Source organism: Chiloscyllium punctatum, chromosome 39, assembly GCF_047496795.1.
Source record: "Chiloscyllium punctatum isolate Juve2018m chromosome 39, sChiPun1.3, whole genome shotgun sequence".
Classification (NCBI taxonomy): Eukaryota; Metazoa; Chordata; class Chondrichthyes; order Orectolobiformes; family Hemiscylliidae; genus Chiloscyllium; species Chiloscyllium punctatum.
In genome coordinates, this window is record NC_092777.1 from 69,137,954 (window position 1) to 69,263,289 (window position 125,336).

Genomic DNA, 125,336 nt, shown 5'->3' on the forward strand with positions numbered 1-125,336 from the left:
CCCTCTCACTGTGGGAGTGAGTCCCCCATTCTCCCCTCTCCCTGTGGGAGTGAGGCCCCCATTCTCCCCTCTCCCTGTGGGAGTGTGTCCCCCATTCTCCCCTCTCCCTGTGGGAGTGTGTCCCCCATTCTCCCCTCTCCCTGTGGGGAGCAAGACCTCATTCTTCCTTCTCCCGATAGGAGCGAGTTCCCCATTCTCCCCTCTCCCTGTGGTAGTGAGTTCCCCCATTCTCCCCTCTCCCTGTGGGAGTGAGACCCCACCCATTCCCCCCCTCTCCTTGTGGGAGTAAGTCCCCCCATTCCCCCCTCTCCCTGTGGGAGTGAGTCCCCCATTCTCCCCTCTCCATGTGGGAGTGAGTCCCCCCATTTCCCCCCTCTCCCTGTGGAAGCGCGACTCCATTCTCCCCCTCTCCCTGTGGGAGTGAATCCCCCATTCTCCCCCACTCACTGTGGGAGTGAGTCCCCCATTCTCCCCTCTCCCTGTGGGAGCGAGTCCCCCCATTCTCCCCCTCTCCCTGCGGGATCAAGTCCCCCATTCTCCCCTCTCCCTGTGGGAGCGAGTCGCCCATTCTCCCCTCTCCCTGTGGGAGTGAGTCCCCCCATTCTCCCCTCTCCCTGTGGGAGCGAGTCCCCCATTATCCCCTCTCCCTGTGGGAGTGAGGCCCCCATTCTCCCCTCTCCCTGTGGGAGTGTGTCGTGGGAGTGAGGCCCCCATTCTCCCCTCTCCCTGTGGGAGTGTGTCCCCATTCTCCCCTCTCCCTGTGGGAGTGTGTCCCCCATTCTCCCCTCTCCCTGTGGGAGCAAGACCTCATTCTTCCTTCTCCTATAGGAGCGAGTTCCCCATTCTCCCCTCTCCCTGTGGTAGTGAGTTCCCCCATTCCCCCCGCTCCCTGTGGGAGTGAGTTCCCCATTTTCCCCTATCCCTGTGGGAGTGAGTTCCCCATTCTCCCCTCTCCCTGTGGAAGCGCGACTCCCATTCTCCCCTCTCCCTGTGGGAGTGAATCCCCCATTCTCCCCCACTCACTGTGGGAGTGAGTCCCCCATTCTCCCCTCTCCCTGTGGGAGCGAGTCCCCCATTCTCCTCTCTCTCTGTGGGAGTGAGTCCCCCTCTCATTGTGGGAATGAGTCCCCCATTCCCCCCTCTCCCTGTGGGAGTGACACCCCATTCTCCCCTTCCCTATGGGATTGAGTCGCCCATTCTTCCCGCTGTCTGTGGGAGTGAGTCCCCCATTCTCCTCTCCGTGGAGTGAGTCCCCCATTCTCCCCTCTCCCTGTGGAAAATAAGTCCCCCATTCTCCCCCCTAATTGTGGGAGTGAGTCCCCAATTCTCCCCTCTTCCTGTGGGATCAATTCCCCTATTCTCCCCTCTCCCTGTGGGAGTGAGTACCCCATTCTCCCCTCTCCCTGTGGGAGTGAGTCCCCCATTCTCCCCTCTCACTGTGGGAGTGAGTCCCCCATTCTCCCCTCTCACTGTGGGAACGAGACCCCATTCTCCCCTCTCCCTGTGGGAGTGAGTCCCCCATTCTCCCTGCTTCCAGTGGAGCGAGTCCCTCATTCTCCCGTCTCCCTGTGGGAGTGAGTCCCCCATTCCCCCTCTCCCTGTGGGAGTGAGTCCCCCATTCTCCCCTCTCACTGTGGGAGCGAGACCCCATTCTCCCCTCTCCCTGTGGGAACAAGTTCCCCATTCTCCCCTCTCCCTGTGGGAGTGAGACCCCCATTCCCCCTCTCCTTGTGGGAGTAAGTCCCCCATTCCCCCCTCTGCCTGTGGGAGTGAGTCCCCCCATTCTCCCCTCTCCATGTGGGAGTGAGTCCCCCATTCCCCCCTCTCCCTGTGAGAGCGAGTCCCCTATTCCCCCCTCTCCCTGTGAGAGCGTGTCCCCCATCTCCCCTCTCCCTGTGGGAACGAGTCCCCATTCTCCTCTCTCTGTGGGAGTGAGTCCCCCATTTTGCCCTCTCCCTGTGGGAGCGAGTCCCCCATTCTCCCCTCTCCCTGTGGAACGAGTCCCCCATTCTCCTCTCTCTCTGTGGGAGTGAATCCCCCATTCTCCCCTCTCCCTGTGGGAGTGGGTCCCCCATTCTCCCCTCTCCTGTGAGAGTGAGTCCCCCATTCTCCCCTCTCCCTGTGGGATCAAGTCCCCCATTCTCCCCTCTCCCTGTGGAGTGTGTTCCCCATTCTCCCCTCTCCCTGTGGGAGTGGGTTCCCCATTCACCCCTCTCCCTGTGGGAGTGAGGCCCCCATTCTCCCCTCTCCCTGTGGGAGTGAGTCACCCATTCTCCCCTCTCACTGTGGGAGTGAGTCCCCCATTCTCCCCTCTCCCTGTGGAGTGAGGCCCCCATTCTCCCCTCTCCCTGTGGGAGTGTGTCCCCCATTCTCCCTCTCCCTGTGGGAGTGTGTCCCCCATTCTCCCCTCTCCCTGTGGGAGCAAGACCTCATTCTTCTTCTCCCTATAGGAGCGAGTTCCCCCATTCTCCCCTCTCCCTGTGGTAGTGAGTTCCCCCATTCTCCCCTCTCCCTGTGGGAGTGAGGCCCCCATTCTCCCCTCTCCCTGTGGGAGTGTGTCCCCCATTCTCCCCTCTCCCTGTGGGAGTGTGTCCCCCATTCTCCCCTCTCCCTGTGGGAGCAAGACGTCATTCTTCCTTCTCCCTATAGGAGCGAGTTCCCCATTCTCCCCTCTCCCTGTGGTAGTGAGTTCCCCATTCCCCCCGCTCCCTGTGGGAGTGAGTTCCCCATTTTCCCCTATCCCTGTGGGAGTGAGTTCCCCATTCTCCCCTCTCCCTGTGGAAGCGCGACTCCATTCTCCCCTCTCCCTGTGGGAGTGAATCCCCCATTCTCCCCCACTCACTGTGGGAGTGAGTCCCCCATTCTCCCCTCTCCCTGTGGGAGCGAGTCCCCCATTCTCCTCTCTCTCTGTGGGAGTGAGTCCCCCTCTCATTGTGGGAATGAGTCCCCCATTCCCCCCTCTCCCTGTGGGAGTGACACCCCATTCTCCCCTATCCCTATGGGATTGAGTCGCCCATTCTTCCCGCTGTCTGTGGGAGTGAGTCCCCCATTCTCCTCTCCGTGGGAGTGAGTCCCCCATTCTCCCCTCTCCCTGTGGAAATAAGTCCCCCATTCTCCCCCCTAATTGTGGGAGTGAGTCCCCAATTCTCCCCTCTTCCTGTGGGATCAATTCCCCTATTCTCCCCTCTCCCTGTGGGAGTGAGTACCCCATTCTCCCCTCTCCCTGTGGGAGTGAATCCCCCATTCTCCCCTCTCACTGTGGGAGTGAGTCCCCCATTCTCCCCTCTCACTGTGGGAACGAGAGACCCCATTCTCCCCTCTCCCTGTGGGAGTGAGTCCCCCATTCTCCCTGCTTCCAGTGGAGCGAGTCCCTCATTCTCCGTCTCCCTGTGGGAGTGAGTCCCCCATTCCCCCCTCTCCCTGTGGGAGTGAGTCCCCCATTCTCCCCTCTCACTGTGGGAGCGAGACCCCATTCTCCCCTCTCCTGTGGGAACAAGTTCCCCATTCTCCCCTCTCCCTGTGGGAGTGAGACCCCCATTCCCCCCTCTCCTTGTGGGAGTAAGTCCCCCATTCTCCCCTCTCCCTGTGGAGTGAGTCCCCCACTCTCCCCTCTCCATGTGGGAGTGAGTCCCCCATTTCCCCCCTCTCCCTGTGGGAGCGAGTCCCCCATTCCCCCCTCTCCCTGTGAGAGCGTGTCCCCCATCTCCCCTCTCCCTGTGGGAACGAGTCCCCATTCTCCTCTCTCTGTGGGAGTGAGTCCCCATTCTGCCCTCTCCCTGTGGGAGTGATTCCCCATTCTCCCCTCTCCCTGTGGGAGTGAGTCCCCCATTCTGCCCTCTCCCTGTGGGAGCGAGTCCCCCATTCTCCCCTCTCCCTGTGGGAACGAGTCCCCATTCTCCTCTCTCTCTGTGGGAGTGAATCCCCCATTCTCCCCTCTCCCTGTGGGAGTGGGTCCCCCATTCTCCCCTCTCCCTGTGAGAGTGAGTCCCCCATTCTCCCCTCTCCCTGTGGGATCAAGTCCCCCATTCTCCCCTCTCCCTGTGGGAGTGTGTTCCCCATTCTCCCCTCTCCCTGTGGGAGTGGGTTCCCCATTCACCCCTCTCCCTGTGGGAGTGAGGCCCCCATTCTCCCCTCTCCTGTGGGAGTGAGTCACCCATTCTCCCCTCTCACTGTGGGAGTGAGTCCCCCATTCTCCCCTCTCCCTGTGGGAGTGAGGCCCCCATTCTCCCCTCTCCCTGTGGGAGTGTGTCCCCCATTCTCCCCTCTCCCTGTGGGAGTGTGTCCCCCATTCTCCCCTCTCCCTGTGGGAGCAAGACCTCATTCTTCCTTCTCCCTATAGGAGCGAGTTCCCCATTCTCCCCTCTCCCTGTGGTAGTGAGTTCCCCCATTCTCCCCTCTCCCTGTGGAGTGAGACCCCCATTCCCCCCTCTCCTTGTGGGAGTAAGTCCCCCATTCCCCCCTCTCCCTGTGGGAGTGAGTCCCCCATTCTCCCCCTCTCCATGTGGGAGTGAGTCCCCCATTCCCCCCTCTCCCTGTGAGAGCGAGTCCCCCATTCCCCCCTCTCCCTGTGGGAACGAGTCCCCATTCTCCCCTCTCCCTGTGGTAGTGAGTTCCCCCATTCCCCCCGCTCCCTGTGGGAGTGAGTTCCCCATTTTCCCCTATCCCTGTGGGAGTGAGTTCCCCATTCTCCCCTCTCCCTGTGGAAGCGCGACTCCATTCTCCCCTCTCCCTGTGGGAGTGAATCCCCCATTCTCCCCCACTCACTGTGGGAGTGAGTCCCCATTCTCCCCTCTCCCTGTGGGAGCGAGTCCCCCATTCTCCTCTCTCTCTGTGGGAGTGAGTCCCCCTCTCATTGTGGGAATGAGTCCCCCATTCCCCCCTCTCCCAGTGGGAGTGACACCCCATTCTCCCCTATCCCTATGGGATTGAGTCGCCCATTCTTCCCGCTGTCTGTGGGAGTGAGTCCCCCATTCTCCTCTCCGTGGAGTGAGTCCCCATTCTCCCCTCTCCCTGTGGAAATAAGTCCCCCATTCTCCCCCCTAATTTTGGGAGTGAGTCCCCAATTCTCCCCTCTTCCTGTGGGATCAATTCCCCTATTCTCCCCTCTCCCTGTGGGAGTGAGTACCCCATTCTCCCCTCTCCCTGTGGGAGTGTGAGTACCCATTCTCCCCTCTCCCTGTGGGAGCGAGACCCCATTCTCCTCCTCTCTCCCAGTGGGAGTGAGACCCCATTCTTCCCTCTCCCAGTGGGAGTGAGACCCCATTCTTCCCTCTCCCTGTGGGAGTGAGTCCCCCATTCTCCCCTCTCCCTGTGGGAGTGAGTACCCCATTCTCCCCTCTCCCTGTGGGAGTGAGTCCCCCATTCCCCCTCTCCCTGTGGGAGTGAGTCCCCCATTCCCCCTCTCCCTGTGGGAGTGAGTCCCCCATTCCCCCCTCTCCCTGTGGGAGTGAGTCCCCCATTCTCCCCTCTCCATGTGGGAGTGAGTCCCCCATTCCCCCCTCTCCCTGTGAGAGCGAGTCCCCCATTCCCCCCTCTCCCTGTGAGAGCGAGTCCCCCATTCTCCCCTCTCCCTGTGGGAACGAGTCCCCATTCTCCCCTCTCTCTGTGGGAGCGAGTCCCCCATTCTCCCCTCTCCCTGTGGGAGTGATTCCCCATTCTCCCCTCTCCCTGTGGGAGTGAGTCCCCACATTCTCCCCTCTCCCTGTAGGAGTGAGTCCTCCATTCTCCCCTCTCCCTGTGGGAGTGATTCCCCATTCTCCCCTCTCCCTGCGGGATCAAGTCCCCCATTCTCCCCCTCTCCCTGTGGGAGCGAGTCGCCCATTCTCCCCTCTCCCTGTGGGAGTGAGTCCCCCATTCTCCCCTCTCCCTGTGGGAGCAAGACGTCATTCTTCCTTCTCCCTATAGGAGCGAGTTCCCCATTCTCCCCTCTCCCTGTGGTAGTGAGTTCCCCCATTCCCCCCGCTCCCTGTGGGAGTGAGTTCCCCATTTTCCCCTATCCCTGTGGGAGTGAGTTCCCCATTCTCCCCCTCTCCCTGTGGAAGCGCGACTCCATTCTCCCCTCTCCCTGTGGGAGTGAATCCCCCATTCTCCCCCACTCACTGTGGGAGTGAGTCCCCCATTCTCCCCTCTCCCTGTGGAGCGAGTCCCCCATTCTCCTCTCTCTCTGTGGGAGTGAGTCCCCCTCTCATTGTGGGAATGAGTCCCCATTCCCCCCTCTCCCTGTGGGAGTGACACCCCATTCTCCCCTATCCCTATGGATTGAGTCGCCCATTCTTCCCGCTGTCTGTGGGAGTGAGTCCCCCATTCTCCTCTCCGTGGGAGTGAGTCCCCCATTCTCCCCTCTCCCTGTGGAAATAAGTCCCCCATTCTCCCCCCTAATTGTGGGAGTGAGTCCCCAATTCTCCCCTCTTCCTGTGGGATCAATTCCCCTATTCTCCCCTCTCCCTGTGGGAGTGAGTACCCCATTCTCCCCTCTCCCTGTGGGAGTGAATCCCCCATTCTCCCCTCTCACTGTGGGAGTGAGTCCCCCATTCTCCCCTCTCACTGTGGGAACGAGACCCCATTCTCCCCTCTCCCTGTGGGAGTGAGTCCCCCATTCTCCCTGCTTCCAGTGGGAGCGAGTCCCTCATTCTCCCGTCTCCCTGTGGGAGTGAGTCCCCCATTCCCCCCTCTCCCTGTGGGAGTGAGTCCCCCATTCTCCCCTCTCACTGTGGGAGCGAGACCCCATTCTCCCCTCTCCCTGTGGGAACAAGTTCCCCATTCTCCCCTCTCCCTGTGGGAGTGAGACCCCCATTCCCCCCTCTCCTTGTGGGAGTAAGTCCCCCATTCTCCCCTCTCCCTGTGGGAGTGAGTCCCCCACTCTCCCCTCTCCATGTGGGAGTGAGTCCCCCATTCCCCCCTCTCCCTGTGGGAGCGAGTCCCCCATTCCCCCCTCTCCCTGTGAGAGCGTGTCCCCCATCTCCCCTCTCCCTGTGGGAACGAGTCCCCATTCTCCTCTCTCTGTGGGAGTGAGTCCCCCATTCTGCCCTCTCCCTGTGGGAGTGATTCCCCATTCTCCCCTCTCCCTGTGGGAGTGAGTCCCCCATTCTGCCCTCTCCCTGTGGGAGCGAGTCCCCCATTCTCCCCTCTCCCTGTGGGAACGAGTCCCCCATTCTCCTCTCTCTCTGTGGGAGTGAATCCCCCATTCTCCCCTCTCCCTGTGGGAGTGGGTCCCCCATTCTCCCCTCTCCCTGTGAGAGTGAGTCCCCCATTCTCCCCTCTCCCTGTGGGATCAAGTCCCCCATTCTCCCCTCTCCCTGTGGGAGTGTGTTCCCCATTCTCCCCTCTCCCTGTGGGAGTGGGTTCCCCATTCTCCCCTCTCCCTGTGGGAGTGAGTCCCCCATTCTCCCCTCTCCCTGTGGGAGTGAGTCCCCCATTCTCCCCTCTCCCTGTGGGAGTGAGGCCCCCATTCTCCCCTCTCCCTGTGGGAGTGAGTCACCCATTCTCCCCTCTCACTGTGGGAGTGAGTCCCCCATTCTCCCCTCTCCCTGTGGGAGTGAGGCCCCCATTCTCCCCTCTCCCTGTGGGAGTGTGTCCCCCATTCTCCCCTCTCCCTGTGGGAGTGTGTCCCCCATTCTCCCCTCTCCCTGTGGGAGCAAGACCTCATTCTTCCTTCTCCCTATAGGAGCGAGTTCCCCATTCTCCCCTCTCCCTGTGGTAGTGAGTTCCCCCATTCTCCCCTCTCCCTGTGGGAGTGAGACCCCCATTCCCCCCTCTCCTTGTGGGAGTAAGTCCCCCATTCCCCCCTCTCCCTGTGGGAGTGAGTCCCCCATTCTCCCCTCTCCATGTGGGAGTGAGTCCCCCATTCCCCCCTCTCCCTGTGAGAGCGAGTCCCCCATTCCCCCCTCTCCCTGTGGGAACGAGTCCCCATTCTCCCCTCTCCCTGTGGTAGTGAGTTCCCCCATTCCCCCCGCTCCCTGTGGGAGTGAGTTCCCCATTTTCCCCTATCCCTGTGGGAGTGAGTTCCCCATTCTCCCCTCTCCCTGTGGAAGCGCGACTCCATTCTCCCCTCTCCCTGTGGGAGTGAATCCCCCATTCTCCCCCACTCACTGTGGGAGTGAGTCCCCCATTCTCCCCTCTCCCTGTGGGAGCGAGTCCCCCATTCTCCTCTCTCTCTGTGGGAGTGAGTCCCCCTCTCATTGTGGGAATGAGTCCCCCATTCCCCCCTCTCCCAGTGGGAGTGACACCCCATTCTCCCCTATCCCTATGGGATTGAGTCGCCCATTCTTCCCGCTGTCTGTGGGAGTGAGTCCCCCATTCTCCTCTCCGTGGGAGTGAGTCCCCCATTCTCCCCTCTCCCTGTGGAAATAAGTCCCCCATTCTCCCCCCTAATTTTGGGAGTGAGTCCCCAATTCTCCCCTCTTCCTGTGGGATCAATTCCCCTATTCTCCCCTCTCCCTGTGGGAGTGAGTACCCCATTCTCCCCTCTCCCTGTGGGAGTGAGTACCCCATTCTCCCCTCTCCCTGTGGGAGCGAGACCCCATTCTCCTCTCTCCCAGTGGGAGTGAGACCCCATTCTTCCCTCTCCCAGTGGGAGTGAGACCCCATTCTTCCCTCTCCCTGTGGGAGTGAGTCCCCCCATTCTCCCCTCTCCCTGTGGGAGTGAGTACCCCATTCTCCCCTCTCCCTGTGGGAGTGAGTCCCCCATTCCCCCCTCTCCCTGTGGGAGTGAGTCCCCCATTCCCCCCTCTCCCTGTGGGAGTGAGTCCCCCATTCCCCCCTCTCCCTGTGGGAGTGAGTCCCCCATTCTCCCCTCTCCATGTGGGAGTGAGTCCCCCATTCCCCCCTCTCCCTGTGAGAGCGAGTCCCCCATTCCCCCCTCTCCCTGTGAGAGCGAGTCCCCCATTCTCCCCTCTCCCTGTGGGAACGAGTCCCCATTCTCCCCTCTCTCTGTGGGAGCGAGTCCCCCATTCTCCCCTCTCCCTGTGGGAGTGATTCCCCATTCTCCCCTCTCCCTGTGGGAGTGAGTCCCCCATTCTCCCCTCTCCCTGTAGGAGTGAGTCCTCCATTCTCCCCTCTCCCTGTGGGAGTGATTCCCCATTCTCCCCTCTCCCTGCGGGATCAAGTCCCCCATTCTCCCCTCTCCCTGTGGGAGCGAGTCGCCCATTCTCCCCTCTCCCTGTGGGAGTGAGTCCCCCATTCTCCCCTCTCCCTGTGGGAGCGAGTCCCCCATTATCCCCTCTCCCTGTGGGAGTGAGGCCCCCATTCTCCCCTCTCCCTGTGGGAGTGTGTCCCCCATTCTCCCCTCTCCCTGTGGGAGTGTGTCCCCCATTCTCCCCTCTCCCTGTGGGAGCAAGACCTCATTCTTCCTTCTCCCTATAGGAGCGAGTTCCCCATTCTCCCCTCTCCCTGTGGTAGTGAGTTCCCCCATTCCCCCCGCTCCCTGTGGGAGTGAGTTCCCCATTTTCCCCTATCCCTGTGGGAGTGAGTTCCCCATTCTCCCCTCTCCCTGTGGAAGCGCGACTCCATTCTCCCCTCTCCCTGTGGGAGTGAATCCCCCATTCTCCCCCACTCACTGTGGGAGTGAGTCCCCCATTCTCCCCTCTCCCTGTGGGAGCGAGTCCCCCATTCTCCTCTCTCTCTGTGGGAGTGAGTCCCCCTCTCATTGTGGGAATGAGTCCCCCATTCCCCCCTCTCCCTGTGGGAGTGACACCCCATTCTCCCCTATCCCTATGGGATTGAGTCGCCCATTCTTCCCGCTGTCTGTGGGAGTGAGTCCCCCATTCTCCTCTCCGTGGGAGTGAGTCCCCCATTCTCCCCTCTCCCTGTGGAAATAAGTCCCCCATTCTCCCCCCTAATTGTGGGAGTGAGTCCCCAATTCTCCCCTCTTCCTGTGGGATCAATTCCCCTATTCTCCCCTCTCCCTGTGGGAGTGAGTACCCCATTCTCCCCTCTCCCTGTGGGAGTGAATCCCCCATTCTCCCCTCTCACTGTGGGAGTGAGTCCCCCATTCTCCCCTCTCACTGTGGGAACGAGACCCCATTCTCCCCTCTCCCTGTGGGAGTGAGTCCCCCATTCTCCCTGCTTCCAGTGGGAGCGAGTCCCTCATTCTCCCGTCTCCCTGTGGGAGTGAGTCCCCCATTCCCCCCTCTCCCTGTGGGAGTGAGTCCCCCATTCTCCCCTCTCACTGTGGGAGCGAGACCCCATTCTCCCCTCTCCCTGTGGGAACAAGTTCCCCATTCTCCCCTCTCCCTGTGGGAGTGAGACCCCCATTCCCCCCTCTCCTTGTGGGAGTAAGTCCCCCATTCCCCCCTCTCCCTGTGGGAGTGAGTCCCCCATTCTCCCCTCTCCATGTGGGAGTGAGTCCCCCATTCCCCCCTCTCCCTGTGAGAGCGAGTCCCCCATTCCCCCCTCTCCCTGTGGGAACGAGTCCCCATTCTCCTCTCTCTGTGGGAGTGAGTCCCCCATTCTGCCCTCTCCCTGTGAGAGCGTGTCCCCCATCTCCCCTCTCCCTGTGGGAACGAGTCCCCATTCTCCTCTCTCTGTGGGAGTGAGTCCCCCATTCTGCCCTCTCCCTGTGGGAGCGAGTCCCCCATTCTCCCCTCTCCCTGTGGGAACGAGTCCCCCATTCTCCTCTCTCTCTGTGGGAGTGAATCCCCCATTCTCCCCTCTCCCTGTGGGAGTGGGTCCCCCATTCTCCCCTCTCCCTGTGACAGTGAGTCCCCCATTCTCCCCTCTCCCTGTGGGATCAAGTCCCCCATTCTCCCCTCTCCCTGTGGGAGTGTGTTCCCCATTCTCCCCTCTCCCTGTGGGAGTGGGTTCCCCATTCACCCCTCTCCCTGTGGGAGTGAGGCCCCCATTCTCCCCTCTCCCTGTGGGAGTGAGTCACCCATTCTCCCCTCTCACTGTGGGAGTGAGTCCCCCATTCTCCCCTCTCCCTGTGGGAGTGAGGCCCCCATTCTCCCCTCTCCCTGTGGGAGTGAGTCACCCATTCTCCCCTCTCACTGTGGGAGTGAGTCCCCCATTCTCCCCTCTCCCTGTGGGAGTGAGGCCCCCATTCTCCCCTCTCCCTGTGGGAGTGAGTCCCCCATTCTCCCCTCTCCCTGTGGGAGTGAGTCCCCCATTCTCCCCTCTCCCTGTGGGAGTGAGTCCCCCATTCTCCCCTCTCCCTGTGGGAGTGTGTTCCCCATTCTCCCCTCTCCCTGTGGGAGTGGGTTCAACATTCACCCCTCTCCCTGTGGGAGTGAGGCCCCCATTCTCCCCTCTCCCTGTGGGAGTGAGTCACCCATTCTCCCCTCTCACTGTGGGAGTGAGTCCCCCATTCTCCCCTCTCCCTGTGGGAGTGAGGCCCCCATTCTCCCCTCTCCCTGTGGGAGTGAGTCACCCATTCTCCCCTCTCCCTGTGGGAGTGAGGCCCCCATTCTCCCCTCTCCCTGTGGGAGTGAGGCCCCCATTCTCCCCTCTCCCTGTGGGAGTGTGTCCCCCATTCTCCCCTCTCCCTGTGGGAGTGTGTCCCCCATTCTCCCCTCTCCCTGTGGGAGCAAGACCTCATTCTTCCTTCTCCCTATAGGAGCGAGTTCCCCATTCTCCCCTCTCCCTGTGGTAGTGAGTTCCCCCATTCTCCCCTCTCCCTGTGGGAGTGAGACCCCCATTCCCCCCTCTCCTTGTGGGAGTAAGTCCCCCATTCCCCCCTCTCCCTGTGGGAGTGAGTCCCCCATTCTCCCCTCTCCATGTGGGAGTGAGTCCCCCATTCCCCCCTCTCCCTGTGAGAGTGAGTCCCCCATTCTCCCCTCTCCCTGTGGGATCAAGTCCCCCATTCTCCCCTCTCCCTGTGGGAGTGTGTTCCCCATTCTCCCCTCTCCCTGTGGGAGTGGGTTCCCCATTCACCCCTCTCCCTGTGGGAGTGAGGCCCCCATTCTCCCCTCTCCCTGTGGGAGTGAGTCACCCATTCTCCCCTCTCACTGTGGGAGTGAGTCCCCCATTCTCCCCTCTCCCTGTGGGAGTGAGGCCCCCATTCTCCCCTCTCCCTGTGGGAGTGTGTCCCCCATTCTCCCCTCTCCCTGTGGGAGTGTGTCCCCCATTCTCCCCTCTCCCTGTGGGAGCAAGACCTCATTCTTCCTTCTCCCTATAGGAGCGAGTTCCCCATTCTCCCCTCTCCCTGTGGTAGTGAGTTCCCCCATTCCCCCCACTCCCTGTGGGAGTGAGTTCCCCATTTTCCCCTATCCCTGTGGGAGTGAGTTCCCCATTCTCCCCTCTCCCTGTGGAAGCGCGACTCCATTCTCCCCTCTCCCTGTGGGAGTGAATCCCCCATTCTCCCCCACTCACTGTGGGAGTGAGTCCCCCATTCTCCCCTCTCCCTGTGGGAGCGAGTCCCCCATTCTCCTCTCTCTCTGTGGGAGTGAGTCCCCCTCTCATTGTGGGAATGAGTCCCCCATTCCCCCCTCTCCCTGTGGGAGTGACACCCCATTCTCCCCTATCCCTATGGGATTGAGTCGCCCATTCTTCCCGCTGTCTGTGGGAGTGAGTCCCCCATTCTCCTCTCCGTGGGAGTGAGTCCCCCATTCTCCCCTCTCCCTGTGGAAATATGTCCCCCATTCTCCCCCCTAATTTTGGGAGTGAGTCCCCAATTCTCCCCTCTTCCTGTGGGATCAATTCCCCTATTCTCCCCTCTCCCTGTGGGACTGAGTACCCCATTCTCCCCTCTCCCTGTGGGAGTGAGTACCCCATTCTCCCCTCTCCCTGTGGGAGCGAGACCCCATTCTCCTCTCTCCCAGTGGGAGTGAGACCCCATTCTTCCCTCTCCCAGTGGGAGTGAGACCCCATTCTTCCCTCTCCCTGTGGGAGTGAGTCCCCCATTCTCCCCTCTCCCTGTGGGAGTGAGTACCCCATTCTCCCCTCTCCCTGTGGGAGTGAGTCCCCCATTCCCCCCTCTCCCTGTGGGAGTGAGTCCCCCATTCCCCCCTCTCCCTGTGGGAGTGAGTCCCCCATTCCCCCCTCTCCCTGTGGGAGTGAGTCCCCCATTCTCCCCTCTCCATGTGGGAGTGAGTCCCCCATTCCCCCCTCTCCCTGTGAGAGCGAGTCCCCCATTCCCCCCTCTCCCTGTGAGAGCGAGTCCCCCATTCTCCCCTCTCCCTGTGGGAACGAGTCCCCATTCTCCCCTCTCTCTGTGGGAGCGAGTCCCCCATTCTCCCCTCTCCCTGTGGGAGTGATTCCCCATTCTCCCCTCTCCCTGTGGGAGTGAGTCCCCCATTCTCCCCTCTCCCTGTAGGAGTGAGTCCTCCATTCTCCCCTCTCCCTGTGGGAGTGATTCCCCATTCTCCCCTCTCCCTGCGGGATCAAGTCCCCCATTCTCCCCTCTCCCTGTGGGAGCGAGTCGCCCATTCTCCCCTCTCCCTGTGGGAGTGAGTCCCCCATTCTCCCCTCTCCCTGTGGGAGCGAGTCCCCCATTATCCCCTCTCCCTGTGGGAGTGAGGCCCCCATTCTCCCCTCTCCCTGTGGGAGTGTGTCCCCCATTCTCCCCTCTCCCTGTGGGAGTGTGTCCCCCATTCTCCCCTCTCCCTGTGGGAGCAAGACCTCATTCTTCCTTCTCCCTATAGGAGCGAGTTCCCCATTCTCCCTCTCCCTGTGGTAGTGAGTTCCCCCATTCCCCCCGCTCCCTGTGGGAGTGAGTTCCCCATTTTCCCCTATCCCTGTGGGAGTGAGTTCCCCATTCTCCCCTCTCCCTGTGGAAGCGCGACTCCATTCTCCCCTCTCCCTGTGGGAGTGAGTCCCCCATTCTCCCCTCTCCCTGTGGGAATGAGTCCCCCATTCCCCCCTCTCCCTGTGGGAGTGACACCCCATTCTCCCCTATCCGTATGGGATTGAGTCGCCCATTCTTCCCGCTGTCTGTGGGAGTGAGTCCCCCATTCTCCTCTCCGTGGGAGTGAGTCCCCCATTCTCCCCTCTCCATGTGGGAGTGAGTCCCCCATTCCCCCCTCTCCCTGTGAGAGCGAGTCCCCCATTCCCCCCTCTCCCTGTGGGAGTAAGTCCCCCATTCTCCCCTCTCCCTGTGGGAACGAGTCCCCATTCTCCCCTCTCTCTGTGGGAGCGAGTCCCCCATTCTCCCCTCTCCCTGTGGGAGTGATTCCCCATTCTCCCCTCTCCCTGTGGGAGTGAGTCCCCCATTCTCCCCTCTCCCTGTAGGAGTGAGTCCTCCATTCTCCCCTCTCCCTGTGGGAGTGATTCCCCATTCTCCCCTCTCCCTGCGGGATCAAGTCCCCCATTCTCCCCTCTCCCTGTGGGAGCGAGTCGCCCATTCTCCCCTCTCCCTGTGGGAGTGAGTCCCCCATTCTCCCCTCTCCCTGTGGGAGCGAGTCCCCCATTATCCCTTGTCCCTGTGGGAGTGAGTCCCCCCCATTATCCCCTCTCCCTGTGGGAGTGACACCCCATTCTCCCCTATCCCTATGGGATTGAGTCGCCCATTCTTCCCGCTGTCTGTGGGAGTGAGTCCCCCATTCTCCCCTCTCCCTGTGGAAATAAGTCCCCCATTCTCCCCCCTAATTTTGGGAGTGAGTCCCCAATTCTCCCCTCTTCCTGTGGGATCAATTCCCCTATTCTCCCCTCTCCCTGTGGGAGTGAGTACCCCATTCTCCCCTCTCCCTGTGGGAGTGAGTACCCCATTCTCCCCTCTCCCTGTGGGAGCGAGACCCCATTCTCCTCTCTCCCAGTGGGAGTGAGACCCCATTCTTCCCTCTCCCAGTGGGAGTGAGACCCCATTCTTCCCTCTCCCTGTGGGAGTGAGTCCCCCATTCTCCCCTCTCCCTGTGGGAGTGAGTACCCCATTCTCCCCTCTCCCTGTGGGAGTGAGTCCCCCATTCCCCCCTCTCCCTGTGGGAGTGAGTCCCCCATTCCCCCCTCTCCCTGTGGGAGTGAGTCCCCCATTCCCCCCTCTCCCTGTGGGAGTGAGTCCCCCATTCTCCCCTCTCCATGTGGGAGTGAGTCCCCCATTCCCCCCTCTCCCTGTGAGAGCGAGTCCCCCATTCCCCCCTCTCCCTGTGAGAGCGAGTCCCCCATTCTCCCCTCTCCCTGTGGGAACGAGTCCCCATTCTCCCCTCTCTCTGTGGGAGCGAGTCCCCCATTCTCCCCTCTCCCTGTGGGAGTGATTCCCCATTCTCCCCTCTCCCTGTGGGAGTGAGTCCCCCATTCTCCCCTCTCCCTGTAGGAGTGAGTCCTCCATTCTCCCCTCTCCCTGTGGGAGTGATTCCCCATTCTCCCCTCTCCCTGCGGGATCAAGTCCCCCATTCTCCCCTCTCCCTGTGGGAGCGAGTCGCCCATTCTCCCCTCTCCCTGTGGGAGTGAGTCCCCCATTCTCCCCTCTCCCTGTGGGAGCGAGTCCCCCATTATCCCCTCTCCCTGTGGGAGTGAGGCCCCCATTCTCCCCTCTCCCTGTGGGAGTGTGTCCCCCATTCTCCCCTCTCCCTGTGGGAGTGTGTCCCCCATTCTCCCCTCTCCCTGTGGGAGCAAGACCTCATTCTTCCTTCTCCCTATAGGAGCGAGTTCCCCATTCTCCCCTCTCCCTGTGGTAGTGAGTTCCCCCATTCCCCCCGCTCCCTGTGGGAGTGAGTTCCCCATTTTCCCCTATCCCTGTGGGAGTGAGTTCCCCATTCTCCCCTCTCCCTGTGGAAGCGCGACTCCATTCTCCCCTCTCCCTGTGGGAGTGAATCCCCCATTCTCCCCCACTCACTGTGGGAGTGAGTCCCCCATTCTCCCCTCTCCCTGTGGGAGCGAGTCCCCCATTCTCCTCTCTCTCTGTGGGAGTGAGTCCCCCTCTCATTGTGGGAATGAGTCCCCCATTCCCCCCTCTCCCTGTGGGAGTGACACCCCATTCTCCCCTATCCCTATGGGATTGAGTCGCCCATTCTTCCCGCTGTCTGTGGGAGTGAGTCCCCCATTCTCCTCTCCGTGGGAGTGAGTCCCCCATTCTCCCCTCTCCCTGTGGAAATATGTCCCCCATTCTCCCCCCTAATTGTGGGAGTGAGTCCCCAATTCTCCCCTCTTCCTGTGGGATCAATTCCCCTATTCTCCCCTCTCCCTGTGGGAGTGAGTACCCCATTCTCCCCTCTCCCTGTGGGAGTGAGTACCCCATTCTCCCCTCTCCCTGTGGGAGCGAGACCCCATTCTCCTCTCTCCCAGTGGGAGTGAGACCCCATTCTTCCCTCTCCCAGTGGGAGTGAGACCCCATTCTTCCCTCTCCCTGTGGGAGTGAGTCCCCCATTCTCCCCTCTCCCTGTGGGAGTGAGTACCCCATTCTCCCCTCTCCCTGTGGGAGTGAGTCCCCCATTCCCCCCTCTCCCTGTGGGAGTGAGTCCCCCATTCCCCCCTCTCCCTGTGGGAGTGAGTCCCCCATTCCCCCCTCTCCCTGTGGGAGTGAGTCCCCCATTCTCCCCTCTCCATGTGGGAGTGAGTCCCCCATTCCCCCCTCTCCCTGTGAGAGCGAGTCCCCCATTCCCCCCTCTCCCTGTGAGAGCGAGTCCCCCATTCTCCCCTCTCCCTGTGGGAACGAGTCCCCATTCTCCCCTCTCTCTGTGGGAGCGAGTCCCCCATTCTCCCCTCTCCCTGTGGGAGTGATTCCCCATTCTCCCCTCTCCCTGTGGGAGTGAGTCCCCCATTCTCCCCTCTCCCTGTAGGAGTGAGTCCTCCATTCTCCCCTCTCCCTGTGGGAGTGATTCCCCATTCTCCCCTCTCCCTGCGGGATCAAGTCCCCCATTCTCCCCTCTCCCTGTGGGAGCGAGTCGCCCATTCTCCCCTCTCCCTGTGGGAGTGAGTCCCCCATTCTCCCCTCTCCCTGTGGGAGCGAGTCCCCCATTATCCCTTGTCCCTGTGGGAGTGAGTCCCCCCCATTATCCCCTCTCCCTGTGGGAGTGATTCCCCCATTCTATTGTTTATTTGAGAGCAAATCCCACATTTTCCCCTCTCCGTGAGGAGGGGACAGAGGAATTTTTCGACCTGTGTGGATTTATTATCAACTGACTGATTTTTAGGAACCCCATGTCTCACAAGCGGAGACACTCTCTCTCTCTGCCCCCACACCACCCATCTCTATTCAGTTGGCATCTCGGTACCCCGTCTCCCCCCAGCCTGTTTCTCAGTAGAGGCATGAGCCAGTCATTTCCTGATCAGCAAACCCGCACATTTATGCGATCACCAAAATCAATATTCTTTATGTATTCTCCAGTGCCTCACTGTCCTGGAATTACTTGCAGTGTGGGTGAACCAAGGTTCTGCATGCATCTGCAAATCCTTGTCTACATTCCAATCTAGCCCAGCTCTTGGTTTGCATATTTTTTCCCATAACTTGTCTAACTTCATTTATATCTTTCAGGTCCTCTTCGTTATTTACATACAGTTGTTGGGCAAGCCTTTTAGTGTGTAGGTTCCTTTTGTTTTCTTCAAAGTTAGAATTCACACAACACCAGGTTATAGTCCAAAAGGTTTATTTGAAAACGCAAGCTGCTCCTTTGAAAGGTGAGGTTGGATTACTACCTGGTGGTCGTGTGACTTCTGACTTTGCCCACCCCAGTCCAACACTGGCACCTCCACATCTTTTGTTTGATGTATCCATGGGATGTGGGCATTTGGCAGAATGCCTCATCACCAGAACTCTCCATCACGCACCAGTACCCGTGCGATCCTGGTCTGTCTGCACCACCACACCCTTCCCCTGAAGTGAATGTGGGCGGGGAACCAGGGGCAGGGAGGTGGACACTGTCACACATACTCTCGCGGAATGTGCCTTTGCAAGGAAAGTCTGGAGACAAAAGCAGTGTCGTTTTCTTCACCAACGTTCATCCCAAGCAGCTCTGAGACGCGGGACTCTGCGCTGTACAGTCTGTTCCCCAGGACGCACACTGAGACAAACATCTGCACCTGGAGGGCATCAACTCACTGAAAGACTCTCTGCCTGAAACTTGTTGGTCTTTCAGAACGAGAAGTTGGCCCCAGCTGATTGTTCCAGACTGGCACATCCCAAGGTCCACAGCTATGTGCTGAGGTAAGCACTGAAGCTTGGGGCAGCTGCCACCAAGATGTGGTGGGGAAAAACCAAAGTCTGAGGTCTTCCTGCTGAAGTTCATTGGGGGTTCGCTCAGTTATTGGACGCTCCCAATGCCACAAATGCACGTAAATATAGTCTTGTACAAGTAACAGATGCCTTTGGCTTGATGTTGGATAGCCTAGGTGAAAGTGAGGACTGCAAATTCTGGAGATTAGAGTTGAGTGGAAAAGCACAGCAGGTCAGGCAGCATCCAAGGAGCAGGAGAATCGATGTTTCAGACAAAAGCCCTTCATCAGGAATGTTGGATAGAGTCAAACCTCTTTCCCTGATATGCTACTGTACAGACTGAACTGCGTTTGTGACAATGTATATACACAAAAATATATTTTATAAATATATTTTTGAAATACAAAAATGGATGTGGGTATCACTGGCTGGGTTGGTCAATGCTACACATCCTTAATTGACCCCTTGAGAATGTACCTTTGTAACCTGCTTTGGTTCATGTAGTGCCACTAGGGAGGATCCAGCAACACTTTTATTAAGAGGGACATACAGTACAAGGAGGTGATGTTGGACTTGTACAGCACACTTATTAGACATCAGCTAGAGTACTGTGTACAGTTATGGGCAGTACATTATAGGGAGGATGTGAACACACTGGAACCTCGATTGGTTCCAGGGATGAGAAACTTCAGCAGTGAAGACACATTGAAGATGTTGGAGAGGAGAAGGCTGATGGGAAATTTGACAGTGGATTTCAAAATCACGTGAGGGGTGTGGGGGTATATCAGGGTGTCACAGCGAGGATTTCAAAGAATAGACTGGGAGAAGCTGTTCACACTCTGAAAAGAAACAAGAACGAGAAGGGGTATAGATTTAAAGTAATGTGCAAACAAAGCAAGGCGTACCGCTCTGCGAGTAGTTAGGGGATAGGACGTACTGCCTGGAAATGTGGCAGACATAGGTTCCATCAAGATATTCAACAAGGCAACGCTTGGTTCTTCTGATCAATGAAAACGTGCAAGTGTTACAGGGAAAAGCAGGGGATTGGCCCAAGGAAATCATATACATTCGGTAAAAAAAACCAGAGGGGGAACAGGATAAAGATCCAGAGACGGGGATAGAGGGGGAACGGGATAAAGACCCAGAGACGGGGATAGAGGGGGAACGGGATAAAGACCCAGAGACGGGGATAGAGGGGGAATGGGATAAAGACCCAGAGACGGGGATAGAGGGGGAATGGGATAAAGACCCAGAGAGGGAGATGGGGAAAGAGGGGGAACGGGATAAAGACCCAGAGGGGGAGATGGGGATAGAGGGGGAACGGGATAAAGACCCAGAGACGGGGATAGAGGGGGAACGGGATAAAGACCCAGAGACGGGGATAGAGGGGGAATGGGATAAAGACCCAGAGACGGGGATAGAGGGGGAACGGGATAAACGCCCAGAGGGGGAGACGGGGATAGAGGGGGAACGGGATAAAGACCCAGAGGGGGAGACGGGGATAGAGGGGGAACGGGATAAACGCCCAGAGGGGGAGACGGGGATAGAGGGGGAACGGGATAAAGACCCAGAGGGGGAGACGGGGATAGAGGGGGAACAGGATAAAGACCCAGAGAGGGAGATGGGGAAAGAGGGGGAACGGGATAAAGAACCAGAAACGGGGATAGAGGGGGAACATGATAAAGAACCAGAGACGGGGATAGAGGGGGAACGGGAGAAAGACCCAGAGGGGGAGATGGATCAAGGAGAATCAGGGAATGAACCAGTGGAAGTGACAGAGGAGATTAAATATTTGAGATTTTATGTGGAATGCACAATGAATGAGTGGTGACATCAGATTTATTCGGGAATTTAAAAAGGTGGGGGAAAGTCGGAGAAAGACACAATGAGTGGGAAGGATTTCGCAGGGATATGGACGGGAAGGCAATGGGGAAGTTTGTACATGTGTGTGAGAAAGTGTGTGTGCGCACATGTGAGAGAGTGTGTGTACATACGCGCATGTGAGTACATGTGTGAGTGTGAGGGAGAGAGTGTGCGTGCACGTGTGAGAGACAGCATGTGTGTCTGCACATGTGAGTGCTTGAGTGTGTGTGTGAGGGAGAATGTGGGTGTGAGAGAGACAGCATGTGTGTGAATAAGTGTGTGTGGGAGAGTGTGTGTGAGAGAGAGTGTGTGTATGTGTGTAAGAGAGTGTGTATGTGTTAGTGTGTGTGTGAGAGAGTGTGTGAGAGTGAGACAGAGTGTGTGTATGTTAAGTGTGTGTGTGTGTGAGAGAGTGTGTGTGTAAATGTGTGTGTGAGGAAGAGTGTGTGTGAGGGAGAGTGAGTGTGTCAGAGAGAGTGTGTGTGTGACCATGTGTGTGTGCATGTCACACGTGAGAGATATGGGATGTGGATTAATTCAACAGTTCTGTAAAAGAGATGGCATACGGGTGTATAGGCCAAATGGTCTGCATCTGTGCCCTACCATCATGTAATGATGGTGCCTTGATCTCCCAGGATTGCGTGACTCTTCCTGATAGCTCCACCCAAGTTGCTCTAACTGACTTGGCAATGTTGCTTTTGGAACATTCCGTACCTACCACTCAGATATGGGGAGCTGCGATCGTACCACAACAGCATGGCTGCCATGAGGTGGAGCATTCATTCCACACCGGTGTCAAAGTGATCACACCTTCCATATGGAGTGTGGTGGGAAGGCCCAGAGGGGAGAACATGGTGAGCTGGTTGGCAATTCAATAGGCCAGACATTGGAAACACATCATTAATGGATCACCACGGGGAAAATGGGATGGTGACAACGGCAGGCTGGATACATGCAAACCTTTCCTTGAGCAACCGGCCACTTCCTGGCTGTAGGTTAGGGAGACAGAACTCTCAGCTCACACACACCCCAGAGCACTGTCCACAGGCCAGACCCAGTCTTTCTTGAGTGCAGCATCACCAGACCTCAAGGCAATGACCATTAATGAAATCCATTCACATTTACAATTCAAACACAGCCGTTTTATCATTCATTTCAACTTTCCAATCACTGACATCTCCTCCAACCGCTACACTGACCACCAATCGCTGTCCCCCCCTCCTCCAGCCCCTACACCCCCTCCCTATCCCTGTACCTCCTCCTCCAGCCCCTACACCCCCTCCCTATCCCTGTACCTCCTCCTCCAGCCCCTACACCCACTCCCTATCCCTGTACCTCCTCCTCCAGCCCCTACACCCCCTCCCTATCCCTGTACCTCCTCCTCCAGCCCCTACACCCCCTCCCTATCCCTGTACCTCCTCCTCCAGCCCCTACACCCCCTCCCTATCCCTGTACCTCCTCCTCCAGCCCCTACACCCCCTCCCTATCCCTGTACCTCCTCCTCCAGCCCCTACACCCCCTCCCTATCCCTGTACCTCCTCCTCCAGCCCCTACACCCCCTCCCTATCTCTGTCCCCTCCTCCAGCCCCTACACCCCCTCCCTATCCCTGTACCTCCTCCTCCAGCCCCTACACCCCCTCCCTATCCCTGTACCTCCTCCTCCAGCCCCTACACCCCCTCCCTATCCCTGTACCTCCTCCTCCAGCCCCTACACCCCCTCCCTATCGCTGTCCCCTCCTCCAGCCCCTACACCCCCCTCCCTATCTCTGTACCTCCTCCTCCAGCCCCTCCACGCCCTCCCTATCCCTGTCCCCTCCTCCAGCCCCTACACACCCCTCCCTATCTCTGTCCCCTCCTCCAGCCCCTCCACGCCCTCCCTATCCCTGTCCCCTCCTCCAGCCCCTACACCCCCCTCCCTATCTCTGTCCCCTCCTCCAGCCCCCACACCCCCTCCCTTTCTCTGTTCCCTCCTCCTCCAGCCCCTACACCCCCCTCCCTATCTCTGTCCCCTCCTCCAGCCCCCACACCCACTCCCTTTCTCTGTTCCCTCCTCCTCCAGCCCCTACACTCCCTCCCTATCTCTGTCCCCTCCTCCAGCCCCTACACACCCTCCCTATCTCTGTCTCCTCCTCCAGCCCCTACACCCCCTCCCTATCTCTGTCCCCTCCTCTAGCCCCTACACCCCCTCCCTATCTCTGTCCCCTCCTCCTCCAGCCCCTACACCCCCTCCCTATCTCTGTCCCCTCCTCCAGCCCCTACACCTCCCTCCCTATCTCTGTCCCCTCCTCCAGCCCCTACACCCCCTCCCTATCCCCGTCCCCTCCTCCAGCCCCTACACCTCCCTCCCTATCTCTGTCCCCTCCTCTCGCCCCTACACCCCCCTCCCTATCCCTGTCCCCTCCTCCAGCCCCTACACCCCGTCCCTATCTCTGTCCCCTCCTCCAGCCCCTACACCCCCTCCCTATTCCTGTCCCCTCCTCCAGCCCCTACACCCCCTCCCTATCCCCTGTCCCCTCCTCCAGCCCCTACACCCCCTCCCTATCCCCGTCCCCTCCTCCAGCCCCCTACACCCCCTCCCTATCTCTGTCCCCTCCTCCAGCCCCTACACCCCCTCCCTATCCCCTGTCCCCTCCTCCAGCCCCTACACCCCCTCCCTATCCCCGTCCCCTCCTCCAGCCCCCTACACCCCCTCCCTATCTCTGTCCCCTCCTCCAGCCCCTACACCCCCCTCCCTATCCCCGTCCCCTCCTCCAGCCCCTACACCCCCCTCCCTATCTCTGTCAACTTCTCCTCCAGCCCCTACACACCCTCCCTATCCCCGTCCCCTCCTCCAGCCCCCTACACCCCCTCCCTATCTCTGTCCCCTCCTCTCGCCCCTACACCCCCTCCCTATCCCCGTCCCCTCCTCCAGCCCCTACACCCCCCTCCCTATCTCTGTCAACTTCTCCTCCAGCCCCTACACCTCCCTCCCTATCTGTCACCTCCTCCTCCAGCCCCTCCACCCCCTCCCTATCTCTGTCACCTCCTCCTCCAGCCCCCACACCCCCCTCCCTATCTCTGTCACCTCCTCCTCCAGCCCCTCCACCCCCTCCCTATCTCTGTCCCCTCCTCCAGCCCCCACACCCCCCTCCCTATCTCTGTCACCTCCTCCTCCAGCCCCTACACCCCCTCCCTATCTCTGTCCCCTCCTCCAGCCCCTACACCCCCTCCCTATCTCTGTCCCCCCCTCCAGCCCCTACACCCCCTCCCTATCTCTGTCACCTCCTCCTCCAGCCCCCACACCCCCCTCCCTATCTCTGTCCCCTCCTCCAGCCCCCACACCCCCCTCCCTATCTCTGTCCCCTCCTCCAGCCCCCACACCCCCCTCCCTATCCCTGTCCCCTCCTCCAGCCCCTACACCCCCTCCCTATCTCTGTCCCCTCCTCCAGCCCCTACACCCCCCTCCCTATCCCTGTCCCCTTCTCCAGCCTGTGTCTCAATCCATGACCTGACTGGCAGTCTGGTGTTCAACATCCTACAGACTGTCCTGGAATAAGAGCCAAGAGCCTAGCGGCCAGTTTAATATCCTACCCTCAAACGACAGCCCCTTTCACCCAAGTGCACTGCAGTCGTGGTGTAGATTACAAACTGGGCATGATTTTGCAAGGGCAAAATAAAATTTCACTTTGATTTGATGGCCAGCAGTCCTCAAGGGCCCTGATCGAGATCAGATAAAGACCCAAGCTGTCTCCATTTTGTGAAGTTATATCAGTTATGTCACACTCTGGTGCAGGCTGAATGGCCAGCCCTTGTCATCAACCCAATATTCCACTGCCTGCAAGCTCCAAGCTAGCCCTGTGCTGCACCCCCAACCCCTTTACCCCCCTTTACCCGGCACCATTCTCTCTGTCTCTCGTCTCTGAGAATTGCCTTCCCAAGGCTTGGGGTTAAGTCAAGGCAAAAGAGAGGAACCAAGAGTTGGTGGGAAAAGAGTGGGGATCCGTGCCCGTCTAGACACCCAGCTGCTTCCACACCATGGACCACCCGCTCCCTCCCCACTCCCCCCCACCGACCCTGAAGCCAGGGATTATCACCTTGTGGGCCTGCTCTTTGGTAAATCGAGCCTTGTTAACTGTTACCCGCCCGTGAATTCAATCGTTCAGGTGACAATTGGTACACAGGTTCACGCCTGAGTTAGTGTCAATGGCAGGATGGGGGGGGGCGGGGCAGTGTCATTTCGACACACTCACATTACAGCATGTTCTCCCACCCCACCCAGTCGTTGTTGTGGCTGTCTCCCCCCCCCCCCCCCCAAATCCCGCCTTGTCTTGTACAAACTCTCAGGCTCACATGCCTCTGAGACAGCGAAAGCAGCAGGGGCCGCGGGACGTCCTGGTTGACACCCAACCTGCGCCGGGCGACAGCAAACATCAACAAGGGCACGTCTCATTCCTGGAAACATCTCCAATGATACCTGCCCCCTTGAGACATCAGGGAGCTGGCTAGGTGCCAGCCCGAGGCAAGAAACCAAACCCTTCTAACCTGAGAGATTCTCGGTGCACTTTTGAGTTTGCAGCGAGCTGCTGACAGATTGTGCCTCTCATCAGCAGGTAAGCCACCTCATTCTGTTAAATTCATCCCATCTGAAAGTGCACGAACAGGGTCAGCAGGAAATTCAAGGGACGCGGGCGAATCCAGCGTGCATGGGGGAATGGCAATCAGTCTGGGAGCGACCTTCAGGAGGCACAGCACTCCATTTTCTTTCAAACACTTTAGGCACGCATCCTCCTGTTCCCCACTTCCACTGACCTGCTCCAAACATTCCCATCCGACTCCTAGCTAGTTGTGCACCTTCTGAAACCCATGCTGCCTCACTCACTCCTCACGGTGCTGCCACCTCCAGCTTCACTCAGACTGTGTCCGGTTTAGCCCCATCACCCGCTCCCCGCCCTCCCTTGTCCTGTTGCTGTAAATGAACTGGGGGCACTTGAGCTCTGGCATTTCCTCCCTCGACCCTCCGCATCTCTCCCTTTCTCCACCTTTAGGAGGCTCCATGAAAATTGCTTCTTTGACTGAGCATTGACCTTCCCCAGTGCCTTCTTACTGACGCCATAATCACGCACCTTAGAAATTGCAGCAAAGTGGCTGGACAAATGAGATTACCATTGCAATTCAACCGTAGAAAGTACATTAGATGAACAAAATCTCATAGAACGAATGATCATACACTGAAAGGGACTTGAAGTTCTATAGCAGCCAGCACATCCTAAGATATACAAAACATTTCCCAGTCACTTAATGACCAAGTGAACTGGATGCTAATGAGAGTTCAGAGCTGAGGCTATAGGTTCCCAAACAGGCAAACTCACTGCAAACAACTGGCTTCACCTACACTTTCACTTGAGTTGAACCACATTATCAGGGAGCTGTTCAATATTTCAAACTGAGTGATCCCTCTCCCTGGGAGTGTTTGATGGGGACAGTGTAGAGGTTTACTCTGTATCTAACCCCGTGCTGTCCCTGTCCCTGGGAGTGTTTGATGGGGGACAGTGTAGATGGAGCTTTACTCTGTATCTAACCCCGTGCTGTCCCTGTCCCTGGGAGTGTTTGATGGGGGACAGTGTAGAAGGAGCTTCACTCTGTATCTAACCCCGTGCTGTCCCTGTCCCTGGGAGTGTTTGATGGGGGACAGTGTAGATGGAGCTTTACTCTGTATCTAACCCCGTGCTGTCCCTGTCCCTGGGAGTGTTTGATGGGGGACAGTGTAGAGCGAGCTTTACTCTGTACCTAACCCCGTGCTGTCCCTGTTCCTGGGAGTGTTTGATGGGGGGACAGTGTAGAGGGAGCTTTACTCTGTATCTAACCCTGTGCTGTCCCTGACCCTGGGAGTGTTTGATGGGGGACAGTGTAGAGAGAGCTTTACTCTGTATCTAACCCCGTGCTGTCCCTGTCCCTGGGAGTATTTGATGGGGGACAGTGTAGAGAGAGCTTTACTCTGTATCTAACCCCGTGCTGCCCCTGTCCCTGGGAGTGTTTGATGGGGGACAGTGTAGAGGGAGCTTCAATCTGTATCAAACCCCGTGCTGTCCCTGTCCCTGGGAGTGTTTGATGGGGGGACAGTGTAGAGGGAGCTTTACTCTGTATCTAACCCAGTGCTGCCCCTGTCCCTGGGAGTGTTTGATGAGGGACAGTGTAGAGAGAGCTTTACTCTGTATCTAACCCCGTGCTGTCCCTGTCCCTAGGAGTGTTTGATGGGGGACAGTGTAGAGAGAGCTTTACTCTGTATCTAACCCTGTGCTGCCCCTGTCCCTGGGAGTGTTTGATGGGGGACAGTGTAGAGAGAGCTTTACTCTGTATCTAATCCCGTGCTGTCCCTGTCCCTGGGAGTGTTTGATGGGGGGACAGTGTAGAGGGAGCTTTACTCTGTATCTAACCCTGTGCTGCCCCTGTCCCTGGGAGTGTTTGATGGGGGACAGTGTAGAGAGAGCTTTACTCTGTATCTAACCCCGTGCTGTCCCTGTCCCTAGGAGTGTTTGATGGGGGACAGTGTAGAGAGAGCTTTACTCTGTATCTAACCCTGTGCTGCCCCTGTCCCTGGGAGTGTTTGATGGGGGACAGTGTAGAGGGAGCTTTACTCTGTATCTAACCCCGTGCTGTCCCTGTCACGGGGAGTGTTTGATGGGGGAACAGTGTAAAGGGAGCTTCACTCTGTATCTAACCCTGTGCTGCCCCTGTCTCTGGGAGTGTTTGATGGGGGACAGTGTAGAGGGAGCTTTACTCTGTATCTAACCCTGTGCTGTCCCTCTCCCTGGGAGTGTTTGATGGGGGTGACAGTGTAGAGGGAGCTTTACTCTGTATCTAACCCCGTGCTGTCCCTGTCCCTGGGAGTGTTTGATGAGGGGACAGTGTAGAGGAAGCTTTACTCTGTATCTAACCCTGTGCTGTCCCTGTCCCTGGGAGTGTTTGATGGGGACAGTGTAGAGGAAGCTTTACTCTGTATCTAACCCCGTGCTGTCCCTGTCCCTGGGAGTGTTTGATGGGGGGACACTGTAGAGGGAGCTTTACTCTGTATCTAACCCCGTGCTGTCCCTGTCCCTGGGAGTGTTTGATGGGGGGACAGTGTAGAGGGAGCTTTACTCTGTATATAACACTGTGCTGTCCCTGTCCCTGGGAGTATTTGATAGGGGACAGTGTAGAGGAAGCTTTACTCTGTATCTAACCCCGTGCTGTCCCTGGGAGTGTTTGATGGGGGGACAGTGTCGAGGGAGTTTTACTCTGTATCTAACCCCGTGCTGTCCCTGTCCCTGGGAGTGTTTGATGGGGGGTACAGTGTAGAGGGAGCTTTACTCTGTATCTAACCCCGTGCTGTCCCTGTCCCTGGGAGTGTTTGATGGGGGACAGTGCCGAGGGAGTTTTACTCTGTATCTAACCCCGTGCTGTCCCTGGGAGTGTTTGATGGGGGACAGTGTAGAGGGAGCTTTACTCTGTATCTAACCCCGTGCTGTCCCTGGGAGTGTTTGATGGGGGGACAGTGTAGAAGGAGCTTTACTCTGTATCTAACCCTGTGCTGTCCCTCTCCCTGGGAGTGTTTGATGGGGGACAGTGTAGAGAGAGCTTTACTCTGTATCTAACCAAGTGTTGCCACTGTCCCTGGGAGTGTTTTATGGGGGGACAGTGTAGAGGGAGCTTTTCTCTGTATCTAACCCTGTGCTGTCCCTCTCCCTGGGAGTGTTTGATGGGGGACAGTGTAGAGAGAGCTTTACTCTGTATCTAACCCCATGCTGTCCCTGTTCCTGGGAGTGTTTGATGGGGGGACATTGTAGAGGGGGCTTTATTCTGTATCTAACCCCGTTATGTCCCTGTACTGGGAGTGTTTGATTGGGGAACAGTGTAGAGGGACCTTTACTCTGTATCTAACCACGTGCTCTCCCTGTCCTGGGAGTGTTTGATCGGGGGACAGTGTAGAGGGAGCTTTACTCTGTATCTAACCCCATGCTGTCCCTGGGAGTGTTGATGGGGGACAGTGTAGCGAGAGCTTTATGCTGTATCTAACCCCGTGCTGTCCCTATCCCTGGGAGTGTTTGATGGGGGACCGTGTTGAGGGAGCTTTACTCTGCATCTCACCCCGTGCTGTCCCTGTCCTGGGAGTGTTTGATGGAGGGACATTGTAGAGGGGGCTTTATTCTGTATCTAACCCCGTTATGTCCCTGTCCTGGGAGTGTTTGATCGGGGAACAGTGTAGAGGGACCTTTACTCTGTATCTAACCACGTGCTGTCCCTGTCCTGGGAGTGTTTGATCGGGGGACAGTGTAGAGGTAGCTTTACTCTGTATCTAACCCCGTGCTGTCCCTCTCCCTGGGAGTATTTGATGGGGGACAGTGTAGAGGGAGCTTTACTCTGTATCTAACCCCATGCTGTCCCTGGGAGTGTTGATGGGGGACAGTGTAGCGAGAGCTGTACGCTGTATCTAATCCCGTGCTGTCCCTATCCCTGGGAGTGTTTGATGGGGGACCGTGTAGAGGAAGCTTTACTCTGTATCTCACCCCGTGCTGTCCCTGTCCTGGGAGTGTTTGATCGGGGGACATTGTAGAGGAAGCTTTACTCTGTATCTAACCCCGTGCTGTCCCTGTCCTGGGAGTATTTGATAGGGGAACAGTGTAGAGGGAGCTTTACTCTGTATCTATCCCCGTGCTGTCCCTGTCCCTGGGAGTGTTTGATGGGGGACAGTGTAGAAGGAGCTTTATTCTGTATCTAACACGATGCTGTCCCTGGGAGTATTTGATAGGGGGACAGTTTATCTAACCCCGTGCTATCCCTGTCCCTGGGAATGTTTGGTGGGGGACAGTGTAGAGGGAGCTTTATTCTGTATCTATCCCCGTGCTGTCCCTGGGAGTGTTGATGGGGGACAGTGTAGCGATAGCTTTACGCTGTATCTAACCCCGTGCTGTCCCTATCCCTGAGAGTGTTTGATGGGGGACCGTGTTGAGGGAGCTTTACTCTGTATCTCACCCCGTGCTGTCCCTGTCCTGGGAGTGTTTGATGGGGGGACATTGTAGAGGGGGCTTTATTCTGTATCTAACCCCGTTATGTCCCTGTCCTGGGAGTGTTTGATCGGGGAACAGTGTAGAGGGACCTTTACTCTGTATCTAACCACGTGCTGTCCCTGTCCTGGGAGTGTTTGATCGGGGGACAGTGTAGAGGTAGCTTTACTCTGTATCTAACCCCGTGCTGTTCCCGTCCTGGGAGTGTTTGATGGGGGACAGTGTAGAGAGAGCTTTGCTCTGTATCTAACCCCGTGCTGTCCTTGTCCTGGGAGTGTTTGTTCGGGGGACAGTGTAGAGGGGGCTTTACGCTGTATCTAACCCCGTGCTGTGCCTATCCCTGGGAATGTTTGATGGGGGACCGTGTAGAGGGAACTTTACTCTGTATCTAACCCCGTGCTGTCCCTCTCCCTGGGAGTATTTGATGGGGGACAGTGTAGAGGGAGCTTTATTCTGTATCTAACACGATGCTGTCCCTGGGTGTATTTGATAGGGGGACAGTGTAGAGGAAGCTTTACTCTGTATCTAACCCCGTGCTGTCCCTGTCCTGGGAGTATTTGATAGGGGAACAGTGTAGAGGAAGCTTTACTCTGTATCTAACCCCATGCTATCCCTGTCCCTGGGAATGTTTGATGGGGGACAGTGTAGAGGGAGCTTTATGCTGTATCTATCCCCGTGCTGTCCCTGGGAGTGTTGATGGGGGACAGTGTAGCGAGAGCTTTACGCTGTATCTAACCCCGTGCTGTCCCTGTCCCTGGGAGTGTTTGATGGGGGACCGTGTAGAGAGAGCTTTACTCTGTATCTCACCCCGTGCTGTCCCTGTCCTGGGAGTGTTTGATGGGGGGACAGTGTAGAGGGAGCTTTACTCTGTATCTATCCCCGTGCTGTCCCTGTCCCTGGGAGTGTTTGATGGGGGACAGTGTAGAGGGAGCTTTATTCTGTATCTAACACGATGCTGTCCCTGTCCCTGGGAGTGTTTGATGGGGGACAGTGTAGAGAGAGTTTTACTCTGTATCTAACCCCGTGCTGTCCCTGTCCTGGGAGTATTTGATAGGGGGGACAGTGTAGAGAGAGCTTTACTCTGTATCTAACCCCGTGCTGTCCCTGGGAGTATTTGATAGGGAGGACAGTGTAGAGGGAGGTTTACTCTGTATCTAACCCCGTGCTGTCCCTGGGAGTATTTGTTAGGGGGACAGTGTAGAGGGAGCTTTACTCTGTATCTAACCCCATGCTGTCCCTGTCCTGGGAGTGTTTGATGGGGGACAGTGTAGAGGGAGCTTTACTCTGTATCTAACCCAGTGCTGTCCCTGGGAGTATTTGATAGGGGGACAGTGTAGAGGAAGCTTTACTCTGTATCTGACCCTGCCCTGTGTGATATCCCCTTCCTTTTTGAAATGGTCCTTATTCCTTGAGATGCCGTCTCTAACTAGCAATGCCAACTATTGCTTGATACTGAGTTGACAGCTCCCTGCTGGTGGGTGTAGACTGGGTTACCTGTCAGGGTTTATGGTATTGCAGGATTTTGTCAATGACAAACAAAGGGTTGGATTGTGGTCCGTGCTGGAAGTAGCAGATGTCCTGGAATGAGGGAGAGCTAAAGAATGAGGACACAAGGCCCCATCCATTCCCAATCTCTGTGTGTGTGATTAGCAGAAAGTGCAAGTTCTGCCTCTCGCACCAATCACATCATGATTCCAGGACTGAGGCAATGCATTATCTTATGAGGTGAGTATCAGTGTGTAGCTGAAGACCTCTGGTCCATGTCTGCAGGATAACTGAATGAGATAAAATGCCCTTGCCCTCTCTGTGTTCTATGGGAGTGTTTGATCGAGACAGTGTTGAGCGATCTTTACTTTCTGTTTAAAACAGAACCAGTAGCTTTACTTTCCGAGGAAAAGAGTAGAGGGAAGTTTACTATGTATCTAACCCTATGTGTTACCTGTCCTGGTGCTTGATGGGGATATTGGAGAGGCAGCTTTACCCTTTATAGAATCCAATGCTGATCCTGTCCTAGATGTGTTTGATGGGAATGGCATCGAGAGATTGGTGGTGTGTATGATGTCTCCTTCCTCTCTCCTTATCTGTGCCCCTCATGACTTTACAAACCCAGGATTAGTGGTGCTGGAAGAGCACAGCAGTTCAGGCACAGCATCCAACGAGCAGCGAAATCAACGTTTCGGGCAAAAGCCCTTCATCAGGAATGCCCGAAACGTCGATTTCGCTGCTCGTTGGATGCTGCCTGAACTGCTGTGCTCTTCCAGCACCACTAATCCAGTATTTGCTTTCCAGCATCTGCAGTTATTGTTTTTACCTCACTTTACAAACCCAGATCAACCCGAAGCCTCCTACCCTCCAGGGAAACAAGTCCCAGCCAATCCAGTCTTTCTTTATGACTCAAATCCTTCAGTCTCAATATATCCTGTTTTGCACCCTTTCCAGTTTAATAACATCTTTCCTATAACAAGAGCAGCCAGAATTTTATGCAGCAGCTCCAGAACAGAGGAGTGTATGGGTTTAAGGTGAGAGAGGAAGGATTTAAAAGGACCCTGATGGGCAACGTGTACACAAAGAGTGTGGTGTGTACACAGAACACGCTTCCAAAGGAAGTGGACAAGGAGAGTACAAAATAACATTGAAAAGACATTTGGACAGGTACATGGATAGGAAAGGTTAACAGGGATATGGGCCAAACTCAGGGAAGTGGGACTAGTTCAGTTTAGGAAAATTGGTCGGCATGAACGAGTTGGACAGAAGGGCCTGTTTCCTTGCTGTATGACTCCATGACTCTAACATGGATCTTATTTTTCCAGATGCTGGAAGTGATGACTTTGGCTTGACAGATTGGAGATAATGAGGACTGCAGATACAGGAAAGGCAGAGTTGATAAAGTGTGGAGCTGGGAAAAGCACAGCAGGTCAAGCAGAGTCAACCTGAGCTACAAATCTTCTCAAAACTCACTAGGAAGTGATGAAGCGTTCCGAGCTGAAACACCAACTCTTCTGCTGCCCTGATGCCGTGCTTTTCCAGCTCCACAGTTGATCAATTATCACTTGACAATCAGCTGACAACTCCCTGCAAGTTGATGCAGGCCAAGCCACCTGACTGTGGTGTTTGCAGAATTTTGCGAAATGGTAAACAAAATTTGGAATGTGGACTGTGCTGGAGTTGGCAGAGGTCCTGGAATGTTCTCTGGGCCACAGACAGGGGAGGGAGGGAGAGAGAGAAAGAATGAGGGACAATGTCACCATTCCCCATCTCTGTGCGATTAGCAGAAGGTACCAGTTCGGTCTCCCGCACCAATCACACCTTGACTCCAGAACTGAGGCTGTACAATCCCAAATAGGGTGGGTGACAGTATGATACTGGACACGCTGGTCTATGAGACAATGGAAGGATGCGGGGTGGGGTGGGGGGGTGGGGGGAGGATGTGGAACAGTGCCAGTCCCATCTGCCCACCGCTGATTGTGATACTTAGTTCAGTCCAACATGTGCCTCGAATTAAAATGAGCAAAAGAGACACAGGTGGGAACAAGGAGTTCCCAGTTCAGACTGTATGTATGTCACCAATTGCAGCAGGGACACATGCTATTGCTGGAAGTCCATGTGAGTATCTGAGATCAACGTGATTGAATTTTTCAAAGAGGTGACAAAGTGATCAATGAGGGCAGAGCAGTGGATGTTGTTTAAATGGATCTTAGTCAGACTTTCAGACAAGGTCCCTCATGGTAGGCTCATCCACAAGAATACGGTGCATGGGATCCATAGTGACGGGGCCACATGGATTCAGAATTAGCTTGTCTGTAGAAGACAGAGGATAGAGGTGGAAGGTCGTTTTATTCAGGCTGCAGATTTGTAACTAGTGATGTCCCACAGGGATCTATACTGGGACCTCTGCTGTTTGGGATATATGTATTAATGACACAGATGGAAATGTCGATGGGTGGGTTCGGAAGTTTGCAGACAATACCAAGATCGGTGGAGGTGTGGATGGTGTCGAAGGTTGTCAAAAGATACAGCGAGATATAGATCAGTCACAGATATGGGCGGAGAAATGGCAGATGGAGTTTAATTCAGGTAAGTGTCAGGTGCTGCACCTTGGGAGGTCAAAGGTTAAGGAACAGTATACAGTTAATGGCAGGACTCTGAACAGCGTTGATGTACAGAGGGATCTTGGGGTTCAAGTCCATAACTCCCTGAAAGTGGCTAAGCAAGTAGAAAGGGTGGGAAAGAAGGCGTGTGGCATGCTTGCCTTTATTGGTCAGGGAATTGAGTACAAGAGTCAGGATTGCCCGAAACATCAATTTCCCTGCTCCTCGGATGCTGCCTGACCTGCTGTTCTTTTCCAGCATCACTCTCACCTTGACTCTACAAGAGTCAGGATATCATGTTGCAGCTTTGTAAGACTTTGGTTAGGACACACTTAGAGTACTGTGTTCAGTTCTGGTCACTACATCTGGTCACTACATTACAGGAAGGATGAGATTAGATTAGATTACAGTGTGGAAACAGGCCCTTCGGCCCAACAAGTCCACACCCACCCGCCGAAGCACAACCCACCCATACCCCTACATTTACCCCTTACCTAACACTACAGGTGTGGAAGCTTTGGGGAGGGTGCAGAAGAGCTTTCCCAGGATGCTGCCTGGATTAGAGGGAATGACGAGAAAGAGAGGCCAAAAAAACTCAGGCTGTTTTCTCTGGAGTGGCGGGGGCTGAGGGGAGACTTGATAGAAGTCGGTAAAATTACGAAATACAAAGATTGGGAAAAGATACTGATTGTCAACCCAGATGTGAGGGGCAGGTTTTTCACACACACACAGAGAGTGGGAGTTCAAAATGTGCTGCCTGGGGTGGTGATGGAGGCAGGTATGATAAAGATATTTAAGGGAGTTTTAAATAAGCTCATGAATATGTAAGGAATGGAGGGATATCGAACAAGGTAAGACAGAAGGGATGAGTTGAATTGGGCCTGATGTTCAGCACAACAGTGTGGGCTGTGGTCGAAGGGTCCGTTCATGTGGTATACTGTTCTGTGTTCCATCTCTGCCTTCCACACAATGACAGCTCGACCTTGCAAGGGTCCATAATAAGTGGCAGAAGCAACTCAACAGGTTTCATAACAAGTCCAACAGCATTCATACTTACTGTGCAGGGTGCTATACTCTGTATCTAACCCCGTGCTGCCCCTGTCTTGGGAGTGTTTGATGGGGACAGTGTAGAGGGAGCTTTACTCTGTATCTAACCCCGTGCTGTCCCTGTCCCTGGGAATGTTTGATGGGGGGGACAGTGTAGAGGGAGCTTTACTCTGTGCCTCACCCCGTGCTGTCCGTGTCCCTGGGAGTGTTTGATGGGGGGACACTGTAGAGGGAGCTTTACTCTGTATCTAACCCCATGCTGCATATGTCTTGGGAGTGTTTGATGGGGACAATTTAGAGAGAGCTTTACTCTGTATCTAACCCTGTGCTGTCCCTGTCCCTGGGAGTATTTGATAGGGGACAGTGTAGAGGAAGCTTTACTCTGTATCTAACCCCGTGCAGTCCCTGTCCTGGGAGTGTTTGATGGGGGACAGTGTAGAGGCAGCTTTACTCTGTATCTAACCCCGTGCAGTCCCTGTCCTGGGAGTGTTTGATGGGGGACAGTGTAGAGAGAGCTTTACTCTGTATCTAACCCCGTGCTGTCCCTGTCCCTGGGAGTGTTTGATGGGGGACAGTGTAGAGAGAGCTTTACTCTGTATCTAACCCCGTGCTCTCCCTGTCCCTGGGAGTGTTTGATGGGGGATAGTGTAGAGGTAGCTTTACTCTGTATCTAACCCCATGCTCTCCCTGTCCCTGGGAGTGTTTGATGGGGGAACAGTGTAGAGGGAGCTTTACTCTGTATCTAACCCCGTGCTGTCCCTGTCCTGGGAGCGTTTGATGGGGACAGTGTAGAGGGAGCTTTACTCTGTATCTAACCCCCTGCTGTCCCTGTCCTGGGAACGTTTGATGGGGGACAGCGTAGAGAGAGCTTTACTCTGTATCTAACCCCGTGCTGTCCCTGGGAATGTTTGATGGGGACAGTGTAGAGGAAGCTTTACTCTGTAACTAACCCCGTGCTGTCCCTGTCCCTGGGAGTGTTTGATGGGGGACAGTGCAGAGGAAGCTTTACTCTGTATCTAACCCCGTGCTGTCCCTGGGAGTGTTTGATGGGGGACAGTGTAGAGGGAGCGTTACTCTGTATCTAACCCTGAGCTGTCCCTGTCCCTGGGAGTGTTTGATGGGGGGACAGTGTAGAGCGAGCTTTACTCTGTATTTAACCCTGAGCTGTCCTTATCCAAGCAGAGACAGAAATCTCTTATCTGGCTATATGTACCTCCTCCTGTGACTGCAGCCCGTGACTAATGAGTGCAACAAAGCAAAAGCTTCTAGCAGAGGCTGCTGCCAAATCCCCACTTCCCAAACCCTCTGGCCTCCTAATGTGTTGTGCACTTCGGAGAGCCTCTACATACTGGGTCACAATCAGGCAGCCCTAGACTTCTGGGTGACCAAGACCCAGTCAAGTGCCAGAGGCTATCTTCAGGAGGGCAGAGTCTGCAGGGATCAATGTGACAGAACGTGAACGCAGTGACACAGAGAGAGAAAGTGGGACAGAGAGAGAGAGAGAGAGAGAGAGAGCAAGTGACAGAGACAGTGAGAGAGAGACAGAAAGTGTCAGTAAGAGGGGCTGAGAGAAAGAGAGAGAGACAGAGAAAGTGACGGCAAATAATAGAAAAAACTGATAGAGTGACGGAGAGAGAGAGGAAGTGACAGTGAGAGAGGCAGGGAGCAGGGGGGAGTGATATAGAGAATGAGTGTCAGTGAGATACAGAGAGGCAGGGAGAGAGTAACAGAGAAAGTGAGAGTGGTAGAGAGTGAGAGAAACGGAAAGAGAGAAAGAGAATGGCAGCACATTGGCTCAGTGGTTAGCACTGCTGCCTCACAGCACCAGGGACTTGGGTTCGATCCCACCCTCAGGTGACTGTCTGTGTGGAGTTTGCACATTCTCCCCGTGTCTGCGTGGGTTTCCTCCAGGTGCTCCGGTCTCCTCCCACAGTCCTAGGTCCACAGGTTAGGTGGATTTGCCATGCTAAATTGCCCATGATGTCCAGGATAGTTATGTGGAATGCAGGGTTACAGGGATAGAGTAGGTGTGGACTCGATGGGATGAATGGCCTGCTTCCACACGGCAGAGATTCTATATGTAGAATGACAATAAGAGAGAGAGAGTGCAAGAAAGGAAGAGAGACAGAGAGACAGGCAAAGTGAGAGAGAGCGAGAATATTCCACTCCCCTCTCAGCCTGGGTTCCCCTCTCCACAGGCACTGAATCACAGCCAGATGTCTTAACGGTGAGTCCCCAACAGGACACAAAGGAGTGAAGCTAATTGGACCTGATTAATGATAACTCCATTCTGAAATCTAACATCCCTACATGGCCTGACAGCACCTGTTCTCTCTGGATCAGCGAGATCACATTCAAATGGCGCAGAGAGTTTCAGAGAGCAGGATCTGTGGTGTAGGGTCACCACACATTGCCATTTGGGGGCAAGAGTTCCAGGCTTTTGACCTAGTGACACTGAAAGAACCACCAATACCATTCTAAGTCAGAATGGTGTGTGTGTGTGCTGGGTTTGGAGGGGATCTTACAGGCCAGAGGCGCTTCCAGCTATAAAGTATCTTTAATGTTACCTACACAGGAGCACAAATCTGATCCCGGACCACGTCAACACACATTAGGAACATGCAACAAAATGTTTGAGCGTCCTAAAGGTAGGAGGAGGGTGACAGAGAAAGGGAGAAAAGGGTTCAGGGAAGAAATCCCACAGCACACAGATCCCAAGGCAGAGCCATGGGAACCAAGGGATGGGAATGGCAGCAGCTTGGACAAGAGCCGACTGATAGATAAGGAAAGCTGATTCTGGATGAGTGGTGCTGGAAGAGCACAGCAGTTCAGGCAGCATCTGAGGAGCAGGAAAATCGACGTTTCGGGCAAAAGCCCTGCATCAGGAATAAAGGCAGAGAGCCTGAAGGGTGGAGGTGTAGGGGCTGGATAGTTGAGAGACAGGGTGGGGGCTTGGGGCTGGTTAGGTGAGAGATAGAGTGGGAATGTAGGGGCTGGATAGGCAAGAGATAGAGTGGGGGTGTAGGGGCAGGACAGGTGAGAGATAGGGTGGGGGGGGTAGGAGCAGGATAGGTGAGAGATAGGGTGGGGGTGTGGGGCTAGATAGGCGAGGGATAGGGTGGGGGTGTAGGGGCAGGACAGGTGAGAGATAGGGTGGGGGGGGTAGGAGCAGGATAGGTGAGAGATAGGGTGGGGGTGTGGGGCTAGATAGGCGAGGGATAGGGTGGGGGTGTAGGGGCAGGACAGGTGAGAGATAGGGTGGGGGGTAGGGGCAGGACAGGTGAGAGATAGGGTGGGGGGTAGGGGCAGGATAGGTGAGAGATAGGGTGGGGGTGTGGGGCTAGATAGGCGAGGGATAGGGTGGGGGTGTAGGGGCAGGACAGGTGAGAGATAGGGTGGGGGGTAGGGGCTGGATAGGCGAGAGATAGGGTGGGGGGGTAGGGGCTGGATAGGTGAGAGATAGGGTGGGGTGTAGGGGCAGGACAGGTGAGAGATAGGGTGGGGGGTAGGGGCAGGACAGGTGAGAGATAGGGTGGGGGGTAGGGGCAGGATAGGTGAGAGATAGGGTGGGGGGTAGGGGCTGGATAGGTGAGAGATAGGGTGGGGGTGTAGGGGATGGATAGGCGAGAGATAGGGTGGGGGGGTAGGGGCAGGACAGGTGAGAGATAGGGTGGGGGTGTAGGGGCAGGACAGGTGAGAGATAGGGTGGGGGGTAGGGGCAGGACAGGTGAGAGATAGGGTGGGGGGTAGGGGCAGGACAGGTGAGAGATAGGGTGGGGGGTAGGGGCAGGACAGGTGAGAGATAGGGTGGGGGTGTGGGGCTAGATAGGCGAGGGATAGGGTGGGGGTGTGGGGCTAGATAGGCGAGAGATAGGGTGGGGGGGTAGGGGCAGGACAGGTGAGAGATAGGGTGGGGGGTAGGGGCAGGATAGGTGAGAGATAGGGTGGGGGTGTGGGGCTAGATAGGCGAGGGATAGGGTGGGGGGTAGGGGCTGGATAGGCGAGAGATAGGGTGGGGGGGTAGGGGCAGGACAGGTGAGAGATAGGGTGGGGGTGTAGGGGCAGGACAGGTGAGAGATAGGGTGGGGGGTAGGGGCAGGACAGGTGAGAGATAGGGTGGGGGGTAGGGGCTGGATAGGTGAGAGATAGGGTGGGGGTGTAGGGGATGGATAGGCGAGAGATAGGGTGGGGGGGTAGGGGATGGATAGGTGAGAGATAGGGTGGGGGTGTGGGGCTAGATAGGCGAGAGATAGGGTGGGGGTGTAGGGGCAGGACAGGTGAGAGATAGGGTGGGGGGTAGGGGCAGGATAGGTGAGAGATAGGGTGGGGGGTAGGGGCTGGATAGGTGAGAGATAGGGTGGGGGTGTAGGGGATGGATAGGCGAGAGATAGGGTGGGGGGGTAGGGGCAGGACAGGTGAGAGATAGGGTGGGGGTGTAGGGGCAGGACAGGTGAGAGATAGGGTGGGGGGTAGGGGCAGGATAGGTGAGAGATAGGGTGGGGGGTAGGGGCTGGATAGGTGAGAGATAGGGTGGGGGGTAGGGGCTGGATAGGTGAGAGATAGGGTGGGGGTAGGGGCTGGATAGGTGAGAGATAGGGTGGGGGTGTAGGGGCTGGATAGGTGAGAGATAGGGTGGGGGGTAGGGGCTGGATAGGTGAGAGATAGGGTGGGGGGTAGGGGCAGGACAGGTGAGAGATAGGGTGGGGGGTAGGGGCAGGACAGGTGAGAGATAGGGTGGGGTGTAGGGGCAGGACAGGTGAGAGATAGGGTGGGGGGGTAGGGGCAGGACAGGTGAGAGATAGGGTGGGGGTGTAGGGGCAGGACAGGTGAGAGATAGGGTGGGGGGTAGGGGCAGGACAGGTGAGAGATAGGGTGGGGGGTAGGGGCAGGACAGGTGAGAGATAGGGTGGGGGGTAGGGGCTGGATAGGTGAGAGATAGGGTGGGGGGTAGGGGCTGGATAGGTGAGAGATAGGGTGGGGGTGTGGGGGATGGATAGGCGAGAGATAGGGTGGGGTGTAGGGGCAGGACAGGTGAGAGATAGGGTGGGGGGTAGGGGCAGGACAGGTGAGAGATAGGGTGGGGGGTAGGGGCAGGACAGGTGAGAGATAGGGTGGGGGTGTAGGGGCAGGACAGGTGAGAGATAGGGTGGGGGGTAGGGGCTGGATAGGTGAGAGATAGGGTGGGGGGTAGGGGCTGGATAGGTGAGAGATAGGGTGGGGGTGTAGGGGATGGATAGGCGAGAGATAGGGTGGGGGGGTAGGGGCTGGAGGAGGGGACAGAGATAGGGAGGGGGTGTAGGGGCTGGAGGAGGGGACAGAGATAGGGAGGGGGTGTAGGGGCTGGAGGGGGTGACAGAGATAGGGAGGGGGTGGAGGGGCTGGAGGAGGGGACAGAGATAGGGAGGGGGTGTAGGGGCTGGAGGAGGGGACAGAGATAGGGAGGGGGTGTAGGGGCTGGAGGAGGGGACAGAGATAGGGAGGGGGTGTAGGGGGCTGGAGGAGGGGACAGAGATAGGGAGGGGGTGTAGGGGGTTGGAGGAGGGGACAGAGATAGGGAGGGGGTGTAGGGGCTGGAGGAGAGGACAGAGATAGGGAGGGGGTGTAGGGTCTGGAGGGGGTGACAGAGATAGGGAGGGGGTGGAGGGGCTGGAGGAGGGGACAGAGATAGGGAGGGGGTGTAGGGGCTGGAGGAGGGGACAGAGATAGGGAGGGGGTGTAGGGGCTGGAGGAGGGGACAGAGATAGGGAGGGGGTGTAGGGGGCTGGAGGAGGGGACAGAGATAGGGAGGAGGTGTAGGGGGCTGGAGGAGGGGACAGAGATAGGGAGGGGGTGTAGGGGGCTGGAGGAGGGGACAGAGATAGGGAGGAGGTGTAGGGGGCTGGAGGAGGGGACAGAGATAGGGAGGGGGTGTAGGGGCGAGAGAAGGTGACCGAGATAGGGAGGGGGTGTAGGGGTAGGGACTGGAGGATGGAGACAGAGATAGGGAGGGGGTGTAGGGACTGGAGGATGGAGACAGAGATAGGGAGGGGGTGTAGGGGCTGGAGGAGGGGACAGAGATAGGGAGGGGGTGTAGGGGCTGGAGGAGGTGACAGAGATAGGGAGGGGTTGTAGGGGCTGGAGGAGGTGACAGAGATAGGGAGGGGTTGTAGGGAGGGCTGCACTGTCAGATTGTCCCCCTCAAATTGCCTGCCAGTTCTTTAACAACTGCAATGAAGCACATCACATGTGTCAATCTCATTGTCCATGGGTGTTAATGTGGTGTGTGCATTTTGATGTACTACCAGACTCGAATTGTCACAAACGTGTTGTTATTTGCTTTGAGATGTTGTTGATTCTTGCCAGGTATCTGTGAATGCACTTGTTTTTCACACAGCATGCCACAGAACCAGATATTAAATGTCCTCTCGGCCCATACCTGCAGGCATTACACTGATAACATCCTTGATATCATCTGAGCCAGACCCTGCCTGATCCTGTTTTATCACCAGCATCAGTGACAACTCTTCAAACCTGTTACACAGGAACAGGAGGCCATTCAGCCCCCCCTCCTCCTCCAGCCTGTTACACAGGAACAGGAGGAGGCCATTCAGCCCCCCCTCCTCCTCCAGCCTGTTACACAGGAACAGGAGGAGGCCATTCAGCCCCTCCTCCTCCAGCCTGTTACACAGGAACAGGAGGAGGCCATTCAGCCCCTCCTCCTCCAGCCTGTTACACAGGAACAGGAGGCCATTCAGCCCCCCCTCCTCCTCCAGCCTGTTACACAGGAACAGGAGGAGGCCATTCAGCCCCCCCTCCTCCTCCAGCCTGTTACACAGGAACAGGAGGAGGCCATTCAGCCCCCCCTCCTCCTCCAGCCTGTTACACAGGAACAGGAGGAGGCCATTCATCCCCTCCTCCTCCAGCCTGTTACACAGGAACAGGAGGAGGCCATTCAGCCCCTCCTCCTCCAGCCTGTTACACAGGAACAGGAGGAGGCCATTCAGCCCCCCCCTCCTCCTCCAGCCTGTTACACAGGAACAGGAGGAGGCCATTCAGCCCATCCTCCTCCAGCCTGTTACACAGGAACAGGAGGCCATTCAGCCCCTCCATCCTCCAGCCTGTTACACAGGAACAGGAGGAGGCCATTCAGCCCCTCCTCCTCCAGCCTGTTACACAGGAATAGGAGGCCATTCATCCCCTTCTCCTCCAGCCTGTTACACAGGAACAGGAGGAGGCCATTCAGCCCCCCCTCTATCCTCCAGCCTGTTACACAGGAACAGGAGGCCATTCATCCCCTCCTCCTCCAACCTGTTACACAGGAACAGGAGGAGGCCATTCAGCCCCCCCACCTCCTCCAGCCTGTTACACAGGAAGAGGAGGAGGCCATTCATCCCCTCCTCCTCCAACCTGTTACACAGGAACAGGAGGAGGCCATTCAGCCCCCCCTCCTCCTCCAGCCTGTTACACAGGAACAGGAGGAGGCCATTCAGCCCCCCCTCCTCCTCCAGCCTGTTACACAGGAACAGGAGGCCATTCAGCCCCCTCCTCCTCCAGCCTGTTACACAGGAACAGGAGGCCATTCAGCCCCTCCTCCTCCAGCCTGTTACACAGGAACAGGAGGCCATTCAGCCCCCCCTTCCTCCAGCCTGTCACACAGGAACAGGAGGCCATTCAGCCCCCTCTCCTCCTCCAGCCTGTTACACAGGAACAGAAGGCCATTCAGCCCCTCCTCCTCCAGCCTGTTAGACAGGAACAGGAGGCCATTCAGCCCCTCCTCCTCCAGCCTGTTAGACAGGCCCTTTCTCGAGCTGATTATACAGGTACTAGAGGAGGCCTTTCCATCCTTTTCCCCAAACCTGTAACACAGTAACAGGAGGGGACTATTCAGAGTGATGATGGGTGTGCAGTGCTGTCAATTGCTGTCTTGGGCCTGCAGCCTCAGCAGTGTAAGGCACAGGTTAACTGCCTGCTGAGGCCTGGTTGTGAATTACAAGGACTGAGTGAGGTTGGATCCTTTGATTGTTTCCATCACACCTTCCCAGTCAATAGGAGCCTATTGAATGAGCTTGGAAGGTGAGAGCGGTCACATCTCTGGAGTGACAGCGAGCTGCCAGTTCAAGTCTAGATGATTCTCCCTGACCCCAACCTCCCCATTTTAACACTGCATCCTGCTGACATGCCCACTTGTCTGTCCTCGGCATGGTCAAATACTCCAGCGAATCACAACTCAAACTGGAGAAGCTACATCACATCTTCAGACTAGGCACTTTCCAACTAGCTCTGATGAAGAGTCATCTAAAAACAAAACATTAGCTTACTCTCTCATCGTGGATGCTGTCTGACCCACTGTGATTCCTAATAGGTTTTGTTTTCAGTATGGATTCCAGCACCTGCAGTAATTTGCTCCTATAAAAGGTTATAGTTGCCCTGTCAAAGAATTTCTGATCCAGAACAGTACACCAGAAGACAGTCACAGTGGATATCATGTGAGCTAACACCAATATCCTGCCCAGTAAGATCCATTCAAAACAATGAAGAGCTACCCTGCAGGAATGTTATTGAATAAAGGAGAAAGTTTCATCAACTCAGGTCAGCAAAAGACAGAAACACACTCCCAGGATAGTTACACCACAAAACTAGATATGGATTATAGCCCCTCGACACTGATCCCTTCAAACCCTCCCAGGACAAGGTCAGCACAGGATTAGATGCAGAAGAATGCTACCTCTACTATTTTGAAACTGAATGTCAAGCTCCCTCAACACTGCCACTTCAATCACTGCGAGGAGAGGGTTGGCACTGGGTTACATACAGCTTAAAGCTCCCTCTACACTGTCCCCCCATCAAACACTCCCAGGGACAGGGACAGCACAGGGTTAGATACAGAGTAAAGCTCCCTTTACACTGTCCCCATCAAACACTCCCAGGGCAGGGACAGCACGGGGTTAGATACAGAGTAAAGCTTCCTCTACACTATCCCCCATCAAATACTCCCAGGGACAGGTACAGCACAGGGTTAGATACAGAATAAAGCTCCCTCTACACTGTCCCCCCATCAAACACTCCCAGGGACAGGGACAGCACAGGGTTAGATACAGAGTAAAGCTCCCTCTACACTGTCCCCCATCAAACACTCCCAGGGACAGGGACAGCACAGGGTTAGATACAGAGTAAAGCTCTCTCTACACTGTCCCCCATCAAAAACTCCCAGGACAGGGACAGCACAGGGTTAGATACAGAGTAAAGCTCCCTCGACATTGTCCCCCCATTAAACACTCCCAGGACAGGGACAGCGATAGCACGGGGTTAGATACAGAGTAAAGCTCCCTCTACACTGTTCCCCCATCAAACACTCCCAGGGACAGGGACAGCACGGGGTTAGATACAGAGTAAAGCTCCCTCTCCACTATCCCCATCAGGACAAGGTTTACTGTCCCAGTAAACATTCCCAGAACCCAGACAATACTGGTTTAGATACAGAGTAAAGCTCCCTCTCCACTATCCCCATCAGGACAGGGTTTACTGTCCCAGTAAACATTCCCAGAACCCAGACAATACTGGTTTAGATACAGAGTAAAGCTCCCTCTCCACTATCCCCATCAGGACAAGGTTTACTGTCCCAGTAAACATTCCCAGAACCCAGACAATACTGATTTAGATACAGAGTAAAGCTCCCTCTCCACTATCCCCATCAGGACAGGGTTTACTGTCCCAGTAAACATTCCCAGAACCCAGACTATACTGGTTTAGATACAGAGTAAAGCTCCCTCTCCACTATCCCCATCAGGACAGGGTTTACTGCCCCAGTAAACATTCCCAGAACCCAGACAATACTGGTTTAGATACAGAGTAAAGCTCCCTCTCCACTATCCCCATCAGGACAAGGTTTACTGTCCCAGTAAACATTCCCAGAACCCAGACTATACTGGGTTAGATACAGAGTAAAGCTCCCTCTCCACTATCCCCATCAGGACAGGGTTTACTGCCCCAGTAAACATTCCCAGAACCCAGACAATACTGGTTTAGATACAGAGTAAAGCTCCCTCTCCACTATCCCCATCAGGACAGGGTTTACTGCCCCAGTAAACATTCCCAGAACCCAGACTATACTGGTTTAGATACAGAGTAAAGTTCCAGTGAACAGTCCCAGGACTGGGGTATCATGGTGTCCCTGTAATCAAGGTCTTGAGTTCATCCTTGAGTATGAACCCGATCCCCAGGTTTGTGCCCGAATCTCTCAGCCAATTGGACGGCGTGCTGTCATGATGGTTTTGTTTTCAATGACCTGCAGGGGTTTGGATGTCACCAGCAATGGCCTGTGGCAGCTGGGAGAGCTGGGAGAGTTGGCTGAAGATTACAGCGGTGATGGTCTTGCTGTCTCCACCGGCCTGCTGCTCCAACATCCTGGTGGTGCCAGTGGACGGCAGCCACTGGCTCAACATGCGAGTGCTGCTGGAGGAGCTGCATGCCCGTGGACACAACATCAGCGTGCTGCGCTCGTCCTCCAGCCGGTACATCGCCGAGGAGCCCTCACTCTACCACTGCTTCACCATGTCCCTCAATGGCAAGATGGGCATCACAGAGGACCAAGAGATGTTGTCGCAGTTCCTGCTGGACTCGCTGGAGATCCTGCGCGGGGGGCTGACCCTGACTGCCTTTGTGCGCAACACCCAGATCATCCGCAAGATGCTGTGGGAGACTCACCACAAGCAGCGGGAGTTTATCCGGCTCCTGTTTGAGGATAGCGCGCTGATGGAGAAGCTGCAAGGAGCTGGGTTCGCCCTGGTGCTGACCGATCCCTTCTTCCCCGCCGGCGTGATGCTAGCCCACCACTTGCAGCTGCCTCTGGTCTGCCACACCCGCTGGCTGTCCTTTGGTGACAGCCACTATTTGATCGCGCCATCGCCCACCTCCTATGTGCCCGTGGTGGGCTCGCGCTACACCGCCAACATGTCCTTCCTGCAGCGGCTGGCCAACGCCATGCACTACATCACCACTGTCAAGCTGGGCAGCGCCATGATCCACCCCAGCTACGATGAGCTGTGCCACCGGTTCCTGGGGCCGGGCACCGACATCGAGACCCTGACGCAGCATGCCGATCTGTGGCTGATGAAGGTGGACTTTGTCTTTGAGTTCCCGCGGCCCACCGTGCCCAACATAATCTACATCGGGGGGATCCAGTGCCGACCAGCCCGGCCGCTGCCGCCAGACCTGGAGGAGTTCGCTCGGGGCTCTGGTGAGCACGGCGTGGTCTTCATGTCCCTGGGCAGCCTGGTGACACAGATCCCCGCTGAGCTGGCAGAAACCATCGCTGAGGCCTTTGCCCAGCTACCCCAGAGGGTGATCTGGAAGTACCAGGGTGACAGGCCGGCAAACCTGGGCAACAACACCCTCCTGGTGCGCTGGGCACCGCAGAACGACATCCTCGGGGACCCCCGGACCCGGGCCTTCATCTCCCACGGTGGCACCAACGGCATCTACGAGGCCATCTACCACGGGGTGCCGGTGCTGGGCCTGCCCCTGATCTTTGACCAGTACGACAACCTGGTGCGGCTGGACAGCCGGGGCGCCGCCCTGACCCTGGATGTGAGCCGCCTGGACTCCCGGCAGCTGCTGGAAGGCCTGAGGGAGGTCCTGAGCCAGCCCTCTTACCGGGAGGCCATGGCCCGGCTCTCGGCCCTGCACCGCGACCAGCCGCAGACCCCGTTGCAACGCGCTGCCTTCTGGGTGGAGTTTGTTTTGAGGCACGGTGGAGCTGCCCACCTGCGGCCCGCCTTCTTCGGCCTGCCCTGGTACGCCTACTACAGCCTGGACGTGGCACTGTGCTTGGGCATGGTTGTGGCGTCCCTCACCGGGCTCGCCCTCCTGGCCATCAGGAGGCTTTACCGAGCCCTGAGGAGGGTGAAGGAGAAACAATCCTAACACAGGGCTTCGCTCGGCAGGGTGTCAGGGAGTGGGGTGGGTGGCGGCTGTTAGATTCTGGTCGAACTGCTACCTTTCTCTTCACCTGCAAGCATTCCTTTCTCCTGCAGGGTGGGTCAGCTATTTGACTGCGGTTGGCATCGCCACCAACCTCCAATTCCACTTCCCTGGGGCTTTGAGAAGTTGACATCCGGTGGGTTTGGGACGGGAGGGGAGCAACTCTCAGATGCTAATGCACCCACCATCATGAGAGTCCAGAATGATTCCCAGTGTAGGGTGGTTGGGGGGGGGGCTGCTATGTGCTTCATTAACTCCTCTATGTGCTTCATTAACTCCTCCTGGGACATGGGCATCACCCCTATCAGCCTTGCCGTTAAACTATTAATCCAGGGACACAGGGAATGTTCTGGGCACCCTCCATGCCTGATGGTGGAACAAGAGTTCAATAAAAAAACAATCTGGAAGTAAGCCTCTAACGATATCCAAGGAACTGTTGTTGACTGGAGGAAATCTCCATCAGGTTCACAAATGTGCTCAAGAGAAAGAAATCTGCCGACCTTACCTGGTCTGAGCGTACACAGGGCTCCAGGCCAGAGTGTTACGGTCGATTCTTAAGTGCCTTTTGGTTAATTAGGGAAGGAGAACAAAATGCTAGATATGTAACAAAACCCTGTACAGCTTTTGAGGCTTTCATGGAGGGGTTGGACAGGGACAGTGCAAAGGGAGAGACAGTTTATGTTCAAAGGAGTAGAGCGATCTCTTATACCCCGTGCTGTCCCTGTCCCTGGGAGTGTTTGATGGGGACAGTGTAGAGGGAGCTTTACTCTGTATCTAATCCCGTGTTGTCCCCGTCCCGGGGAGTGTTTGATGGGGGACAGTGTAGACGGAGCTTTACTCTGTATCTAACCCCATGTTGTCCCTGTCCTGGGAGTATTTGATGGGGGACAGTGTAGAGAGAGCTTTACTCTGTATCTAACCCCGTACTGTCCCTGTCCCTGGGAGTGTTTGATGGGGGACAGTGTAGAGGACGCTTTACTCTGTATCTAACCCCGTGTTGTCCCTGTCCTGGGAGTATTTGATGGGGGACAGTGTAGAGAGAGCTTTACTCTGTATCTAACCCCGTGCTGTCCCTGTCCCTGGGAGTGTTTGATGGGGGACAGTGTAGAGGGAGCTTTACTCTGTATCTAACCCCGTGTTGTCCCTGTCCTGGGAGTATTTGATGGGGGACAGTGTAGAGAGAGCTTTACTCTGTATCTAACCCCGTGCTGTCCCTGTCCCTGGGAGTGTTTGATGGGGGACAGTGTAGAGGCAGCTTTACTCTGTATCTAACCCCGTGCTGTCCCTGTCTCTGGGGGAACAGTGTAGAGGCTTTCTGATGAAAGGCTTTTGCCCAAAATGTCAATTTTCCTGGTCCTTGGATGCTGCCTGACCTGCTGTGCTTTTCCAGCACCACTCTAACCTTGACTCTGTCCCTGGGAGTGTTTGATGGGGACAGTGTAGAGGGAGCTTTACTCTGTATCTAACCCCGTGCTGTCCCTGTCCCTGGGAGTGTTTGATGGGGGACAGTGCAGAGGTAGCTTTACTCTGTATCTAACCCCATGCTGTCCCTGTCCTGGGAGTGTTTGATGGGGGACAGTGTAGAGGGAGCCTTACTCTGTATCTAACCCTATGCTGTCCCTGTCCCTGGGAGTGTTTGATGGGGACAGTATAGAGGGAGGTTTACTCTGTATCTAACCCTGTGCTGTCCCTGTCCCTGGGAGTGTTTGATGGGGGACAGTGTAGAGGGAGCTTTACTCTGTATCTAACCTGTGCTGTCCCTGTCATGGGTGTGTTTAGTGGGGGACAAGGCAGAGGGAGCTTTACTCTGTATCTAACCACATACTGCCCCTGTCCCTGGGAGTGTTTGATGGGGGGGCAGTGTAGAAAGAGCTTCACTCGGTCTCTAACGTTGTGTTGTCCTTGTCATGGGAGTGTTTGATGTATGACAGCGCAAAAGGAGCTTTACTCTGTACCTAACTATGCGCTGTCCCCGTTCCAGGAGTGTTTGATGGGGGGAAAATGAAGGGGGAGCTTTAATCTACATCTAACCCAATGGTGTTCCCTGTCCTGGAAGTGTTTGATGGGGGTCAGTGTAGGGGATACTTTACTCTAACTAACCCCAGTGTTTGGGACACACATACCGGCCACTTCAACATCACTTTGAGGATTAGTTCAGTGGCTTTCTGAACGATGATTATACTCCCTGAGATAAACAATACCATTACCAACACATTTAACCTCAAACATCACCCAGCATACAGCAATCAAACTCACGATATGCATTATGCATCGACATCACAAAACTACAGCCAACAGCAAGAGATGCTTCAGGTCCTCCTACCTCTGCTAGCCCTCTGAGGACGCTCTGCCCTGAATTTCAACTTCCCTCTCAGGTCTGTTCTCACAGCTTCACCTCTGTCTGTACAGAAGGACATGCATTTAAAAACTGTACTCATTTTTATAGACACAGACACCCGTCCCGTCACCGTGTGGGGGAATCACAGACACAGACCCCCGTCCCCTCACCGTGTGGGGGAATCACAGACACAGACCCCCGTCCGGTCACCGTGTGGGGGAATCACAGACACAGACCCCCGTCCCCTCACCGTGTGGGGGAATCACAGACACAGACCCTCGTCCCGTCACCGTGTGGGGGAATCACAGACACAGACCCCCGTCCCGTCACCGTGTGGGGGAATCACAGACACAGACCCCCGTCCCGTCACCGCGTGTGGGAATCACAGACACAGACCCCCGTCCCCTCACCGTGTGGGGGAATCACAGACACAGACCCCCGTCCCCTCACCGTGTGGGGGAATCACAGACACAGACCCCCGTCCCGACACCGTGTGAGGGAATCACAGACCCAGACCCTCGTCCCGTCACCGTGTGGGGGAATCACAGACCCCCGTCCTGTCACCGTGTGGGGGAATCACAGACACAGACCCCCGTCCCCTCACCGTGTGGGGGAATCACAGACACAGACCCCCCTCCCCTCACCGTGTGGGGGAATCACAGACACAGACCCCCATCCCGTCACCGTGTGGGGGAATCACAGACACAGACCCCCGTCCCGACACCGTGTGGGGGAATCACAGACACAGACCCTCGTCCCGTCACCGTGTGGGGAATCACAGACACAGACCCCCGTCCCGTCACCGTGTGTGGGAATCACAGACACAGACCCCCGTCCCCTCACCGTGTGTGGGAATCACAGACACAGACCCCCGTCCTGTCACCGTGTGGGGGAATCACAGACCCCCGTCCCGTCACTGTGTGGGGGAATCACAGACCCCCGTCCTGTCACCATGTGGGGGAATCACAGACACAGACCCCCGTCCTGTCACCGTGTGGGGGAATCACAGACACAGACCCCCGTCCCCTCACCGTGTGGGGGAATCACAGACCCCCGTCCCCTCACCGTGTGGGGGAATCACAGACACAGACCCCCGTCCTGTCACCGTGTGGGGGAATCACAGACACAGACCCCCGTCCTGTCACCGTGTGGAGGAATCACAGACACAGAACCCCGTCCCCTCACCGTGTGGGGGAATCACAGACCCCCGTCCCCTCACCGTGTGGGGGAATCACAGACACAGACCCCCGTCCTGTCACCGTGTGGGGGAATCACAGACACAGACCCCCGTCCCCTCACCGTGTGGGGGAATCACAGACCCCCGTCCCCTCACCGTGTGGGGGAATCACAGACACAGACCCCCGTCCTGTCACCTTGTGGGGGAATCACAGACACAGACCCCCGTCCCGTCACCTTGTGGGGGAATCACAGACACAGACCCCCGTCCCCTCACCGTGTGGGGGAATCACAGACACAGACCCCCATCCCCTCACCGTGAGGGGGAATCACAGACACAGACCTCCGTCCCCTCACCGTGTGGGGGAATCACAGACACAGACCCCCGTCCCGTCACCGTGTGGGGGAATCACAGACACAGACCCCCGTCCCCTCACCGTGTGGGGGAATCACAGACACAGACCCCCGTCCCGTCACCGTGTGGGGGAATCACAGACACAGACCCCCGTCCCGTCACCGTGTGGGGGAATCACAGACACAGACCCCCGTCCTGTCACCGTGTGGGGGAATCACAGACACAGACCCCCGTCCCGTCACCGTGTGGGGGAATCACAGACACAGACCCCCGTCCTGTCACCGTGTGGGGGAATCACAGACACAGACCCCCGTACCCTCACCGTGTGGGGGAATCACAGACCCCCGTCCCGTTTCCATGCGGGGGAAATCACAGACACAGACCCCCGTCCCGTTTCCATGCGGGGGAATCACAGACACAGACCCCCGTCCCGTCACCGTGTGGGGGAATCACAGACACAGACCCCCGTCCCCTCACCGTGCGGGGGAAATCACAGACACAGACCCTCGTCCCGTTTCCATGCGGGGGAATCACAGACCCCCCCCCTGTCCCGTTTCCATGCGGGGGAATCACAGACACAGACCCCCGTCCCGTTTCCATGCGGGGGAATCACAGAGACAGTCCTCATTTTTGGGAGGAGATGCAGGAGCAGGTAACATCTCCCTAAATGAAGGCCAAGGCACTCAACAGAAGATTGACAAAAAAAGCCATCATGCCTCGAGAAGTGGGAATCGGAGCCCCTTCATCAAAGTGAACCAGGTCAAGTTAAAATCTTCAAGACTGGGATGATGAGAAGTCTGCTGTTTAAGTTTGATGAACGTGGAGCAGAGCTGGTCTGGGCTGAATCACTGCAATTCGACTGAATGAGGCAAGGCATTGGAGAGGCTGTAAGGAGTGCACTCTGTTACTGGTGGTTCTCACATTCCCCAGAACCACCTTCGTTCTGGAGTTGGGTGTTAGTGGGTTTGTAGCTGAAAGTTCCCGTGCCTGCAGCATTTCAAGAATGTGGCTCACCACCGTCTTCTCAAGGTGCGTTTTAGGACAAGTGATCAACTCTGAATGTGTCTGAAATACACGCCTCCACATCTGGAACAGGGAGTTAAAAGACATGACACCACTTCAAATCCTCAAGCCCCTCCCATTATTCGGTGACAGCCAGGGGTGTCAAGCTGAACCTCGATCCAATGGTATTCCCAGCAATGACCCATGCAAAAGCAGTGACTGCATTAGCCTCATACAACATGGTGGAAATAGCCACATAGCACCTCAACTGGACAGCACAGAGCCCGAGGGGGAGAGGGGCTGAGAGGAAAAAGGTAGAAGAGAGGAGAGGAGAGGAAGAGAAATTGAGATGAGAAGAGAGGAAGACCAGAGAGACAGAGAGAGGGTGAAGTAGAGAGGAGACAAGGAGAGAGATAGGAGTACAGAGGAGAGAGGGGGAGGAGATTGAAGAAGAGGGTGAGGAGGGAGGGGTAAAGTGAAGCGGGGAGAGAGAGAGGCATACAGAGGAGAACGGGGGGGGGGGGGGAGGAGAGATGGGTGCAGCGAGGAAAGAGGGTCAAAGAGACAAGTGGAAGGAGGCAGAAGACAGAGAAGGGGAGAGTTAGAAAGAAAGAAAGGGGAATGAGATGAACAAGATGGAGAAGGAGGAATAGAAACAGTGACTGAATAAGCAAAGAGAGGCAGTGAGTCACAGTCTAAGGTAATGGGGCAAGACAGGTGAGGAGTAATGTCTTCACTCAGAGAGTGGTGAGCCTGTGGAATTCTCTGCCACAGAAAGCAGTCGAGGCTGAAGCAGTGAATGCTTTCAAGAAGGAGTTGGATATTTTTGTTGCGGCTAAAGAGATCAAAGGACACGGGCTGGGCTTAAACTAGAATGGGGAGGAGAAGTGGGAATCTAAGCAGGTTGACAAAGGAAAGGGGAACAAGGAAAGCAATAAACAGAGTAAAATGTAAATTGCAAAAAAACGTAGACAGGGTAATCGATAGCAAACCAAAACTGAAATTGCTGGAAAAGCTCTGCAGGTCTGGCAGTGTCTGTGGAGAGAAATCAGCATTAACATTTTGGGTTGAGTGACTCTCCCTCAGCACTGTCAATGGCGACAGGCAAATACGGCCAAAGAAACATTAGGATGATTAAAACTGGCAAAAAGGCAAGCCTAAAGGTATTGTATCCCAAAGCATTTGAATAAGGTAGATGAGGTGTCAGTGCAAATCAAGGTAAATTAATACCATTATGGAGACATAGTTACAAGGAGATCAGAACTGGGAGCTGAACACTCAGGGACGTTTGACCTTTTGGAAAGACAGAAAGGAAAGTATAGGTGGTATAGCATTGCCAATGGAAAATGAAATGAAGAGAATTGTGAGAGATGGGCAAGGCTCACACACGGCAAATCCATTTAGACAGGTGTCAAAAATAGCAAGGGAAAAAAACGATATGGGAAGGAATAGTGTCCAGACTCCCAAACATGTAAAACTAGCAGTCGTAATGTCATAGAGATGTATAGCACGGAAACATACCCTTCAGTCCAACTCGTCCATGCTGACCCAGATACCCGAACCGAATCTAGTCCCATTTGCCAGCACTTGGCCCATATCACTCTAAACCTTTCCTATTTCCATACACATTAGATGCCTTTTAAATGGTGTAATTGTACCAGCCTCCACTACTTCGTTCCATACATGTACCACCCTCTGTGTGAAAACATTGCCCTTTAGGTCCCTTTTAAATCTTTCCCCTCCAAACCTAAACCTATGCCCTCTAGTTTTGGCGTTCCCCCACCCCAGGGAAAAGACTTTGCCTATTTACCCTATCCATGTCCCTCATGATTTTATAAACCTCTATAAGGTCACCCCTCAGCCTCCGACGCTCCAGGGAAAACAGCCCCAGCCTGTTCAGCCTCTCCCTGTAGCTCAAACCCTCCAACCCTGGCAACATCCTTGTAAATCTTTTCTGAACCTTTTCAGGTTTCACAATATCTTTCTGATAGGATGGAGACCAGAATTGCATGTAATATTCCAACAGTTGCCTAACCAATGTCCTGTACAGACGCAACATGACCTCCCAACTCCTGTACTCAATACTCTGACCAATAAAGGAGAGCATACCAAACACTGCCTTCACTATCCTATCTACCTGCGACTCCACTTTCAAGGAGCTATGAACCTACACTCCAAGGTCTCTTTGTTCAGCAACACTCCCCAGGACCTTACCATTAAGTGTATAAGTCCTGCCCTGATTTGCAGGAAGTGATAATTATGGATGACTTTAATCTTCATGTCAATTGGGTCAACCGATGAATTCATGAATGCATTAGGGATAGTTTCATGGAGCCAACCAGGGAATAGACTATCCTGAATCTTTTGTTTGTCATGAGGCAGGCTAACTGAAAGCTTCCCTAGGGAATACTGATCATAACATGATAGAATTTAATATTCAGTTTGAACATGAGGAATGAGGGTGGGAGAGAGATCCATGAGAAAGGATCTGTGGAGACACAAGAATGAATCGATTAAATGCTGGTGGGAGTTCAGCACAATACGTTTCAGGAAACAAACTAAAGGGAGTAAAGAGAGAATACATTTTAAACATTGATACATGGGACAGGGAAAAAAACCCAAGTATTCACGCACTCATTGCTCAGAGACAAAAGAACAACAGTTTAAAAACATATAAAATCTGTGGGTCAAAGCACAAGGAGAGCTGCACTGTCAGAGGGTCAGTGCTGAGGGAGTGGGCACTGTCAGAGGGTCAGTGCTGAGGGAGTGGGCACTGTCAGAGGGTCAGTGCTGAGGGAGAGCCGCACAGTTGGAGGGTCAGTGCTGAGGGAGTGGGCACTGTCGGAGGGTCAGTGCTGAGGGAGTGGGCACTGTCGGAGGGTCAGTGCTGAGGGAGTGGGCACTGTCGGAGGGTCAGTGCTGAGGGAATGCCGCACTGTCAGAGGGTCAGTGCTGAGGGAATGCCGCACTGTCAGAGGGTCAGTACTGAGTGAGTGCCGCACTGTTGGAGGGTCAGTGCTGAGGGAGTACCGCACTGTCAGAGGGTCAGTGCTGAGGGAGTGGGCACTGTTGGAGGGTCAGTCCTGAGGGAATGCCGCCCTGTCGGAGGGTCAGTGCTGAGGGAGTGCCGCACTGTCAAAGGGTCAGTGCTGAGTGAGTGCCGCACTGTCGGAGGGTCGGTGCTGAGGGAGTGGGCACTGTCAGACGGTCAGCGCTGAGGGAATGCCGCACTGTCAGAGGGTCAGTGCTGACTGAGTGTTGCACTGTCAAAGGGTCAGTGCTGAGTGAGTGCCGCACTGTCGGAGGGTCAGTGCTGAGGGAATGCTGCACTGTCAGAGGGTCAGTGCTGCGGGAGTGGGCACTGTCAGAGGGTCAGTGCTGAGGGAGTGGGCACTGTCAGAGGGTCAGTGCTGAGTGAGTGTCGCACTGTCGGAGGGTCAGTGCTGAGGGAATGCCGCACTGTCAGAGGGTCAGTGCTGAGGGAGCGGGCACTGTTGGAAGGTCAGTGCTGAGGGAGTGCCGCACTGTCGGAGGGTCAGTGCTGAGGGAGTGGGCACTGTCAGAGGGTCAGTGCTGAGGGAGTGGGCACTATCGGAGGGTCAGTGCTGAGTGAGTGGGCACGGTCGGAGGGTCAGTGCTGAGGGAGTGCCGCACTGTCAGAGGGTCAGTGCTGACAGAGCGGGCACTGTTGGAGGGTCAGTGCTGAGGGAGTGGGCACTGTTGGAGGATCAGTGCTGAGGGAATGCCACACTGTCAGAGGGTCAGTGCTGAGGGAGCGGGCACTGTTGGAGGGTTAGTGCTGAGGGAGTGGGCACTGTCGGAGGGTCAGTGCTGTGGGAGTGGGCACTGTCAGAGGGTCAGTGCTGAGGAGTGCCGCACTGTCGGAGGGTCGGTGCTGAGGGAGTGGGCACTGTCGGAGGGTCAGCGCTGAGGGAGTGGGCACTGTCGGAGGGTCAGTGCTGAGGGAGTGCCGCAATGTCGGAGGGTCAGTGCTGAGGGAGTGCCGCACTGTCGGAGGGTCAGTGCTCAGGAGAGGCGGCAATGTGTGGCATTAGCAGGATCCCCTCCCCAGTGTCCAAGTGGATTAGCTTAATCCTCAGCAAAATCATTCACATCCAAAACATGCAATTCAAAGAAGTGCTCTGAAATAACTGCTGCCAATTAATGATCTCACCCACACCTCCCTGGTTCTGCATAAACAATATGACGTGAGAGCTTCGTGATGGAGAGAGTGAGCCTTCAATTCACTCTGAACCCGTTACCAAGTTGGGGTGGATGTGAATTGATTGTTATTCAAGCTGTGCAATTCCTCTCCCCTCCATCTATCGACCCTGATTCATGTCTGCACATCGCTGACTGTGTTCAAGGTCAGATGAGAACGAAGGGATAGGCAAAGGGGTGGGCAATGTCACTGACCCTGAGCCCAAAGACTCCGGGTTCACCCCCTGCTCGGATTCCAGACTCAATGGGTGAGGCAACGAGACGGACAAATCCTTCCGACATACCAGGCGGTTCAGAACGGGAGATTCCCGGCCAACAACGAGAGAGAAGAAAGCAAGGGCTTGGTCACTTGCCCAGGAAAGGAAATGGTCTTTATCTCCCAGGAGGTGGGAAGGAAAGGCAGTCGGTGAAGAGGCAGACCCGCATCCACCGAGTATGGTATGTGGTCCCTGTTCCGACCTGGAGGGGTGGAGGGGGGGGTGTAGGCATTTGGATGGGTCTGGAGAGAGAAGCTTTTGAGGGATGTGAGAATAGTGGATCAGCCCGCGTTCTTGAAGGAGAGCAGAGTCGGCTTCGAAGAGGATGGGTGGAGATTGGGAGTGTCGAGTGGAACCGTCCCCACCCTGACCACGTGGGGATCCCCTTAAAATGCAGGGTGTGCAATTTACAGGAACAGCTCCAGGAATGAGAAGTCGGTTGCGAGGACAGACCGAAGAAGTAACGAGCGCTCTCCCTGGAGTGAAGGAAGCTGAGAGAATACCTAATAAGAGGTTTCCAAAATTGTGAATGGGGCTGATGGACAGAGCAGACAGGGAGAGGTCGTTCCCACTCATCCAAGAAACAAGAATGAAAGGGCGCGGATCAAAAGTGATGTGCAAACAAAGCAAGGGCAATGTCAGAAATAAACTATCTCACTGATGGAGTAGTTAGGGTACAGAACGCACTGCCTGCAAGTGTGGTGGAGGCAGGTTCAGTTGAGGAGATCACAGGATGCTCGTTTTTGGAAAGCAATGGCACGCAGAGGAATGGAGAAAAGGGCAGGAGAGATGGGCACTTGGCAACAGAAACAGTGCGACTACGATGGGCCGAATGGTCTGTTCTGCATCACAGCAATTTCTCTGATTGGTGTTGCATAGCAAGCTGTGCAGAGTCTGCTCCACTCCCCCTTCCCCCTAACCCAGCCAAATGGTAACAGTGCATAAATAGCTGAACAAGTTTCACTGGGATGAGGGGTGTCAGTGAGGTGAAGAGATTAGAGATGCTGGGACCAATACTTCTCCTCTGCCAGGTGTCCTCCAAGCTGACTGTCAAAGAATATAGCTAAGCTCAATGGTTTTGGCAGTGATGGCCTGCTGTGCAAGGACTAGCCATTTTACAGAAAATAAACTGGGCAAAACAGAAAGATCGCCAAGAAAGGTTCCCGGCGTAGACAGACTTGAGCTTCTGGAGAAGCTGAGACTGTATTTCTTCGAGAAGCTGTGATAAAAGAAGTGCAAGTGGTGAACAAAGTCAGAGGTCTCACTACACACAGGTTATGGTCCAACAGGTTTATTTGAAACCACAAGCTTTTTGAGCACTGCTCCTTGGTCAGGTGAAGTTCCGAGGAGAAATTTGATATTCGGTCAAGGTGTCCAAACCAAGAGGAAGGGGAGGTCAGGGCTGGACCAGAGGAACAGAAACCGCTCTCATTGGCGGGTGGACTGGGAGTCAAAGGGACCGCAGATTGAAGGTGATCAGCCAAAGGGGAGACAGTGGGAGAACCATGTTCGTGCAGGAAGTGGGTGAGGGTCTGGAATGCACTGCCTGAGAACGCAAGATGAAGTAGAGGTAGCTTCAATCGATGATTTTCAGAGGGATTTGGATAATTATCTGAACAGAATGAATGTACAGAGTTATGGTGGGAGGAAGGTGCGTGAGAGGCATGAGATGAGCTGCTCATTTGAACAGGTATCACAGGGACAATGGGTCAAATTGCCTTCCTCCACTCCAAAACAATTCAGCAACCCTGCAGCTGGGTTTCTCAAACGCCTACATTGGGGCAGGGAGGGGGTGGCTCGGATAATATCGCCAAGCCAACCCCATTGTGCAAACACAACCTGATACTGTGGCTTTCATATAGCTGGGGATGCGGACGACCTGAAACGGAAATTGCTGGAGAAACCCAAAGTCTGGCAGTGTCCACCGAGAGAAAGCAGAATAGTTGCTGTCGAGTACTCTGACCCTTCTTCAGAACAGACAGTAGCTTGGAAAGAAATGCAAGCTTGGAAGAACAGGATCTCATTTGGGGTCTTTGCAGGACTCAATATCGAGTTTGTCCTTTACCTCCTCACACATCCCAGGCCCTGTCATATAGCACGGGTTCCTTTCAGCAAAGCCAACCCAGTTTCACCACCTCATTAGCCCCAATAGCAGATTTTCTTCCTCCCCATTCCTCCAATTACCCAACCTACTTCCTCTGCTTCAGCCTAACGCTTCTCCTTCAGCGTAGAGACCACTTTTCCCAGCTCCCATCAGCTCGAAAGAAGGTTCACTGGACTTGAAACGTTAACTGTGTTTTTTCTCTCTCCACTGCAAAGCTGTGATCGCTCTGGTACAGTGTGGGTTGTCTCAGACAGACAGTCTGATGAGGACACCTTGTGGACGCCATCAGTTTACAGAAAGGTAAACATTTGTCTGCCTGTTGCATCCTCCACTATCTCAGTCCAAAGGTCGCCTCAGCTACAGGACTGCTTAAAAACTTTATGGGCTGCAGTCACCACTGCAAAATAACAGCAACCAATTTGCACACATCAGGCTCGCACAAACATCAATGTCACAATGACCACAATCGATAGTCAAGTTAATTGCTTCAGGTCGAAGAATAAATATTAGTGGGGAAAAAGCATTCTTTTCCCACTTGGTTGACACCATCCAGAACAAAGAAGCAGCCTTATCGTCCACTCACACGCGATCGACACACTGACCCCCACCTTCAACACTCACTCCCTCCACCCCCCCCACACTCGATCGACACACTGACCCCCACCTTCAACACTCACTCCCTCCACCCCCCCCACACTCGATGGTCACACTGACCCCCACCTTTAACACTCACTCCCTACACCCCCCCCACACTCGATCGACACACTGACCCCCACCTTCAACACTCACTCCCTCCACCCCCCCCACACTCGATCGACACACTGACCCCCACCTTCAACACTCACTCCCTCCACCCCCCCCACACTCGATCGACACACTGACCCCCACCTTCAACACTCACTCCCTCCACCCCCCCACACGCGATCGACACACTGACCCCCACCTTCAACACTCACTCCCTCCACCCCCCCACACGCGATCGACACACTGACCCCCCACCTTCAACACTCACTCCCTCCACCCCCCCCCACACTCGATCGACACACTGACCCCCCACCTTCAACACTCACTCCCTCCACCCCCCCCACACTCGACGGTCACACTGACCCCCACCTTCAACACTCACTCCCTCCACCCCCCCCACACGCGATCGACACACTGACCCCCACCTTCAACACCCCCTCCCTCCACCCCCCCCACACTCGATCGACACACTGCCCCCCACCTTCAACACCCCCTCCCTCCACCCCCCCACACTCGATCGACACACTGCCCCCCACCTTCAACACTCACTCCCTCCACACTCGATCGACACACTGCCCCCCCCTCCAACACTCACTCCCTCCACCCCCCCCACACTCGATCGACACACTGACCCCCACCTTCAACACTCACTCCCTCCACCCCCCCACACTCGATCGACACACTGACCCCCACCTTCAACACTCACTCCCTCCACCCCCCCACACTCGATCGACACACTGACCCCCACCTTCAACACTCACTCCCTCCACCCCCCCCACACTCGATCGACACACTGACCCCCACCTTCAACACTCACTCCCTCCACCCCCCCCACACTCGATCGACACACTGACCCCCACCTTCAACACTCACTCCCTCCACCCCCCCACACTCGATCCACACACTGACCCCCACCTTCAACACTCATTAGTTCCACCCCCCACCCCACATTCAGCCATTCCTTTACTTGGGGAGGGAGCTTTTCTCTGATTGTAGCCCTGCACTACACTTGGGAATGTTCAATGGGAACAGTGTTGACTCTGTACATTCCCCAAATTCAATAGCAGTCCCACCAACTCCCTCCACCCTCCACCCCTCCACCCCCCCCCACCCCCACACACCCACACACACACAATTCAGCCGATACAAAAGTCTACCAACCTTTCAGAAAATCAAGGTGTTGAAAGCAGGAGGCAAAGTCAAGTTACAAGAGCTTTAATGAACAATACATCAGGAGGAACTCTGCAAAGTCACTGCAGAGTCATCAGGATGTGGCACATTGAGTGTGTGAATCGGTGTCCCTGGCTGCACAGGGCCAGGGAAGAGAGGAGGGTCCAACAACTGCATCTCGGAACATTCCAGAGCACAGGACAGTGGAGCCTGGGAACATTCAGCTGCAACTCTTCCGCTGCCTACCGTCCCTTTGTACAATGGTGTCAAGGTCAGCGTCCACTTCATCTCCATTGGTGAGGCATTTTGCTGTTGCCTTGTTTATAAGTGATGGGCCGTGGACCCCAGGAGGTGGAGGGTGGGGAGGGGGGCGATGTGTGCATCTAATTCTGCTGCTTGCTCGCTCTGCAACGATATGGTCCACACGTCGCATGTACATATTGGTGGGGAACAACCAGACAAAGCAGCTCACATCAGGGGCTCCCAGGGAGCGCAGGAAGTAACAGAAACTGTCCAGCTTCGGCAGAGATACATGGGGTGAGGAGTGGGGGGGGAAAATGGGCTCCCCCCACCCCCCCATTCCATAACTCCTTTGTTTACAGAGGCCAGTCCTGTGTCCTGCCAGGCATAGCCAGGCAGGAGGAGAGGACCAGGGTGGGGAGATGGCAAAGTTGGTCCATTGCCGGTGGGAAGGGGTGAGGGGGTTCACGATGTGGCCAAGGGCCACCCCCACATCACCTGCTACTGGTTGAATTCCTCCAGGCGGATTCGGTGGGGGTCGTCGGGGTGGCGTAGGACCACCCCATAACGCAGCAGAGCTTCGAGGAAGGGCGGCCAGAAAGTATCATCCAGCTCCAGGTAGGGATCATGGGGGCTCTTCATAGCCTTGGTAATGAGGAGCTGACAGAGAGAGAGAGAGAGAGAGAGAGGGGCAGAGAGACACAGACACGAGCGGATAAGGGCCAGGCTGCATTCAAAACATCAAAACAAATTCAAACAACACAAAATGGTACAGACAGGCTGAAGGTCTTCTTGTTTGAAAAGGCAACACTTCCTTGAACGTTTAAACCCCAAAGTGCTGCTGACTGGCTTCCCAGCCTCTAGCAACTCATCCAAACAGCCATTCCACCACCCACCCCAATACAGTAATGTACACAGGCTCCCATTCACCCATCACTGACTTCCAGGCATGTGATCAACTGACTCAGGATCTGGAAACATTGGCATTTTAAATTACTCACCTTTGTTTTCAAAACATTCCTCACTCACTCCCCCTCCCTATCCCCGTCATCCCCATCACCTCCTCCAGCCCCTATACCCCCTCCCTATCCCCATCAGCCCCTACACCCCCTCCCTATCTCTGTAACCCCCTCCAGCCCCTACACCCCCTCCCTATCCCCGTCCCCTCCTCCAGCCCCTACACCCCCCTCCCTATCCCCGTCCCCTCCTCCTGCCCCTACACCCCCTCCCTATCTCTGTCCCTTTCTCAAGCCCCTATAACCCCCTCCCTATCTCTGTCCCCTCCTCCAACCCCCTACATCCCCTCCCTATCTCTGTCACCTCCTCCAGTCCCTACACCCCCTCCCTATCTCTGTCACCTCCTCCAGCCCCTACACCCTCTCCCTACCTGTTTCCTCCTCCAGCCCCTACACCCCCCTCCCTATCTCTGTCCCCTCCTCCAACCCCCTACATCCCCTCCCTATCTCTGTCCCCTCCTCCAACCCCCTACACCCCCTCCCTATCTCTGTCACCTCCTCCAGTCCCTACACCCCCTCCCTATCTCTGTCCCCTCCTCCAACCCCCTACATCCCCTCCCTATCTCTGTCCCCTCCTCCAGCCCCTACACCCCTCGCTATCTCTGTCACCTCCTCCAGCCCCTACATCCTCTCCCTATCTCTGTCACCTCCTCCAGCCCCTATACCCCCTCCCTATCTCTGTCTCCTCCTCCAGCCCCTACATCCCTTCGCTATCTGTCACCTCCTCCAGCCCCTACACCCTCTCCCTACCTGTTTCCTCCTCCAGCCCCTACACCCCTCTCCCTATCTCTGTCACCTCCTCCAGTCCCTACACCCCCTCCCTATCTCTGTCACCTCCTCCAGCCCCTACACCCCTTCACTATCTGTCACCTCCACCAGCCCCCTACACCCCCTCCCTATCTCTGTCACCTCCACCTGCCCCTACACCCCCTCCCTATCTCTGTCCCCTCCTCCAGCCCCCTACACCCCCTCCCTATCTGTCACCTCCACCAGCCCCTACACCCCCTCCCTATCTCTGTCACCTCCACCAGCCCCTACACCCCACTCCCTATCTGTCACCTCCACCTGCCCCTACACCCCCTCCCTATCTCTGTCCCCTCCTCCAGCCCCTACACCCCCTCCCTATCTCTGTCCCCTCCACCTGCCCCTACACCCCCTCCCTATCTCTGTCCCCTCCACCTGCCCCTACACCCCCTCCCTATCTCTAGTCACCTCCTTCTACTCCGAGAAGTCTGTGCTTCTCCAGTTCAGGCATTTTGCACATTCTCTGATTTCCATCGTTCCACCAGACACAGCCATGCTGTGTGTTGTCGTGGGCCCTAAGCTCCGGAATTCTGTGTCTAAACCCCTCCACACTTTTTACAATCCTCCCAGCTCTCTCTCCTTTGCTATCTCTCTTCCTTTGAGACACTGTTTAAAATTCAATCTCCCTGAGCAGCTCAGAGTTAGATTTTGTTTGATTGATGCTCCTGCAGGAAGGGGTGTCTCCTCACATTAATGTGAATACTTGCACATTACCTCTCAGTCTGGTCTCCATATCTAAAACATAGGTACTTTGCATCCTAAAATGCAGACACGACAACCCCAATGCAATACTGGGGATGTGCTGCACTGACACGAGGCATTTAAACTGGAGTTATCCCCCATCCTGATCACTGTCTGGGAGGGTCAATCTCACCTCACGTTTACCAGCCCCAGTCCAAACCTCCTATTCCCACAGTGGCGGGCAGCGTTAACTGAAACACACCTCCCCCACCCCCACCCTCCACCTCTGTCCCCATTAACCACAATCCTCACCTCAAGAATCTCATGCAGCGTGATGAAGTTGGCCGAGCCTTTATTTCTCTCAGCAGCCGATCTCTGGAAAATGGGGAGTCAGATGAAGGTTAATGACAGCCCTTAAACTGGCCCCTGCTCCCCTCACCACCCCTGCAGCCCGTAAAGTGGCCTTTTGGCCCTTCGCATTTGGACTCGGTGCGTGAGTGAGCAGTTCGGCCAGTGCCACTCCACTGTGAGAGGAACACAAACCAATGGTTGAAGAATAGGCCAATACTGAAACTGTTTGATGGAGACTAGGTTGTGCAAGGACTGCAGATAGGTCTTTGGAATGTAAACTGGGAAAAATAGCAAGATTCCAAGCAGTGAGAAAGGCCAGAGTGTTTCAGTGCAGAGGGACCTGGGTGCCTCATTGCATGAATATCAGAAAACTAGTATTTGAGTACAGCAGGTAACATGGGAGGCAAATGGAATTTGTGTGCTCATTGCTAAAGGAGAACAGTATAAAAGTAGGGAAGTGCTACTATAATTGTACAACATATCAGTGTTTCCAATGAATTCTGCACATAGTTTTGGTCCCTTTACTTGAGGAGGGATGCAATTACATTGGAGGCAGTTCAGAGTAGGCTGACTAGATAGATTCTGGTGATGACGGGTTTGTTTTATGCAAAGATGTTGAGTAATTTAGGCTTATGTTCTCTGGAGAAACATGAAAGTAGATTTAACTGAGGTAGATAAAATGCTGAAAGGTGATTTCAAAGTAGTCATCGATCAGATATTTCTCCTTGTCGGGAAATCTAGAACTAGAGATCCTAACTTTAGGATAAGGGGTAGCAGATTTAAAACAGGCATGAAGAAAAGTTACTCCTCTCAACGGATCATGAACCTGTAGAATTCACTCCCCCAGAGAGCAGTGGATGCCAAGTCAAGGAGGAGACATACAAATTTTTAACTAGTTCTGAAGAAAATAACTGGACCTGAAATATAAACTCTGCTTTCTCTCCACATATGTTGCCAGACCTGCTGAGTTTTTCCAGCACTTTCTTTTTTTTTCTCTTTAGTTTGTAATGTGTTAGGGTTATAAACAACAGGCAAAAAAGTTGAGTTGACGTCAAGTTGAGATCAACCAGGGTTGTATCAAATGGCAGAGCAGGCTCTTGGGGTAAAATGGCCTACTCCCGCACCTAGTTCGACAATTCTGACAGTGATGTGGAGAGTGTAGGAACTGGGAACGTTGTCCTTGGAAGAGAAGGACAAGAGGGGCATTTGACGAGGTGCTTGAAATCTAGAGGAGGCCTGGAACACAGAGGGGACACGGGCTGAAGGCAATCGGCAACATGAGGAGAAACATGAGTTTTCACACTGCAAGTGGTTGTGGTTTGGAACACGCTGCCTGAGAGCATGGGGAGGTGGGGGAAGCAGTTTCAAATTGAGGCTTTCAAAAGGGAATTGTATCGTTATCTGAAAAGGAATGACGTATCAAGCTAACGCATGGGGAGAGGGCACAGAAACATAACTCAGTGAATTTCAGATTTGGACAGACATAGCACTGAGCTAGATGGCCTCTCCCCTGCACTGTTGTAATTCTACAATGACCATTTTCTAACAATTGGTTAATGTTACGCACTGAGCAGGAGGCAGCAAACGTTCCACACGGAGACAAACACAGACTGACACTGTGCAGTGCGTGTTGAGTGGGCTGCATCTGTACTGGGAGAGGATACGCACTGCAAGAATCCTCAGACAGTCCCGACTAACCAAAGACTTAAACAAAAACAGAAGGTGCAGGCCAAGCAGAGAATGAGCTCAATAAGACTCTTCTGCATTTGCAGATTGAGGTTCTGTCCCGCAGACACTCAAGGTCATGGGGCACGTGAAATGTTGAGTTGCACTGTGAGGGGCTCGGAGGACAGGGACAAAGGCTTATAGAAGGCCTTGATGAGACCCCAGCTGGAAAACTGTGTGCCATTTCCATCTCTCGATTTCAGGAAATATTTTGTGTTGGAGGCGACACAGCGAAGCTTCACAATATCCCCGGGATGACGGGGAGTTGACTTATGATAAGGGGCTGAGGAAATTGGGCTGATATTGCCCAGAAATAAGAAGACTGGGAAAGGGGTTTCTCGTTACCTCAGAAAAGCAGCTAACATAATCAGAGACCTTCCCACCCCAGTTATAATCTCTTCCATCAGACAGAAGCTACAAAGGCTTAAACACGCGTTCCAACAGATTTGGGAATAGCTTTTTCTCCGCTGGTATTCGACTTCTGAAAGAACCTCTCAAATTTTAAATTTAATGTTGATCTCGCTCTTTATGCACCTTCTCTGCAACTGTATCATTGTATTCCTCGCTCTGTTCTATTACCCTAATGTACTTTGTATGGTTTGATCTGCCTGTACTGCACACAAAACAGAACTTTCGCTGTCCCTAAGTACGTGTGACAACAATAAATCAAACCCAAATATAAAAATAATCAAAGAGGGGGTTATCTGCTTGAGGTCACAAGAATCTTAAGGGGCTCAGACAGGGGTTAAATCTAAAACACAAGGGAGGGCACAATCTCAGGTCTTTGGTCTTTGGTCTGAGCTAGAGAGAAATGTTTTTACTCAGAGGGCTGTAATTCATTGGAATTCTCCACCTTGGAAGATGTGGAAACTCCACCCGCAATATTTGGACATACATAAAACCGAGGGAATTGGGGGAGCATATGGGAAAGCAGATTTAAAGCCCAAGACTGGTCACCATCATACTGAACGCAAGAGCAGAGTCAAAGAGTCAAATGGCAGTCTCCTGCTCCCGTACTTAATTCCAACACCCACAGCTTACCGACGTCTTTGGCCGGGTGTCTTTCTCACTGGGGGGAGGGTAATGTACATCCAAGAATTTTCCCAGAGCAGACAGGAGCTCGTCTTTCTGATTAGTCACCTTCTCCAAGCGGCTTTTCAGCTTTTGGATCTCGCTAAGGTACAGGAAAGGAGAGGAGAGGGAATCAACAAAGGCATCGGGCAACCTGCACACAAATAAGAAGCTGAACGACTGATCAAATAGTGTTGACTCTGGTCTAAGAACATCAGGAAAAGTCACCCAGCTCCCCACTCTAACACCAATAGTGATGCTGGGATCCACTCAAGTGCAAACACAGACCTGCGGTGTAACAACAAAACGACTCCTCCGACAGTGTAGTGCTCCCTCAACGCTGACCCACCAACAGCGTGACACTCCCTCAGCACTGACCCACCAACAGCGTGACACTCCCTCAGCGCTGACCCACCAACAGCATGGCTCTCCCTCAGCACTGACCCACCAACAGCGTGGCTCTCCCTCAGTGCTGACCCACCAACAGCGTGGCTCTCCCTCAGTGCTGACCCGCCGAGAGCGTGGCTCTCCCTCAGTGCTGACCCACCAACAGCGTGGCACTCCCTCAGTGCTGACCCGCCGAGAGCGTGGCTCTCCCTCAGTGCTGACCCACCAACAGCGTGGCTCTCCCTCAGTGCTGACCCGCCGAGAGCGTGGCTCTCCCTCAGTGCTGACCCACCAACAGCGTGGCTCTCCCTCAGTGCTGACCCACCAACAGCGTGACACTCCCTCAGCGCTGACCCACCAACAGCATGGCTCTCCCTCAGCACTGACCCACCAACAGCGTGGCTCTCCCTCAGTGCTGACCCACCAACAGCGTGGCTCTCCCTCAGTGCTGACCCGCCGAGAGCGTGGCTCTCCCTCAGTGCTGACCCTCTGACAGTGCCCACTCCCTCAGCACTGACCCTCTGACAGTGCCCACTCCCTCAGCACTGACCCTCTGACAGTGCGGCACTCCCTCAGCGCTGACCCGCCAACAGTGCGGCACTCCCTCAGCGCTGACCCACCGACAGTGCCCACTCCCTCAGCACTGACCCTCTGACAGTGCCCACTCCCTCAGCACTGACCCTCTGACAGTGCGGCTCTCCCTCAGCACTGACCCTCCGACAGTGCCCATCCCTCAGCACTGACCCTCTGACAGTGTGGAGCTCCCTCAGCACTGACCCTCCGACAGTGCCCACTCCCTCAGCACTGACCCTCCGACAGTGCCCACTCCCTCAGCACTGACCCTCCGACAGTGCCCACTCCCTCAGCACTGACCCTCCGACAGTGCGACACTCCCTCAGTGCTGACCCTCCGACAGTGCGGTTTTCACTCAGCGCTGACCCGCCAACAGCATGGCACTCCCTCAGCACTGACCCGCCGACAGTGTGATGCTCCCCTAGCGCTGACCGACAGTGCGGCGCTCCCCCAGCGCTGACCCACCAACAGTGTGGTGCTGATATTGTGCTGGTGGAATTATATGCAAAAGGGGCAGGATGTGGATGGTGTGCAAGACAGCATATCGCACCCAGCATATCCCAACTATAGGGTGTGTCTCTTACCTGTTCTTGGAGATAGCAAGGAGGTTCTGCTGCTGATGGTCAAACTTCTCTTGCACAGTCTTCTCCAACTCCAACTGCTCTTTGAGCCACTTCTGCTCCCTGCAAAAAATCCAGGGAGAAAAGAGGATCTTGATAAATAGAAGCATGAGACCATTCGGACCTCTCTTCAAACCTGTTACACAGGAGCAGGGGGAGACCCATTCAACCTGCTCTACCATTTAACAAGATCATGGGGGATCTGACTGTAATCTTAAAACCACATTTGGGCCTACACTTTCAACCCTTTCATCCAACGCCTCACTCATCAAGAATCTATCTACTAAAATAACATAAAGGCTGGCAGATTCTGGAAATCTGAAACAAAAACAGAAAAACGCCAGAGAAACTCAGCAGATCTGGTAGCATCTGTGGAAAGAAAGCAGAGTTTACGTTTCGAGTCCAGTGAGCCTTCTGCCGGACCTGCTAAGAATTGATCCATCTCTGCCTTTCAAAGTATTCAATGACTTTGTTTCTGCAGTTTTTGTGTGTGTGACGTGGGGCGAGGGATACTGTTTAAAACTTCTGCCTATTTTCGATCTTGAGTGAGTTTTCTTTGTTATGAATGGGTTACCTGTGATGTGTAAAGTCACACCCTTCATTCTAGATTCCTCACAGCAGGAACCAATCTCTCCATACCCCAACCTATCAAGACTCCCTCAGGATCTTTGATGTTTCAATCGAGTCTCCTTACTCTGTTAAATTCCAGTTGATACAAGCCCAGTCTGTCCAACCTTTCCTCATACGATAACCCGTCCTATTCCAGAGATCGGTCTGAGTAAACCTTCTCTGAAATGCCTCCAAAGTGTATTTCCTTAAATGAGGAGACCAATACTTTGCACAGTGTTCCAGATGCAACCTTACCTGTGCTGGGTACATTTCTAACTAGCATCAGCTTTCTTCACGATAAATGAAAACATTCTTCCTGATTACTTGCCAGACCTGCTGACTAACGTTCTGTGCTTCACACCTTAGGACTTCCCTCTGCTGCTCCAACTGGGGCCTCAATTCCACTTTGCCGCCTGTTCCCTTCACGAATCTGGACCTCACTGCTTTTATACACCATGCACCTCGCTCCAGGGACAGTGTGTCACATGTGGGATACCATCATAGACAAAAAGACTGCTGCTCACCTCTCACAGGAGTGTACTATCCCTCCTGCGTGGGCTAAAGATGTTGGGAAGCCGTGGTTGGTGGCTCTCCCCACCCACCTCTTTGCCAAAGAGAGTACTCAAGGAGCTCACAGAGTTTGGTCAGCACCCTCTGATCAGAAACCTCTCTGGGATTCATCAGCCACTAACGGATATTATTGCACGCTTAGCTCTGGGGCCAACTCAGCCCAGAGTCCCAAAGGCCTGCAGCAAGTCAGTTGGGACACCCATAAACTGGACCGACAAAGGAGAAGCCAGTGGAGGCGGTGGGAGGGTGGGGAATAACTCTGAAACAACACTGACAAACCTTGCCAACTCCTCCTGTAAGGATTTCTTCCTTGTTCTAATGCAAGAGAGGATCATCTCCAGTTGTTTGTCGGTATTCTGTAACTGAAAGAGCAGACAGGTAGGTTCGTGAAAAGTCAGAGTAATCAACAGCCTGACCTGTTGCAGTATGCTGGCCAGACCTCTACACAGTCCCCACAAATACTCCCATGGCCAGTTCAACATGGGGTTAGACAAACACTAAAGCTTCCTCTACCCCTTTAAATTTCAGGCAAAGCTTTCAAGCTGAAATTAAAGTTCCCTCTACACTGCCCCCATAGAATATTCCCTGGACAGGTACATACTACACCCAGGTATAGGGCCGGATAGATACAGAATAAACCTCCCTCGTTTCTTTTAAACTGGAGGTAAAACGATATTGTCCCATCCAACACTTCCTGAAGAAGGGCTGATGCCCGAAACGTCGATTCTCCTGCTCCTTGGATGCTGCCTGACCTGCTGCGCTTTTCCAGCAACACATTTTCAGCTCTGATCTCCAGCATCTGCAGTCCTCACTTTCTCCCCATCCAACACTCCAAGGACAGGGACATTTCAAAATTAGATATAGAGTAAAGCTCCCGCTACTCTTTTCAATGAAAGTTAAGCTCTCTGACATTAACCCCGTCAAACACTCCCAGACTAAGTACAGGATGGGATTAGATACAGATTAAAGTTTCCTCTATTCTTTTAAAAAGAAAGTAGAACTCCCTCTACACTGTCCATATCAAGGACTCACACAACAGGGAAAGCATTAGGTTAGATACAGGGGAAAGTTAGCTCTACTCATTTAAAATTAAAGTAAATGTCCCTCAATACTGACACCAAAAAAAACCACATTCCTAGGACAGGTGCAGCACGGTGTTAGGTACAAAGTAAAGCTTTCTCTACTCTTTTGCTCCCTCCACTTTTTAAACTGAAAGTAAATGTTCCACAATACTCCCAGGACAGGTACAGTACAGGCTAGGATACAGAGTTAAACTCCTTCAACACACGGAAAATATGTAATTCATGGTAAAGAAAATGATCTCACCTCTTGCTTCCCCAAACAGGTCAGCACCTCATGGTTGGCCAGCAGAGCTACAGAAGAGAGACATGATAATACAGGCATAAAATCAGACAAGTTAGTGACAGGAAAAGGCTCACTCATCTCCCTCCTTGAGCCTGGTCCACCATTTAACACAATCCTAGCTGATGTGTGAACTAACTCCATATACTGCCTTTGCCTCATATCACTCAATGCTTTTAATTAACACAAACTTCTCAATTGTTTGGAGTTAACATTAACAGACCCAGCTTTAAGTGCCACTGGCAGGGCGTTGCAAACTCCCCCACCCACCCTACAACCCCGAGCCCAAATGCGGTGGAAGTGTTTCCCAATGTCCCTTGTGAAAAGTCTGACTCTCAATTTTAGGCTATGCAACCCCACTCCCAACACCAAGCAGCAGAACCAGCTCCTCTCTATTGACAGTCAGCTCCTTAAAACATCTCACGATCCTCAATCGGTCAGCCCCTTAACTTGCCAAGCTCCGGATTCCTAGCCTGTGTTTTATCTCCCCACATCATTTCACCCCTTGCAGTCCCTGTACGGCACTGGGAAATCAGCGCTGCACTCCCTCTGTGGTTGATATCTCCTTCAGTAGGTTTCAGTGTCCAAAACTGCTCCCACTAACCCTGTTGGGGTTCTATGTCAAATTCGAGGTGTACGGTCTAAAGAGGAGTTTGACTAAAAGTTTGGAAAGTCCCTCTTCCCTCCTTCCGGCAGTGCACACCAATTGCCTCAGATTTGCTCGTCCGTTCTGGCTCCAGCTTTACAGTCTACTCACGTTTTGGGGTTCTGTTCTTTTGGACACTCAGCTCTGCCTGGAGAGCTCTTTCCCGAGCGAACAGCACAGCCAGCTGGAGAGAGAGGGAATAATAATTATCAGGAGGAACCAGCCAACAAGTGCTCCCACAAACACACCACAGGTGATTGTGTTTTGAAGGATGAGGGGATGGCCTCACCAACAGTGCGCCGCTCCCTCGGCATTGATCCTCCAGCACCCACCATTACCCCAGCAGTGCGGCGCCCACTCTATACTGACACCCCAGGCATACAGAGCTCGCTCAGCACTGACATCCAGTAGCCCACCGTTACCCCGGCAGTACAGCACCCCCTCAGCACCAACCCCCCACACAGCGTGACGCTCCCTCAGCACCAACCACCCCCCCACCCCACGCAGCGTGGTGCTCCCTCAGCACCAACCCCCCCACACAGCGTGACGCTCCCCCAGCACCAACCCCCCACACAGTATGACGCTCCCTCAGCACCAACCCCCCACACAGCGTGACGCTCCCTCAGCACCAACCCCCCACACAGCGTGACGCTCCCTCAGCACCAACCCCCCCCCCACACAGCGTGGTGCTCCCTCAGCACCAACCCCCCACACAGCGTGACGCTCCCTCAGCACCAACACCCCCACACAGCGTGACGCCCCCTCAGCACCAACCCCCCACACAGCGTGACGCTCCCTCAGCACCAACACCCCCACACAGCGTGACGCTCCCCCAGCACCAACCCCCCCACACAGCATGGTGCTCCCTCAGCACCAACCCCCCACACAGCGTGACGCTCCCTCAGCACCAACCCCCACCCCCACACAGCGTGGCACTCCCTCAGCACCAACCCCCCACACAGCGTGATGCTCCCTCAGCACCAACCCCCCCCCCCACACAGCATGACGCTCCCTCAGCACCAACACCCCCCCACACAGCGTGACGCTCCCTCAACACCAACACCCCCCCACACAGCGTGACGCTCCCTCAACACAAACCCCCCCCCCACACAGCGTGACGCTCCCTCACCACCAAACCCCACACAGCGTGACGCTCCCTCAGCACCACCCCCCCCCCACACAGCGTGACGCTCCCTCAGCACCAACCCCCACAGCGTGACGCTCCCTCAGCACTAACCCCCCCCACACAGCGTGACGCTCCCTCAGCACCAACCCCCCCCACACAGCGTGACGCTCCCTCAGCACCAACCCCCCCCACACAGCGTGACGCTCCCTCAGCACCAACCCCCCCCCCACACAGCGTGACGCTCCCTCAGCACCAACCCCCCCCCACACAGCGTGACGCTCCCTCAGCATCAACCCCCACACAGCGTGACGCTCCCTCAGCACCAACCCCCACCACACAGCGTGACGCTCCCTCAGCACCAACCCCCCCCCACACAGCGTGACGCTCCCTCAGCACCAACCCCCCCCCACACAGTATGACGCTCCCTCAGCACCAACCCCCACACAGCGTGACGCTCCCTCAGCACCAACCCCCCGCCACACAGCGTGACGCTCCCTCAGCACCAACCCCCACACAGCGTGACGCTCCCTCAGCACCAACCCCCACACAGCGTGACGCTCCCTCAGCACCAACGCCCCCCACACAGTATGACGCTCCCTCAGCACCAACCCCCACACAGCGTGACGCTCCCTCAGCACCAACCCCCCGCCACACAGCGTGACGCTCCCTCAGCACCAACCCCCACACAGCGTGACGCTCCCTCAGCACCAACCCCCCCCACCCACACAGCGTGACGCTCCCTCAGCACCAACCCCCCCCCACACAGTATGACGCTCCCCCAGCACCAACCCCCACACAGCGTGACGCTCCCTCAGCACCAACCCCCCCCCACACAGCGTGACGCTCCCTCAGCATCAACCCCCACACAGCGTGACGCTCCCTCAGCACCAACCCCCACCACACAGCGTGACGCTCCCTCAGCACCAACCCCCCCCCACACAGCGTGACGCTCCCTCAGCACCAACCCCCCCCCACACAGTATGACGCTCCCTCAGCACCAACCCCCACACAGCGTGACGCTCCCTCAGCACCAACCCCCCGCCACACAGCGTGACGCTCCCTCAGCACCAACCCCCACACAGCGTGACGCTCCCTCAGCACCAACGCCCCCCACACAGTATGACGCTCCCTCAGCACCAACCCCCACACAGCGTGACGCTCCCTCAGCACCAACCCCCCGCCACACAGCGTGACGCTCCCTCAGCACCAACCCCCACACAGCGTGACGCTCCCTCAGCACCAACCCCCCCCACCCACACAGCGTGACGCTCCCTCAGCACCAACCCCCATGCAGCGTGGCGCTCCCTCAGCACCAACCCCCCCACACAGCGTGACGCTCCCTCACAACCAACCCCCATGCAGTGTGGCGCTCCCTCAGCACCAACCTCCCACACAGCGTGACGCTCCCTCAGCACCAACCCCCACACAGCATGACACCCCCTCAGCACCAACCCCCACACAGCGTGACGCTCCCTCAGCACCAACCCCCCACACAGCGTGACGCTCCCTCAGCACCAACCCCCCACACAGCGTGACGCTCCCTCAGCACCAACCCCCCCACACAGCGTGACGCTCCCTCACAACCAACCCCCATGCAGCGTGACGCTCCCTCAGCACCAACCTCCCACACAGCGTGACGCTCCCTCAGCACCAACCCCCACACAGCATGACACCCCCTCAGCACCAACCCCCCACACAGCGTGACGCCCCCTCAGCACCAACCTCCCACACAGCGTGACGCTCCCTCAGCACCAACCCCCACACAGCATGACACCCCCTCAGCACCAACCCCCCACACAGCGTGACGCCCCCTCAGCACCAACCTCCCACACAGCGTGACGCTCCCTCAGCACCAATCCCCCAGGCAGTGCAGCGCGCCCTCGGCACCAACCCCCCTGGCAATGCGGCACTCCCTAGCACTGACCCTCCAGGCTCTGCGGTGCTCCCTCAGCACCGAACCCCCACCCATGCATCGTGGCGCGCCCTCGGCATGATCCCCCAGACTGTGCAACACTCCCTTGGCTCTGACTCTCCAGCAGTATTTGCGGATTTGAAAACCAGATACTCACCGGATTTTCCGAATCCTGGACCACCTCCCTGATATCGGCAAGGGTGAGTTTGTTCTGAAACTGAACACCAAGACAAAGAATGACAAAATGAGCACAGGTATTTGATCCGTCAACAGTGATGAATCGGCCAGTACCGTTCCAAGTCGGGATGGTAGACGGTGGTGTGTGTTTCCTCAGTGGGGATCTAGCAGGGGGATGGTGCTTCCCCCCTGTGTCTGCTTCCCTCGTCCTTCCAGGCATAGAGGTGTCAGGTTTGGAAGGTGCTGTTGGAGGAGCCTCAGCGAATCGTTGCAGTGCGTCTTGTAAGCGGTAAACAGTGCTGCCGCTGTGCACCGTTGGTGTTGGGAATGAGGAGAGGTGGGAGTGACCGTGTCGATCAAGAGAGGTGTTGCTAGAAGATGTCAAGCTTCTGAGTGTTGTTGGAGCTGCGCCCATCCAGGGCAAGTGGGGAGTATTCCATCATACTTCTGACTTGTGCCTTGTCGACGTGGGACAGGCTTTGGGGGAAGTTGGGGAGGGGGTGGGAGTTACTTGCGGAAGAAGTCAGATGGTGGAAAAAAGCAGCAGTTTGGACAACAATGGCTTAGGAACAACAGATCATTCAATCCCTGTAGCCTGCACTGCCATTTCACGAGAACCTACCTTTGACCCAAATCTATGAATACCTTTGCTCAACAATGATTTATCAATTAAACCTGGCAAAAGAAAAGTGGGAATCAGAGGAATAGGAAAGTGTCTCACCTCTCCCAGCTCCCTCCAGGCCTCGTTGCACTCCTCCAGCACTTCCTCCTCAGCCGTGTCCGAGAGGGGCTTGGCATTGACAAGAGGTGGAGGCAGGTGACTCTGGTACAGCAATGAACGTCGAGCCAACTCCTTGGCCTGTAGGGATCACAAGGGTAAAGACTCACACGACACACAAAGGGGCACAGTCCAGCCAGTTAGCATGAAGCCACTCTTCCCCCATCGATCCATCCCACACAGTTGCCAACAACTCACCTCCCCCCCCACATATTCTCCTTGCGTTTCCCACCCCAACTTCCTTTTAAAAGCATCCACTGTAATCCTTTCCACCCCATCTTCTCCCAGGGCCCCCGCCAGTTCCAGGTCACAACAGGAAGAGGCCATTCAGCCCAGCTCCAGAGCAGTGGTGCATTTGATGCCACTCTCCCTGTAATCTCTGCACATTCAACCTTTTCAGTTACACATCGGACTCCTCTCAAAGCCATGAGTTAGCCTCTCCCCCATACTCTCAGGTGGCATGTTCCAAACCCTAACCACCTGCTGAATGAGAAAAGATTTGTTTCAAGTCCCCCTTCTCACTTATCCAAGACCTTCAATCTGTGTACCCCAGACTCGGGACATGAAACAGGAATAGCGTTTCCTCATCAAACTCACCCAATCCTGTCTTTATCTGGTCAACCTCAATCAAATCTCCATCCCCACCCTGGATTTCCTCATATCCAGAACCGCACTCTCTCTACATCCTCATATCCTTCCCAAAATGTGATGACCACAACAGAACGCAATGCCGTAGTCCAGGGTCTAATTAGTGACCAGAATCTGTCCTCTTACCTCAAAAATATGTCTCCTAGTCCTGAAATCCCCTATCCGAGGGAAAAGAAGCTACCATTAACCCCGATCTATACCCCTCATGAACTTATCAACCCCTCAACCTCCTTCGCTCCAGTGAAAAGAGCCCCAGCCTATCCAGCCTTTCTTTATAACTCAAATCTTTCATACCTGTCTTGAGGGAAGGACATCTGCCATCCTTACATGTGACTCCACAACCACAGGGATGCAGTTGACTCTTAACTCTGCCCTGGGCAATAAAACTGCTGGCAAGGCCAACGATGCCCACATTCAGTGAGTGGAAGAAAGCACTTGGTGACCAGACGCATTTCACTAAAGAATGCCTCCTTCCTGAGTAATAGACCCTGGGCAGCAATCCCCACCCAGACCCAGAAGAGGTCCAAGCAGCAGGAAACCCGACTGTGGACAAAAGGCACAAAGGGGTCACAGCTTACACAGCGAAGATACATTCTCACCTCTTCCATAATCTGATCTTGCAGATCCTACAAGAAAGGGAAACAAGTGATGAAACAAAAAGGTTTCAACTCAGTGACCCCAGGCATGTGGTCTTCAAATTGCAATAATCTCCCCGTTACCCAACAATGTAACGGGGGAATGGGAGTGTGGTGGTTGCCTGGGAAATACGCCTGTAGAAACCCAACACTAGTATTCCCTGATTAAAAAGAAATCTTAAATGTAAACATCAAGGTGGTCAGTGTAATTTACTCGCTGGATTATGGTAACTCTGACAGCGCTGTCAGCAGGAATCAGCACTTGCAGCTCGAAAGTCGAGCTGAGGGCATTTCAGATGAAGCCCTTGAACTCGACCCTCCTGAATAATTCTCTTATATCAGCCTGCAGGCACGCATTCCTCTCTCGTGCAGGGATTGGGAATGCAGGAGACTAGACTGAAGGTCAAACTGGCCCCTTCAGAGAAAATGTATTAAGAACCAAAGGGTCTGTTTGCGGGCTGTACATCTCCAAGACTCTAGAACCCAAACCCTCTTTGGAAACCTCTTGCCAGTCGCACAGCAATTCTGGATGCTCGGGGATCTTGAAGCAATTGAATGGTCTCCTGTCCCTGCATAACAGGCTCAAGGAGGGAGGTGACTGAATGGTCTCCTGTCCCTGTGCAACAGGCTCGAGGAGGGGGCTCCGGGCGACAGTAAGCCAATAACCAGGTGATATGACCCACTCCCTGACTTGGTTGATACTTACCATGACGAAGCCGCTTCCTTCACTGGCCCCCGGGATCAGCGAGACTCCCCAATCTCCTGTGGAAGAAAAGTGACCAATGTGAGAGTCTTGGTCTTCCCTTTGTGTCACAGCCCCCAGCCCCGAATCCCACTGCCACTCCCCATCCCCTCCAAGAAGACCCGGCTTTATGGGGAGTAATTAACGAATGAAATTAGGGGTATAACACATTCCCGACGACACATATTTCCTGCCGTAACATCGCTATCATTCTGCCCACATGCTTTCTCCCTTCATTCTCCACTTTCATTTCTCTCCCACTGCTCCTCTCTGGCACAACAACAATCCCCACAGACCACTCGCTCTCCCTCTGACACTCCATCTTTTCCTCACCTGACCAATTCCCCCCAAACTGTCTTCATTCCTCTCCCCGATCCCACCCAGACAATCCCTCATATCGCCCCTCCCCTCACAAATCACACCTCCCCTCCCATCCAGCCTCCCTCACTTCCCCTTTTCCTCCCATTGCGCTCCCATCTAATACCCATCCCCTGACATACCTTACCTCCCATATCTCCCATACCATTCCATATCTCCCTGTCGTGTCAACCTCCCCTCCCATATCTCCCCCTCGCATCCCTTCCCGTATCTCCTCTCGCTTCCCCCTCCCCTCCCGTACCTCCCACTCGCGTCCCCCTCCCCTCCCCTCCGTTACCTCCCACTCGCGTCCCCCTCCCCTCCCCTCCCAAATCTCCCACTCGCATCCCCCTCCCCTCCCGAATCTCCCACTCGTGTCCCCCTCCCTTCCTCTCCCGAATCTCCCACTCGCGTCCCCCTCCCCTCCTCTCCCAAATCTCCCACTCGCGGCCCCCTCCCCTCCCCTCCTCTCCCAAATCTCCCACTCGCGTCCCCCTCCCCTCCCGAATCTCCCACTCGCGTCCCCCTCCCCTCCTCTCCCGAATCTCTCACTCGTGTCCCCCTCCTCTCCTGAATCTCCCACTCGCATCCCCCTCCCCTCCTCTCCTGTATCTCCCACTCACGTCCCCCTCCCCTCCTCTCCCGAATCTCCCACTCACGTCCCCCTCCCCTCCTCTCCCGAATCTCCCACTCGCGTCCCCCTCCCCTCCTCTCCCACTCACGTCCCCCCCCCTCCTCTCCCGAATCTCCCACTCGCATCCCCCTTCCCTCCTCTCCCACTCGCGTCCCCCTCCCCTCCCCTCCCACTCGCGTCCCCCTCCCCTCCTCTCCCACTCGCGTCCCCCTCCCCTCCTCTCCCACTCGCGTCCCCCTCCCCTCCTCTCCCACTCACGTCCCCCCCCCTCCTCTCCCGAATCTCCCACTCGCATCCCCCTTCCCTCCTCTCCCACTCACGTTCCCCCTCCCCTCCCGTATCTCCCACTCGCGTCCCCCTCCCCTCCCTTCCTCTCCCGAATCTCCCACTCGCGTCCCCCTCCCCTCCCGAATCTCCCACTCGCGTCCCCCTCCTCTCCCGAATCTCTCACTCGCGTCCCCCTTCCCTCCCGAATCTCCCACTCGCGTCCCCCTCCCCTCCTCTCCCGAATCTCTCACTCGCGTCCCCCTCCCCTCCTCTCCCGAATCTCCCACTCGCGTCCCCCTCCCCTCCCTTCCTCTCCCGAATCTCCCACTCACGTCCCCCTCCCTTCCTCTCCCGAATCTCCCACTCGCATCCCCCTCCCCTCCTCTCCCGAATCTCTCACTCGCGTCCCCCTCCCCTCCCGAATCTCCCACTCGCATCCCCCTCCCCTCCCCTCCCGAATCTCTCTCGCGTCCCCCTCCTCTCCCGAATCTCCCACTCGCATCCCCCTCCCCTCCTCTCCCGTATCTCCCACTCGCGTCCCCCTCCCCTCCTCTCCCACTCACGTCCCCCTCCCCTCCTCTCCCGAATCTCCCACTCGCATCCCCCTTCCCTCCTCTCCCGAATCTCCCACTCGCGTCCCCCTCCCCTCCCCTCCCGTATCTCCCACTCGTGTCCCCCTCCCCTCCCTTCCTCTCCCGTATCTCCCACTCGCGTCCCCCTCCCCTCCCCTCCTCTCCCGAATCTCCCACTCGCGTCCCCCTCCCCTCCTGAATCTCCCACTCGCGTCCCCCTCCTCTCCCGAATCTCCCACTCGCATCCCCCTTCCCTCCTCTCCCGAATCTCCCACTCGCATCCCCCTTCCCTCCTCTCCCGAATCTCCCACTCGCATCCCCCTTCCCTCCTCTCCCGAATCTCCCACTCGCATCCCCCTTCCCTCCTCTCCCGAATCTCCCACTCGCGTCCCCCTTCCCTCCTCTCCCGAATCTCCCACTCGCGTCCCCCTTCCCTCCTCTCCCGAATCTCCCACTCGCGTCCCCCTCCCCTCCTCTCCCACTCGCGTCCCCCTCCCCTCCTCTCCCACTCACGTCCCCCCCCCTCCTCTCCCGAATCTCCCACTCGCGTCCCACTCCCCTCCTCTCCCACTCACGTCCCCCCCCCTCCTCTCCCGAATCTCCCACTCGCATCCCCCTTCCCTCCTCTCCCGAATCTCCCACTCGCATCACCCTTCCCTCCTCTCCCGAATCTCCCACTCGCATCCCCCTTCCCTCCTCTCCCGAATCTCCCACTCGCATCCCCCTTCCCTCCTCTACCGAATCTCCCACTCGTGTCCCCCTCCCCTCCTCTCCCACTCGCGTCCCCCTCCCCTCCTCTCCCACTCGCGTCCCCCTCCCCTCCTCTCCCACTCGCGTCCCCCCCCCTCTCCCACTCGCGTCCCCCCCCCCCCTCTCCCGAATCTCCCACTCGCATCCCCCTTCCCTCCTCTCCCACTCACGTTCTCCCTCCCCTCCCGTATCTCCCACTCGCGTCCCACTCCCCTCCCTTCCTCTCCCGAATCTCCCACTCGCGTCCCCCTCCCCTCCCGAATCTCCCACTCGCGTCCCCCTCCTCTCCCGAATCTCTCACTCGCGTCCCCCTTCCCTCCCGAATCTCTCACTCGCGTCCCCCTCCTCTCCCGAATCTCCCACTCGCGTCCCCCTCCTCTCCCAAATCTCTCACTCGCGTCCCCCTCCCCTCCTGAATCTCCCACTCGCGTCCCCTCCCCTCCTCTCCCGAATCTCTCACTCGCGTCCCCCTCCTCTCCCGAATCTCCCACTCACACCCCCCTCCCCTCCTCTCCCGAATCTCCCACTCGCATCCCCCTTCCCTCCTCTCCCGAATCTCCAACTCGCATCCCCCTTCCCTCCTCTCCCGTATCTCCCACTCGCGTCCCCCGCCCCTCCCCTATCTCCACCTCCTGTATCACCCCCTCGCGTCCTCCTACCCCTCCCGTATCTCCCTCTCCCACTCTCCTATCTCCCCCTCCCCTCCCTATATTCACCCCGTACCCTATCCCACTCCCCATACTCGTATCCCTCTCCCACTTACCCATATCCCTCTCCCCCATACCCGTATCCCTCTCCCCCATACCCGTATCCCTCTCCCCCATACCCGTATCCCTCTCCCCCTTACCCGTATCCCGCTCCCCCTTACCCGTATCCCCCTCCCCTGTATCCCTCTCCCCTGTATCCCTCTCCCCGTATCCCTCTCCCCGTATCCCCCTCCCCCTCCCCTACCCGTATCCCTCTCCCCGTATCCTCCTCCCCCTTACCCGTACCCCCCTCCCCCTTACCCGTATCCCTCTCCCCGTATCCCCCTCCCCTTACCCATACCCCCCTCCCCCTTACCCGTATCCCTCTCCCCCTTACCCGTATCCCCCTCCCCCTTACCCGTATCCCCCTCCCCCTTACCCGTATCCCTCTCCCCGTATCCCCCTCCCCCTTACCCGTATCCCTCTACCCGTATCCTCCTCCCCCTTACCCGTACCCCCCTCCCCCTTACCCGTATCCCTCTCCCCGTATCCCCCTCCCCTTACCCATACCCCCCTCCCCCTTACCCGTATCCCTCTCCCCCTTACCCGTATCCCTCTCCCCCTTACCCGTATCCCTCTCCCCCTTACCCGTATCCCTCTCCCCCTTACCCGTATCCCCCTCCCCCTTACCCGTATCCCTCTACCCGTATCCCCCTCCCCCTTACCCGTATCCCCCTCCCCCTTACCCGTATCCCTCTACCCGTATCCCCCTCCCCCTTACCCGTATCCCTCTCCTCCTTATCCCCCTCCCCCTTACCCGTAACCCTCTCCCCGTATCCCCCTCCCCCGTAACCCTCTCCCCGTATCCCCCTCCCCCTTACCCGTATCCCCCTCCCCCTTACCCCTCTCCCCATATCCCCCTCCCCCTTACCCGTATCCCTCTCCCCCTTACCCGTATCCCTCTCCCCGTACCCCCTCCCCCTTACCCGTATCCCTCTCCCCCTTACCCGTATCCCTCTCCCCGTACCCCCTCCCCCTTACCCGTATCCCTCTCCCCCTTACCCGTATCGCCCTTCCCCTTACCCGTACCCCCCTCCCCCTTACCCGTATCCCTCTCCCCGTACCCCCTCCCCCTTACCCGTATCCCCCTCCCCCTTACCCGTATCCCTCTCCCCGTATCCCCCTCCCCCTTACCCATACCCCCCTCCCCCTTACCCGTATCCCTCTCCCCGTACCCTCCCTCCCCCTTACCCCCATCCCCCTTACCCGTATCCCTCTCCCCGTACCCTCCCTCCCCCTTACCCCCATCCCCCTTACCCGTATCCCTCTCCCCGTACCCTCCCTCCCCCTTACCCCCATCCCCCTTACCCGTATCCCTCTTCCCGTACCCCCCTCCCCCTTACCAGTATCCCTCTCCCCATACCCCCCTCCTCCTTACCCGTATCCCACTCCCCGTACCCCCCTCCCCCTTACCCGTATCCCTCTCCCCGTATTGCCATCCCCCTTACCCGTACCCCCCTCCCCCTTACCCGTATCCCTCTCCCCGTATCCCCCTCCCCCTTACCCGTACCCCCCTCCCCCTTACCCGTATCCCTCTCCCCGTACCCCCCTCCCCCTTGCCCGTATCCCCCTCCCCCTTACCCGTATCCCTCTCCCCGTATTGCCATCCCCCTTACCCGTACCCCCCTCCCCCTTACCCGTATCCCTCTCCCCGTACCCCCCTCCCCCTTACCCGTATCCCTCTCCCCGTACCCCCCTCCCCCTTACCCGTATCCCTCTCCCCGTATCCCCCTCCCCCTTGCCCGTATCCCCCTCCCCCTTACCCCTATCCCTCTCCCCGTATCCCCCTCCCCCTCCCCCTTACCCGTACCCCCCTCCCCTTACCCGTATCCCTCTCCCCATACCCCCCTCCCCCTTACCCGTACCCCCCTCCCCCTTACCCGTATCCCTCCCCCGTATCCCCCTCCCCCTTACCCGTACCCCCCTCCCCCTTACCCGTACCCCCCTCCCCCTTACCCGTATCCCTCCCCGTACCCCCTCCCCCTTACCCGTATCCCTCTCCCCGTATCCCCCTCCCCCGTATCCCCCTCCCCCTTACCTGTATCCCTCTCCCCGTACCCCCTCCCCCTTACCCGTATCCCCCTCCCCCTTACCCGTATCCCTCTCCCCGTACCCCCTCCCCCTTACCCGTATCCCCCTCCCCGTACCCTCTCCCCCTTAACCGTATCCCCCTCCCCGTATCCCCTCCCCCTTACCCGTATCCCCCTCCCCGTATCCCCTCCCCCTTACCCCCCTCCCCCTTACCCGTATCCCCCTCCCCGTATCCCCCTCCCCCTTACCCGTATCCCCCTCCCCGTACCCTCTCCCCCTTACCCGTATCCCCCTCCCCGTATCCCCTCCCCCTTACCCGTATCCCCCTCCCCGTATCCCCTCCCCCTTACCCGTATCCCCCTCCCCCTTACCCGTATCCACCTCCCCCTTACCCCCTCCCCCTTACCCGTATCCCCCTCCCCGTATCCCCTCCCCCTTACCCGTATCCCCTCCCCCTTACCCGTATCCCCCTCCCCGTATCCCCTCCCCCTTACCCGTATCCCCCTCCCCCCCCTACCCGTATCCCCCTCCCCCCCCCACCCGTATCCCCCTCCCCATATCCCCTCCCCCTTACCCGTATCCCTCTCCCCGTACCCCCTCCCCCTTACCCGTATCCCTCTCCCCGTACCCCCTCCCCCTTACCCGTATCCCTCTCCCCGTATCCCCCTCCCCCTTACCCGTATCCCTCTCCCCGTATCCCCCTCCCCCTTACCCGTATCCCTCTCCCCGTACCCTCTCCCCCTTACCCGTATCCCCCTCCCCGTACCCTCTCCCCCTTAACCGTATCCCCCTCCCCGTATCCCCTCCCCCTTACCCGTATCCCCCTCCCCGTATCCCCTCCCCCTTACCCGTATCCCCCTCCCCGTATCCCCTCCCCCTTACCCGTATCCCCCTCCCCGTATCCCCTCCCCCGTATCCCCCTCCCCGTATCCCCTCCCCCTTACCCGTATCCCCCTCCCCCCCCTCCCCTTACCCGTATCCCCCTCCCCGTTACCCGTATCCCCCTCCCCCTTACCCGTATCCCTCTCCCCGTACCCCCTCCCCCTTACCCGTATTCCTCTCCCCGTACCCCCTCCCCCGTACCCCCTCCCCCTTACCCCCTCCCCCTTACCCGTATCCCTCTCCCCGTATCCCCCTCCCCCTTACCCGTATCCCTCTCCCCGTACCCCCTCCCCCTTACCCGTATCCCTCTCCCCGTACCCCCTCCCCCTTACCCGTATCCCTCTCCCCGTATCCCCCTCCCCCTTAACCGTATCCCCCTCCCCCTTAACCGTATCCCCTCCCCCTTACCCGTATCCCCCTCCCCGTATCCCCCTCCCCCTCTCCCCGTATCCCCCTCCCCCTCCCCATTATCCCCCTCCCCCTTACCCGTATCCTCCTCCCCCTCCCCATTATCCCCCTCCCCCTTACCCGTATCCCCCTCCCCCTCCCCATTATCCCCCTCCCCCTCCCCCTTACCCGTATCCCCCTCCCCATCCCCATTATCCCCCTCCCCCTCCCCCTTACCCGTATCCCCCTCCCCGTACCCCCTCCCCCTTACCCGTATCCCCCTCCTCGTATCCCCTCCCCCTTACCCGTATCCCCCTCCCCCTCCCCATTATCCCCCTCCCCCTCCCCCTTACCCGTATCCCCATCCCCCTCCCCCTCCCCATTATCCCCCTCCCCCTCCCCCTTACCCGTATCCCCCTCCCCGTACCCCCTCCCCCTTACCCGTATCCCCCTCCTCGTATCCCCTCCCCCTTACCCGTATCCCCCTCCTCGTATCCCCTCCCCCTTACCCGTATCCCCCTCCCCCTCCCCATTATCCCCCTCCCCCTCCCCCTTACCCGTATCCCCCTCCCCGTACCCCCTCCCCCTTACCCGTATCCCCCTCCTCGTATCCCCTCCCCCTTACCCGTATCCACCCCCACAACGCCCTCTCCTCCCCCTCCCTCACTTTCCCGCCTTTTCTCTCCCTCTCGCGCTGCGGCCGTTAAACCGTTGGCGGGAGCCCGGCCCCCGTGACGTCACCTCTGTTCGCCCCGCTGCCCAGATAGACCGTATTCACGGTGACGCGCTTCCGGCCCAGGGCACATCAGGCCCCGCCCACCCCGCCAGGCCGGAGTCCCGGATGTCCCACCTGGATGCTGGCTGGGAGGCTGAAACCAAATCAGAACTTGCTGGAAATCAGACTTAACGTCCCGGGGGGTGGGGGGTGTGTTCGGGGACACTTCTTCAAAGCTGATAGTCACTAGGATAATGTTTGTTTTTAAATGCAGGGGGGCTGAGGGTGTAAGGAGTAAACGATAGGCAGACATGGGAGACAAAAAAAAACACAAGTTGCTGGAAAAGCTCAGCAGGTCTGTGCAGAGAAATCAGAGTTAATGGTTCAGGGACATTCCTGGGGACTTAAATAGGAGATGGGGACCCATACCTTCAAGGCTGCTCTCCCTGTGGACATTGTATAAGAGTGGGGTAGGGGTGTATGGTGTGTGTGAGAGAGAGAGATCGGAGGGGGGGGGGGTGCAGTGTGGTGTTCAGTAATAAACATTGATTAAGGGCAGTGAGACACGCACACACAGGGCTCTCTCAATGACAGGGAACCTGCTCCACTCATGACTTCTATTCGAGCATTAACTTTTTCCTTATCGAATCCAAACCCCACAATTATGCCATGCCAGGATTCTAAACCCATGCTGCCCAAATGTTTTCCTTGGTTTCTGGATTCAGAGTCTGGCAATAATACCATCTATAATCCCACTAAACCGCTACCCCGGCACCTCCCCAACACACCGAGTCTAATCTCACTCTCCCCCCTCAACCTTTAATATCCCAGTCAGTCTAACCCCACTCTCCCCCCTCACTCCCCACTCCCTTACAATCCCACCCAGTCTAACCCCACTCTCCCCCCTCACTCCCCTCTCCCTTTAATATCCCACCCAGTCTAATCCCCCTCTCCCCCTCACTCCCCACTCCCTTTAATATCCCACCCAGTCTAACCCCACTCTCCCCCCTCACTCCCCACTCCCTTACAATCCCACCCAGTCTAACCCCACTCTCCCCCCTCACTCCCCACTCCCTTACAATCCCACCCAGTCTAACCCCACTCTCCCCCCTCACTCCCCACTCCCTTTAATACCCCACCCAGTCTAATCCCACTCTCCCACTCGCTCCCCGCTCCCTTACAATCCCACCCAGTCTAATCCCACTCTCCCCCCTCACTCCCCACTCCCTTTAATACCCCACCCAGTCTAATCCCACTCTCCCCCCTCACTCCCCACTCCCTTTAATATCCCACCCAGTCTAACCCCACTCTCCCCCCTCACACCCCACTCCCTTTAATATCCCACCCAGTCTAACCCCAATCTCCCCCCTCACTCCCCACTCCCTTTAATACCCCACCCAATCTAATCCCACTCTCCCACTCGCTCCCCGCTCCCTTTAATACCCCACCCAGTCTAATCCCACTCGCTCCCCACACCCTTAATATCCCACCCAGTCTAACCCCACTCTCCCCCCTCACTCCCCACACCCTTAATATCCCACCCAGTCTAATCCCACTCTCCCCCTCACTCCCCACACCCTTAATATCCCACCCAGTCTAATCCCACTCTCCCCCTCACTCCCCGCTCCCTTTAATATCCCACCCAGTCTAACCCCACTCTCCCCCCTCACTCCCCACTCCCTTTAATATCCCACCCAGTCTAACCCCACTCTCCCCCCTCACACCCCACTCCCTTTAATATCCCACCCAGTCTAACCCCAATCTCCCCCCTCACTCCCCACACCCTTAATATCCCACCCAGTCTAACCCCAATCTCCCCCCTCACTCCCCACTCCCTTTAATATCCCACCCAGTCTAATCCCACTCTCCCCCCTCACTCCCCACTCCCTTTAATATCCCACCCAGTCTAACCCCACTCTCCCCCCTCACTCCCCACTCCCTTAATATCCCACCCAGTCTAATCCCACTGTCCCCCTCACTCCCCACACCCTTAATATCCCACCCAGTCTAACCCCACTCTCCCCCTCACTCCCCTCTCCCTTTAATATCCCACCCAGTCTAATCCCACTCTCCCCCCTCACTCCCCGCTCCCTTTAATATCCCACCCAGTCTAACCCCAATCTCCCCCCTCACTCCCCACACCCTTAATATCCCACCCAGTCTAACCCCAATCTCCCCCCTCACTCCCCACTCCCTTTAATATTCCACCCAGTCTAACCCCACTCTCCCCCCTCACTCCGTTCCCTTTAATATCCCACCCAGTCTAATCCCACTCTCCCCCCTCACTCCCCGCTCCCTTTAATATCCCACCCAGTCTAACCCCAATCTCCCCCCTCACTCCCCACACCCTTAATATCCCACCCAGTCTAACCCCAATCTCCCCCCTCACTCCCCACTCCCTTTAATATTCCACCCAGTCTAACCCCACTCTCCCCCCTCACTCCGTTCCCTTTAATATCCCACCCAGTCTAATCCCACTCTCCCCCCTCACTCCCCGCTCCCTTTAATATCCCACCCAGTCTAACCCCACTCTCCCCCCTCACTCCCCACACCCTTAATATCCCACCCAGTCTAATCCCACTCTCCCCCTCACTCCCCACTCCCTTTAATATCCCACCCAGTCTAATCCCACTCTCCCCCTCACTCCCCGCTCCCTTTAATACCCCACCCAGTCTAATCCCACTCGCTCCCCACACCCTTAATATCCCACCCAGTCTAACCCCACTCTCCCCCCTCACTCCCCACACCCTTAATATCCCACCCAGTCTAATCCCACTCTCCCCCTCACTCCCCACACCCTTAATATCCCACCCAGTCTAATCCCACTCTCCCCCTCACTCCCCGCTCCCTTTAATATCCCACCCAGTCTAACCCCACTCTCCCCCCTCACACCCCACTCCCTTTAATATCCCACCCAGTCTAACCCCACTCTCCCCCCTCACACCCCACTCCCTTTAATATCCCACCCAGTCTAACCCCAATCTCCCCCCTCACTCCCCACACCCTTAATATCCCACCCAGTCTAACCCCAATCTCCCCCCTCACTCCCCACTCCCTTTAATATCCCACCCAGTCTAATCCCACTCTCCCCACTCCCTTTAATATCCCACCCAGTCTAACCCCACTCTCCCCCCTCACTCCCCACTCCCTTACAATCCCACCCAGTCTAACCCCACTCTCCCCCCTCACTCCCCACTCCCTTTAATATCCCACCCAGTCTAACCCCACTCTCCCCCTCACTCCCCTCTCCCTTTAATATCCCACCCAGTCTAACCCCACTCTCCCCCCTCACTCCCCACTCCCTTACAATCCAACCCAGTCTAATCCCACTGTCCCCCTCACTCCCCACACCCTTAATATCCCACCCAGTCTAATCCCACTCTCCCCCCTCACTCCCCGCTCCCTTTAATATCCCACCCAGTCTAACCCCAATCTCCCCCCTCACTCCCCACACACTTAATATCCCACCCAGTCTAACCCCAATCTCCCCCCTCACTCCCCACTCCCTTTAATATTCCACCCAGTCTAACCCCACTCTCCCCCCTCACTCCGTTCCCTTTAATATCCCACCCAGTCTAATCCCACTCTCCCCCCTCACTCCCCGCTCCCTTTAATATCCCACCCAGTCTAACCCCAATTTCCCCGTCACTCCCCACACCCTTAATATCCCACCCAGTCTAACCCCAATCTCCCCCCTCACTCCCCACTCCCTTTAATATCCCACCCAGTCTAACCCCACTCTCCCCCTCACTCCCCACTCCCTTTAATATCCCACCCAGTCTAACCCCACTCTCCCCCCTCACTCCGTTCCCTTTAATATCCCACCCAGTCTAATCCCACTCTCCCCCCTCACTCCCCGCTCCCTTTAATATCCCACCCAGTCTAACCCCAATCTCCCCCCTCACTCCCCACACCCTTAATATCCCACCCAGTCTAACCCCAATCTCCCCCCTCACTCCCCACACCCTTAATATCCCACCCAGTCTAACCCCACTCTCCCCCTCACTCCCCTCTCCCTTTAATATCCCACCCAGTCTAATCCCACTCTCCCCCCTCACTCCCCGCTCCCTTTAATATCCCACCCAGTCTAACCCCAATCTCCCCCCTCACTCCCCACACCCTTAATATTCCACCCAGTCTAACCCCAATCTCCCCCCTCACTCCCCACTCCCTTTAATATTCCACCCAGTCTAACCCCACTCTCCCCCCTCACTCCGTTCCCTTTAATATCCCACCCAGTCTAATCCCACTCTCCCCCCTCACTCCCCGCTCCCTTTAATATCCCACCCAGTCTAACCCCACTCTCCCCCCTCACTCCCCACACCCTTAATATCCCACCCAGTCTAATCCCACTCTCCCCCTCACTCCCCACTCCCTTTAATATCCCACCCAGTCTAATCCCACTCTCCCCCTCACTCCCCGCTCCCTTTAATACCCCACCCAGTCTAATCCCACTCGCTCCCCACACCCTTAATATCCCACCCAGTCTAACCCCACTCTCCCCCCTCACTCCCCACACCCTTAATATCCCACCCAGTCTAATCCCACTCTCCCCCTCACTCCCCACACCCTTAATATCCCACCCAGTCTAATCCCACTCTCCCCCTCACTCCCCGCTCCCTTTAATATCCCACCCAGTCTAACCCCACTCTCCCCCCTCACACCCCACTCCCTTTAATATCCCACCCAGTCTAACCCCACTCTCCCCCCTCACACCCCACTCCCTTTAATATCCCACCCAGTCTAACCCCAATCTCCCCCCTCACTCCCCACACCCTTAATATCCCACCCAGTCTAACCCCAATCTCCCCCCTCACTCCCCACTCCCTTTAATATCCCACCCAGTCTAATCCCACTCTCCCCACTCCCTTTAATATCCCACCCAGTCTAACCCCACTCTCCCCCCTCACTCCCCACTCCCTTACAATCCCACCCAGTCTAACCCCACTCTCCCCCCTCACTCCCCGCTCCCTTTAATATCCCACCCAGTCTAACCCCACTCTCCCCCTCACTCCCCTCTCCCTTTAATATCCCACCCAGTCTAATCCCACTCTCCCCCCTCACTCCCCGCTCCCTTTAATATCCCACCCAGTCTAACCCCAATCTCCCCCCTCACTCCCCACACCCTTAATATCCCACCCAGTCTAACCCCAATCTCCCCCCTCACTCCCCACTCCCTTTAATATTCCACCCAGTCTAACCCCACTCTCCCCCCTCACTCCGTTCCCTTTAATATCCCACCCAGTCTAATCCCACTCTCCCCCCTCACTCCCCGCTCCCTTTAATATCCCACCCAGTCTAACCCCAATTTCCCCGTCACTCCCCACACCCTTAATATCCCACCCAGTCTAACCCCAATCTCCCCCCTCACTCCCCACTCCCTTTAATATCCCACCCAGTCTAACCCCACTCTCCCCCTCACTCCCCACTCCCTTTAATATCCCACCCAGTCTAACCCCACTCTCCCCCCTCACTCCGTTCCCTTTAATATCCCACCCAGTCTAATCCCACTCTCCCCCCTCACTCCCCGCTCCCTTTAATATCCCACCCAGTCTAACCCCAATCTCCCCCCTCACTCCCCACACCCTTAATATCCCACCCAGTCTAATCCCACTCTCCCCCCTCACTCCCCACTCCCTTTAATATCCCACCCAGTCTAACCCCACTCTCCCCCCTCACTCCCCACTCCCTTTAATATCCCACCCAGTCTAACCCCAATCTCCCCCCTCACTCCCCACACCCTTAATATCCCACCCAGTCTAACCCCACTCTCCCCCCTCACTCCCCACACCCTTAATATCCCACCCAGTCTAATCCCACTCTCCCCCCTCACTCCCCACTCCCTTTAATATCCCACCCAGTCTAATCCCACTCTCCCCCTCACTTCCCACTCCCTTAATATCCCACCCAGTCTAATCCCACTCTCCCCCCTCACTCCCCACTCCCTTTAATATCCCACCCAGTCTAACCCCACTCACTCCTGACTCCCTGCCCTTTCAGTTGAGAAAGGGATTCAGCAAGAACGAGGTGGAAATTAGATTAGCGACAAATAGCAGGATAGAGAGAACGAGAAAGGGCTCGTCAGGTTTAGAGTTAGAACATTGGAATAGAAACAGCGATTGTAACAGAAATGGACTTAGGGAGGACAGAGATAGGGAGGAGGTGTAGTGGCTGGAGGAGGTGACAGAGATAGGGAGGGGGTGTAGGGGCTGGAGGGTTGACAGAGATAGGGAGGGGGTGTAGGGGCTGGAGGAGGGGACAGAGATAGGGAGGGGGTGTAGGGGCTGGAGGAGGGGACAGAGATAGGGAGGGGGTGTAGGGGCTGGAGGAGGGGACAGAGATAGGGAGGGGGTGTAGGAGCTGGAGGAGGGGACAGAGATAGGGAGGGGGTGTAGGGGCTGGAGGAGGGGACAGAGATAGGGAGGGGGTGTAGGGGCTGGAGGAGGGGACAGAGATTGAACCAACCAGTCCGTGACAAACATAATCCCAGACTAATCCCGTGCCACTTGTCCTGCTGCATGCCCATATCCCTCCTAACCTTTCCCACCCGTGTACTCATCCAAATGTTGTGTAAACATTGGAATTGTTTCCACATCCACCACTTATGTTAGAAGGTCACTCCACACTCAAACCACCCTGTGTGTAAAACAACATTGCTCCTATGTCCTTCCTAAATCTCTCTAGTCTCACCTGAAGATTGTGCCCCCTTGTTCTGAAATTCCCCATCCGAGGGAAAAGACAACTCCCATTAATTCTGTCTATACCCCTCATGGTTTTATAAACTTCTAATAGGTCAGCTCTCAACCTCCTCCCCTCCAGTTAAAAAGGTCCCTGTCCTGTCCAGCCACTCCTTCTGACTCGACCCTTCCATACCCAGAAACATCCTGGTAAATCTATCCCGAACCCTCTCCAGTTTAATAATATCCTTCCTATAACAGGGCGACAGGAACTGGACACATTATTCCAGAAGAATCCTCACCAATGTCCTGTACAACCCCAACATGACGTTCCAGCTCCTACACTCAAACAACCGAGCAATGAAGGCAAGTGTGCTAAACGCCTTCTTCACTTCCCCCACTCCCCCCGCTCCCACCCCACCCCCCCGTCTTTGCGTATGCAAACTTCAAAGAACAATATACCTGCACCCCTAGGTCCCCCTGTTCTACAACACTACCCAGGGCCCTACCATTAACTGTGTAAGCCCTCCCCTCGTTTGTTTTACCAAAATGTTTTACCAAATTGAACTCCATCTGCCACTCCTTCGTCCATTGATCAAGGTCCCTTTATAGCCTTATAAAACCTTTTTCACTGTCTACAATGCTACCAATTTCGATGTCATCTGCAAACTTACTAACCATCCCTTCTATATTCTCATCCAAATCATTTATAGAAATGATAAATGAAAGAGAGCCCAGAATCGATCCCTGTAGAACACTGCTGGTCACAGGCCTCCAGTTCAATGACCAACTCTCCACCATCACACTCTGTCTCCTGCCGTTATCTATCCAATCAGCGAGCTCACCCTGAATCCCATGTGATCTAACTTTACTAATTAGTCTACCATGTGGAACCTTGTCAAAGGCTTTACTAAAATCCCAATAAATGACGGCTACTGCTCTGCCCTCATCAACTTTTTTAGCAACTTCCTCAAACAACCCAATCAAGTTTGTGAAACATGATTTTCCTCACACAAAACCATTGTCACAAAGCTAGTCCATCTTTATTCTCTCAAAGCTGTTCCTTGGCTCAAGGAGACTCTGTCCTTGATTTTCTTTTTCAGAGGGGTAATACACCAGGCCGGGCTCCGATCAGTCTGGTTTGGTACAGGGATGGAAAGGAGTTTGAGAGGCCTTTTGTTTCAGTGTAAACAGATGAGACTTCAGGTCGTGGTTTAGAAGTGACCTGTATAATGAAAGGGGAGCGGTCAGCTCTCTAACTGAGCAGTTTGAGTTCAGTCTTAAACTGGATGGACGTTCAACATGGAGCCGTGTGGAATCTCTCTCTCTCTCTCTTTCTCTGCCCTTCAACCTGGAAGCATGTGTTCCAGTTGCACTGGGTTTTATCGGGAGTTTGCTTATTGGGACTGTTGTGTATATTTGCAACAGCATAATTAAGTCTGGTTTGGATAGACTGAGTTCAGTAGGGGGTTGTTATTCTAGTCTCTGTGTTTCATTGTGTAATTTTGTGATAAATCTTTATCTGTTTTAAAATCTAGTAGTCAATCTAACTAATGTAATCCAGGCCATTTTCACTGGACACTTTCTGAAACAAATTGCAAAGTTATGGACTGGGGCTGCCTGTTTAAGAATGGTTTGAATGATTTGGCCTAATCCATAACACTATCCCTAATCAATTTTTGCCCCTCGAAGTGTCCATAAATCCTATCTGTTATAATCACCTCCAACAATCTATCCATAACCAAAGTCAGACTCACGGGTCTACAGTTGGCCAATTTCTCCTGACAACCTTTCTTAAACAAAGGTACAGTATTAACCACACTTCAGTCATCGGGTACCTCACCTGGAGGTATAGATGATGCCAATATTTCTGCAAGGGAGCCTTATAATTTCCTCCCTTACATCCCAGAGTGTCGTTGGATACATTAGATCAGGAGACCTCCCGAACCTCCTCTTCCAGAACGTGAGCTGTTTTTAAAACATCAAAGTTTCTTTCTCCACAGTAAAAACTGACTGAAATCTTCATTTAATATCTCTCCCATCTCCTGGGGTTCAACACAAAGCTGACCTCCTTGATCCTTAAGGGGCCCAAACCTCTCTCTACTTACCCTCTTACTCTTAATCGCTTTGGATTATCCTTAACCATACCTGCCAATGCTATCTCATATCCCCTCTTAGCCCTCCTGATTTCTCTCTTAAGAATGCCATTACACTCTTTATATTAATTAAGAAATTTACCTGAACCAAGTTGTCTTTATTCCCTTTTAGTCTTGACTAAAATCTCAATAACTTTATTCATCCATTGATCCTTAATCTTACCAGTCCCACCCTTCACTCTAACAGGAACTTAATGCCTCTGAACTCTTGTCATCACACTCTTGAACACCTCCCACCTGTCAGATTCTTTTTTATCTGCGAACAGTCAACTCCAACCAACTTTTGAAAATCCTTGTCCCATACCATTAGAGATTGCCTTACTCCAATTAAAAACTTTTAACTTTTATGGAAGTCTTATCCATTTCCATAACCATTTGAAACTACAATAGAGTTATGATCGCTGGACCCAACGTTATGATTTGTAGACGCTGGTGTTGGACTGGAGAGTACAAAGGTAAAAGTCACGCAACACCAGGTTATAGTCCAACAGGTTTATTTGGAAGCACTAGCTTTTTGAGTGCTGGTTTGCTCAAAACTTTGCAAAAAAAACATTTTATTTTGCTCAAAAGCTGTATGAATCTATGTAAGGTTCTGTAAATCTGTTTTTTAGACTGGAATCAGTCTGACCATTGTGGCACAGACAGCCTCACATGGGGAAGCTAACACCTTCAGTACATTATCAGGGCTGACATGACGCCAATTGTTAAAGTTCACTTGCGAATGTAACTTTTAAAAAAGGTTTTGCTATTTACACATGAAAGAACCGAGACCAACATGGCTGTTCAAAAAGGTCCTAACAACCAATCCAGGTCTTTTTCAATATATAATTTCAGTCACATCACGCTGTAAACTTTTGCTACAAATTCTGTGTCTTATGATCTTATTCTCCCCAACCACCTGATGAAGGAGCAGCGCTCCGAAAGCTAGTGCTTCCAAATAAACCTGTTGGACTATAATCTAGTGTTGTGCGATTTTTAACTTTGTGGACCCAAAGTGTTCCCCGACTTTTATTTCAGTCACCTGCCCTACTTTATAACAACCAAAAGAAGGTCTAGTTTTGCTCTGTCTCTAGCAGGAACATCCACATATTGATAAAGAACATTTTTTTCTGCACGTTTGACAAACTCTTCACCATCTAAACCTTTAACACTATTCTCGCCTCAGCCAATGTTTGGAAAATTAAAATCCCCCATTATTGCAACCTTCTTATACTCCCATATATCCGAGATCTCCCAACAAAATTGTTTCTCAATTTCTGTCTTACTAGTGGTGGGCCTTTAGTACAACTCATCAATTATTGACTTTCCATAATTTCTACCTGTATATTTTCACTGGGCGATTTTTCAGGAATATCTTCCCCAGTTACAGCAGTAATGTATTCCTTGATCAAATTCACCAGCCTCCCTCCCCCTCTTGCCCCATTTCCTAGCCTTCCTGTAGCTTTCCTAGCCTTCATTTGTGGGCGGTACGGTGGCACAGTGGTTAGCACTGCTGCCTCACAGCGTCAGAGACCTGGGTTCAATTCCCGCCTCAGGCGACTGACTGTGTGGAGTTTGCACATTCTCCCCGTGTCTGCGTGGGTTTCCTCCGGGTGCTCCGGTTTCCTCCCACAGTCCAAAGATGTGCAGGTCAGGTGAATTGGCCATACTAAATTGCTCGTAGTGTTAGGTAAGATGTAGATGTAGGGGTATGGGTGGGTTGCGCTTCGGCGGGGCGCTGTGGACTTGTTGGGCCGAAGGGCCTGTTTCCACACTGTAAGTAATCTAATCTAATCTAATCTAATTGCTGGAAGGTCATCGCTATTCGACAACTACTATTTGAGAGGGAGAAGGGAGAATTGGGAGTGTCAGTATTGCAGTTGAACAAAGGGAACTATGGAGCTATGAGGGAGGAGTTGGCCAAAGGTCAATGGCTCATTACCCGAGCAGGGACAACAACGGCAGGTGTTTCTGGGTATAATGCAGAAGGTGCAGGATCGGTTCATTCCAAAGAGGAAGAAAGATTCTTCGAGGAGGCTGGGGTGGCCGTGGCTGACGAGGGAAGTTAAGGACTATACAAAGATAAAAGAGAAGAGGTATAAAATAGCAAAGATGGGCGGGAAGCCAGAGGACTGGGAAACCTTTAAAGAGCAACAGAGGATCACTAAAATGGCAATAGGTGGAGAAGAACTGAGGTAGGAAAGCAAACTGGCCAAAAATATAAAGGAGGATAGTGAAAGCTTTTTTTTAGGTATGTTGAAAAGAAAAAAAATTGTTAAGGCTAAAAATTGAGCCCTTGAAGACAGAAACGGGTGAACTTATTATGAGAAACAAGGAAATGGCAGAAGAGTTGAATAGGTACTTTGGATCTGTCTTCACTGGGGAAGACACAAGCAATCTCCCAGATGTAATAGTGGCTGAAGGACCCAGGGTAATGGGTGAACTGAAGGGAATTTATATTAGGCAGGAAATCATACTGGAGAGACTGTTAGGTCTGAAGATTGGTAAGTCCCCGCGGCCTGATGGTCTACATCCCAAGGTACTGAAGGAGGTGGCTCTAGAAATTGTGGACGCATTGGGTGATTATTTTCCAGAGTTCGATAGATTCGGGATCAGTTCCTGCGGATTGGAGGGTGGCTAATGTTGTCCCACTTTTTAAGAAAGGTGGGAGAGAGAAAGCAGGAAATCATAGACCAGTTAGTCTGACCTCAGTGGTGGGAAAGATGCTGGAGCCTATTATAAAGGATGAAATTACAACACATCTGGATAGCAGTAACAGGATAGGTCAGAGTCAGCATGGATTTATGAAGGGGAAATCATGCTTGATTAATCTTCTGGAATTTTTTGAGGATGTAACTCTGATGTTGGACAAGGGAGATCCAGTGGGTGTAGTGTACCTGGACTTTCAGAAAGCCTTTGATAAAGTCCCATATAGGAGGTTCGTGAGCAAAATTAGGGCGCATGGTATTGGGGGCAAAATATTAACTTGGATTGAAAGTTGGTTGGCTGATAGGAAACAAAGAGTAGTGATAAATGGCTCCATTTCGGAATGGCAGGCAGTGACCAGTGGGGTACTGCAGAGATCCGTGCTGGGACCGCAGCTTTTTACAATATATATTAATGATATAGAAGATGGTATTAGTAATAACATTAGCAAATTTGCTGATGATACAAAGCTGGGTGGCAGGGTGAAATGTGATGAGGATGTTAGGAGATTACAGGGTGACCTGGACAAGTTAGGTGAGTGGTCAGATGCATGGCAGATGCAGTTTAATGTGGATAAATGTATGGTTATCCACTTTGGTGGCAAGAACAGGAAGGCAGATTACTACCTAAATGGAATCAATTTAGGTAAAGGGGCAGTACAGAGAGATCTGGGTGTTCTTGTACACCAGTCAATGAAGGTAAGCATGCAGGTACAGCAGGTCGTGAAGAAGGCTAATAGCATTCTGGCCTTCATAACAAGAGGGGTTGAGTATAGAAGCAAAGAGGTTCTTCTGCAGCTGTACAGGGCCCTGGTGAGACCACACCTGGAGTACTGTGTGCAAATTTGAGGAAAGACATTCTGGCTATTGAGGGAGTGCAGTGTAGGTTCACTAGGTCAATTCCTGGAATGGCGGGATTACCTTACACTGAAAGACTGGAGCGACTGGGCTTGTATACCCTAGAGTTTAGAAGACTGAGAGGGGATCTGATTGAGACATATAAGATTATGAAAGGATTGGACACTCTGGAGGCAGGAAACATGTTTCCGCTGATGGGTGAGTCCCGAACCAGAGGACACAGCTTAAAAATAAGGGGTAGTCCATTTAAGACAGAGATGAGGAGAAACCCAGAGAGTGGTGGGTGTGTGGAATGCTCTGCTCCAGAGGGCAGTGGAGGCCCAGTCTCTGGATACTTTCAAGAAAGAGTTGGATAGGGCTCTCAAGGATAGTGGAATCAAGGGTTATGGAGAGAAGGCAGGAACAGGATACTGATTGAGGATGATCAGCCATGATCATATTGAATGGTGGTGCAGGCTCGAAGGGCAGAATGGCCTACTCCTGCACCTATTGTCTGCTGGTTATATGATTTCCTCTTGCAACATTGCCAGACTGAATCAGAGCCTGTGCCCAGAAGTACGTTTCAGTTATTGCACTGAAATAAATGCCATTTGGTTCTTCAGAATTACGACATGCTCTGACTCGCTCTTGTGTTTCTTTAGCGATTGACATGCTCTCCTCACATTCAACCTTCCCCGTCAATCCTTCCAGTCACACTGCTGTTCAGCTATCCTCCTCTGCCCAGTTCTGGATCAGTACAACACCCCCTATTGAGAGGATGAGCAAATCTCCCTGCCTTAGCAGTTTAGACCCATCTTTTTTTTGAGCAACTCTTTTCTGTCCCAGGACACATTCCAACTGACCAAAAACCTGAACAATATGCCAGCTCTTCAGCCATTGATTTATCTCCTTTCATCCTTCCCTCGCTTGGGTTTGGCATTGGATGTAAACCGGAAATTACAACTGATCAGGTTTGACTTTTTAATCTTCTGCCGGGCTTCTTAAATTCACTCCGTGCAGCTTGCAATTTTCCCGAAAAATGTCGCCGCTGCAATAATTTCCGGCTTTTCGGATCTCACATTTGACAACATGCTTGAAAGGTATTGATATATACTCCCTCCCAGGATCGCTATGACGTGTCTGGGGACAGAGTCGCTTTTCTGCTCTGTGTCAAGAAGGACAGGCGGGGTGCCGAGGAGGATTTACAGAGGCTGAGGAACCTCTTGGATTATTTCCACTTTCATGTCAAGGAATGCATTGATCCAAAGGAAGAGGTAACCACTCATCCTTTTTTATTGAACAGTTTCGCTGAACGTTTGTTGGAATTGATGCTTCCCGTGCTAGTCCATTCGTAGTGTGACGACACAATAGTAAACCCTTCTGCTAAGTAAACCACAGGAAAACTCACCTTGCCTCGTAATCTGTTAATGTACAAGTGACAGAGAACTATCTAAATTCCACTATTTAAAGAAAAAAAACAACAATTTTATTCTTTAACTCCAAAGGCGAACGTTAAACAACAATTATTTACAGCTCTAATCTTCCTTTGTCTTAAAGGTTTGTTATCTACCTCCCACTCTATAACAATATACCGACTCCCACAGCTACCTAGACTACACCTCCTCCCACCCTGCCCCCTGGAAAAACGCCATCCCATATTCCCAATTCCTTCATCTCTGCCGCATCTGCTCCCAGGAGGACCAATTCCAATACCGTACAACCCAGATGGCCTCCTTCTTCAAAGACCGCAATTTCCCCCCAGCCGTGATTGACGATGCCCTCCACCGCATCTCCTCCACTTCCCGCTCCTCCGCCCTTGAGCCCTGCCCCTCCAATCGCCACCAGGACAGAACCCCACTGGTCCTCACCCACCACCCGACAAACCTCCATATACATCGTATCATCCGTCGTCATTTCCGCCACCTGCAAACGGACCCCACCACCAGGGATATATTTCCCTCCCCTCTCCTATCAGCATTCCGAAAAGACCACTCCCTCCATGACTCCCTCGTCAGGTCCACACCCCCCACCAACCCAACCTCCACTCCCGGCACCTTCCCCTGCAACTGCAAGAAATGCAAAACTTGCGCCCACACCTCCCCCCTCACTTCCCTCCAAGGCCCTAAGGGATCCTTCCATATCCGTCACAAATTCACCTGCACCTCCACACACATCATTTACTGCATCCGCTGCACCCGATGTGGCCTCCTCTATATTGGGGAGACAGGCCGCCTACTTGCGGAACGTTTCAGAGAACACCTCTGGGACACCCGGACCAATCAACCCAACCACCCCGTGGCTCAACACTTCAACTCCCCCTCCCACTCCACCAAGGACATGCAGGTCCTTAGACGACTCCATCGCCAGACCATAGCAACACGACGGTTGGAGGAAGAGCGCCTCATCTTCCGCCTAGGAACCCTCCAACGACAAGGGATGTACTCAGATTTCTCCAGTTTCCTCATTTCCCCTCCCCCCACCTTGTCTCAGTCCCAACCCTCGAACTCAGCACCACCTTCCTACCCTGCAATCTTCTTCCTGACCTCTCCGCCCCCACCCCCACTCCGGCCTATCACCCTCACCTTAACCTCCTTCCACCTATCACATTTCCAGCGCCCCTTCCCCCAAGTCCCTCCTCCCTACCTTTTATCTTAGCCTGCTGGACACACTCTCCTCATTCCTGATGAAGGGCTCATGCCCGAAACATCGATTCTCCTGCTCCTTGGATGCTGCCTGACCTGCTGCGCTTTTCCAGCAACACATTTTTCAGCTCTGACTCGATAAAGCCCCTACTAAATTTACAGGAACTTTATTTTCAAAACCAGACAACGGCTACTGTCTCCAGTGTCGATCGTCATCTGTTTGTAGATCTCCCTGGGTTGTCTACTGCCTTGCGCTGCACAGATATTTCATATGCAAAAGGTACCGTTGATGAAGAGGGTTTTCGGGCATTCTGTCTGACAATGGCTAACTGTCCAAAAGGCATGCTTTTTATACCCCAAACATAGGATCGTCTCATTGGTTCAATGTTGTCAAAACAGTAAAATTGAAAGTTGATTGGGTTTTAGTATCTTGGGGCATAATTATAACTGGTTAAATTTGAACTGCAGTGAAATCTATTGAGATATCTAGGTTACCACCCAAATGTTACAGCTTAAGGTTACAACTTTGAATTCTCCAGGACGCTCTGTGCCTGCTAGTTAGTCACACGCCAGGTGCTTGCCAGAATTCACTCTCTCTTAAAGGTACAGTACACGCCTTCAACTTCACAGCAGTAGTATGCAGCTATCACTGCCGAGCTCATCACTTATCACCCCGTCCCTAATTGCCACCCCCGAATAGCTGGGGGTGAGAAGCCTTCCTGACCCACTGTAGTCCACCCCTAACCCCCTGTGTGGTGAGGGGGACCCCGCACGATGCCCCGTGAGGGAGCGAGTTCCAGGGTTCTGACCCCGGCGACACTGAAGGAACAGCCCATATCGTTCCCAATCGGGAGGGGTGGGGGGGTGTGGCTCTGAGGGGCAGTCCCGGGAGTGACGCTCCCCCCTGTGTCTGCCCCCTCAAGGGGTGGCGTTCCCCCGTATCTGCTGCCCCCTCAGGGGGTGGTGTTCCCTCCCCTGTATCTGCTGCCCCCTCAGGGGGTGGTGTTCCCCCCCCCTGTATCTGCTGCCCCCTCAGGGGGTGGTGTTCCCCCCCCCTGTATCTGCTGCCCCCTCAGGGGGTGGTGTTCCCCCCCCCCCCGTATTTGCTGCCCCCTCAGGGGGTGGTGTTCCCCCTGTATCTGCTGCTCCCTCAGGGGGTGGTGTTCCCCCCTGTATCTGCTGCCCCCTCAGGGGGTGGTGTTCCCCCCTGTGTCTGTCCCTGGGAGTGTTTGATGGGGGGGGGTTGCTCTGTCCCTGGACTGTGTTGAGCTTCTCGAGTGTTGTTGGAGCTGCCCCCGTCCAGGGCAAGTGGGGAGTATTCCCTCACCCTCCTGACTTGTGCCTTGTCGATGGTGGGACAGGGCTTTGGGGGGAGAGTCAGGAGGGGAGTTACTCGCTGCAGGATTCCCAGCCTCTGACCCGATGGGGGGAGAGTCAGGAGGGGAGTTACTCGCTGCAGGATTCCCAGCCTCTGACCCGATGGTGGGAGAGTCAGGAGGGGAGTTACTCGCTGCAGGATTCCCAGCCTCTGACCCGATGGTGGGACAGGGCTTTGGGGGGAGAGCCAGGAGGGGAGTTACTCGCTGCAGGATTCCCAGCCTCTGACCCGATGGTGGGAGAGTCAGGAGGGGAGTTACTCGCTGCAGGATTCCCAGCCTCTGACCCGATGGGGGGAGAGTCAGGAGGGGAGTTACTCACTGCAGGATTCCCAGCCTCTGACCTGCTCCTGTAGCCGCTGGATTGATCTGGGGCTGGGTCCCAGTTCAGTTTCTGGTCAATGGTAACCCCCAGGATCTTGGTAGTGAGGGATTCAGTGATGGTAACCCCATTGAATGTCAAGGGGCCGATGGTTCGATTCTCTCTTGTTGGAGATGGTCTCTGCCTGGTCTCTGTGTGGTGTGACTGTAACTTGCTCCTTGTCAGACCAGGCCTGGATATTGTCCAGTTCTTGCTGTATTTGAACACAGACTGTATCAGTATCTGAGAAGCAGAGAATGGTGCTGAACATTGTGCTAACATCAGTGAATGTCTCTCCTTCGAACCCTCTAATGGAGGGAAGGTTATCGATGAAGCAGCTGAAGATGGTTGGGCCCAGGACACTCCCCTGAGGAACACGTGGTGTGTTCGAGGGAACGGGATCGGAAGTGGATCAATTGTCACCATTTTGGTCATTACAGACCTCCCCACAAACTGCCTTTTGAATCGCTTTGTTGTCCTCAGGAAATAATCCCCGCGATGGAACAATTTCGTGAGGAACTGAAGAATCCACGGAACGTTAGCTGTGTGTTCATCTTCCTCCTGGCCCATGGAAACGATACAAGTATTTTCGGAGCACCGACCGAAAACGGAGTGGAACTGGAGATGATCTTTGAGATGTTCAATAATAAAGAGTGCCCTCAGCTCCAAAACAAACCAAAGGTCTTCATCATCCAAGCTTGTCGTGGAGGTATGGTTTATCGCCAGCTTTCGGAACTCAATCTCTGTGGATCGAAACCCCGTGCTGTCCCTGGACCCGGGAGTGAGGAACAGTGTAGAGGGAGCTTTACTCCATATCTAAACCCCGTGCTGTCCCTGGACCCGGGAGTGAGGAACAGTGTAGAGGGAGCTTTACTCTATATCTAAACCCCGTGCTGTCCCTGGACCCGGGAGTGAGGGACAGTGTAGAGGGAGCTTTACTCCATATCTAAACCCCGTGCTGTCCCTGGACCCGGGAGTGAGGGACAGTGTAGAGGGAGCTTTACTCCATATCTAAACCCCGTGCTGTCCCTGGACCCGGGAGTGAGGGACAGTGTAGAGGGAGCTTTACTCTATATCTAAACCCCGTGCTGTCCCTGGACCCGGGAGTGAGGGACAGTGTAGAGAGAGCTTTACTCCATATCTAAACCCCGTGCTGTCCCTGGACCCGGGAGTGAGGGACAGTGTAGAGGGAGCTTTACTCTGGATCTAAACCCCGTGCTGTCCTTGGACCCGGGAGTGAGGAACAGTGTAGAGGGAGCTTTACTCTATATCTAAACCCCGTGCTGTCCCTGTCCCTGGGAGTGTTTGATGGGGGACAGTGTAGAGGGAGGTTTACTCTGTATCTAACCCCGTGCTGTCCCTGTCCCTGGGAGTGTTTGATGGGGGGACAGTGTAGAGAGAGCTTTACTCTGTATCTGATGGGGGGACAGTGTAGAGAGAGCTTTACTCTGTATCGAACCCCGTGCTGTCCCTGTCCCTGGGAGTGTTTGATGGGGGGACAGTGTAGAGAGAGCTTTACTCTGTATCTGATGGGGGGACAGTGTAGAGAGAGCTTTACTCTGTATCTAACCCCGTGCTGGGATGAGTTGGTGGTGACAGTACTAAGACCAACTGTTCACAGAATCCATACAGTGTGGATTCAGGCCATTCTGCCCATCAAGTCCACACCCACCCCCCAACCCTATCCCCATAACCCTGCATTTCCCACGGCCAATCCACCCTAACCTGCACATCCCTGGGCACTACGGGGACAATTTAGCACGGCCAATCCACCCTAACCTGTACATCCCTGGGCACTATGGGGACAATTTAGCACGGCCAATCCACCCTAACCTGCACATCCCTGGGCACTACGGGGACAATTTAGCACGGTCAATCCACCCTAACCTGTACATCCCTGGGCACTACGGGGACAATTTAGCACGGCCAATCCACCCTAACCTGCACATCCCTGGGCACTATGGGACAATTTAGCACGGCCAATCCCACCCTAACCTGTACATCCCTGGGCACTATGGGACAATTTAGCACGGCCAATCCCACCCTAACCTGTACATCCCTGAACACTATGGGACAATTTAGCACGGCCAATCCACCCTAACCTGTACATCCCTGGGCACTATGGGTCAATTTAGCACGGCCAATCCACCCTAACCTGTACATCACTGGGCACTATGGGCACGGCCAATCCACCCTAACCTGCACATCCCTGGGCACTACGGGGACAATTTAGCACGGCCAATCCACCCTAACCTGCACATCCCTGGACACTATGGGACAATTTAGCACGGCCAATCCACCCTAACCTGCACATCCCTGGGCACTACGGGACAATTTAGCACGGCCAATCCACCCTAACCTGCACATCCCTGGGCACTATGGGACAATTTAGCACGGCCAATCCACCCTAACCTGCACATCCCTGGGCACTACGGGGACAATTTAGCACGGCCAATCCACCCTAACCTGTACATCCCTGGGCACTATGGGACAATTTAGCACGGCCAATCCCACCCTAACCTGCACATCCCTGGGCACTACGGGGACAATTTAGCACAGCCAATCCACCCTAACCTGCACATCCCTGGGCACTACGGGGACAATTTAGCACGGCCAATCCACCCTAACCTGGGCACTATCGGCATGGCCCATCCACCCTAACCTGCATGTCTTTGGACTGTGGGAGCAAACCCATGCAGACACGGGGAGACTGTGCAAATGCCACACAGCCAGTTGCCCCAATGTGGGCATTGAACCTGGGGTGCTGGCACTGTGAGGCAGGAGTTGGCGAAGAGCACTGGCTCGGAGACGTATTCCTGGCCCAACCATGGGTCAGTCAGAATGGAATTGTCCATCGGTGGGTGGATGCCTGTAATCTGTCACTGTAAACACCTTGACCCCTTCACCCGAGGAGAACACTAGGAAATGGTCGCAGCTTGACCTGTTGATCGTCATGAGGCCAACAGCCAGAATTCTCAGATCATCGTTTCTCTCCATTCCAGAGAAAGTTGACGCTGGGGTCGTCACGACTGGATTCCGCTCGACGACCACACAGGAAGCTGTTGAGCAAAAGAAACTGCCCACAATGTCTGACACCTTTGCAGTCTACCCCGCACCTCGTGGTCAGTGCATTACTCTGTCCCTTACTCAGTGACAGGAACGAGCTCCTGGGCTGCAGACAAACCCGTTACCAGCAGAGGGCAGTGATGTACTGGAAATGTCCAGAAACCAGAATCCCTGGGGGAAGGGGATCCCAGACTGAAAGGGAGTGGGCACTGTCAGAGGGTCAGTGCTGAGGGAGTGGGCACTGTCAGAGGGTCAGTGCTGAGGGAGTGGGCACTGTCAGAGGGTCAGTGCTAAGGGAGTGGGCACTGTCGGAGGGTCAGTGCTGAGGGAGTGGGCACTGTCAGGGGGTCAGTGCTGAGGGAGTGGGCACTGTCAGGGGGTCAGTGCTGAGGGAGTGGGCACTGTCAGGGGGTCAGTGCTGAGGGAGTGGGCACTGTCAGGGGGTCAGTGCTGAGGGAGTGGGCACTGTCAGAGGGTCAGTGCTGAGGGAGTGGGCACTGTCAGGGGGTCAGTGCTGAGGGAGTGGGCACTGTCAGGGGGTCAGTGCTGAGGGAGTGGGCACTGTCAGGGGGTCAGTGCTGAGGGAGTGGGCACTGTCAGGGGGTCAGTGCTGAGGGAGTGGGCACTGTCAGAGGGTCAGTGCTGAGGGAGTGGGCACTGTCAGAGGGTCAGTGCTGAGGGAGTGGGCACTGTCAGAGGGTCAGTGCTGAGGGAGTGGGCACTGTCAGAGGGTCAGTGCTGAGGGAGTGGGCACTGTCAGAGGGTCAGTGCTGAGGGAGTGGGCACTGTCAGAGGGTCAGTGCTGAGGGAGTGGGCACTGTCAGAGGGTCAGTGCTGAGGGAGTGGGCACTGTCAGAGGGTCAGTGCTGAGGGAGTGGGCACTGTCAGAGGGTCAGTGCTGAGGGAGTGGGCACTGTCGGAGGGTCAGTGCTGAGGGAGTGGGCACTGTCAGAGGGTCAGTGCTGAGGGAGTGGGCACTGTCAGAGGGTCAGTGCTGAGGGAGTGGGCACTGTGGGAGGGTCAGTGCTGAGGGAGTGCCGCACTGTCAGAGGGTCAGTGCTGAGGGAGTGGGGCATTGTCGGAGGGTCAGTGCTGAGGGAGTGGGCACTGTCGGAGGGTCAGTGCTGAGGGAGTGCCGCACTGTCGGAGGGTCAGTGCTGAGGGAGTGGGCACTGTCAGAGGGTCAGTGCTGAGGGAGTGGGCACTGTCAGAGGGTCAGTGCTGAGGGAGTGGGCACTGTCAGAGGGTCAGTGCTGAGGGAGTGGGCACTGTGGGAGGGTCAGTGCTGAGGGAGGGGGCACTGTGGGAGGGTCAGTGCTGAGGGAGTGGGGTCCCCTTTCTCTCCTTTACACTGTGTAACCATCTAACCCTGTTGTTAGGGTACGTGGCCTACCGGGATCCGAAGGAAGGCTCCTTCCTGATCACCTTCATGGATGAGGTATTCCGAGAGTTTGGAGACCAGTTCCATCTGTACGATCTCTTCGTCAAGGTCAGTCGAACCAGTGACACCACCCTCATCCCCACACAATGCCCCGTGAGGGAGGGGGTTCGAGGATTCTGACCCCGGCGACACTCAAGGAACGGCCCATATCGTTCCCAATCGGGATGGGGTGTGGGGGCTCAGAGTGAAATCTCAGGGGGTGGTGTCCCCCCCTGTATCTGCTGCTCCCTCAGGGGGTGGTGTTCCCCCCTGTAAGTGCTGCCCCCTCAGTGGGTGGTGTCCCCCCCCCCGTATCTGCTGCTCCCTCAGGGGGTGGTGTCCCCCCCCCCGTATCTGCTGCTCCCTCAGGGGGTGGTGTTCCCCCCCCTGTATCTGCTGCTCCCTCAGGGGGTGGTGTTCCCCCCCCTGTATCTGCTGCTCCCTCAGGGGGTGGTGTTTCCCCCCCCTGTATCTGCTGCTCCCTCAGGGGTTGGTGTCCCCCCCTGTATCTGCTGCTCCCTCAGGGGGTGGTGTTCCCCCCTGTATCTGCTGCCCCCTCAGGGGGTGGTGTTCCCCCCCCTGTATCTGCTGCTCCCTCAGGGGGTGGTGTTCCCCCCCCTGTATCTGCTGCTCCCTCAGGGGGTGGTGTTCCCCCCTGTGTCTGTCCCTGGGAGTGTTTGATGGGGGGGGTTACTCTGTCCCTGGACTGTGTTGAGCTTCTCGAGTGTTGTTGGAGCTGCCCCCGTCCAGGGTAAGTGGGGAGTATTCCCTCACCCTCCTGACTTGTGCCTTGTCGATGGTGGGACAGGGCTTTGGGGGGAGAGTCAGGAGGGGAGTTACTCGCTGCAGGATTCCCAGCCTCTGACCCCGATGGTGGGAGAGTCAGGAGGGGAGTTACTCGCTGCAGGATTCCCAGCCTCTGACCCGATGGGGGGAGAGTCAGGAGGGGAGTTACTTGCTGCAGGTTTCCCAGCCTCTGACCCGATGGTGGGAGAGTCAGGAGGGGAGTTACTCGCTGCAGGATTCCCAGCCTCTGACCCGATGGGGGGAGAGTCAGGAGGGGAGTTACTTGCTGCAGGTTTCCCAGCCTCTGACCCGATGGGGGGAGAGTCAGGAGGGGAGTTACTCGCTGCAGGATTCCCAGCCTCTGACCCCGATGGTGGGAGAGTCAGGAGGGGAGTTACTCGCTGCAGGATTCCCAGCCTCTGACCCCGATGGTGGGAGAGTCAGGAGGGGAGTTACTCGCTGCAGGATTCCCAGCCTCTGACCCGATGGGGGGAGAGTCAGGAGGGGAGTTACTTGCTGCAGGTTTCCCAGCCTCTGACCCGATGGTGGGACAGGGCTTTGGGGGGGAGAGTCAGGAGGGGAGTTACTCGCTGCAGGATTCCCAGCCTCTGACCTGCTCCTGTAGCCGCTGTCGTTACGTTGTGGGTCTTGTTGAGTTTCTGGTTAATGGTAGCCCCCAGGATGTGGATAATGGCCGATTCGGTGATGGTAATGTCTTTGAATGTCATGGGGCAATGGTTATATTCCCTAACCCCCCCCCCAACCAGTCCACACCGACCCTCCAAAGAGTAACCCACCCAGCCCCATATCCCTCTGACTAATGCCCCTAACACTTCGGGTAACCTAGCAATGACCAATCCACCCTGACCTGCCCATCTTTGGACTGTGGGAGGAAACCAGAGCACCCGGAGGAAACCCCACACAGACACGGGGGTGGGGGGTGGGGGGAATGTGCAAACTCCACACAGAGAGTCTCCCGAGGGTGGGAGCAGCGAAGCCCTGGGGTACAACAGCGTTTCGGAATACATCCTGTACGCCCATCTCCACAGGAATGTTTGCTCAGTGTCCTTGTTCTCTCGGACGCTGCAGGTGAATCACAGGATGGTGAAGAAGGAGTTGCAATATGGGAACACGACAGCAAAGACCACCCTGGTGATGGAATCCACCCTGACCAAGGCTGTGTACCTCCATGAGTGACGGACCAGCCCCGAGAGATGGTCCTCAACAGCTACCTCTTGATGCTGTTTGGACCCTACTCCTGGAAATCCTGTTGGGGGATTCCCTTCATGATTCCTTTGGGGAACTGCTTGCCGAGTCTCTCGGTCATTCGGAAAATTGCCAGCGGTTTCCAAGCACGTTTGTAATTAAACACTTTCACTGACACTATTGGAGTAGGTGTGAATTTTTGAGCAATACAGTCTGTTTTGATAACAATTCGAGATCTTGGGGCCTTACACATAATGGTGGGGTCCTAGGGAGTGTTGCTGAACAAAGAGACCTTGGAGTGCAGGTTCATAGCTCCTTGAAAGTGGAGTCACAGGTCGATAGGATAGTGAAGGCAGCGTTTGGTATGCTCTCCTTTATTGGTCAGAGTATTGGGTACAGGAGTTGGGAGGTCATGTTGCGGCTGTACAGGACATTGGTTAGGCAACTGTTGGAATATTGCGTGCAATTCTGGTCTCCTTCCTATTGGAAAGACGTTGTGAAACTTGAAAGGGTTCAGAAAAGATTTACAAGGATGTTGCCAGGGTTGGAGGATTTGAGCTACAGGGAGAGGCTGAACAGGCTGGGGCTGTTTTCCCTGGAGTGTCAGAGGCTGAGGGAGTGAGTATTGGAGGTGGGGGTCAGTGTGTCGATCGAGTGTGGGGGGGTGGGGTTGCTCTGTCCCTGGACGGTGTTGAGCTTCTCGAGTGTTGTTGGAGCTGCCCCCGTCCAGGGCAAGTGGGGAGTATTCCCTCACCCTCCTGACTTGTGCCTTGTCGATGGTGGGACAGGGCTTTGGGGGGGAGAGTCAGGAGGGGAGTTACTCGCTGCAGGATTCCCAGTCTCTGACCCAATGGGGGGAGAGTCAGGAGGGGAGTTACTCGCTGCAGGATTCCCAGCCTCTGACCCGATGGGGGGAGAGTCAGGAGGGGAGTTACTCGCTGCAGGATTCCCAGCCTCTGACCCGATGGGGGGAGAGTCAGGAGGGGAGTTACTCGCTGCAGGATTCCCAGCCTCTGACCCGATGGGGGGAGAGTCAGGAGGGGAGTTACTCACTGCAGGATTCCCAGCCTCTGACCCGATGGGGGGAGAGTCAGGAGGGGAGTTACTCGCTGCAGGATTCCCAGCCTCTGAGCTGCTCCTGTAGACCCCTGGATTGATCTGGGGCTGGGTCCCAGTTCGGTTTCTCCAATGAACAGGGATGAGGAAGGTGATTCTCACCCCCACCTCAACTCACCCCCAGCCCAAAAACAGAAAGCACGATCACTGGGGCCCACGAAGAATGTCGGGAGGTGGCGGGAAGATTCTGGAAAGAGACTTGTTCCATTATCTACAACAAGCTTCAACACATTTATTTAAAAACACAATTCAACAGAGACACAAATAAATTCTTATGGGGTAGGGGGGCTCCTCTACACTGTCCCCCATCAAACACTCCCAGGGTCAGGGACAGCACGGGGTTAGATACAGAGTAAAGCTCCCTCTACACTGTTCCCCCATCAAACACTCCCAGGACAGGGACAGTACGGGGTTAGATACCGAGTAAAGCTTCCTCTACACTGTCCCCCATCAAACAACTCCCAGGACAGGGACCAGCACGGGGTTAGATACAGAGTAAAGCTCTCTCATACACTGTCCCCCATCAAACACTCCCAGGAACAGGGACTGCACGGGGTTAGATACAGAGTAAAGCTCTGTCTACACTGTCCCCCATCAACACTCCCAGGACAGGGGACAGCACAGGGTTAGATACAGAGTAAAGCTCCCTCTACACTGTGCCCCCATCAAACACTCCCAGAGACAGCACGGGGTTAGATACAGAGTAAAGCTCCCTCTACACTGTCCCCCATCACACACTCCCAGGGACAGGGACAGCACGGGGGTTAGATACAGAGTAAAGCTCCCTCTACACTGTCCCCCATCACACACTCCCAGGGACAGGGACAGCACGGGGTTAGATACAGAGTAAAGCTCCCTCTACAGTGAGAGGGGTGGGAGTCGGGGTAGGGGTGATGAGTGGGGCAGGGGTGGGGGTGGGGGGCGATGAGTGAGGGAGAGGATGGGGTCGGGTGGGGGAAAGGAGGTGAACGGTGGGGGTGGGGGTGATGAGTGAGAGAGGGGGCAGGGTGGGGGTGAGGAGTGGAGGAGGGGGTGGGGGTGAGGGTGAGGAGTGGAGGAGGGGGGTAGGGCAGGAGGGGTGAGGGAGTGGGGGTGAGGAGTGGAGGAGGGGGTAGGGCAGGAGGGGGTGAGGAGTGGAGATGGGGGTGGGGGTGAGGGTGAGGAGTGGAGGAGGGGGTAGGGCAGGAGGGGGTGAGGAGTGGAGATGGGGGTGGGGCAGGAGGGGTGAGGAGTGGTGGAGAGGGTGAGGGTGAGGAGTGGGGGTGGGGGTGGGGGTGGGGGTGGGGTTTCAGAAGTCATCATCGTCACAGATATCCAGGTAAACGTCGAAAGCCTCTCGGTTACAGTTACCATCCGGGGTGAAGACATACTTATGGAAGGTCCCATCAACACAGATCGCTGGGGGGGGGGGAGAGAGAGACGGGGGGGGGGGGGGGGGGGTGGAGAGAGAGACGGGGAGGGGGTTAGAAACAGGAAGAGACAACAGGCCGGCCCTTCATGGGGACGGTGAGTGCGCACACATGATACCCCTATTGGACTGGTTCGCAATGCCTCCCCAGGGCGAAAGGCTGGTCCAGCCCGGGCTCCTCCCTGGGGGCTTTCTGATTGGTCGTGTAGGATACCAGCCTCACGCACCAATCGGAATCCCCTCTCCTCCCCTGGATTAGACCCTCGACTCCTCCTCTCAGGCCTCAAGGAATCCCCCACCGTCCCCCCACACACCTTCCCCATTCCCAATGTCATTCCCAATGTCCCCCCATATCCCATTCCCATTCCCTATCCCCACCGTCCCCCCACACACCTTCCCCATTCCCAATGTCCCCCCATATCCCATTCCCATTCCCTATCCCCACCGTCCCCCCACACACCTTCCCCATTCCCAATGTCCCCCCATATCCCATTCCCATTCCTATCCCCACCGTCCCCCCCACACACCTTCCCCATTCCCAATGTCCCCCCATATCCCATTCCCTATCCCCACTGTCCCCCCCATCTCCCATTCCCTATCCCCACCGTCCCCCCCACACCCCTTCCCCATTCCCACTGCCCCCCCATATCCCATTCCCTATCCCCCACTGTCCCCCCATCTCCCATTCCCTATCCCCACCGTCCCCCCACACCCCTCCCCCATTTCCCACTGTCCCCCCATATCCCATTCCCATTCCCTATCCCCACACCCCCCCACACCCCTTCCCCATTCCCACTGTCCCCCCATATCCCATTCCCATTCCCTATCCCCACCACCCCCCACACCCCTTCCCCATTCCCACTGTCCCCCCATATCCCATTCCCATTCCCTATCCCCACCACCCCCCCACACCCCTTCCCCATTCTCACTGTCCCCCCATATCCCATTCCTATCCCCACTGTCCCCCCCCCACACCTCTTCCCCATTCCCACTGTCCCATCTCCCATTCCCTGTCCACACCTGTTCCCCCACACCCCTTCCCCATTCCCACTGTCCCCCCATTCCCATTCCCTATCCACACCGACCCCCCACACCCCCTTCCCCATTCCCACTGTCCCCCCATATCCCATTCCCAATCCCCACTGTCCCCCCCCACACCTCTTCCCCATTCCCACTGTCCCATCTCCCATTCCCTGTCCACACCTGTTCCCCCACACCCCTTCCCCATTCCCACTGTCCCCCCCATATCCCATTCCCTGGTCCCTGTCCACACTGTTCCCCCACACCCCTTCCCCATTCCAGCATTCCCCCCATCCCCCTAATAGTCGTACTCCATTCCCCCATCGCCTCACCCCTCCCTGCTTCCCTGTACACCCACCCACCCCGCTCCGACATTCCGTACCCACCCCCCCCCACCCCACCCCGCTCCGACATTCCGTACCCACCCCCCCCACCCCACCCCACCCCACCCCGCTCCGACATTCCGTACCGATGACTGAGTTGACGTTTTTGGACGTGTTCTTCCCAAAGGCGCAGATACACGCACACTCCGCAGGGACGGTAAAACTTGCCAGACTCCACTGGGAATCCACGTACTGCCCAATCACCGGGCCCACTTTGCCCACTCGAGCCAACCTGACCAATCAAAACACAGCAAAAAGGGTACGCATCAAAACTTGAGGCGGCCATTTGCAATGTCCATCCCCACCGACTGTGGACCAGAGAGGCGGCCATTTGCAATGTCCATCCCCAATGACTGTGGACCGGAGAGGCGGCCATTTGCAGTGTCCATCCCCATTGACCGGTGGGCAGCCATTTGCAATGTCCATCCCCACCAACTGTGGACCGGAGAGGCGGCCATTTGCAAGTGTCCATCCCCATTGACCGTGGACGGCCATTTGCAGTGTCCATCCCCAATGACTGTGGACCGGAGAGGCGGCCATTTGCAATGTCCATCCCCACCGACTGTGGACCGGAGAGGCGGCCATTTGCAGTGTCCATCCCCATTGACCGTGGACGGGCCATTTGCAGTTGTCCATCCCCCATTGACCGTGGACGGCCATTTGCAATGTCCATCCCCACCGACTGTGGACCGGAGAGGCGGCCATTTGCAATGTCCATCCCCAATGACTGTGGACCGGAGAGGCGGCCATTTGCAATGTCCATCCCCACCGACTGTGGACCGGAGAGGCGGCCATTTGCAATGTCCATCCCCACCGACTGTGGACCGGAGAGGCGGCCATTTGCAGTGTCCAATCCCCACTGACCGTGGGCGGCCATTTGCAGTGTCCATCCCCACTGACCGTGGGCGGCCATTTGCAGTGTCCATCCCCACTGACCGTGGGCGGGCCATTTGCAATGTCCATCCCCACCGACTGTGGACCGGAGAGGCGGCCATTTGCAGTGTCCATCCCCACTGACCGTGGGCGGCCATTTGCAATGTCCATCCCCACCAACTGTGGACCGGAGAGGCGGCCATTTGCAGTGTCCATCCCCACTGACCATGGGCGGCCATTTGCAGTGTCCATCCCCACTGACCGTGGGCGGCCATTTGCAGTGTCCATCCCCACTGACCGTGGGCGGCCATTTGCAATGTCCATCCCCACCGACTGTGGACCCGGAGAGGCGGCCATTTGCAGTGTCCATTCCCCACTGACCGTGGGCGGCCATTTTGCAGTGTCCATCCCCACTGACTGTGGACCGGAGAGGCGGCCATTTTGCAGTGTCCATCCCCACTGACTGTGGGCGGCCATTTGCAGATCCTGCCATTCCAGGGTTTGAATGCCCCCCCCCCCCCCACCAGTTCCTCACTCACGCTGATCTCCGGTTAAGTTTGGTGTCCTTCAGAGCGAAGATGTGAACCGTGCCCTTGTCACTTGACGCACAGAGGAAGGAAGACTCATAACTGAAGTTGATGCTGTTGGGGGAGGGTGGGGGAAGGGCAGGATGGGGTAATCACAGAATCAGCATTCCTGGGATTCCCTCCCCCCTCACCATCCCTGCCCCTGAACAGCACGTTACTGCCCCAGGATTTGCAACACCAGTCTCTATATTCCATTGCAGAGAATGAGGCCAGCCTGCCCATTGAGCCTGTGCTAGCCCTGATGGAACCAGTCCATCACTCCCATCCTCTCTGCTGTCCGCCCCCCGACCCCACCCCGCCAAATGCCCTGTACATATCTCCAACCCCTCCCATCCCATTCCTCCCCTTTCGGAGCTTTCAAATATAATGTGCATCCGCAACACCTCCAGATCAGAGAAAATTCCCCCTCTCTCCCTCTGGGTCTTTATCCCGTTCCCCGTCTCTGGGTCTTTATCCCATTCCCCCTCTATCCCCGTCTCTGGGTCTTTATCCCGTTCCCCCCTCTATCCCCGTCTCTGGGTCTTTATCCCGTTCCCCCCTCTATCCCCGTCTCTGGGTCTTTATCCCGTTCCCCCTCTATCCCCGTCTCTCCCTCTGGGTCTTTATCCCGTTCCCCCTCTATCCCCGTCTCTCCCTCTGGGTCTTTATCCCGTTCCCCCCTCTATCCCCGTCTCCCCCTCTGGGTCTTTATCCCGTCCCCCCTCTATCCCCGTCTCTGGGTCTTTATCCTGTTCCCGCTCTATCCCCGTCTCCCCCTCTGGGTCTTTATCCCGTTCCCCCTCTATCCCCGTCTCTCCCTCTGGGTCTTTATCCCGTTCCCCCCTCTATCTCTGTCTCCCCCCTCTGGGTCTTTATCCCGTTCCCCCTCTATCCCCGTCTCTGGGTCTTTATCCCGTTCCCCCTCTATCCCCGTCTCTGGGTCTTTATCCCGTTCCCCCTCTATCCCCGTCTCTCCCTCTGGGTCTTTATCCCGTTCCCCCTCTATCCCCGTCTCCCCCTCTGGGTCTTTATCCCGTCCCCCCCTCTATCCCTGTCTCTGGGTCTTTATCCCGTTCCCCCTCTATCCCCGTCTCCCCCTCTGGGTCTTTATCCCGTTCCCCCTCTATCCCCGTCTCCCCCTCTGGGTCTTTATCCCGTTCCCCCCTCTATCCCCGTCTCCCCCTCTGGGTCTTTATCCCGTTCCCCCTCTATCTCTGTCTCCCCCTCTGGGTCTTTATCCCGTTCCCCCTCTATCCCCGTCTCTGGGTCTTTATCCCGTTCCCCCTCTATCCCCGTCTCTGGGTCTTTATCCCGTTCCCCTCTATCCCCGTTCTGGGTCTTTACCCCATTCCCCCCTCTATCCCCGTCTCTGGGTCTTTATCCCATTCCCCCCTCTATCCCCGTCTCTGGGTCTTTATCCCGTTCCCCCTCTATCCCCGTCTCTGGGTCTTTATCCCGTTCCCCCTCTATCCCCGTTCTGGGTCTTTACCCCATTCCCCCTCTATCCCCGTCTCCCCCCTCTGGGTCTTTATCCCGTTCCCCCTCTATCCCCGTCTCTGGGGTCTTTATCCCGTTCCCCCTCTATCCCCGTTCTGGGTCTTATCCCGTTCCCCCTCTATCCCCGTCTCCCCCCTCTGGGTCTTTATCCCGTTCCCCCTCTATCCCCGTCTCTGGGTCTTTATCCCATTTCCCCCTCTATCCCCGTCGATCCCAGTCTCCCGGTGCCCAGTGCCACCAGGGGGGCGAGGCCCCCTGACCCCCGGGTCCTCACCAATAAAGGGTGGCAGGGTCGGTGCCCCTTCGCAGCTCCACCAGCTTCTCCTTTGTCTGGGTGTCGAACAATCGGATCAGGGTGCCCTGGACGGAGAGCAAGAGAGGAACGCTCAGCCTGCGGGCGCTGTGGGAGTGTTGGATCTTCGACTGCTGGAGGCATCGTGCTCTCCCCCAGGCCTGGTCCCGGTGCGGCAGTGGGGCTGGGTTCGCGCGAGGGGCTGCCGGTCGGTCACTGAGGGCATTAGCACGTGCCCCGGGGACAACTCATGGTCAGGGAATCGGGATTGGGATGGGGGGAGGGGGGGGGGGGGCGCGAAAATGTGAGCCAGGCTGGGGTTGAGGGACACGTCCCTGGGGCAGGAACCGCACGGCAGTCTGGAGCCGAGACACAGAAATAAGGGGAAGCATTGCCACACTGGCAGAGTGCTAGTCACAGGCGATGGGCCAAAGGGTCTCTTCGCGATCAGATTTAACACCCAGAAATATCAGGTCAGTAACACTGGCCTCAGTCATGTGTTTGATGTTGGGTCTGACCAGTCGGGAGGAGTAGGGGAGGGGTGGGTCTCCGCACGACACGAGGCGGGGGGGGGGGATTGTGTACAAGGGGACAGTAAGACTGAGGGAGAGTGTGCGCACATTGGGGAGAGTGTGTCTCACCGAGTGGGAGAGTGGGAGAGAGAGTGAGAGAGGGAGACAGAGTGACAGAGTGACAGGAGAGAGGGGGTCAGAGTGACAGGGAGAGAGGGGGTCAGGGAGAGAGGGAGACAGAGTGACAGGGAGAGAGGGGGTCAGAGTGAGAGAGTGAGACAGAGTGACAGGGAGAGAGGGGGACAGAGTGAGAGAGTGAGAGAGGGAGACAGAGTGACAGGGAGAGAGGGAGACAGAGTGACAGGGAGAGAGGGGGACAGAGTGACAGGGAGAGAGGGAGACAGAGTGACAGGGAGAGAGGGGGACAGAGTGACAGGGAGAGAGGGAGACAGAGTGACAGGGAGAGAGGGGGACAGAGTGACAGGGAGAGAGGGGGGACAGAGTGACAGGGGAGAGAGGGGGACAGAGTGACAGGGAGAGAGGGAGACAGAGTGACAGGGAGAGAGGGAGACAGAGTGACAGGGAGAGAGGGGGACAGAGTGACAGGGAGAGGAGGGAGACAGAGTGACAGGGAGAGAGGGAGACAGAGTGACAGGGAGAGAGGGAGACAGAGTGACAGGGAGAGAGGGAGACAGAGTGACAGGGAGAGAGGGAGACAGAGTGACAGGGAGAGAGGGAGACAGAGTGACAGGGAGAGAGGGAGACAGAGTGACAGGGAGAGAGGGAGACAGAGTGACAGGGAGAGAGGGAGACAGAGTGACAGGGAGAGAGGGAGACAGAGTGACAGGGAGAGAGGGAGACAGAGTGACAGGGAGAGAGGGGGACAGAGGGAGAGAGGGAGACAGAGTGACAGGGAGAGAGGGAGACAGAGTGACAGGGAGAGAGGGGGTCAGAGGGAGAGAGGGAGAGAGGGAGAGAGGGAGAGAGGGGAGAGAGGGAGAGAGGGAGAGAGGGAGAGAGGGTGACAGGGAGAGAGGGAGAGGGAGAGAGGGAGACAGAGTGACAGGGAGAGAGGGAGACAGAGTGACAGGGAGAGAGGGAGAGAGGGAGAGAGGGAGAGAGGGAAGAGGGAGAGAGGGAGAGAGGGAGAGAGGGAGAGGGAGAGAGGGAGAGAGGGAGAGAGGGAGAGAGGGAGAGAGGGAGAGAGGGGGGTCAGGGAGAGAGGGGGTCAGGGAGAGAGGGGGTCAGGGAGAGAGGGGGTCAGGGAGAGAGGGGGTCAGGGGAGAGAGGGGGTCAGGGAGAGAGGGGGTCAGGGAGAGAGGGGGTCAGGGAGAGAGGGGGTCAGGGAGAGAGGGGGTCAGGGAGAGAGGGGGTCAGGGAGAGAGGGGGTCAGGGGAGAGAGGGGTCAGGGAGAGAGGGGGTCAGGGGAGAGAGAGTGAGAGAGGGGGTCAGAGTGACAGGGAGAGAGAGGGGGTCAGAGTGACAGGGAGAGAGGGGGTCAGAGAGAGAGGGAGAGAGAGGGGGGTCAGAGTGACAGGGAGAGAGGGGGGTCAGAGTGACAGGGAGAGAGGGTGAGAGGGTGAGAGTGAGAGTGAGGGGCTCCCGGTCCTGAGGGTGTACCTTGCGGGAGGCTGACGCCACGACAGTGCCTTGCTGATTGAGGGTGACACAGGCGATCTCACTCTGATGGGCGTTCACTGTGAATGGGGCAGACGATGTGCCTGGTTTGGTGTTGGACAGATCCTGGCACAGAGACAGACAGACACTGGGTGAGACAGGGTCCTCCTGGTAAAACCAAACACACACCCAAGGGGTGCCAACACCCTCGCCTCGCCACCCCACCCCCATCCCTCCGACCGGATTCCCCGGGGGGGGGGGGGGAGGGGGGGGGATGGGGGACGGGGAGGGGGGGACGGGGGACTCTGTGACACTTACCACCAGTTGTAGACTCCCGCACTTGTGGCCCGGAAACACCAGCAACTGTTTCTCCACACTCGGACACAGGTCACACAGCCCTGCAGCAACAACAACCACCTGCATTTAGCTAGCGCCTTCCACGCTGGAAACCATCGAGCAGGTCCTCCCGGGGGGACAGGGGGAGCATCAATTGGGTCAGAATCTGTCCTCGGGTTCGATCAGGACAGGGGACCCCAAGGACACGCAAAACCAGCAAGGATGGAAGAGGGTGGGAGGGGGGTGGAGCACAGAGACGGGGGGGGGGGGGGAACACAGAGATGGAGGAGGGGGGTGGGGGAGCACAGAGACGGGGGGGGAGTGGGGGGGCACAGAGACGGGGGAGTGGGGGGGAGACACAGAGACGGGGGAGGGGGGTGGGGGAGCACAGAGACGGGGGGGAGTGGGGGGGCACAGAGACGGGGGAGTGGGGGGGAGACACAGAGACGGGAGGAGGGGGGGTGGGGGAGCACAGAGACGGGGGGGGGAGTGGGGGAGCACAGAGACGGGGGAGTGGGGGGGCACAGAGACAGGGGAGCGGGGGGTGGGGGAGCACAGAGACGGGGGGGGAGTGGGGGAGCACAGAGACGGGGGGGAGTGGGTAGTGGGGGAGCACAGAGACGGGGGGAGTGGGGGGGACAGAGACGGGGGGTGGGGGGGCACAGAGACGGGGAGTGGGGGGGTCAGAGACGGGGGAGTGGGGGGGTCAGAGACGGGGGGAGTGGGGGGGGTCAGAGACGGGGGAGTGGGGGGGTCAGAGACGGGGGAGTGGGGGGGTCAGAGACGGGGGAGTGGGAGGGGTCAGAGACGGGGGAGTGGGGGGGTCAGAGACGGGGGAGTGGGGGGGTCAGAGACGGGGGAGTGGGGGGGTCAGAGACGGGGGAGTGGGGGGGTCAGAGACGGGGGAGTGGGGGGGTCAGAGACGGGGGAGTGGGGGGGGTCAGAGACGGGGGAGTGGGGGGGTCAGAGACGGGGGAGTGGGGGGGGTCAGAGACGGGGGAGTGGGGAGTGGGGGAGCACAGAGACGGGGGGAGTGGGGGGGCACAGAGACGGGGGAGTGGGGGAGCACAGAGACGGGGGAGTGGGGGGGCACAGAGACAAGGGAGTGGGGGGGCACAGAGACGGGGGAGTGGGGGGGGCACAGAGACGGGGGAGTGGGGGGGTCAGAGACGGGGGGGTGGGGGAGTGGGGGAGCACAGAGACGGGGGAGTGGGGGGGACAGAGACGGGGGAGTGGGGGGGCACAGAGACGGGGGAGTGGGGGAGCACAGAGACGGGGGGAGTGGGGGGGACAAAGACGGGGGGAGTGGGGGGGCACAGAGACAAGGGAGTGGGGGGGCACAGAGACGGGGGAGTGGGGGGCACAGAGACGGGGGAGTGGGGGGGTCAGAGACGGGGGGGTGGGGAGTGGGGGAGCACAGAGACGGGGGGAGTGGGGGGGACAGAGACGGGGGGAGTGGGGGGGCACAGAGACGGGGGAGTGGGGGGGCACAGAGACGGGGGAGTGGGGGGGTCAGAGACGGGGGAGTGGGGGGGTCAGAGACGGGGGGAGTGGGGGGGGCACAGAGACGGGGGAGTGGGGGGGCACAGAGACCGGGGAGTGGGGGGGCACAGAGACGGGGGAGTGGGGGGGCCAGAGACGGGGGAGTGGGGGGGTCAGAGACGGGGGAGTGGGGGGGTCAGAGACGGGGGAGTGGGGGGGCACAGAGACGGGGGAGTGGGGGGCACAGAGACGGGGGAGTGGGGGGGCACAGAGACGGGGGAGTGGGGGGGCACAGAGACGGGGGAGTGGGGGGGCACAGAGACGGGGGAGTGGGGGGGCACAGAGACGGGGAGTGGGGGGGCCAGAGACGGGGGAGTGGGGGGGTCAGAGACGGGGAGTGGGGGGGCACAGAGACGGGGGAGTGGGGGGGCACAGAGACGGGGGAGTGGGGGGGCACAGAGACGGGGGAGTGGGGGGGCACAGAGACGGGGGAGTGGGGGGGTCAGAGACGGGGGAGTGGGGGGGTCAGAGACGGGGGAGTGGGGGGGTCAGAGACGGGGGAGTGGGGGGGCACAGAGACGGGGGAGTGGGGGGGCACAGAGACGGGGGAGTGGGGGGGCACAGAGACGGGGGAGTGGGGGGGCACAGAGACGGGGGAGTGGGGGGGGCACAGAGACGGGGGAGTGGGGGGGCACAGAGACGGGGGAGTGGGGGGGCACAGAGACGGGGGAGTGGGGGGGCACAGAGACGGGGGAGTGGGGGGGCACAGAGACGGGGGAGTGGGGGGGCACAGAGACGGGGGAGTGGGGGGGCACAGAGACGGGGGAGTGGGGGGGCACAGAGACGGGGGAGTGGGGGGGCACAGAGACGGGGGAGTGGGGGGGCACAGAGACGGGGGAGTGGGGGGGCACAGAGACGGGGGAGTGGGGGGGCACAGAGACGGGGGAGTGGGGGGGCACAGAGACGGGGGAGTGGGGGGGCACAGAGACGGGGGAGTGGGGGGGCACAGAGACGGGGAGTGGGGGGGCACAGAGACGGGGGAGTGGGGGGCACAGAGACGGGGAGTGGGGGGCACAGAGACGGGGGAGTGGGGGGGCACAGAGACGGGGGAGTGGGGGGGCACAGAGACGGGGAGTGGGGGGGCACAGAGACGGGGGAGTGGGGGGCACAGAGACGGGGGAGTGGGGGGGCACAGAGACGGGGGAGTGGGGGGGCACAGAGACGGGGGGAGTGGGGGGGCACAGAGACGGGGGAGTGGGGGGCACAGAGACGGGGGGAGTGGGGGGGCACAGAGACGGGGGAGTGGGGGGGCACAGAGACGGGGGAGTGGGGGGGCACAGAGACGGGGGAGTGGGGGGGCACAGAGACGGGGGAGTGGGGGGGCACAGAGACGGGGGAGTGGGGGGGGGCACAGAGACGGGGGAGTGGGGGGGCACAGAGACGGGGGAGTGGGGGGCACAGAGACGGGGGAGTGGGGGGGCACAGAGACGGGGGAGTGGGGGGGGCACAGAGACGGGGGAGTGGGGGGGCACAGAGACGGGGGAGTGGGGGGGCACAGAGACGGGGGAGTGGGGGGCACAGAGACGGGGGAGTGGGGGGGCACAGAGACGGGGGAGTGGGGGGGCACAGAGACGGGGGGAGTGGGGGGGCACAGAGACGGGGGAGTGGGGGGGCACAGAGACGGGGGAGTGGGGGGGCACAGAGACGGGGGAGTGGGGGGGGGGCACAGAGACGGGGGAGTGGGGGGGCACAGAGACGGGGGAGTGGGGGGGGCACAGAGACGGGGGAGTGGGGGGGCACAGAGACGGGGGAGTGGGGGGGCACAGAGACGGGGGAGTGGGGGGGCACAGAGACGGGGGAGTGGGGGGGGCACAGAGACGGGGGAGTGGGGGGGCCAGAGACGGGGAGTGGGGGGGTCAGAGACGGGGGAGTGGGGGGGTCAGAGACGGGGGAGTGGGGGGGCACAGAGACGGGGGAGTGGGGGGGCACAGAGACGGGGGAGTGGGGGGGCACAGAGACGGGGGAGTGGGGGGGCCAGAGACGGGGGAGTGGGGGGGCACAGAGACGGGGGAGTGGGGGGGCACAGAGACGGGGGAGTGGGGGGGCACAGAGACGGGGGAGTGGGGGGGCACAGAGACGGGGGGAGTGGGGGGGCACAGAGACGGGGGAGTGGGGGGGCCAGAGACGGGGGAGTGGGGGGCACAGAGACGGGGAGTGGGGGGGCACAGAGACGGGGGAGTGGGGGGGCACAGAGACGGGGGAGTGGGGGGGTCAGAGACGGGGGAGTGGGGGGGTCAGAGACGGGGGAGTGGGGGGCACAGAGACGGGGGAGTGGGGGGGCAGAGACGGGGGAGTGGGGGGGTCAGAGACGGGGGAGTGGGGGGGTCAGAGACGGGGGAGTGGGGGGGCACAGAGACGGGGGAGTGGGGGGGCACAGAGACGGGGGGTGGGAGTGGGGGGGTCAGAGACAAGGGAGTGGGGGGGTCAGAGACGGGGGGTGGGGAGTGGGGGGGGTCAGAGACGGGGGAGTGGGGGGGTCAGAGACTGGGGAGTGGGGGGGCACAGAGACGGGGGAGTGGGGGGGTCAGAGACGGGGGAGTGGGGGGGTCAGAGACTGGGGAGTGGGGGGGCACAGAGACGGGGGAGTGGGGGGGTCAGAGACGGGGGAGTGGGGGGGTCAGAGACGGGGGAGTGGGGGGGTCAGAGACGGGGGAGTGGGGGGGTCAGAGACGGGGGAGTGGGGGGGTCAGAGACGGGGGAGTGGGGGGGTCAGAGACGGGGGAGTGGGGGGGTCAGAGACGGGGGAGTGGGGGGGTCAGAGACGGGGAGTGGGGGGGGTCAGAGACGGGGGAGTGGGGGGGTCAGAGACGGGGGAGTGGGGGGGTCAGAGACGGGGGAGTGGGAGGGGCACAGAGACGGGGGAGTGGGAGGGGCACAGAGACGGGGGAGTGGGAGGGGCACAGAGACGGGGGAGTGGGGGGTCAGAGACGGGGGAGTGGGAGGGGCACAGAGACGGGGAGTGGGGGTCAGAGACGGGGGAGTGTGGGGGTCAGAGACGGGGGAGTGTGGGGGTCAGAGACGGGGGAGTGGGAGGGGGCACAGAGACAGGGGAGGGGGGGGGGACATTGAGACGGGGGGGAGACAAAGAGACGGGGGATTGGAGGGGGGGAAACAGATGGGGGAGTGAGGGGGGGAAAACACAGAGATGGGGGAGCGGGGGGGGGGAACACAGAGACGGGGAGGTGAAGAATGCAAGAGAGAGAGAAGGGGGGGAGAGAGAGAAGTGGGGGAGAGAGAGAAGAGGGGGGAGAGAGAGAAGGGGGGGGGGGAGAGAGAGAGAAGGGGGGGGGAGAGAGAGAAGGGGGGGGAGAGAGAGACGGGAGGGGGAGGGAGCATGTGGGGGGGGGAGGGAGCATGAGATGGAAGGTGGGGGGCAAAGACAGGGAGTGAAGGAGGGAGGGGGGGAGAAGACTGTGAGAGAGGAGTGAGAAAGGGCGGAAGTAGATTGGAGGAGTCAGAGTAGGCTACTCTGGGACAGGAGGAGGCCATTCGGCCCAGTCAGGATGACCTATCCCCCAGATGAAAGCCATAAAATCCCCAGGCCAGCCCCTGAACAACGTGATGAGCTGTCTCGTTAAAACCCAAAACAAGAGTCCAATCTGAGGAAGGAACGTGACCAGCCAGAGAGAAAACAGTTACCTTTCGGATTCTCCCGGGTATCAAACTCAAATAATTTGGTGGGATTGTCCGGGAAGGTGTAAACATAGATCCGGTGACACGACACGATAATGATCCTGGGGAGCAGAAAGGGGAAAATACCCCCAGACTTCAACAATCAAAATAATAACCACTGAATACACCACCGTCCAACCCACATCGTCCCTCAGGGACCACATCACCGCGAGACCCTCACAAAACACACACCACACACCCTCACTCCTCACAATCACACTCCACGTGTGCACCAGAGGGTCAGTGCTGAGGGAGTGCCGCACTGTCGGAGGGTCAGTGCTGAGGGAGTGCCGCACTGTCGGAGGGTCAGTGCTGAGGGAGTGCCGCACTGTCGGAGGGTCAGTGCTGAGGGAGTGCCGCACTGTCGGAGGGTCAGTGCTGAGGGAGTGCCGCCCTGTCGGAGGGTCAGTGCTGAGGGAGTGCCGCCCTGTCGGAGGGTCAGTGCTGAGGGAGTGCCGCCCTGTCGGAGGGTCAGTGCTGAGGGAGTGCCGCACTGTCGGAGGGTCAGTGCTGAGGGAGTGCCGCCCTGTCGGAGGGTCAGTGCTGAGGGAGTGCCGCCCTGTCGGAGGGTCAGTGCTGAGGGAGTGCCGCCCTGTCGGAGGGTCAGTGCTGAGGGAGTGCCGCCCTGTCGGAGGGTCAGTGCTGAGGGAGTGCCGCCCTGTCGGAGGGTCAGTGCTGAGGGAGTGCCGCCCTGTCGGAGGGTCAGTGCTGAGGGAGTGCCGCCCTGTCGGAGGGTCAGTGCTGAGGGGAGTGCCGCACTGTCGGAGGTCAGTGCTGAGGGAGTGGGCACTGTCGGAGGGTCAGTGCTGAGGGAGTGCCGCACTGTCGGAGGGTCAGTGCTGAGGGAGTGCCGCACTGTCGGAGGGTCAGTGCTGAGGGAGTGCCGCACTGTCGGAGGGTCAGTGCTGAGGGAGTGCCGCACTGTCGGAGGGTCAGTGCTGAGGGAGTGCCGCACTGTCGGAGGGTCAGTGCTGAGGGGAGTGCCGCACTGTCGGAGGGTCAGTGCTGAGGGGAGTGCCGCACTGTCGGAGGGTCAGTGCTGAGGGAGTGCCGCACTGTCGGAGGGTCAGTGCTGAGGGAGTGCCGCACTGTCGGAGGGTCAGTGCTGAGGGAGTGGGCACTGTCGGAGGGTCAGTGCTGAGGGAGTGCCGCACTGTCGGAGGGTCAGTGCTGAGGGAGTGCCGCACTGTCGGAGGGTCAGTGCTGAGGGAGTGCCGCACTGTCGGAGGGTCAGTGCTGAGGGAGTGCCGCACTGTCGGAGGGTCAGTGCTGAGGGAGTGCCGCACTGTCGGAGGGTCAGTGCTGAGGGAGTGCCGCACTTGGTCGGAGGGGTCAGTGCTGAGGGAGTGCCGCACTGTCGGAGGGTCAGTGCTGAGGGGAGTGCCGCACTGTCGGAGGGTCAGTGCTGAGGGAGTGCCGCACTGTCGGAGGGTCAGTGCTGAGGGAGTGCCGCACTGTCGGAGGGTCAGTGCTGAGGGAGTGCCGCACTGTCGGAGGGTCAGTGCTGAGGGAGTGCCGCACTGTCGGAGGGTCAGTGCTGAGGGAGTGCCGCACTGTCGGAGGGTCAGTGCTGAGGGAGTGCCGCACTGTCGGAGGGGTCAGTGCTGAGGGAGTGCCGCACTGTCGGAGGGTCAGTGCTGAGGGAGTGCCGCACTGTCGGAGGGGTCAGTGCTGAGGGAGTGCCGCACTGTCGGAGGGTCAGTGCTGAGGGAGTGCCGCACTGTCGGAGGGTCAGTGCTGAGGGAGTGCCGCACTGTCGGAGGGTCAGTGCTGAGGGAGTGCCGCACTGTCGGAGGGTCAGTGCTGAGGGAGTGCCGCACTGTCGGAGGGTCAGTGCTGAGGGAGTGCCGCACTGTCGGAGGGTCAGTGCTGAGGGAGTGCCGCACTGTCGGAGGGTCAGTGCTGAGGGAGTGCCGCACTGTCGGAGGGTCAGTGCTGAGGGAGTGCCGCACTGTCGGAGGGTCAGTGCTGAGGGAGTGCCGCACTGTCGGAGGGTCAGTGCTGAGGGAGTGCCGCACTGTCGGAGGGTCAGTGCTGAGGGAGTGCCGCACTGTCGGAGGGTCAGTGCTGAGGGAGTGCCGCACTGTCGGAGGGTCAGTGCTGAGGGAGTGCCGCACTGTCGGAGGGTCAGTGCTGAGGGAGTGCCGCACTGTCGGAGGGGTCAGTGCTGAGGGAGTGCCGCACTGTCGGAGGGTCAGTGCTGAGGGAGTGCCGCACTGTCGGAGGGTCAGTGCTGAGGGAGTGCCGCACTGTCGGAGGGGTCAGTGCTGAGGGAGTGCCGCACTGTCGGAGGGTCAGTGCTGAGGGAGTGCCGCACTGTCGGAGGGTCAGTGCTGAGGGAGTGCCGCACTGTCGGAGGGTCAGTGCTGAGGGAGTGCCGCACTGTCGGAGGGTCAGTGCTGAGGGAGTGCCGCACTGTCGGAGGGTCAGTGCTGAGGGAGTGCCGCACTGTCGGAGGGTCAGTGCTGAGGGAGTGCCGCACTGTCGGAGGGTCAGTGCTGAGGGAGTGCCGCACTGTCGGAGGGTCAGTGCTGAGGGAGTGCCGCACTGTCGGAGGGTCAGTGCTGAGGGAGTGCCGCACTGTCGGAGGGTCAGTGCTGAGGGAGTGCCGCACTGTCGGAGGGTCAGTGCTGAGGGAGTGCCGCACTGTCGGAGGGTCAGTGCTGAGGGAGTGCCGCACTGTCGGAGGGTCAGTGCTGAGGGAGTGCCGCACTGTCGGAGGGTCAGTGCTGAGGGAGTGCCGCACTGTCGGAGGGTCAGTGCTGAGGGAGTGCCGCACTGTCGGAGGGTCAGTGCTGAGGGAGTGCCGCACTGTCGGAGGGTCAGTGCTGAGGGAGTGCCGCACTGTCGGAGGGTCAGTGCTGAGGGAGTGCCGCACTGTCGGAGGGTCAGTGCTGAGGGAGTGCCGCACTGTCGGAGGGTCAGTGCTGAGGGGAGTGCCGCACTGTCGGAGGGTCAGTGCTGAGGGAGTGCCCGCACTGTCGGAGGGTCAGTGGCTGAGGGAGTGCCGCACTGTCGGAGGGTTCAGTGCTGAGGGAGTGCCGCACTGTCGGAGGGTCAGTGCTGAGGGAGTGCCGCACTGTCGGAGGGTCAGTGCTGAGGGGAGTGCCGCACTGTCGGAGGGTCAGTGCTGAGGGAGTGCCGCACTGTCGGAGGGTCAGTGCTGAGGGGAGTTGCCCGCACTGTCGGAGGGTCAGTGCTGAGGGAGTGCCGCACTGTCGGAGGGTCAGTGCTGAGGGAGTGCCGCACTGTCGGAGGGTCAGTGCTGAGGGAGTGCCGCACTGTCGGAGGGTCAGTGCTGAGGGAGTGCCGCACTGTCGGAGGGTCAGTGCTGAGGGAGTGCCGCACTGTCGGAGGGTCAGTGCTGAGGGAGTGCCGCACTGTCGGAGGGTCAGTGCTGAGGGAGTGCCGCACTGTCGGAGGGGTCAGTGCTGAGGGAGTGCCGCACTGTCGGAGGGGTCAGTGCTGAGGGAGTGCCGCACTGTCGGAGGGTCAGTGCTGAGGGAGTGCCGCACTGTCGGAGGGTCCAGTGCTGAGGGGAGTGCCGCACTGTCGGAGGGTCAGTGCTGAGGGAGTGCCGCACTGTCGGAGGGTCAGTGCTGAGGGAGTGCCGCCGCCTGTCGGAGGGTCAGTGCTGAGGGAGTGCCGCACTGTCGGAGGGTCAGTGCTGAGGGGAGTGCCGCACTGTCGGAGGGTCAGTGCTGAGGGAGTGCCGCACTGTCGGAGGGTCAGTGCTGAGGGGAGTGCCGCACTGTCGGAGGGTCAGTGCTGAGGGAGTGCCGCACTGTCGGAGGGTCAGTGCTGAGGGGAGTGCCGCACTGTCGGAGGGTCAGTGCTGAGGGAGTGCCGCACTGTCGGAGGGTCAGTGCTGAGGGAGTGCCGCACTGTCGGAGGGTCAGTGCTGAGGGAGTGCCGCAC

General features: G+C 56.7%; 3 protein-coding genes and 1 pseudogene across 5 annotated transcripts; 2 read left to right on the forward strand and 2 right to left on the reverse strand.

Annotated features, from left to right (window-relative positions):
• The first annotated feature begins 17,763 nt into the window (after nt 1-17,763).
• Nucleotides 17,764-46,403, forward strand: LOC140464183 (UDP-glucuronosyltransferase 2C1 pseudogene; annotated as a pseudogene).
• A 12,985-nt stretch (nt 46,404-59,388) lies between these two features.
• cenpk (centromere protein K) lies at nt 59,389-83,413 on the reverse strand. 3 transcript variants are annotated; one of them, XM_072559029.1, is made up of 12 exons: nt 83,400-83,413; nt 75,997-76,052; nt 75,255-75,281; nt 73,951-74,088; nt 73,210-73,269; nt 70,126-70,198; nt 69,333-69,379; nt 68,286-68,368; nt 66,792-66,890; nt 65,218-65,350; nt 62,413-62,475; nt 59,389-60,259 (listed from the first exon to the last, which is right to left on the reverse strand). In XM_072559029.1, the coding sequence occupies exons 2-12, from the start codon at nt 75,997-75,999 to the stop codon at nt 60,101-60,103; spliced, it is 885 nt and encodes a 294-aa protein (XP_072415130.1). In that variant the 5' UTR covers nt 76,000-76,052; nt 83,400-83,413; the 3' UTR covers nt 59,389-60,100. The 3 variants fall into 3 exon arrangements, with proteins under 3 accessions (XP_072415130.1, XP_072415127.1, XP_072415128.1); XM_072559026.1 differs by having other exon boundaries at nt 83,326-83,406; XM_072559027.1 differs by lacking the exon at nt 83,400-83,413 and adding an exon at nt 83,284-83,388.
• A 6,961-nt stretch (nt 83,414-90,374) lies between these two features.
• On the forward strand, nt 90,375-106,599 carry LOC140464199 (caspase-14-like). Its single transcript, XM_072559050.1, has 6 exons — nt 90,375-90,416; nt 96,852-97,001; nt 100,590-100,815; nt 103,109-103,228; nt 104,552-104,661; nt 106,468-106,599. The coding sequence occupies exons 1-6, from the start codon at nt 90,375-90,377 to the stop codon at nt 106,573-106,575; spliced, it is 756 nt and encodes a 251-aa protein (XP_072415151.1). The 3' UTR covers nt 106,576-106,599.
• Nucleotides 106,600-108,869: 2,270 nt separating this feature from the next.
• On the reverse strand, nt 108,870-121,521 carry wdr45 (WD repeat domain 45; the record flags this gene model as incomplete). The annotated part of the gene is made up of 7 exons (XM_072559051.1): nt 108,870-109,098; nt 110,598-110,743; nt 111,924-112,025; nt 113,722-113,807; nt 115,872-115,994; nt 116,187-116,266; nt 121,386-121,521. Coding segments are annotated over 7 exons (783 nt in total), but the record flags the coding sequence as incomplete, so codon positions are not given.
• Nucleotides 121,522-125,336: the final 3,815 nt, after the last annotated feature.

Bases quoted from the DNA above. Each gene is read 5' to 3' on its own strand.
- cenpk (XM_072559029.1), bottom strand. The intron at 65,351-66,791 runs GTAAGAGACACA...CCTGTACCTTAG, and splicing joins CTTGCTATCTCCAAGAACAG to CGAGATCCAAAAGCTGAAAA. The intron at 60,260-62,412 runs GTGAGGATTGTG...TCTCTCTGTCAG, and splicing joins CGCTGCATGAGATTCTTGAG to CTCCTCATTACCAAGGCTAT.
- LOC140464199 (XM_072559050.1), top strand. From the start codon at position 90,375: ATGACGTTCCAGCTCCTACACTCAAACAACCGAGCAATGAAG. The intron at 100,816-103,108 runs GTATGGTTTATC...TCTCCATTCCAG, and splicing joins CATCCAAGCTTGTCGTGGAG to AGAAAGTTGACGCTGGGGTC. The intron at 104,662-106,467 runs GTCAGTCGAACC...CGGACGCTGCAG, and splicing joins TGTACGATCTCTTCGTCAAG to GTGAATCACAGGATGGTGAA.